The sequence below is a fragment of the Calonectris borealis genome, chromosome 21 (assembly GCF_964195595.1).
Source record: "Calonectris borealis chromosome 21, bCalBor7.hap1.2, whole genome shotgun sequence".
Lineage (NCBI taxonomy): Eukaryota > Metazoa > Chordata > Aves > Procellariiformes > Procellariidae > Calonectris > Calonectris borealis.
In genome coordinates, this window is record NC_134332.1 from 10745816 (window position 1) to 10884532 (window position 138717).

Below are 138717 nucleotides of genomic sequence, written 5' to 3' on the forward strand. Positions count from 1 at the left end.
TTCAGTTCCCAATTTCCTCCGTCCACCCACCACAGCTGTCTTTGCCCATCGGCGCTTTGGGACCGAACACAGCCCTCCGGCACACAAAGGTGCTTTACCTCCACGCTCTGCTTCAGCTGGAGCAGGCAGCAAAAGCCGGGCAGGGAGAGCGCGCACCCCGTGTGAAGGAGGCAAAGCAAAGCTGTCCCTGGGGAGCACGTGCCGCGGGGACACCGAGGTTCCCACAGCCGGTGCAGCCGCGGGGTGGCCGTTCCCAGTGTGGAGGAGACCCCGTGCCCTGCGGCTTGTGGGAGACGGGGTGGGGGCCCTGCTCGGCTGCTTCGCTCTCAGAAACAACATCCAGGGAGTGATTAAAAGCTGGCAGACATGCCTTCCAAGCCAGGGCAAAGCTCAGCAGCTCCGTCTGCTACCCACAGGGACCAGCCAGGAGCCAACTCTCTGCCTTAAAATAAAAATTAAAGAAATTGGAAGATCCTTCTGCATTATGTCCTGTGGCTTCTTCCCGCACATGTTTTGCAGGGGGGGCAGGATACCTTCCCGGGAAGGGAGAAGCCTCCCCCAGCACACCCACTGGCCAGGGCAGGGTGCTGGAGCTTATGTGGGTGGCAGAGGGGAAAGGGCCCAAAAAATGACTTTCCATCACATTAATGAGAGCCAAGAAATTGCCGGTGAGCTCGCTGGTGCCGGCAGGTGCGTGCGGGCGCTGCCAGCTCCCGACACCAGTGCCAGGGGCCTCCTGTGCCAAGGGATAATGAGTGCCATGCCGGAGCGCGGCGCAGCCAGCCCCGCTGGCTTCGATCGCGGCAGCGCGTGCCGAGGACGCTGGCTGAGCCCCGGCTGCCTTCTGCCTTCCGCGTTGCTCACCCAGAAGATTTCGCCTTGCAGGTTACAGCTGGCAGCACCTCTGCGCTGCCAGGAGCTGAGAGGTTTAGTCCTGAGCCAGGAAAGGGAGCTCATTTGCTGAGTTACAGGGAGGAGAAAAGCCGTTAGAGTGGGTCATTCTAATTAATTGTCCCCTTGCATGGAGCATCGCACAGAGCTGTACCTGCAGCCACAAGCATGGCTGGGGAGCGGCGCCGGCTCCCGCAGCAAGGTGCAGGGAGCCGAGCACTGCGCAGGGACACCGTCTCCCTTGCTGCCGCCTGCCTCCCTCCCCGGCTCGTGGGTGCTGGAGGGGCACTGCAGCACCGGGGTGGCACTGCGGCACGCTGCGAGCGTGGCATCGCCTGCAGCACTGCCGCAGTTCCCAAAGATACGGACAAGTGCTGTGGCTCCGTATGCTGGCAGGCATGGCAGGTCCCACGGGCTATATACACTGTCCTGCAGGGCCACGAGCCACCGCGCTTGCACCGAGGCTGCCTCAGGGCCTTCCGTGCTCTGCTCAGGTCCATCGGGCTCTGCAGGGGTGCTGAGGCCAGGGCAGCCCTTCCCGCAGCATCGCACCCCCGGGTGCTCCCGTGCCGCAGCAGGAGCTCGTGTCACCGCTGGAAGCCCCTAAGGGACACTTGATGGCTGCTGCCCTTGCCCTGAGCTCGCAGCATGCACCCCTTACAGCCCCGGGCACATTTTCTGTGCCTGCAGGGTCTGCCGGAGGGCTCGGAGCAGCCCTGTCCCGGCCCCACGCCGCCAGGATTTAAGACCCACCAGTTTCCTCTGCCCTTTCCACTGAACCAACCCGCAGAAAGTTTTATAAACTTGAGGAAACGCGAGTCAAAGCAGAAGGAGCCCAAAGCTGAGCCAAAGTGTGACCTCAGCAACCTCCCCTCTTTGTCCAGCCTGGGACCTCGTTATTATCTGTCAGCATTTGCTGAGTCTCCTCCTTCGGGGGACGCACCAGGCCCTTCCGGAGGAGCGGGGCCTCGCCACAGCCCGCGCTCCTCTAATGACTGTGTTATCTCTGCCGTTTCCAGCTCCGCTTCCCTCCGCCGGCGGAGGGGTGATGCCCTCCCGGGCTGGCAGTCCCGGGGGAGCAGCGCCCCGGCCCACGCCTGTGCGAACCCCTCGAGGGACGGATTCATCCTGCTGGTCTGTGGGGTTTGGGCTCTCCCTACGCTTGGCGGGGCAGCAATAGGCACGAGGGTTGATGGAGCAGCTCAAGCACTGCTCCAGGTCGCAGCTAACGCTTTGCCAGCTAACGCCATCCCATGGATGCTACTCCCATCCCATCCTGTCCCATCCCATCCCTTCCCAACCCATCCCTTCCCTGCTCCAGGCCTGATGGAAGGGAGGCAGAGCCCGGCAGAACAGGGGCCGAGAGAAGATGGAGCATAGTTTGCTGCCTGAAGCATTAACCTGCCTGTCTGACACGAGGGCAGTGACAGGCAGGGAGTGTTTGGTGCAAAGGAAGGAAATGGAAGAATTAAATCCACAGAACTTCCCTGCTTTTGTTCTCCCTCCCGCCCCCGCTCTTCTCCTTGGCCGCTCGCTCTTCTCGCTGGATGTGTATGGCTTGATACTACCCAAGCAAGCTGGAAATGGGGTATATCAGCTGAAAGCAATTTACTTTGAAATCCAGCTGCCAGATTTTCCTTCATTTGTTTACTTTTAAATGCTTTTTTAAAAGCCAAAGTACACAAGGCAGCCAAATTGCTGACATGTGTGCCGGGCCGGTACCCCGCAAATGCTGCATTCTTTCATGTCCTCCTGGGCTCAAATCCACTCATGTTTATTTAAAATACGTAGAACACTTCAGCACTATTAAGGACCATGTTTTATAGTAAATGGAAAAAGATTTCCTCGCAAGCCAAGGGGAGAGGAAAAGAATCCCTTCAATTCAGTTTTGTTCCGACAGCCCTTTGCTTGCCACACCAGCGCCCAGCCACCCACATCCCGCCGAGGGGCTCGGCCCAGCGCCAGGACCCGGTAGCTCTGGTTGCTCCTCGGGAGCTGCCTGTGCTCTGGAAACGTTGGAGACAGGTGGACACAGGGCTCCAGCAGCGCTTGTGGGGCTTGGGTCTTTCTCCCCCTAGATCCATGGGGCAGCTGGCTTGTGATGGCTGAAAGAAACCCCAAGACGGGGCTTGAAGTTATTGACGTTCTCGGCGGCTTTGGAGTCTCATGGGTGTCACGCTGCCACCTCCATCCATCAGCTTTCAGCCTAGCCCAGAACCCTCTCTAATCGCTTTCCCATGTCTATACATTCACCCCTGGCAGCTTCTGTTTAAGTGCACAGAATTTCACACCTATGAACCGTGGATGCTAAAGCTATAGGTGTGGTACCAACCCCTGTGCCCCCAGCTACAACTCCAGGGGAGCCCTTGCAAATCAACAGGAGACGAGATGGCAGCGCACAGGCAGGCAGGTACAGGTTAGCAGGAACACTGGGATGTAGCAGACCTGTACGCCGCAGAGAATGAGACACTACGGACTTATTACAGATGGCACGTAACGACACATCCTCTCAAAAACATGATAAAGATGCTGGAATGGATAGCAAATAAATGTTTTAAGGACAATAACAGCTCAATGGGACTATATATGGAAGTAGATATTCAAATTCAGATTTTAAGTGCATGGTTAACATGGGCATTTTGAGAGGTATTGAGGGTGGAAGGGGCATTTCCAGCTAATGCTGCTGTTCCTCAAACCATCCCTCTGCGGTTGACACAAGCTACAGGGTAACGTGAGGATGCGCATCAGAAAGTGAAAATGTCAACAAACAGCAAATAAATCCTGCAGGCTGTTGTCACTGCTTAAGCTTAAAGAAATGCAGAAAGGCAACATACAGAGAAAGGAGCAAGGAAGTGACTTATATTTTTAATCAACTTATCTGCTACCAGCAACAGAGAGATGGACAGTGGCTTTGTGAAAATGTGTTAGCGTGCCTCTGACAGACCTCCTTCCTGAAAGAAAATGCCTCTGACACAGCCAGAATTGCTCTGGTTTGTTTCCTAGCAAAAAGTGCAAGAAAGCAGAAACCTCCACTTATTAACTGTTAATCATTTAGAGTGCAGCACCTTCATAGTTTTATTGTAATTAGCCAGACTAGTAAATCTTCAAAAGGATTCCTCCAGTGGAGTCCCAGACTCAGATTATGTCATGCCCTGAACACAACATCCCACAACTGGTTTCACTCATGGTTAGAAGAAACAAAGGCTCTGAGCAAGTGATGATGAGGAGCAGAGCAGGGTTTGCAAGGACAAGCTCTGTGCACTGGTGCTACGTGTGTTTTGGGGACTTTCGCTCCTGTAACCACCTCCCTTGCTCCTCGGTTCCTTGTATGCAGCCATTTCCACACATCGCACGGCCACTGCTGCAAAGAACAGCTCAGAGCTGAAAGCAGGGTGTTGCCCTTATGATCTCTGAAGGGCAGGAGAGACCCGTGGTGTTCAGAATTGGGAAACAGCCTTCCAAGACTGCTCAGTGACACTTCTCCTCTTCCATCCCTCAGACAGTGCGATCTCCAACTGCCTTCCCGACCACAGAGCTGTCTGCCTGCCGGCGTGCTTACAGAGGGCAGGACGGGCAGAGTCTGTAGAGGAAAGCGTTTCAAACAGCAGGCAGCTGCTGGACTGAGCGACGAGGGTAGGGTCTTCCCTCCCCACCCGCACACCCTCGCTGTGCCGGGCTCCTGTTGCTTGCTCTGGGGAAGGAGAACAGCGCTCGGCTGCGGCTCCCCTCGAGCGATGGGTCTGTGCCTGCCGTGGCCATGCAGAGCTTCCCCTAAGATTCCTCTAAGGCATGTTACAAGGACAAAGACAAGTAAACAAGCAGAGAGTGCTCCGTTGGGTGGAACCACCCCATCGCACAGAGGAGCCAGGGCAGAGAGGGAAGTGACATGCCCCAAGGCCACACAATGAGATAGTGACAGGCAGGAAAGGGAAGCCGGGTTGCCTGTCCCCCAGTGCAGGGCTCTACCCTCCGGGCCACGCTACTCCTGTATTGCTCCGTTCTTTCCCCTCTGCAACATGCTGGTGTAAAAGACAGAAAACAAACACATGAAAGCCTGTAACAATAAAGAGCCCAATAACTGATAGTAAAGACTCCAGCAGCTGTAGGGAGCCAAAAGCTTCTTGGAGGGGGTTGGATGGAAGCTGAGTTTCCCTCCCTGCTTGTATTGTATTTCTTTCCTCTGCCAAAATGTGCTTCCTGAGTCTTGGGCAGAGCTCTCTGCTGCTGACCCTCACCTTCCTCTGTTTAGCCTGGAGCGCAGGCTTGCCACGAGCGCCTGAGGCCGTGCCTGGGGACAGGCAGAGCCTCCCGCTGCGTGCACATGGCCAGGGTCAGGCCCGCTGTCAGCGGCTTCCTGGAAACGAAAGCCAAGTCGGGCCACACCTGATCGCGTCCCGCAGGAGCAGCCGGGCAGAGCTGAGACGCAGGAGAGAGCTGCGGGCTGGGGACAGGAGTGGCGGCAGGGGGGGACGGTTACAATTGATGTGATTCACGTTTAAGGGCTCCATCCAGTCCTTTTCTCCCAGACAAAGATGGGTCAGGTTCCACTCTCCGCACAGCTGTAAACAGGAGGCAGCGAGAACAAAGCAGAGGTCAGACGGTGCTCTAACCAAAGGGGTAATTCTGACTCCATTAAAATTCTCGCTCCTGTTTGCATGGAAGCAGAAGGCTGTGCTACTACTTATAAAGAGCTGAACCACCCTCAGGGTGACTCATAGCCCTTAACAGAGCTGCCATGCTGATTTTACAAATATTAAAGCAGTGCCTCAGAGTCAGTGTTTTGTGCGGTTTAACCTATCAACTTGGGAGCAGACCCATAGCTCTTTTATAAAGCTCCCCTTCCCTGTATTTTATTTCCATTCTTGGTGCCAGAATCGGAGCCAAAGCCGAGCTTAACAAAGCAACAGGCATGGCCGTTCGTCCCAGCCCTCATTTCCCCTGGTGTGAAGGGAGAAATTAATTTAAACCCTATCAAAACAGCAAAAGCTGTTCGCCATTTTGTGCTGCAGAACACAGCGTGAACGAAACACTCACTTGAACCATCTGCATTTGCCAGCCCAGCCAAGAGCACAGGAACACGCAGGTTGGAATCCTTTTGTTTAGGCATCTGCAACAGACAAACGTGATCTAAGCTATTTCGCAGGCAGTGAGGGCAGCAGCAATGGGGAGATGCTTGGGATGCAGGCAAGACAGAAGAGCTTTTACCTTATTAAATGTGCTCCTTTCTTTTCTTTGAGCCCTTATCCCTGGATCCAGTCAGGTACAGCAAAGCTCTTCAAGTCCAGCAGCTTCTGCTTCTGTCCCAGCCCTGTGATAGCCTGGAGTAGCTCTCAACCAGCCAGGCAGACTCGGAGCACACAGGCAATGCAGCTCTCCTCATGCCTGCTCTCGCTGCATTGCTCTCATCAAGCACAGACATCACACACAAGAGGAACCTGCACCCATGCATGCGTTAGGCTGGCCAAAGCTTTTGCAACACGTGTAAGGGAGTGGAGAAGCTTGTCACTGAAGCAGAAAGAAACCAAAACCAGGAATAACCCCTGCACCGCCGAGTGAGCTGTGTTGCTGACCTGCCTTTGGGGTCTGGGAACCACCCCGCTTTCAGCATCTGCTTTTGCTTGCTGGGCTGATTTACTGCCGTCATATCCAAAATAACACTACAGACTTTGTGCTTCTAGTTTGCTGTTCTGTATTTTCTCAGATCTTCTCCCTTTGCCAAAGTACTATTTGTATCACACTCAACCACGCAGAGGTGTCTTAGAACAGACTCAGATCAAGTCCCCAGCTAGAAGGGCTCACATGAAAAACTGTAAAACTATTAACAGAAGGGCAAGGTTGCATTATTAAGACCATTCAGTAAGGTCATGTCTATTCGTAATAAAAAGAAATAATGTGCTTTTACATGAAGTTAAATATTGCAATTAACCTGCTTCCCGTGTTTGCCTGTCACACTGCTACCACTGGTCCCGCAGGTTCAGAACCATCCTGTTCTCTGCAGCACCAGGGACACCCCCTTTCTGGATTCAGGGAAGCAAATATCATCTACGCTGGGATTTCCCAACCACCTCCATCTACTTTGGTTCTGCCTTAACTTCCTTAAGTCACATCAAATGTTTTTCAAACCATTTTTCTTCCTCTTCTCACTCCATACTGAATTCAAGACTTTTCATATGTAGGAAAAATCAAGTTGAGACAACGTTCAAGTGAATTTTGTAGCAGAGACAAAAGACCTAATCAAGTTTCTATTAGCAATACTGAAGTAGCCTTAGGACTTTCATGATGGCAAAATCTTCACAGATGCCCAAGATCAACTTAATGCAGCCACAAGAGGGAGTCTTAAATCTCCTATTAATATCCAGATGGATTCTAGTTTCAAAATGCTTCTAGTACAAGAGTATAGAGCAAGCTTTCGAAAGGGTTTTACAAAGTTATCCTGAGCTCTAAATCTTTTCTCCAGCTTTATAGGAGTATCCTTGTTCTGAAAGTCAAGGTTCTTTAAAATTATGAATCCTTGGCATAAAGATGCAGGTTTTAATTTTCCTGGGGGGGGGGGGGGGCAGGGAATTACCTTATTTATTCATTCTAGAACCATATTGCAATTGAAGGCAGAGGAAGAGGAGTATGCGAATTGTTTTTTGCCCTAACCAATCTCAGCTTACAACTGCTTGCAAGGCCAGTTCCACCTGAACTGACTCCTGGAGTCTTTTTTAGCAGGGGTAATAATATGACATGCAACAGAATTATGAAACTCACAAGAGCGTTAAATAAAAGCAATTGCTTCCCACCATTTGCTCAGATTTGGTGGGAGTGCAGTGGGAGTTGCTGTTGGACTCCTGGCCTTTTTGGCTAACAGTACACCTTCTCCAGCCCTTTTGCTCTGGGAGTTAAGCAGAAACATTTGAGACCAGGGTACGTCGAACTGCCGGGTGTCTTAGAGGGGGACTTCCTTTTCAGAAGGATGCTGTTGTGCTAGTGCCACACAATTGTGCTGCACCAGAAATGCACACTCCTACCTTACTGAGATTAGAAATCACACTAGGATTTTACTCTTCCCATCCATAATCTGAAAGAACGGAGCAGGTTCTGCCTAATCTAACCCATGGTGTGGCAAGCTACCATGACACTGGCTTAACATTTGACACGTGATTAGAAGCTCTGGCAGAGCTAAGAGCCTACAACATAACAAATAACACTTCTCACATCGCCAGTAAAGTATCTGTGTTGAATCTGTATGCGTCTGCTCTCCATCTGCCAAAAAAATGTCAAGATACATTCCTCAAAAATACTTTTATGGTCTTTACTCAATCTTGACATTCACTTGTTCTGAAGTTTCCAAGAAAACATTACAGCTCCAAAGGGGGCATCTACGTTTGAGTAAAGCCACAGGATTTTGAACAGAAATAGCTACATACAGGCACTGTTCGAAGCACCAAGAAACAGACTTCTCGCAACGCTTTTTTGCAGAGATTCAGCCAAGAGATAAAGACAATCTCAAAGAGGTTAATGAAAGAAGTGCTCACAGTACAGCTGAATTCTGCTTGACTTCATCGCTTCATTGTCCTCCTCTGCTGTTCTCTTTTGTACATTCACCTGCCCACTCCTGCTTCAAACTTAAGAGGGTATCTAGGCAAGCAGATAGTTAATTCTGACTTTTAAACGTTGTCAGTGCATCATTACTGGATCAACCACCTCTGACCCAAGAAGCAGTAGATTCAGATGTCATGAAACAGATGAACAATCTTAAACCTTTGAGGCTGCAGGATAAATCACTATTTTTTTTGCTTACAGTACTAGCCAACTTAAGGGTGGGGTTCGTAAAAGGCTGTTTAAAAAATTGCCCCCCAATTTATGCATGTCATTCTTTTCAGAAGCAATTTAATGGGAAAAATACTTTTTAATTATGATTAGGGTCTGACTACTGGAATGCCCATGCCTGTTTATTCAAAAGCAGATGTTCAACAGTGCAATGTTTCATACATTATGCTGACAATAGTAAGTTATTAGCAAAACATAGTAAGTAATATCTAAAAAGTCTTTCTGTGAGGTTGCCTAACTATTGGAGTGGGTCAGCAACAAAAGATCAGACGTGACACATGTTAACATCCCAGAACAATTTATCCTCTACTTGGCCAAACCTCATTTCACTCACTCAGCTGAATGTAATTAGACCTCAAGTTTGTCCTAATTTCAATCTCTGCAGAAAGGAGGTTATCTTGCTTCAGCAATACGTGGCTGCTCTGAAACACTGGCAGTGATCTGGAAGGAGAAACTGCAAAGGTGCACACCATCTCACAGATTTAGACAAGGAGCTGCTAAGTGTGATATGTACATTAAAATGCAAACATGTATGCCATAGCACCTGCTTGGAGTTTCAGTCAACACACCCAAGCAGGAAGTAGCAAGAACCCATGAGCCACACAGTGCATGAGCTATTTTTAGATAAATGTTATACAATTTTCCCTCTAGCTCCATAGATGAGAAACATATGCTGCAGCTACAGACCCATTACAGTTTAATCTTACACCAAACAAGACGGTAAATCTTCAGATCCTAATAAAGGCTAGGCTGCTCAAGGAGCAAAGCACTATTCTAGTCTTTGCTATGTTCAGGCTACACCATCTGGCCTGGAGCAAGCTAAACTGCACATGGCTTTGTGAAAACAAATTCATTTAATTTTTCCTAACCTTTGTAATAAGGTTCTTGCTATTGGGTGGAACTGGAAGAAAGACTAGATCTACTTCCTATGAAACATCACTTAGATATTGTAGAAAAGATAAATTAAAGAAAGCTGATTTACTCCTCTATCAAAAAGAGTATCATGGTGAAACAATGGGACGGACCTGCCCCAAACCCCTCAAGTCAGGGCCTTGAGACAGAAGAGAAGCCACCTTCTTACACTGCTTAATGGGACAGGATTAAGATCCTTTAGGAGATAATTTTTCCTTAAAGGTGCTGAAATTTTAGCGTGATTTTTTTCTGATGAAGTAGTTTGGGTTCCACCCCCCCCCAAAAAAAAAAAGGAAGCCACTAACCTAGCTGCATGAGGCATGAGTAGCTGCCAAGTAGAACAAGGATCTTTATGTCAGAAACAGTACTGACCTCATACCTAGCAAAAGCCACAGATTCAGACTAAATCCTTGCTCCAAGACAGATTTTAGGTTAAACCTATACAGAAGAAGTCCCTTGGAAAAAAATGCACAATTAGCAGTTGCAAGACTAAGGGAAGACATTAACAACTTGTTTGTTCTCAAAGTTTCCTCGATCCAAGTGACAGTGTTCTCAATAAGTAAATAAATGAAGTCTCACGCCAGTTTTTGATTGTTTGAAGCAGTAGTCAAAGTCTCAGGCTACATTTATACACATCTTGAACAAGCCTGGTAGCCACTATCAAACAACCGACATTACTAGTGTTAAGCTGGTCCTAAGGGCTATACGACTGCAGAGAGCGCTGTGCAAAACAGGGAAATACATTTTTTAGTTGCTATGATGTGTGAGTATGTTTAAAGAAGTCTACTAAGCCATGTAATGGTTTGGGGTTCTTTAATCATTAAAGTTATACCCAACGCATACTGGACAATTTACATTTGCAAGCAATAACATCTTTGCACTTTAGTTACAGCACAGCCTGCCCACTTTACCAGGACCAGAAAAAGAGCCTACTGCCAAACGGAGAAGGCTTGAGCTCTCCTTCAATGGGTGGATTTGGCTCTGGTCTAGGTCTAGAGTGATAGGCATTCTCAGGCATAGGACGGTCTGTCTTCACTTTCGTAACCTGGAGAGAAAAAAGAAGAAATTATACAACTTCTTACAGCATTTAATTGAAAAGCTAGATCAAGACAGAACTTAAAGAAAGAACTACCAAGTACCAAACACCACTAAGGACATACTATTGATCTGATGAGAGCTCCTATCTCCAGTGTACTTCTAAAAAATGGGCGGGGAGGGGCATTTTACTCATAACTACAGAGTAATTCTACATGTGTGTGAGCTTCATTCCTAAAGGAAAGGTCTCTGGTTAGGAAAAGCAAAAAAGTAAGAGTAAGTGGCGTTGTCTAAGAAAAGTGCAAGTCTTCTGGTGAGGCAACCCTGGAGAACACTGACAGAGCCTTGACTTCTAGTAAAGTCCTCAAGCTTCCAGTGTTGAGTTCATGAATCACCTTCTGGCCAGGAGAAGAGTTTGAGACCTGGTCTGGACAAAATATCCCTAAGGGAGAAAAGAATCTGGCTATCTGACTAAAAAGGTATGAAGTTACCTTAGAGAGTTCTCCCAGATCAGGTCTCACCCAACCCAACTTCTCCAGCACACAGTTATCAAATACTGCCTGCTGCTTTCGGCATCGACGGAGCTCCTGCAAGTTGGTATAGTCAATGCACGTCCAGTACTCGGTAAATGGCTCCGCACAGTGCGTCTTAATCTTCCTGTAAAAGATTGCAGAAAGAAAACTGTTAGCAAGTGTTGCAGCTTTAATGTTTTTCCCTCTTACTCATTCAAACTTTAACTTGTGATAAAGTGGTTTTGTAGTTTTGAGTTCTCAGGAACACCTAAAGCCTTCAGAGAAGTCAATATTTGACGCATCATTAAACAGAACTTGATACCAATACCAGTAAAATTTGTATCACTGTAGCTAGAAGTAGGAATAGCAATAACTTAATCCATACGTGGAAGGTATTCTTGCTAGGTAGGTGTACAGAGCTCCTCCATATGGGATGCTTGTTTTGCTAAGTAACATAGTGTAGATTATACAATGCTCTAATGCTTCCAAATTGATTTGGTTTCTTAAGCTCAAGAAGACAGGCTTAGGACAGAGGTTTCTGATTACAAGCTGCTATACTGGAAATGGACATACTTTAAGCTAACTGAACTAGGTCTTCTGCTAGCAACTTAAGAACATGACACTGGCTCATGCCTTGATCTACGTTTTTCGTCACAAGAGGTAAATTGTGTGTCTACTCGAGCTTGCACAGTAGCACACCTGTGAAACGTGAGAGAATAGACAATGCAAAGCTTAGGTCGGTTTCCTGGATTTCATAATATCGATGCAAGGTGAAGCAGCAGCAAGCCTTCCACCACCATCCAGCATTCCTTTGCTAACCTAACAAAAACCTGAGCCAGTTTCTCTGGAGCAGAGGCCATGGAGCTTCATATGAAAGGATAAGTTCATGTATAAATAAATAAATGTGCACGGTCTCTATCCCCAAGAGTTAAAGTTTATAAAGCAAGAATAAAGACTTTGAAGGCCGTGATGGTGGCGGCATTTTTAATTAAATCCAGTGACTGCCAGCGCTCAAATAACAAAGCTCGGCAAGGGCGCGCTACACCGGGAGATGCCCCGAAACACCTTCACCTTCAGGGCAGCCGAGGGCCTCCGCCCTCGCAGCTGCGGGGCTCTCCGCCCTCCGGGGCGCTGGGAGGCGGGCGGCCGCGGGGGAGACTCGCTGAGGGGCCCCGCTCACCTGAAGAAGTCGAGGGCGCACTGGTTGACCTGCCGGCCCTCCCGCAGGCACCTCCGCGGGTCCTTCTCCTCCCAGCGGCAGAGCATGAACTCCTTGTTGGGGCGGTCGCACTGCGCGCCGTAGTGGTGGGCCGCGGCCTTCAGCACGGCCGAGCTGACTCTCACCTACAGCGGGGCAGAGCGGCAATGGGGGCGGCCCGCCTCGGCGCCGGCCCGCCGCGCTGCCCCGCGGGGGAAGGGCCCGGCGGCGGCGGGCCCCCACTCACCTCCTGCACGTCGAGCTCCTCCAGGGAGGGCACCTGCAGGGAGCCGGGCATGGCGGCGCCGCTCTCCTTGAGCTCCCCTCAGCGCCCGCCCGCCAGCGCGCATGCGCTGCCGGCAGCGGGCGGGGAGGGCGCATGCGCGGCGGCCGCGGGAGGTGGAGCTTTAGGTCCCCGCGGCGCCCCGGCAGCGGCGGCGTTGCCATGGCAACGTCGCCGCGCTGTCGGGCCAGGCCGCCATGGAGGCGGCGGGCGGCCGTTACAGCGGGGGCACCGTGCGCGGCAGGTGGGCCCGGGGGGGCGCGGGAGGCGCGGGGCTGCCCGCCCCCTCCTCCCCAACCGCCCTGTCTCTTCCAGGATGGAGGGACAAGGCTCCTACACGCTGCCGACGGGCACCGAGTACCGGGGAGCGCTGAGGGACGGGATGTTTGACGGCGAGGGAGAGCTGCTGTTCCCCAACGGCGGCAGATACCGGGCGGTCTGGCACCGCGGGGTGCCCACGCAGGTACCCCGGGCGGGGGCGGCCGGCCCCTGCCCGCCTCACCCCGAGGGGACCCCGCCGACGGGGAGCAGAGAAGGTTTGGGGTGCAATAAGCGGATTTCCGAGCCAAGGCAATTTTTCATCCCCTCGGCGGCATCTCGCACTCAAACGCGTGCGGGCGAGGCTGCTCGCGGCCGGGCGTCTCGCAGATGCGGTTCCCAACGCTACTTCAACCTGAACTGAACCATGCACTCGCTCTGCTCCGCTAACGCGCAGTTTTGGCAGTGGGAGCACTAGCCTTGTTCGTACTCAATCCATCCATCATGTTTATTAACTCTGTGCTTGAACATGTTTTGCAGGGGAAATACACTTTTGCAGATGGTCTCGAATACAAAGATAAAAAATGGCATTACTGTGATGGCTACGACAGAAGATTTTATACAGAAATCTGTTCTGGTCTTAAACCAGCAGGTACTGAATTGCATTTGCAATCCTAAGAGTCTGGAAGGAATTAAACTAACCACTTTGCTTAAGAAAGATTAATTCGGCTACATGAGTAACATGGAGCAGAAATGCTCTGGCTAATTTCAGGACCCGACCATACGACGCTGCCAGAAGAATGCTGACACCACCTTCCACCAGCGCAGCGCAGGATGCAGCATTACATCCACAGTGTGTTCTTGAGTGATGACCTGCAGGACAGGGCTTTGTTATCTACGGCTTTTGATATCCTGATTAACCCTTTTATACATTTCACCTTCACTGCATTAGCAGTGTGCTTTTAATATAGAAAAGTTGAGCAAAAGCAATTGGTTTACATCCAGGACATCAAATAAAGTTTGAATACCTCTGTCCCACGTAGCTTTTTAGTAGATACCAAAATAAACATTTGTGTCCAGTCTATATTTTTGCTAAAGACTTTTATAATATTATTATTTGTCTATAGTCAAAAGATGAAAAGATTTGTAAGGAACAAGTAGTAAAATATGTAACGTAGTACATAAAATACTCTTCTTTATACATAGAATATTTTAGTGATGACGTAGTTTTGTGAGGCCAGCAAGACTCTCCTGGCCCCATTTTGGAGTTTGGGGTCATATTTGTAATGTTAGCTTAGGGGGCTGTATCACAGGACCATAAATGAGGAAATCAAAGTGGTATCGTTTTACTACACACTTTTTGTGTATGGATTTTTCCATTTTCATTTTCTTCATCTGCAAAATTGGCAAAATGTTTTATAAAATTTATTGTAAGGTAACTGCATTGTTTTTATAGCAAATGCCACGGACGTAATATTTGTTAGTTATCTTGATCAAAGGCACAAATGCAAAAAAAAAAAAAGGCAAAATAAAGCTAACCCTTTGTTTTTTTTCCTTCAGGCATTTCTCAACTTACGAATCTGGATCCTCCCAAAAAGATCCCAGAAGGATGTTATGACTGTGGTGATGGATTCTATAATCCTGAAACCAGAGTTATTGTTGACTACAAACTCAGGTTTCTGAGAAACGCAGGTATGATTAACTTCTTCTGCAAGGTAAACTAAGATGAGTTTATTTGTCATATCTTCTAGGATGCATGATTAAAGCTAAAACATTAAAAAGTCCATGATTTGGTTCTGTTATCACTGAGCTAAAATATTTTTTACTTTCTTATTTTTGTCAGCGATTTATGAATCTCCAGAGTTGTATAAATCATATTTTGCAAAATTACAGTGAAGTATTCCCAAGCAGATACGAATAAATATATTTTATTAACATTTGGTATGTTAATCTCAGGAAAATCTTCAATCTCTTCCATTATGATCTCAAGCAAGGGCGTGGTTGTAAGGTGTACATCATTGATCCTGAAAGCTAATAAACTCGGTGTTGTGAACCAGCAAAGTGCTTAAGCATGTGCTTATCTCTACATGTTAGAATAGTCAATTTTATTGAAATGAGTCTTAGGGCTATGTTTAAATACCATGCTGAACAGGAAACTTTCTTGTCACCTCAGAGAGCTGTGTTTTGAGTAGAGTCTGGCAAATACTGGATCTTGTGGATAAGTCCCCAAATTAATAAGCCTTGGGGAAAATTAGTTCTCATCAAGCCAAAAGAGAAACTTTTCAAATTAAAAACCACAGAAGATCCCCAAACAGTTGACACTGGGATAACTCAAAGAATGTAATCTGACCTGAAACAAACACTTTGTGTTCTGGCTATTTAACCTTTGTGTTTATCACCTTTTTAGTGCAGAATTTTTTAAAATGAAAATTATTTCTGAAAGCAACCACCCACCCCACTTTTTTTTTGTTTTCCCAAATGTCCAAATTGCAAGACCTGTTTTTTCTAGAAGACAGAACATTTCATTTTCAGTGTTCCATAGTTTAACCATTTTGTTGCTTGGAAACTCAATTTTTCAGCAAATTTACTATTTGTTGAAAAAAATTCTGCTCAGCTCTACTTTCAAGAGCTTTTATAAGTATGCACTGTGATATTGGAGGAGGGAAGTGAAGGGGGGGTTAAATGAATTGGAGATACCATCTGCTATAAAATATACCCTATGATACATGGCCTGTTTTATAAACGTTGAATAAAAACTGATCTAGATTATTACAAATGGCATTGATCCAAAATACTGGAATGCAGTGGGCCTACTGATGAGGAAGATAAGCAACATGCTTTCCAAAAACACAGGAACCTACACAGATTAGTACAGGAGGGAACGCCTTGGAATTCAATTTATTGTTTTTTAATCTGTTCTTTGAACTCATTGTCCTTTATGACATTTATCTCAAACCCTACAAATTATATCAATCAATATTCGCTGACCAGACCAGCGCAGCGTGCAGTCTGACGGAGTCGCTGGAGATGTGCTTTGTGTGGCCGTTCCATTGAGAGCCCTGTACACAAAGTTAGACTTGTTGATGTGAGTGTGAAGAAGGAATGTGTCATGTAGGCCAGACCCTTCCTCTCAAGAACATGAACACAATTGAAAAACCCGGCACTTGTTCAACATCAGAGGAACTCTTACCGCCCCAGGAGAGATGATTCAGGGCACAAGGCCACTGCAGTAAAGAAAAAAGAAAAAAAAAAACCCAGCTGTAAGCAGAAGAAACTGAGGAAGAGGCTGGGATGACAGGGAACAGATCCAGAATTACTCCATTATAGGTTGGGCAGGAAAACCTCTAGGCTTCCAGCCAAGTCTTGAAAGCATCAAAAGCAGATGGTAGGAAGCATTCAGGAAGTTCTTACAACAGCTTGACAGGTTTACCAAAATGACACTATCTTCCTCGGGTCTGGCAGCAGCCTTTCAGAATACTCCAGTTCTCACCTTTCACCCTGGTCCTATTATGAAGCAATTTCTGATTGTTTCTTGGCTGTTTGTGAAAGAGGGCAAGGAAGCGTACAGCCTTGGCACTGACCTGCCTCCAAACTGGCAGCATCCAGGTACCATTCCAGAGGAGAAGAAAATAGACGCCATTTGAAACTACTGAGTTTGCTTCCACCGCTTCTTTGTCAAGATGAGTGGATGTAGAGGACCATAGAGACTCCTGTTAAATTTGGCAAGCCTTGCATTTCACTAGCGTGGAGGTCTGATACTCATTTACTTAAAGAGCTCTCACTGTTAAAGCAGTGCAAAGGCCCATCCTGAAAACATAATCAGGCCCAGGGAATGAAATGACAGCAACAGTTTTGTTATATGTTTTTATCTAGCAAAGTTTTCCAAATTCTCATTACAATCTTGCAGTTATTACTCCGTCCCTAAACCTCTGTTTCCTTGGGGATACTCAAATTTCTCTTGATTCTCCATGTGTTCTTCAATCTTTTCTTTTTTCCAGTGTTGCGAAGTACACAAAATTGGACACATAAATAAGAATGGGAATGTTCATTTGTAAGAAGATACGTTGTTTATTTTGAATAGATACTGGGACTAGACTCCTGTTTCACTAGGAGTATTACTTTTTTTTCTTTTTCCCCAGAAATAGGACTCCTGGCACCTTTGTAACAGAGTTTGGTCAACAGAAAGATGGGAAGATTTCCCAATTTTTCAGTGAAAAGTAGAAAATATATGATGTTATGTTTAATGCAAAGCAGGGAGGTACAAGAAGAGCTGTGACATTCAGGTTTTAGGACACCCAAATATCGGAGAAGCCCATAGCTTTCAAAGAGAAAATACCATCAAAAATAGAGATTTTGTTATACTGAGATGGAAAAGATTATAGGAGATTGCCTGGGTCACCTCTCTTTTGATGAAAAGCAAAGATAATCCTGATGAAAATTGCCCTGTTTCTCCTGTGGTTCTCCCAAGGATGGGGTAAATAATATAAAACATGCTTTTACTCTTTGTAATATGAGAATATTTCTGCTACTACTTTCATATTCCATCTCCAGGTTTAATTAGTATGTGTATGGTGCATAGGGTAGCTTTCTATACTGCAGTCAATATTACCTGACATATATGCATCTCTTCATAGAACATCAAGAGCAGGAAGACACAAAGCCTGCCTTTACACTAAAAGCTTAGTCAGGTAATTGAATTAACATGCATGTTATTAAGAGCAGGATTAGGCCCAGAAAAGCAGGACAAGTGTCTTATTAAGGGGAGAGGTTTTGGTGTTGCTGCAATCCCAAACCAGCCAGCAATCAGTTTAGGATTTCTACACACCTAAAAGTCTCGTAAAAAGCAGCGGGAAAAATCCTGCTGCTTCAGGAATCATGATGAGCTGAATAAGTCTAGATTCAGGAATATTGTTTTATTATAGTTTAGAAAAGTCTGGGGTTAGAATGTCTGAGGCTCCTTGGTTGAGGCTGACCCAACTCCACAGGCAAGGGTGCAAAGCCATTTTAATTCTAAGCCTTAGTAATCACAGACTTACAGTTTCCTCACATTGTGACCTTGGGATGAAGGTTCTCGGGCTTGGTCTGAAAGAATTTAGAAGCAAAATTTTTTGGAAAGTCGACAGCGATGTATTCATCCATTTCAGGTTTATCCAAGTATGCAAAGCCATGAGATAAATTGCCTACATTTAGACTATTTTGTCTTACAACTCAGACCTGACTTGCACCAAGTGCTTTTTGGGAAATGTAGACTTTGACTTGTCTGAAAAATGTAGTTGAGAAACAGAGCCATAACCACTCAATAATTACGCAGGGTAATATTTCTGTACCTACCCTCGTGTACCCCAAATACATGCAGATGTTTGCGTGCTCTTTCTCATAAACTACTGGAGAACTGGGTGTGGGATGAGGACCTGGCAATTTTTCAGGCCTGGAGTATTTCTGGAAAAAAGACAGCAAGTTTAACTTAAAGTCGACTGTGGTGCAGGAAAAAAGATTGACTGCACTTAGGGATCATGCACGGAGCTTTATTCCCTGTTCTTCTTTGAAATTGCCCATTCTGATGATGGAGGGAGTGGATGAACAGTCTGATTCCAGGCTAGTCCCTAGTCATTGCCTAAGAATGTAAGAGTTGTTTTGGCAGATGCCCTTAGCAATGGAGAGGAAAGCCCCAGCAATACACATACAGAGGGAATATAGTATTTTTGTTCGAATGAATTTAGCTTCCCATAGATTTAAATGTCTACTTATAACGCAGGACCATTTAATCTTTTGTACATTTGTTTCTTTTTTATTTGACTTAAGATACTGAATTTAGATGAGGTTTAGTTCCTACATATTGAAACTCTTAAAAGCTCTTCAAATAATTGTTCTTTGGATACTTGTTAAGCTAAAGAAATCAGTTTTGATCGGCAGTAAAAGTTCATGCTATTTTAAGTGCAATGCTATAGCTATTTTCTGTTGTATATTTAATCATTTTGAATTATATGTCATGTAAAAGATTTTAGCTCTGGGGCATTTGCCAGATGGCTGATTCTGCATTTCACACAACAAAAGAAATAATGTTTGTGTAAAGCTCTTAAAAATAGTTGGTAATCAGTATATTCTACAACGAATAGGATCCAGACCTGTTTGGAAAAAAACCCCAGCTTTTGCAGAAATTAATTTAGAGGATTTGGTCTCTACCTCTGGGCTCTGAACAAAACAAATTGTGTCTATTGTTTGCTGATTTTTTAACATTTAACAAGTTAACTGAATTGTAAATTTTACTCATTTTCATGCTAAATGCCGTTCATTGCAATCCATTGATCTTTTTCCCTTTACTTTGGCTGACAAACTTATTTCTGAAAACAGGGTTTTGTAAAACAGAGAGCCAATACTGCTCTCCATTTACACAAATAGAGCATATGAGTGTGAGTGGCCCTTCGCTTTTCTTGCAACAGCTGGAGTGCTTGTCCTTTTTATTGCTAGGTCCTCTTTCTGGCCTCTTTGATTCATATTCCTCTGCAATACCATTGCAAAAAATGTTTTATCTCTTTGCCATGGCACTCAGCTTGTTTTCTTTGCCCACAAGGCTCTACACAAGTCCATACAAATTCATCTTTTGGTTTTGTCTCTATCTCCCATACATGTTTTTCTCCTGTGTCTAGTCCCAGGACGTAGTTTTTCTGCCCCCATGCATACAATTCCAGTTTGCTGGTACTTGCTTTCCAGACTCACTGCTTCTATGATAGTCAGAAGATTTGAAAAATATTACATTAAGAGGAAGGTTAGAAATTGTATTATAACTCTTTCATCTGGATCTCCGAGTGTCTCCCATCTATCTCTTCCTATTTTTTTAGCTAGATAGATAGCTTTTGTCCTGCTCTGAGAGCTTTGGACCTCAATATAATCTTCAATGCTTAACAAATAAATTAGTTGAGGAGCCAAATCTTAGAAGGAGGAGAGGCAGAATGTTAGCAAGTATCAAACTGTGGACTGCTGAGTGGGCAAGGCAAATGAATGAGTATTGAAGTGAAGATGGCAGAAGGAAATTGAGTCTACTTCATTTAAAGGGAAGATCCCAGACTCCTACGAGAAGTAGCTTGATGTCTACTCTTACTCACCCCTAAACACTTTTTAAAATGTTGGACCAATTCTCCTACCTATCATATGCTCGTTTCATATCTTTTTATACAGAAATGTGTTAAAATCAGGCACATTTTGAATGCCATTGCAAAATGCATACTTATTATGTCTTTCTCAGTGTCAAAGTCTGCTCAGGTGACAGAGATAGTTGGAGACCTCTCATGCGTGTAACCAAGAAAATATTTTTAGATTAAATTTGGCATACATGTTTTAATATAAAACTTCCTCCATTAAGTAAAATAGATTATGAACCAATATGATTTATATTCAATATTATAACCAACAATCATAATATTAATATATGCATCACGGTGTAGGTTACTACAGTAATTTCAGTAGCTATAGCTTTTGCAGATATGTTGTTCCTTGTGGTTTCCTGATCTTAAAATACGTATCGTTTTGAAAACTGTGAAAGTTTCAGTTCCAAATAGTGGCATGCCAAGAATAACATCCATTGTGAATCCATTAGATAGGATTATACACAAGTCTTATATGCACTTATATTCAACTATACGGTTCATGTGAAAACAAGTTTTACAAGAGATGGAAAGTTCATTTGGGGGCCATTTTGGAATTACAGTAATTAAAAGTAAATGGAAGGGTGAGAATTTGTGGGTGGAAGCAAAGGTTAATTGAAAACATATTTTCCATTTTCTTGCCAGCCTTGATGTTGGTGGGGTCAGGTGCAGTAAGGAAAGTGGTGCTAGGGACCCGGAGGGGGCAGTGGAAATGAAAGGGGTGTGCCAGGCAGAATCTACGGCTGAGATGCTATCACATGTGATTGTAATTGTGTAGTGGAAGAACATGATAAACTGCACTGCGGGTGATGGGAGGAGTCAGGCATGCGAAAGAATTAGACGATATTGTTTACAATGGTCTGTGTGTGCTTGGCCCTCTGCAAACAGGGAGGAAACTCAGCTCTTGTTCAAGGATTGTCTATTGTAAACACACCCTCTTACAAACCGTAGTCATGGAAAGCTGCTCTTACCACACGGCTGTGTCCTCAGGGTACGCTGGAGCTGTGAGCCTGATTGTCCTGATGGAGGCACATACCAGGGCACGTCTACTTCCCTCCTTACTCAGAGGGCTTTTAACAGAAGCGAGAGTGAACGAAGGGACGATGCCCACTCACGTCTGGTCCCAACTTGCCTTTGGGCAGAGGAGGGAGCCAAGGGTCTGAAATTTGGAGTGCATCCGAGAGTGCATCAGGCCTCCCGTGTAACCAGAGCCATTAAGACACCAGGAACACATGCAGCAACGAAGTGCAGCACAAAGACCTAACACAGTCAGACAAGGTTTTTAAGGTGAACAATGTAGTTTTTTCCCTGTGTAAGCCACTAAGTATTCCAATTTCAATGCAGTACATCTTCCTTGCACCTTGGTGGTTTCCTGGGAAAGCACTTGTTAAGAGGGCAAATCTGGAAGCCTACACGACAATACTGCTCTTTGCTGACAGTCTCCGCTCTGCAGACACCTAAACATGCAGAATCCTAAGAAGTCTTTCACAGCTGAGGCTTCTATAAGCAACACAGAAACGCGATAGCTAGAAGCAAATAATTCTAAACTTTGCAATATGCATTTAATATAGGAAGACTAAATGCACCTAAATTACAGCATATTTTCAAGTCATCCCTTGGAAGCACCCTGAAGCAAGCCCACCCTGAATTTTCAGCTGTTTCTGATCCCAGTTGAGAGATAAATCTGGAGAGTCTAGTTGGGGAAGTCTCTTCTGCCTCTACTTTTAGGCTGAACATTGAAAATTAGACAAGTGGTTTCATTTTGCAGAGATGCTGAGCAGAAATCCACTGATTTAAGTGGGCTGCAGTTTGAGCTCACCGTGGAATACACCTAACAGCATTTTTGACAGACACCTGTTTGGACTTTGCTGGTGTTTGGAGCTTCCCATAAAGCCACCAAAAACAAGGAAGAAACTTGCAAAGCAATATTTGTTGAGAACAACTAATTTTGAAATAGGCTACTTACAGGAACACAGTACGACCAACAGATTTAGTTGGATCCTATTTGCCTAAAAAGACTCTATCCAAACTGACCTGTTGACTGTGTAGACAGTGTCCAACAGTAGATCAGTAGGACTTGCACCCCTGGTTAATCATCTACTGTGGGCAGATGCTGTTTCTGGGGATCAGTCGTGCAGGTGGCTACCAGGGTTGGCTCCGTATGCCTCTGCCTGCTTAATGAAAACAGCCTGAATTAATTACAAAAATAAAAGAGAAGCTATCCCAGTTTGGGCTAGCTGAGGATCTGATCCACAATATCCAAAACGTATTTTGTGGGCGCTAGAAAACTGATCTTATTTTTGATTGAGACACCAGAAAATAATTCAAAAGAATCAGTCAATACTTACATATATTCTAACAGCTCATCTGTTAAGATTTCTCGCTATGTCTCTCAGTTTCAAGATTTCAATGATATGTCATGATAATAATCATTATATTTCACTAACTTTGGAAGAAATAACTTGTTAACATTTACTAACTGATCAGGAATACACCAGATTGCAATAAAATTTTCAGACAAAGCTTTTTTTCTTTAACTTCAAATATCAACATGGTTAGTCCTGTTGCAGCAAAGTCTGTTCCATGAGTGTTTATTCTACTGAGGAAAATCTAAAAAAATGGATAAACTTTTAAAGATAAATATGCTGACACAAAATTCAGCACACAACATGAAGAACCGCATACTACCTAATTGTGCACAGGGTGATAATTTACCACTGATTAAAGAGTTTGTATTTTTTTCAAATCTTTTTTAAAGGGAAAATTACTTCTGAAGGTGAAGATGTGCTTAGACAATCATATTAACATATTCAAACAATTGCAATTTGCAAAATAGTAATTACAACTCACTATCTGGTAGCATTAATCAAACTTCAAGGTTTAATTCCATTTTAAATATTGATGAAATGTGATTCTCCAATCTAACCCTGGTGTTGCAGGGTTATGGAAGCAGCCAGTGACAGAAAAAGAGGAACGTGTAGTTAACAAGCAGCTGCCACAAAGAAGGATCGGCATCTGTGATTTAAATTGTTAGCTGCACAGTCAGGTAGAGTGTAAAAAGGGTAGTCAAGAGGCTGTTAAGTCCATTGCTGCCAATTACTAACAATCAGGGAGGAGCTTTAAGACTTGTTCAGTACAATAAACCCAGTTTGTCTTGTTTCAGGGGTTACTACTGAAGAGGTTGCAGCTGCACTGATTCAAATAGCCCTAAAACTACAGTAATTATCAACCAGTCTTCTTTAGTGTAGCAAAAGTATGTTTTACCATAGCTTAACTCTTTACATTCTAATATTTCCCTGCCTCTTCTCACATAGCTAGCCCTGGAGCCATTCTCATCTCTGGGTTTGTGGTTCTCGCTATGCTGGATCAATTCTTTCATTTCCCCTTACCTAGACCAAGGACTAGTAGCACAGTACACTGGGTTGGATGGCAGTTCCAGGGATTTGCTTTGGGTTGTTTTTTGGAATATTGAATCATTACATCTGTTTTTCCTTTTCATATACCAAGTTGAAATTCATATAGCTCATTCAGCTTTTACATCTGATTAAACTATATGCAAGTTAAGCAGTGCTTCTGAACATGTATTCAATTTGCATGGGATCAGATCATTCATGAACCGAGACATTTTGGGATGGGTCCGGGGAGGCTAAAATCCTTAGAGCAACCTGCCTTGTGTGCTTTCCTAGGAGACCATGAAAACCCAGTGTGCAGAAGGAAACAAGCTAGGCAAACCAAGGACATGTTGGAAACCTGTTACATGAAGCCAAGTTAGCATCTGCCTTTCTTAGTGCTTATACCCTTGATGCTCAGCTAAGTGAGTGCTGTAGATTTCTCACTGGGAATGCAAGCTGATTATTTCTAGTACTCGGGTGAGCCACATGTATCTGTACCCGAATACGAGCTAGATGGTGGAGATGTATAGTATGTGTAAGTTTTGTTTATTCCTTCACCATGGCAGAAATAGACAAAGTTTCATTTTCGTGCAATTATTACAGGCTCAGATAAACTATTTTTTTAGTTAAGGCAATTCCAGCTAAAATCACAGAGCTACCCAGGCTGGACAGTATTTGTTATAGCTGAGGCTCACGTCATCACATCGTTACTGTGCTGGAACACCTAGTGCATAGAACAAAAGCCAGCACGTTGATTATGGCTTTGATGTTGTTTTTAAGAAAGCTTAAAGACCACGTTTGCATTCCTGCTGCAGCTCTCAGTGGAATCTCTGTCTCTGTAACGATTGCACGGTCTTTAAGCAAGATTCAGCGCTCATCTTTTTAATTTCCGTTTTAGCATATTTTTCAGCATTTATTTTCTCCTAGTTTATACCTGAATAAGAAATGTGCCATTAACAGAGTATTTTGTTATGGACCTATTGATTCATAGGCATAGGGAATAAAAAAGAGATCATGTCAGTGAAACACAGAAAGAGCTGAACTTAGGTGTTCTATCCAAATGGTGACCATTTTTCAGTCCTTAAAGCAAGCCTCCAGGCTGAGCTGTTGGAACAATGGCAGTACAAGGGTGTTCTCCAACCCATTCACGGTCACTGGGGCACTGCTCAGAGATGGGCGCTCACCACCAAAACCGACCTTTTGCAAGCCAGCACTCTTGAGTGGGAAATGAGAAGAGGGTCAGTAGACACAGGCCAGCACTTTGTCTGGAAACCAGTGACTGTATGCAAAGAGCAAACTGGAGAGCAGGCTCTAAGGGAAAACCTCCCTTTCTGACTACTGGTTGTCAAGGGTGGCAGACGAGTGCTGCCATTCAGACAAGGGACAAATGCCTTGGCACATGCTTTCCTTAAGCCTGCTTTTACCAGGATGCCAATAGAGCTGCATGTGAGCAGCGCCTTGGGAGAAGTGAAGACCTGTATTCAACTCACTCGGCCAGGAATGACAAAAAGGGGAGGGTAGCATGAAAAAAAAGGAAGAAAAGAAAGGAAAGACAAAGCTGACTTGATTCAAAACCCACTGCAATCAATAAGATTAACCCCCAACCTTGAAGACTTGTGCATCAGACCTAATTTGTCACATACCCTTCTGTGAACTTTCACTTCTTAGATTAGCACAACTTAATTCCCAGAACCTTCCTACCTTTTGCATTTCAAATGCCACTATGCGGCTTTAACTTAAAGGTGCAATTCCACAGTCAAAAGATCTCCATGAAAATTTGACTCCTTACAAGCAACATGCTTCTTTCCCGATCCATTTTGACCTACCTAAGCAGGGTGCTCAGCTGTGCAGGGCAGCTGTGTAAATAAATGGGATTATGCGCAATGCCAAGTGATGGTCACAGTACCGGGACTACAGTCCCCTCAGCTCCATCGTTCTTGCAATCATCTATTCTTTCAGGTAATAAGGGTTGCTACAAACCCTTTAAAATTTATATGGAGGCAGGTTAGACGCACAATCATAAGCAGCTAATATGAATTTGTTAAGACAGTGGTAAACACAAGAAGCAGCTCTAATACATTTAATTTATATAAAAATAAATACAAGTATTGTTTTAAGTAATACTTTGATTTTTTTCAAGGCTTCTTGAAGTTTGTTTTTCCTGGTCTACTACACAGATCTCTTTTCCCCTACACAAACACAAAAGAAAAGGCTGCAGAACAGTTTTTGGAGACAAGACTGTTTAAATCTCTGGAATTAAGAAGCCACAACTTAACATTTGCCAACTTATTTTTTTGTAATCATACACAAAATTTCTATTCAAACTTTGCTGGACAGTTGGTTTTCTCTACATTGTCTTTGATTTTTTTTTCTTTCCACACTGTCATTATGTTCTGAGAATAAATATGACAGACATGAATACTAACAAGGGACACAGAAGATGGTCTAAAATATGTCTATCAGCCACTATATCAGGTTATCGATACCTGTCATAATGTACATTTCAAAAACAGCACTAAAAGAAAAGCTGGAAGACAAGAACCTAGGTTTTGACTATAGATTTTTCTTCACCTTCACTTTTCATAAACCGACAAGCGATGCAGACACAGAATTTAAAAAATGTGTGTCTTCATTTCTGATAGTTTCAACACATCTCCTGCACATCTCCTGCCCAAAAGTCAAAAAATAAAATATATACGTGTAAATCTCATCATTCCGCCCAAGCTAATCTTATCAAACAGACGAATAATCAGAGTCATTGCCATAGATCCTGTATCCCCTGCCTTGACAAATTCCAACACACGAGCACACAATCTTTTAAAGAAACAAAAAAAAAATGTGTTCTAAGAGATGCCAATGGCTAAAAATGGATTTATTCTCAAAGGAAAAATTGCTTGTTTGAGCTGGACCCTAGTGATGCAAAGAGCAGCTCTGACATGGTGATGTTTGGTGTTCTCTTTATCTCCCTTTTAGATGATGATGAGCATGAATGGATCATTCGGACCTGCCGGAAAGCTTGGGATGAAACAATTGAACAGAAACCGAACCCATGAAAACAGTTCTTGTTAGACAATAATATTCCAAAGCAGGTAATCTGATTTACAGTAAATCTAATTTGTCCTCGTGGATTTGTCTCACCCTTTCCCTCTACAGGAATATAATATTTTTGTCATCTTTGTCAGCACAAATAAAAATGAAAATAATCATTTAATCAGTCATACTGAGAAAAAGCCATGGAAAAAAAGCAGACTGTACTCACAATAATATTCCTGAGAGGTGTGTAGTGTAGTATACATACACGTTATTAAGGCTGAAAACAATTTGTTAGAAAGAATGCCTCAGATTCAGTGTTGAAGTCATTCAAATCCATCTTAATCAACATTATTTTCCCAGATTTTAGTTAGCTGTCCTGGTGAATTCCTTTCCTCTCTGTTTGCTCAGTACTTTGATATTGATTGATCATTGTAATAATGTACACCAGAGGTATTCTTTAATGACTGGTTTGCTAACTAGGAAATTATATCCATTTACTACGAACGTTTGTTGAACTCTCCTGAAGCCAGAGTTTAACAAAATAATAAAAGAGGAAAACTGGGTGGGTTGCTGCTTGATTAGTAAGCCAGAAAATATTTAAAAATAAAATAAAATGGAATTACGTCATTTTCTGGATGTAAGTGCCAGCACTTCTACTTGCATTAACTTTATTTATTACACAAATAAGACATTTACAAAGCACAACATTAAAAGTATGTAACAAAACAGACATTGGTTTTACAAAAAAGTGCTTACAATTTAGTTTTACTTTTTTAAAATAAATATTAGTCTTGACTGTCCACTCATTCAGAGAATTTTTTTTTAACCATTGTAGCCAAGACATGCAAAATTGCAACATGCTACAACAAAATGACTGGCGGATAAAATAAAACTGATGTGTGTATAGTTGGCATCCTACAGATATATCACTGATAGTAGCGCAGGATTGCTTCCCACTCCCCCGACCCAACTAGTAAGTTGTGTAAGCACCTTTAGCTCGGGCATCGGGGTTAACCAGCATGAGCCGAAAAAAAAATTGGTAATAAAACTGTAAACCATTCCACTTTCAGACCCTAGCCATATTTAGTTACCTTATTAAAGTTGAGTGAAAAGCCTTTCACTGGCTATCTTCATCGGATTTTGTCTGCAAAAGGTTTTGTAAATAGCAACTGGAAAAGTTTAGTACATGGAGTCTGCATTGCTGCACCAGAACCCATTTGGCAATTACTGAATAAACTAAGAAAATGAGAATGATTTTAATTTTATTTTTTTTTTAATCTACAGACAGGAGATGAATGCAAATGACCTGAGATAAGGTTTGGTTCAGTGGCAACAGTCAGTGTGAAATATGTTGTGAAACAATGTATTGAATAAATTAGAGGATTTCTTACATTCTTGGTACAGTTGAATATTTTCCATACACATAATTAGCTCTAAAACTGCACAAGCTGAATCGCTTCCAGTTTTTGCAAACAATTTGGGCTTAATATAAACAGAGCCTGATTTCTGAATTAGCAAAGCTGCTCCTGGCTACTTATGGGGGAAAGTGCCCCGGCGCACAGTCTGTGCGGGGCAGTTCGCCCCACGGGCAGTGGCGAGTCCACTTCCACTGGAGAGAAGCACCCACGCTCCCCTGGCCCCCTGCTTTGCACTCCGGTCCTGTCAGTGGTATCAGTTACAAAAAGGTTGATATACAGTACATTTCACAAGTGGGGGGTTTTGATCAGTAACTAAGTTGATATTTAGCAGATACGTATTTAATAGGTTCCCTTTCATTGCACTGCCGAGACAGAAGAGAAATGCATCAAACCATTTTCTCCCTCAACAAAACAGTTGTGGAAATCTCAAGTACTGTGGGATGTCAGGTCAAGTTACAGCCTGAAGTCTCTCCTTCAGTCTTAAATGAAATAGCTACCCACTCGTTTATGGCACTAATTCCACAACTAAACGGTCATTAGGATGCGCGAGCACAAATGGAGAAGAAAGTCAGGCCCCGGTGACCCTGGCGACTGCCACCAGCGTCTCAAGGCTATTGCGTGTGGACACAGCAACCCACTTCAACCGCGCGGTTACAAATGCTCCAACGGCCAACAAAGGGAACGCCCGTCCTGCGCTCATTGCTACAGACAAGGAGAAAAGCGACTGCGAGGAGTGCAACTTGTGACCGTCCCCTCCCCGAGGGGACGCTTCTGCAGCCGTGGTTCCAGTCAGGTCAGGCGGGCGGGAGTGCCTTGTCACTGGCTACACACTGGAAATGGGTATTCGCACGTCAGGAGGTGACAATAATACTTTGCGGACTTAATTTCCTCTCTCCTTTCAAATGTTATTTTAAATTGGGGATAGAGCTGCTAGCTGCTGGCTGCAAATAGGCAGAATACTGGCCTAACTGTCCAAGGCATTACCATCACTCACTCTCTCTCTGAATTTTTTTTAATATATATACACACACAGAGGGGGTGTGTGTATATATATATTTGTTCCAACAAATATCAATGCATGCTTGTACTCAGTTACTTCTCAAACCAAGAGATCTTGGTGGCTACCTCAGCAGACATCTGCATCTCCTTACGCCATTCCGTGCGCGGTCAGAGCAGCGAGCGTGCCTCGCAGTTAGCTGGAGCCGCGTGTCCGGCCATCGGTGTCACACGGAGCTCGGGGGCACGGCCAGGAGAAGGCTTGCCGTGTGTGCAATACAGGCTGGCCAAACCAGTGGGATGGCTGCCCACCTGGCCCATGTTGGAGATTGATCCAGGATCTCCCAGGCAGAAAAACACATTGATCTACAGTTCGAATTAAAAACAAGTTACGTAACGGATGGAGTCCTGTCTTCTGCTCCTCAGGCACATTTCGGTCATATTACGCACTAACTGTGGCTCATAGTAGGCTTTCACATTCTTGGAAATGTGGCCTCACAGACACTTAGCAGCAAGACAGACCCGTGTGCTTGCGTGGAGAGAGGTTTCATTACAGACCTGCTCTTGGCTCGGTGCAAACTGAGAAGGGCTGGCAAAGGTTACTTGTTTACTTTTTGTTATTACCGTCAATGAAGGATCATTTCGGAGTTTTTTTCCTGATTTGGGGCCAGACTGCTGAGCACTTCCTTTGCTGTTGCAATGAGCACTGCGGTGCCTGCCCCGCCGACAGCAGTCCTCCTGGGCTGTGCCTTCGTCCGAGGACTTGGCAGGAGCAACAGCCGTACTCCAGCAAGGGAGAACAACAGGAGGGCAGAGGGACTCGGAGCGACGCTGCCAGATAAAGGAATATGCCATCACGTTGCTGTCCACTCAGCTAGCGACCGCTCCTGCTGGCCTCACTGCTGTTTTCGCCTTGTTAACTGGTCTCTGGTTTCTACCCCCCTGCTTCCACTGACTGAACTTGGGTCCACACCAGGGCAGAACATTTCTACACATTTAGGGTCAGCTTCCATTGAGGGTTTCCCAGTCCCAGAGCATGGAGTGTCTGAGAGTTTTGTGTAGATACATTCTGAAATCACCCATTTGTGATCCAGTATGACTCCAAGGAAATAAAGTAGCTTGTTAATACAGAACAAGAGTGAAAAATAAAAAAACAAAGAAGATTTGGCAGATGGCTGTGAGAGGAGAGAGATATTCAGTGCTCTAAGAACAAGTCATCAATCGAAAGCTTCAGAGTGCTAAACCTGGCTCTGCCACCAACCCCCATGGTTCCTCTCAGTTCAGGACATCTCGGTTTCCCCTCCTATAAAACGGGGGGAAAAAACACTAAGATTTACTTACCTTAGAGTGATCAAAGGACATGTGATTCTAAAGCACTTTGAGGAGGAAGAAAAACTGCCTATTTCCAGCTGGCATCGTGTTTTCCACTTAGTGGAGTCTCAGCTACCCGCGAGTTTGGCTCAGGAAGGTCTGTGTATATATCGAGTTGCTGAGCCAAAAAAGCCCATTTCAGATTTCACACGTGCAAGTGGAAATAAGGAGGGATGTCCGGGAACCGACAGCGCTTCACTGGTGCAAAAAGAGAATCAGGCCAAACCACGTAAATTCCTCCTTCCTTTATGTTCAGAGGTGATCATCGACCCCCCTGAGACTCGGCATGTTCTGGTTTGTTCATATTCCCATGGGTTTGGGAGCAAGATTTGCAAGCACAGTAGAGTCACTAATTTTGACTGTGTCTGGCATTGCCTTGGAGAGACTCACGGCCATCCTACAAGTCCACAAGAAACAAGTGAAAAATGTAACTCTGCACTCAACACACACAAACAGAGAGTGTCGCTGGAGAAATAATAGTGGATGTTAGGTGCTGGTCAATGGAAATAACAGAGTGCTGGATCTGAGTTTCTCCCGCATGACTGATAACAGTTGCCTTGGGCTGGACGCTGTGTTTCAGCGGCTGAGGGGCAGTGGTGCTGGTAGCGCCATGGGCAGATGAGGAAGAGTTCGCGCAGTCAGTACTGAAAGAGGATGACCTAGTGGAAAAACGGGAACCGAGTGTTAGCTGCTTTCAGAGACAGACAGCCCTCGCAGTGGAAATGTGTTTTCAGGCACCAACAGAACAGACATGTGCCCCGCTGCCGCTTCCCCATGGACAAAACCCTCTCTGGAACCACGGTCTGCCCGGGAGCCGCCAGCCCTGCCCAGGGAGCGGAGCCGGCCGGGGAAGGCACGGGCAGAGGTAGCGGGACTGGGGCAGCACACGGCCTGAGAGAGAGGTGCGCCTCTGTGAAACTGTATCATACTGGGCAGCACACTGAAACCAGTATTTGTTTGCTCTGTGATACGGCAGCTACCAAGAAAGATGAAGACCATTGCCAACGGTCCGTACTCTATCCGCCTCACTTGCTAATGGCCACAGGCTTCCCTCAAACCACTACACCTCGCTGCTCTGCAAATACAGTGTCTGTCCTTGCCGTCGGTCAGGGGAAGGAGCCGCTGAGCTGGTCACAACTCTGTTCTCCCACAGCCACTGCGCTGGGTACCCCGTGTGTGCCCCACGTGCAGAGGGAAACAGAGACTTAGCGTTTACATGTGTTTTCCCAGGACCTCAGCTATCACTGCTTTTAAAAAATTTTGGATGTGGAAAAAGAAGCTGCTTCAGATTTCAGGAATAAATATGCGAGTGATTGTTTGGAACAATGTCCTGAGAACCCAGTTCTGAACAGCTGCGAGCAAATAATTGCATGTAAAGCACAGGAACTACTCGCTGCAGTGAAGTTTCTCTGAATGACAGCTCCAGAACTGTACAATATTTTCTGAAAACTCTCCAGCTTGCTGTGCAGCTATCACAACAAAATGGTAGCATTTAGACTGAAAAAGTAACTTTGCTCTGCTCCTGCTTGTGCTTATCGAAACAGAGCTCAATAAGCTACCGTTGCTGCACTGAATAGAGAGAGATTTGAAAAGAGGTGCGGAGAACTTCTAACCGTAAAGACGAAAGCTAAAACCAGTAAGAGTTGCCAAAGGCTCAGTGTTTCCTCAAAATTGGGATCCTAAATAAAATCTTATGAGACTAAGCATGTTTCAGAAGTCTCGCCCCCAAATAAGCTGTGTGTTAGAACAGACAGCTACTTTAAGTGCTGAACAGAAAAATATCAATATGCAATATTGTTTCCTAGCCAGAGATTGTGAAATAACATTCCTACTTCAGATATTGTAACAGCCAGTTGTTATTTTTTTAAGCAATACTGGAATCCCCGAGAAATGAATTTTTCTTATTAACTCATGGAAAACTGGAAAATCAGCACATGCTAAAGGTCCCCCCTGCTTCACTGTTGACAGCCAGTTGCTGTTTGCACCGACAACGCATGCAGACAGCTGAGGAACGGTGCAGGAGAACGGAGCTCACTGCACACGGGAAGGGAGAACCCGGAGAGAGGAGTTCAGGCAGGAGGATGTCAGAAGCCTTCAGTGAATGCAGGCACAGCATCCCAGCCCATCACAACGAGGGGTATTTAGTGACGAACAAAGTGATGCCGTTTTGACCGACAGTTGGTACCTCGATCTAGGGTCATCAAAATGAAGAAAAGACACATGAGTGGGCGGCAGCTGCCGGAGATCATGGAGAAGCAGTGATGCTGACAAGAGACGGCAGTGGCAATGATGTTACACAAAAATCTTTGCTACGGTTGAGGTTTGGCCCCAAAGCCTGAAACAGGGACTACAATTACCTTCTCACCCCTATTAGATAGTGGTCCTTCCATGTCTGCTTTGAGGTGCACTGGTGGAGCAGTGTAGGGAAGTCTACAGTGCACTTGTCCACACTGTACCTGACCTGTGGATGAGAAGAGGCTTCAGCCTCTGTTACTACAAACAACACACGCCCTGCAACCGGCACGGTCAGGCTTCCACCAGGGAGCAGCTCGGGACACGCGCGGAAGAAGAGGTGCCCCGTGGGTCAGGCGGAGGCGCAGCAGGGGCCACGTTTTACTACAGCCACGTGGACAAAGGGGGAGAGAAGCCTCACAAGAGTCACGGAGCCAAAACCTCCGTCCAGGCATGACCAAAGCTGCCCGCCACTCGCAAATGATTCACCAGCAGTGGCAACTGCTAGAGAAAGCAGCTCTGATCTTGTGAGCAGGAAGGAGACCACCTGACCACCGAGCTCAACAGGGCACATTCACGCCTTTTCTCCACGACAAAGAACACACAAGGAGGGCCAAGGACCAGTCAGGTAAAACCCCAGCAGTGACTTTCCTGGGGTTGAGGTATGGAGGGAAAGAGGCGGCAGCAGCCCCCTCTCCCCTCCTTCTCTCACCTGGGGCTTCCCCGCAAACGGCCCTTCAGAAAATCCCAAAGACAAAGTTCATCAGACCATGAGGAGGAGGAGGAGCGCGTGCACCAGCCGTGCACCCGCAGTACAAGGGCGTTTTTGACAGCGCTCTGTGCCGTGGTGCCACCGCCTGCTCCCGGGGAGCACCCCACTCCCTGCCGTCCCCGAGCACCCCGCTGCCGGAGCCCTGCCAGCCGGCACTTACTTTCTATGTATCCGTGCAGCGTCACCATCCGGGCCCGCTCCGGGCTGCTGAAGGGCGAGTAGTGAATGTCGTCGGAGAGCGAAGAAGGGATGCGGGACGGGGGGGCTCCCGAGGGCGGCACTGTGTGCTGGGGGGTGTGTTTTTTATGGCGGGCTCTGCAGTTTTGAAACCAAACCTGAAACAAAAGCAGCAAACCTTGTGTCAATGGAGAGACAATTGGATGAAGCGTGGTCCTTCACCAAGACCCTGTGATGAGTGTCTCTTCCAAATACTTTAAAAAAAGTAATCAAATTAAGAAATCTGCGCGCTGAAATACCTCACCAGCATTCCACCGGCTTCCATAGCTTTGTTTTACACCAGAGCAAGAGTTTTGTCTCAAAACAGTACAGATACTAGGGTGCCCAAAGTGGCATCACTACTATTAATTTGTCTTGGTCAAAACCAACACCGTTCTTTTCTAGGGTAATTAAAACTTTCAGGCTTGTCGCAGGAGTCACTGACTGAACCACCCTGACTGGGTGATGCAGAAACTCACATTAACGATCACACTATTCCCTTCCACACTAAAATAATTTTAACGGCAAGCAGCTCCCTGAGCTCGAAGGGCTGTGAAAGCCCTTGGTAACAGCACCAAACCAGCCGGGGGAGCGGCCAGGCAGAAGCACCCCCCGTAGCCGAGCTTTGGCTGGGTTCATCCATCCCTGCAGGCAGAAAGCCTTGTCCCTACATGGCTTCCACGACAAATGATGGGAGCACCCTTCAAGGTCTTATTTAGATTTTAACCTTCAGCCCCACTAGCCTGGCCTAAAAGCATGGCTGAGATCAGCTGGGAAATGCGTGAGCATTGGCAAGGCAAGAGGCAAGGGGAGACAAAACCCAGTAAAAGCTTAGACTAGGAGATGTGACTTTAGGGATGATGAAAGCAATATTGTTTTAATCACTTGCGGTTTATCGTATTCAAAAACCACATCAGCAGAACATTAAAGCTGAGAAAAGAGGGTACTGTGGGATACAGCCCTATTGCTGAGCAGCAGGTATGAGCCCTCTGACCATATCTCACTGCTTCTAATTAAAGGAACAGTTAGAGGATTACAACCTACAGTTAAAACATGATGGAGGGGGGGTTATGCTAATGTGATGATTTCTTTCTTATGCTTTAATTTTTGAAAGATAGCTGGGAGTAAAAACCTTCTCCAAGGCTGAGCAAAGCAAACCTCTCTGAGGCCGCGCACACTGGACCACAGAGAAGGAAACAGTCGTAAGCTTTTGACAAATTGTTTCCTGTTCAAAGCGCCTTTAAAAAATATCCACATAAAAAATAGCCCAGTGTGCAGACTGCTTGATCTTTAGCTAAATGAAGAATCTCAATAACTGAGGCTCGAGCCAGATTTTCACAGACACGAAATTTAAATGTGTCATTGGCAAAACAATCCTGGATGAAAGCTCCAAATTTATTTTAATCACTCGTGTTTTTATTGTATGCAGAAAGTATGTCAGCAGAACATTAAAGTGAAGAGTATAAATGTCACCGAGGGGCAAAGCTGGGCTGCCTATGGGGACGGCAAGCTGGGAGCTGCAGCGGGGACATTTCCCTCCGTCCCTACAGCACCGCTCTCCCTCCTCCCGAGCAGCTCAAGCACAGGGACTTTCCTGCCACTGCTTGCCCTGGGGCTGCACAACCCCTTTTTCTTTAAGCTTCTCAGTCCCAACGCTTCCCAAAGCAGCTGACTTTGCCTGCTCCCGGCGGGGACGGCTGCTGGCTGCCGGGGAAGCGCCCACGCTGCCCGCGCCCGTTGAGCTCCAGGGCAGTTTTCCCACCCTGTGATTTATTGGGACTGGCTGGGACTATGTGGGTTTTTTTTTTCATTGCATCATAAGAGGGAAAAACAAATAGAAAACCCACAAGCGAGATAGAGGAAGGACGGTGCTGGCATCGCTACGGGACCTGGTGAAGCCGACACGCCAGTGAGGCAGCACGAAGCTGTTGGATGCTGCAAGTCCTGGGGTCGATGTGCAGGAGCGAGGGGCTACGGGGACGTGAGCCCTGTCTAGCACCAGCCTTTTGGTGCACCCCCTGCCCCTTTCCTCAGCCCTGCTCGGGGCTGCTCGGCCGATGGTGCCCGCACCCTGCCCGCCCCTGGCTGCCCCTCACCTGAATGACTCTCCGACTCAGCCCCGTCATGTCCGCCAGCTTCTGAAGCGTTTGTGCGTCGGGGTTGTTGTCCTGAGCAAACTGTGCCTGCATGACCTGGAGGGGAGAGGAGAGGAGAGAGGGGGTCAGGATGAGGCCGGGGAGCTGCGGCCCCTCCGGCCCCCCCGGCCCAGCCCCGCTACCTGCAGCTGCTCGGCGGTGAAGGAGGTGCGGGCCCTCTTGGCCGGCTTCGGCTGGCTGTCCTGCTCCGAGGGCACAGCCCCCTCCAGCGTGATCCCGTTGCCTACGAGAGAGAAGCCCCGTGCAGCACAGGTCAGAAACTGCCCACCTGCGTGTCTCTCCCACGTGCCACGGCCGCTCGACCGGGGGACAACACGCCTGGCATCGCGGCGTGGGGCACCCGCCGCATCCCTTGCTGCGAGCAGTAGCAGAAAGAGCAGAGCCAGCACTGCTGCTCGGGAGCTGCCCCGGCTGCTGAGCCCCTCCAGGAGACACCTCCAGCCCCGAGGAGTTTACCGTTGAATTAAGAAAAATGCAGCAAGTTGGTGGAAGGTGCGGGAAATGAGGGACGGGGAAATGGCAGCAGGAAGATGGATTTCGAGGTGATGTCTCGCTGGCCCCTGGCTCGCGGTGACCACTTGGCCGTGTCCTCCAGTGAGCGGCTCAGAAGGGCACCCTGCCTCCACCGGCCTCACCGACATCCATCACTCCTGCCCCATGCTGCTCCCCATGACCCCGTCTTCCCCTGCGGGCGCTGTCTCCATCAGTCGTTTCATTTGCTCAGAGCGTTTCAATGGGCCCTTTGCTTCCTTTCCCCAAATCCTCCCGGCACCCCGACCTCCTCCTCCTGGCTCCCGGGGCAGCAGCAGGAGCAGTGCCGTCCCCATGGCCTCGGGGTGCCCACGCTCTGAGCAGCAACCACACTAAGGGAGACGTGCCGCGGGGGGGACTGTCCACCCACTTGCCAAGCACAGCGTTGGGGCGAGCCCAGCCGTGCTCGCACAGCTATGGAGCCTGCGGGGAGGGTGGCCAGAGCCGGGGTCCTCATTCCTTGCCGGGATCCCCGCTGCAGCCCGTGCCGTGCCCGGCCCGGCTGCTCTCGGCGGTGCGGGTGAAGCACCGACGAGTGATGGATGAGGGAGGATGCCTGAGCGGGGCTGGCGCTCGCCCCGCTCCCAGGATGCGCCTGCACAACCCGGCGCTCGCTCTGCAAGCTGGACTGGGCTGTGATTGTCTTGGCTTGAGTTGAAGGACTTTCTCATATAGTTTGACTTGTTCTTTTAGGATGATGAATGGGACTCTGACTTCAGCAACATCTGTTTATTTTTCTTGTATGTAAAACCTCATGTGCAGAAGAAATTGCTGGGTAATTACTGGAGGGGGAAGCATGGCCCTCCAACTCCGGAGCAATTGCAGCTCTCCAAAGCGATCCCATCCCCTTCTCAAAACCAGGGGTCACTTGGACGCAGGTACCCACGCGGGACACTCGCCATGTGCCCCAGCATTGCCCCGACACCTTGGGGCTCAGCTCACACCAGCAGGACCCTACGAGCAGTGGCAAACCCACCGCCCCAGCCCTCAGCTGGGGTACAGCTCTGTGGGATCCCCCAGGGCCAGACCCTGCCCTCCTCGCACCAGCCTGCTCCTCCAGGCCACGCAGCTTCTCCCTCTCCATTCCTGCTCCCCGCTGCCTCGCTCGCGCCTCCGCAGCAGCCAGCCATATGGACCAAAACGCCACAAGCCGCGTCTTGAGCCGGGACCCTCCCCGCCCGATCGGGCACTCTGTTTTCATCCTTTACTCAAACACTGTAAACAGAAACACTGACTATTTTCACATCAGGTTGTTAATGGTTTCCACATGCTGCACGGGCCAGGACACGGCGTTTGCCTCCCTGTGCCCACCAAGCGCCAGCGAGGGGCACAGAGGGCTGGAGCCCCGCTCCCGGCCAGGGGCGATGCCCCAGCGCAGCCCCAACCCCGGGAGGGTCTTGGGTGCGGGGGCCCGTGGGAAGGCGGCCCTGGGCACTTCTCTCGGTGACTCTGCGGCTGCACAGCGTCCCTGGGCGGCCTCCCCTTGCCTGGTGTAGCACCCATGTGATAAAAGCAAACAGCTCGCAGACGCCGCAGCCATCGCTCCCCGCAGGCACGAGCCAGCGGGGCAGGACCAGCCGGGCTCCCTCCTGCCCCGGGCACGGCCAAGCTCCCGCGGCACCGAGCCCAGGAGGCTGCCTGCTCCCCCGAGCTGCGATCGCTGCCGTATCAACATATCTCAGGTGCTTTCCAATGCAGGGCAGCCCCGGCACTCCCTGGCCTTCCCATGCACCCTGTCGGACTAACCCCACCGATTCATTCCTCCGAGCATCTCTCTGCCCGCTGCCACGCAGGAGGATGGGGCTGGGCTGTGCCTAAGGGGACGGGGGTGCTGCGCTGCGTGACCTCGGTGTCACCAGCCCGGCCCCAGTGGAAGCAGGATTTGATTGGGAAAGCAGAGGCTGGCCGGCTGCTCACGGTGTGCTGCGGCAGGGACGGCAGCACGCGGTGCGGTCCAGCTGGGAGCGGCACGTCCCCGGGCAGGCAGGGCGGGTGGAAAATGATGGGAAGGTTTTGTCAGATCGCCAGCTTTCCCACCTTCTAGATTTATGACTCACAGCCTCAAAATCCCAGTGGCTTCCTCACTCACTGCACGTGGTGTGCCGGGCTGTGCGGGACCAGGGGCTTGTCCCCAGCATTGCCCACAGCACACAGGTCTCCAGTGAGCTGCGGGCCACCCCCAGGAGCCCTCTGCCAGCCCAGGGCCTCACGCTCAACTCCTCCCAGGGCCACCCATCACCCCCTTTTGGCGATGACAGGACCAGCCCCGGCACCCCGTGATGGGGGTCAGCACGGGGGACAGGGACAGCCCAGGGTGAGGCCGCGACCGTGGCGTTGGGGCTGCGTACCGTTTTCCGCCGCTCGCTTGAGGTTCTCTATCATGGTGTCGTAGTGAATCCGGCACAGGACCTTCTCCTCCACCAAACCGAACTCCTCGCCGGTGGAGAGCTGCCGCTTGCAGGAGAAGCAGGCGAAGCAGGCGAGGTGGTAGGCGTTGCCCCGCGCTCGCCGCACCCAGTCGCTGGCGTAGATCTGCCTGCCGCAGCGGGCACACTTTGTACCAAACCGGCTGCGGGAGGAGAAGAGGCAGGGTGAGGGCAGGCAGGGTGAGGGCAGGCAATGCCGGGGTGTGGGCGCTGCTGCCAGCCCCATCGCTCGCCCCGTCCAGCCCAAACCCCCCAACACTGACGCGGGGAAAGGGCTGCAGCGAAACCGCCCCGCTGGTGCCGTTCCCCTGCGGCAGGGCGGCACGGGCAGCGGTGCGGGCAGCGGTGCGGGGTGGGACTTGCCGCGCCCCCGCGGCGCCAGACGTGGCCGAGGGGCTGAGGTGACGCAGTGCCGTGAATCAGCTTCCAAGCCCGTAGGCTTTTTATTTTGATAACAGCCAGTGTGAGACTCGGATGGAAACTGTGTCAGAGCCGGTTCTCTCCCCTTGCCATAAATCAAAACATGTGTTTTCTCCTCACACGTACAGACGCATGCATCTGCTTTTCCTCCTACGAGGAGGTCTCCTCGCTGCGCGAGGACGATGATTGCGCTTGAGTGAGTTACGCTGGAAAGTAGCTCAGTGCAACGAAAAGGCAACAAGACGGCCAGGGTCCCCGTGCTGGGGACTTCTGAAAAACCCCATTTCTGCCAGGCTGCCGCCGGCCAAGGGAGCAGGAGCAGCAGACACGGCCCCGCAGCCCCGTGCCCCTGGGCCAGCGCCTGCCGGGAGCTGCTGCCCACAGCGCAGGCAGGGCCAGGCACGGCCTTGCTTTGGCTTCTGCATTTTAGTATTACTGCTGCTTAAAAAATATCAATGCAATGAGCAGCAGCAGCAAGAGCAGCAGGGGAGAAGCGAGCATCTCCTCTGTCACCGCAGAGCTGGTGCTGGCTCCGACGCAGCCCTGATCGCAGCCGCTGCGCTTCCCCGCACACCCACTGCCCCGGGCTCCCCGGGGGCTCCCACCCGGCCCCCCACCGCAGCCAGGCCCCGCACGCTCCCGACCCCCACGCTGGCCGGGGAGCGGAGCGGCTGCCACCCCTGTCCGAGCAGCTCCAGCATCTCTCAGCACAGGCGCAAAACACCAAGAAGAGACGATCGCACCAAGCAGCAGGAGACGCCCCACACCACAAACCCCTCGGTTTCGGTCGGCCAGAGCAGCCCCAGCCGCTGCAGGCGGGCGGTGGAGGAGCCCAGGTCAGCCCGCCGCTGCCAGCGCACGCTGCCTGTGCCCGACCCCACGCCGCAGAGCTGCCGCCCGCCATGGGCTCAGCAAGATGCAGAAAGACCGTCCTGTGCTGGAATTACTAATTGCAAAACTATTTGGGAGGAAAAGAAAGGTTTAAATTTTTCAGCCTGACCATAGCTGACCAAAAAAAAAAAAAAAAGGGCTGCCTTAGAGAGGACATTTCTGTGCTGAAATTATACAGAGACTTAGCTAAGAGACTTCACTAATTTACTTCAGATGGGAACATTGTAAACTGACTTTGTGCCAGCTAGTTTATATAAACGCACAAACAAAAGAACTGTATTAATTTTTTATTTAGAAGTAAAGATCATTCCTGTAAATTGAATTACTTTGAACAATGTGCTATGTAAACAGTCGTACTTGCTGAACGGTATCAAACGAGGGGCAGGCTTACCGAGCTAATAGCACGTGGTAATCGCCGCTCCCCACTCGGATCACAGCCTGCTGCGGGGAGCGGGGGGCACAGCACGGGGACAGGCAGGCCCCGGCGCCTCCGGGACTGAGGGGAAACTGAGGCACAGAGCACACGTCCCCATCACATACCAGCTGGGATCTGGGGGAGACACCCAGATGGCCCCAGACCCACAGCACGGCGTCCCACTGGGGCCAGGCGGGACCCCCAGGTTGGTGGCAGTTCCCAGGGAGCGGGGCAGGGGCTGCTGAGGGCACGGGGGCTCCCGGGTCCGCAGCAGCCAGCGCAGGCAGGGGCTGACGCCGCTGTCCCCACAGAGCCATGGTGCGAGCAGCACCCGGCGAGAGGCCAAGCCTCGCAACGAGACGCGGGCACGGGGGCTGCACGGGCACCGGCAACCGCTGATGCTGCACCCGCGGCTCTTGGCCAACACCTGCCTCTGGCACCAACTGCAGCGATCGGCTTTTACAGAAACCAGGCTGAGCTAGGGCCAGGCACGAGCACCCACTGTCACCCAACAGAGACCACCACCGCAGGGACCACCACTGCCAGCGACACAGGAACAGGGAGAAAAACGTCTGTGAGCAGCTACCCCGACCCGTCGCCACTGGAAATAACGGCTCAAAAATAAGATAGACTTTAGTTCACCGAGCTCGCGGGGCAGCAATAACCCAAAGAGCCCCGTCCACTCGGGGCGGCGGAGCACCAGGCGAGGGGCTCCCCATGGCTCCTGCCACCCACCTGGAGGGGATGGGGACGGGGCCGCACTGCAGCAGGAGATGCAGAGCCGGAGGCTTTCCCCAAGGCCAGCACTGCAGCATAGCTCGGGGCATCACCAACATCTACCGGAGCCACGCGTGGTTTGTGGTCGGGTGAGCAGATGCTGCCGGCTCTCCGCTACAGTTAGCACCGGGAGATGGAAACTGCCAACAACGTTACCAGGAAAGACTCATCCCAGAGAGACTCATCCCAGCTCCCCCAGGGGTGGCTGCCACATCTGGGGCGCGGGAAGAGCAGAGGCGGGAGGACACCCTGGTGTGTCCTGGCTCTCACATGCCGCTTGTACCCGGGTGCCGCAGCTCCCTGAGCCCTGCTGTCCATCCCCGCCTGCCCCTAGCACAGCCCCCGGAGTCAGCTGCAGCTTCCAGACATCATCCCAAATCGCACAGCAGACCAGCAGCAAGTTGCCGCAGAGAGTCCATCTCCATGCTGAGCCATGGTGCTGCTCGAGCAGGAGCACCGTCCCAGTAGGGCACGATGGCGAGGGGCGGCGGAGGCCACCTGGGCCGCAGCTGGGCTGCAGGCGCTGGCCCACCTGCGGCACAGCATTTTTGCTGTCCCAGCCCCGAGGGACACACGCCGGGGCCAGCGACCCCACACTCGTGTGCCCAAGGGCTGCCCAGCGAGGCAGGGAGCCACGGGGGTCACAGCGGGGCGCTGCGGGAATCACACCAGGATCACGTCGGGCCTCCCTGTGACCGCAGCCGTGGGAGCTTGGCCGTGAGCAGCCCTCACATCGCCCGGGAACACAATGTTCTGCTCAATGAGCTCCAATTTTAATTTGGTTCTCCTCGAAGCACTGGAGCCCTGGATGCCAAATGCAATTATTTGACAAGACACAGGAAACAGCAGCGTTTGCTTAAAAACGCACACGAGGTCGCGGAACCGCGGCAGCGCCAGCACTTACGCAGCCCCTCACGTGAATGGGGAAGGGAAGGTCAGACAGATCAGGCCAAAACGCTCGCTGTCGGGCAGTGGGGCAGTGCCCGTGTACGGCCCCGCACCTGACGGCCCCCCAGCCCCTGCTCCCGGGAAATTAGCGCTGGTGCGATAAAAGCCGCCATGTGCTCCGTGCAGAGCGCATCCCGCCGCCCCTTCCCATCTGCCCTGGCTCCGAAGACCCGCACATGTTAGGATGGGTTTTCTGCTTTGCTTTTAAAAAACCCACACACGCTTCATCTGCAGCAAATAATAAATACAAAAAAACCATCTCAAGAGTCAGATTTGTCCTTTGCCAAGTGCCGGGTCCCGGCTGTCCTGGGCTTGCCAGGCTGCGGGCCAGGATGCTCCCGGGGGCCGGGGCCGGGCAAGCGGCCCCCGGGCCGGGTTTGCCAGCGGGCTGCAGGGGGGTTTCTGCCTCAGCCCGCCCCGGCCCTGGCGAGCGGCTCCCGGCCGTAGACCGGCACCGGCGGCGCGGCTCAACCCGGCGGGCTCCGCCGCGGCTGCCCCGGGAGGCGGCGGGAGCGACCCCCGCCCGCTGCGCAGAGGGACCGGCCCGGGGCTCGGTCGAGGGTCGCAGCGAGCCCCGCGGACCCGGGGGCTGGGGGGGAGCGGGGCCGCCCCGCGCCCGCCGGGCTCCGAGCGCTGCCGCTCCCGCCGCTCCCAAAAAAATAAAAAATCCAACCCCTATTTTTCAGCAAAAAGGCAAGTGCGAAGCGCGGCCCGGGAGCCCCCCCGCCCCCCAAAGCAGTCGCCCCGGAATCGGGGCCGGCCTGCGGCGCCTTCAGGGATTTTCGTTTTAGTTTTCCTTTGGCGTCCCCGGTCCCCGGCGGGCGCTGCCTCCGCCGGGCCGGAGGGAGCTGCTCGGGGGCTTCTGCCCAAGCGGGTTTCTTTTTAACAGATGTTATTCGCTGTATTTGCTCGAAGGCAATTTAGAGATCCAGTCGCTACTTTAAAACCGCCTTTGGAAAGGTCCGCTCTTAAAAACAACATTAACGGCATCGGAACGGTTGTTAATTAACGAAAAACGCTGAAAGTGCCCCGAAGCAGCACAACGGCACCGCGGACCTCCCAGAACCTTTCTGCTGAGAGTGAAGGAAATTTCGGTGAAATCACCAAAAAATAGCAGTTTAAAAATTAATAACAACAATAACGGGGCAGGACGCGGAGCGCCGCGGGGACGGATCCGGCTCCCAGCACCGCTCGTACCCGCCTCCGGGAACCCAAGGAGCCGCGCACCCCGCGGCGGCACCGAGCCCGGCAGGGCCGGGGGCTGAGCCACGGGTTAGCGAGTGTTTGGAGACCCTCACAATAAAAAACGCTCGAGAAATCTCAAAGGTTTTTCCTCCCGAACACGCCCTGCCCGCGGCACCTTTGTCCGCGGAGGCACCCCCGACCAGCTCCGCCGCGGCGGGAGGATGCTGCCGAGCCCCCCGCGCCCCTCGCCGGGGTCGTTCTCATTGCCTGCCCGCGATTGCCCTTCCTCCCGGGGAAACAGTGTTCCCTCATCCTCATGAGACAGGCAAAGTCAGAGCTCTGATATTTAGTTAAACCCCAGTGAGGAGCTGAGGATCCTCCATCCCCTCATGCCACTCTTTTGGGGGAAAAATTCGCGATTTAAGGTTTATAACCAAAAGGCTGTCGAAGCCAGAAACTGCCTCCCCGCAGGACACGCTCCCGGGGGTGCAGGTCCGGACCCAACCCCACGGCAGCGGCGAGTCCCGGCCCGGCCGCGGGGGCTTGCGCTGCCGGGAATTTGTTTCGGTTCTTTCACACACTCCCGCCGCGGCCGCTTCGGCATTTGAGATGCTACGTCGCAGACAGAGGTTTCCAAAAACCGCCAGGGACCGTTTACCCTCCGGCAGAAGCCGGGGCGGTGCCGTTCCACCAGCCTCCCCTTTCGCGGAGGGGTCAATTCCCCGCCGCGCAATCCCCGCGGAGCCGGCGCCGGGGCTCGGGGCGGCCGCGCAGCCCCGGCTGGGGGACACGGGCACCCCGGCAGCGAGGCGAGGGTGGGGGTCAGGAACCCCTCCGGGAGGTGGTGCAGCTGCATCCCAAATCCCCTGCCTCCCCGCGCCCCGAGGGGACGCCTCTCTGCCCGGTTGCTCCGGGGAGCCCGGCGGCTTTTTCAAACCTTCCCCCCGCCGGCACCGGAGCGGACCCGGCCCCTCGGCAGCCGGCGGGGACGCTGAGCCCCCCCGGAGCCGGGGCTTCAGCGCGGAGCTGCCCCCCAGCCCGTCTCCCCTACCTGAAGTAGTCCATCTTGCAGAAGATCTCCTTGTTCTTGATGTAGCAGCTGTGCTGCTGCCGCAGCGAGGTGCGGCACACGGAGCACTCCAGGCAGCGGACGTGCCAGATGAGGTTGTTCACCTGCGGCAGAGAAGGGGCTGAGACCCGGGGCCGCCCGCCGCCCCCCGCCGCCCGCCGCCCCCCGCCGCCGCCGCTCACCTTGAGCAGGTACCGGTCGAGGATCTCCAGCCCGCAGCTGGAGCAGACGTTCTTGCCGGCCGACGGCGTGGAGGAGGAGGAGGATGGCGGGGAGCAGACGGACGGTGTGGACGGCGTGCTGGGTGCCGAGCGGGCGTCCTCCTTTTCCAGGGCGCCGGGCAGCGGCTCCCCGTCGGGCTGCGACTGCGGGCAGAGCCGCCGCGGGGCCGTCAGCCGGGGCCCCGCCATCCCCCGCAGCCCCGGCCCGGAGCGTCCCGACGGGTCACCGCAGCCCCCGGCATCCCCCCGCAGCCCCCGGCATCCCCGGCCCGGCGGGTCCCCGCAGCCCCCGGCATCCCCGACCCGGTGCGACCCCGCAGCCCCCGGCCCGGCGGGTCCCGGCGGGTCCCCGCAGCCCCCGGCTCCGCTTACCATGGCGCGGGCGTGCGGGTCGAGGCAGCGGGCGCTCCCCTTGGGCAGCGGCTCCGGCGGCATCACCTTGCGGGAGAGAGAGGGAGAGGGAGGCTGCGGCTCCATGCGCCGGGCGAGCGCGGGGCACCCTATATAAACCGCCTCAAAACAATAAATAAGAACTTTCTAGTGGCCATTTAAATCCTTTGCAACAAAAGCTGCGTCTCTTTAATGAAGCAATTTGAATGTGGATTGAATTCTCTCCCTGCCTGCACTTAACCCGGGCCTCTTGAAGTAATCGCTCGGTTCCCATGCGAGCCAAAGCGCTGAAAAAACCCCACAAACTACCTGCAATTAGAAATTGCCGTAAATGCCCGAGATAAGAGGTACCCAGAGTGTCAATTCCGGCTGTCAATCAGGGAATCCATCAGGCCACCCAAAGAATTGCAAATTTGATTTTTTTAATGGTAGTAATTAAAAATCGAAATTCTTCCCCCTCTCCCTCCGCCGAGCACAAAATGCCCCAGAAAACGCCGGGATGGAAAATCCTCCCCTCGGGCGCGGGAGGCAGCGAGCGGCCCCGGCCCCGGCCCCGGTACCGGCTCCGGCTCCGGCCCCGGCCCCGGCACCGGCCCGCGCCCACCCCGGGATGCCCGGCCCCGCTCCCGGCCCCGCTCCCGGCCCCGACGGCGGCGGCGGCGCTCACCTTGCCCGCCTCGGCGCCGGCCGGGGCGCGGCGGCCCGGGCCCCGGGGCTGCCCGCCCTCATGGCTCCGGTGCATGGGGCGGGCGCGCCCCGCTCCGCCCGCCGCCGCCGCGCTCCGTGCCCGCGGGCGGCGCGTCCCGCGGCCGCGGCAGGAAGGGCGGGGAGCCGCGCCGGCCCCGCTCCCCCGCCGGGGGCGGCCGCGGGCCGGGCAGGAAGCGGCGCCCCCCCGCCGCGCCCCGGGGGCCGCCCGCCCCGCCGGGCCCCGCTACCTGCGGCGGCGGCGGCGGGGGAGGGAGCCCGGGCCGGTCCTGCCCCGCCGCACGGGCGCTGCCCGCCCCGACGGGGCGCACGGGCCGGGCCGGCCGCGGGGCAGCACCGCCCCGCACCGCCGGGACCGGCCGCGGCCCCGGAGCCCCCCGCGCCCCGCGGGGCGGGATCGGGTGCGGCAGCGGGGATCGCACCCACCGCCGCGGCGTCTGGCCGCCCGCCTCTGCCCGGGCTTCATTAGTAACCTGATAATTCCCCAGCAAAGCCCCGGCAGCGGTTCCACCACGGAGTAATTGCAGGACGGTAACGTGAGCTGATGGCGGCCGGGGATGGATCCTCGCCCTTATTGATTGTGACAGCTAAATTGTTAACCGAGAGGGAAATCAGATGAAAGCCATTTTAGAATAAATACAAGACATTAGGTTTAAACATTGAGGTTGCAAGAAAGCCCGAGAAACCCCTAGGAAACTCGGCCCAAGGCCCGCTGCTCATCCTCCCCTCCGTCCTCGGCGCTGCAGAGTGGCAGGGGGACACGCACAAGCGCGGAGGAGCGGTGCTGAGAAAGGACAATTTAAATCACTTGTCCACGCTGGCGGGGTCTGAATTAGCTCCGACTGCTCCAGAAGAAACACGTAGGAGTTTTCACGGACACAGCCACAAAAGGTGTCTGCCCCCCTACACATTGATGGTCGCAACAGGGCGATGCGGGTTTTGTTTGCATCCGAGAGCGATGCAGGGCTGTAGCTGCCACAGCACACCACAACACGGAAACGCTGACAGCTTTCTCTAATAATTACAGACCAGGCGCTCTGGGCCCTGCACAGTCAGAACAGGGTGAATTCAGCCCAGGCTCTGCCTTTCCCCAGCCTTGGGATCAAGTCTTAGCCCTGTGGGCAGCCGGTCTCCCGCCCTCGCTGCCTGCTGGGAGCAGGTAGATCTCTGAAGCGCGAAGCTACACGGCTGCCTGCACCAGGAACACGGCCTGGGCAGTGCTTGGGGAATGCAAAGCAGTGGAGTTGCTGGGTATTAGCACCAACTTCATCGCCTTTCTTTCCCCCCCGCGCTCCCTCCCACCAGCACCGGAGCTCATACGAGGCAGCGACAAGGAGCTGCGTGTCGATGAGCAACCCAGCCAGAACCCCAAGATTTGGGGTTAGGCATGTTGTATGTTCCCATGGGTGAAGGCATGATTTCACACCTGTCCCAAGTGAGGGAGTCTCACCATAAGCAGGAAGATTGTTGAAATACTGAGGAAAAACCCACACCATGGACATGGTGAACATTGTCCTTGGTATCCCACCTTGTCCCCACGGATTTGCTGGAAATAAGGGGAAGCAAAGAAACCCCTACGGGGATAGGGCCGTATGCCAGGGGCAAGAAACAGCCCCCAGATGACTCCTCACGGGAGCCGCGTGCCAAGCCCAGCTCTCCTGCCCACCACCAGCCTGCCAACCTCCGTACTTACGGCTTCAGAGCCAGCCGCATCCTCCGCCAAAGCGATGTCACGCTTCCCGGTGCTTTTCAAACCTATTTTATGATAGTTGATATGCACAGCCCCAGAGCTGACGCTCATGAAAAACATTACTGAGCATTTACCTCCTCCCAGCTCCACGGTTAGAAACTCTCCGGTTTTGCTGCGCTATCGCCGCCGGCTGCCGAAGAGGCGCGGGGCCTTGGGGAAGCCGCAGCATTCCTGGGAAGCGCAGGCAGCACAAGCGCCTGCCAGGCCGGCGGCAGCGGGAGTGACCGACACAAACACCGACCTGCAATAAAGCTCCCCCAGGTCTGAGTCTGGCCAAACGACAGACAAGGCACTTCTGTTAGTGACTGTGGTAGTGCAAAAAAAAAAATAAAATAATAAAAAAAAAAGACTACCGCTATTGTACCCAGATTTGTATCAGTGGACTTCGGCTGATGCCAAGCATTTACCACCCTCACTTCCTGCTTGCCACCCTCACTTTCCTGGAGGAAAACATGCATTTTAAATGTTTATTTAGAGCTGTAAGAATTTCACCAAATTGTATTTAAATACAAATAAATATCAAAGTATATTTCTGATGGGAACACAACCACATACCTGATTTGAATCTAGGTATTTTCTAAATTCCTAATAGAAATAGAATTGATTGCTGTTCTAAATAACGCAGATACAGATCCGGAGGACTACAAACATTAGACCACGCAAGAACAAAACACAGGCTGTTCACAGAGGAATGTAAACGGGTGTTATTGACATTCATGGGGGTACAAACTCCCAACGATACTACTTTTCTCTTTACTCAGGTACCCAAAAACTAGAAAGCAAATATTTAACAGCACGAGACCTACTTTTGAACAATTCAGGCTTTTAACAATCCATCCATCACACACATGCACAGCTCCATTCCAGACGCTCGGTTCGGAAGCAGGAAGCGTGCTCTGCTCGGAGGGAGGCGCGCTGCTTCAGCAATACAAACCTTACTTTGCTACGCCAGTGAGCAACACCTGCGTACCGAAACGAGGGGCTGTTTAAAAATTGTTTTCCTCCTCTTGTTTCAGAGCACTGTTAACCAGCGTGGGGGAGCAGTTCAAGAGTGAGGTAAAGATTCAGCATAGAAAGGACGAGGGAGAGCAGACATCGGCAAAATCAGACCAGTATCTCCTGGACCCGAGCGCACACGTTCTCCAACATCCCCCTTGCGCACACAGTCACAGCACTGCGTGTACTAAGGAGAAAACGCTGCCAGACAATGTTTTTTTCCTCAGATTTCTATTTTGCAGATAACATTTAGGGAGAAGAATGTGCTGCAGATCAAACGGTTTAAGTGAAATGCCATCCATTAGACTTGTAAATTAAGCACCTGGTGCAGGTAATCCTCAGCACACAGCAGAACCATTTCGCCACGAACGCTTGTGCCACTTTACACCGAGACAACCGACCACCTTCAGCTGGCCTGGCTGGCGGGCAAACGCGGAGGTCATGTGCTCGACAGATGTCTCGGAGCTGCAGTGTTATTCTCACGCTGTCACATCTGGTTTATGAAGAGCTACCACTGACGGGGATTACTGAACGCAAACATTAGATATGCCACTGCGGCGCGCTGAAGCTTAGGGCACAGAGCAGACCTCAGTGGTGTGTAAATACACTACCTCCTACACAGCGGCACATACCGACAGCCTAAATGACACTGAAAATACCCGTGCTGTGTCATGACTTATCTTAAGGTTATCACATCATAAAGTCATACCTTAAAGTTTGCAAATCAAAATGCAAAATAAATTTGCTTTGGTGCATATAAAATATTGCATGCACAGTTACTAAAAGTGTGGCAAAATCTATTTAAAATGAATTTTATTGAGATGAAAAAGTTTTCCATGGTAACTACAGAATGTTAATCAAAACCAAGTGTTTCCCCTCCATTAAAAACACGAATCGGAATACTTTTTGTTCAAAAATACTTTAAAAAGTAATCAGTTAAATGGAGTATTTTTGGATGTGCTTTACTCCATACACTGGTTACTGTTTCTAATCTTGCTAATGAATGCACACTAACGAGAGGTTGTCTGCGTGTTCATCAGAGGCTTTGAAGGGAACCTACTTTTCTGAACAGCGTTCAGCTGTGAAGCTGCACTGGCAGTAAGCAGCATTCAGCAGACCACCTACGGCGTTACAAAACACCGTGCCACGTACAGTGATGTTGTGCTCAGGTGGCAGTATCCTTCTCATTCTACAAAGTACAAAAGCACTGGAGGACTCCAGGTATACAAAGCAGTGTTTCTTGCTACCATTATCCATTCATAAGCATCATCTTCTAGATTTCCAGGCAGCTCTGGAATAAGGAGTAGTCCTTTTCTTATCCGGTGGTTTGAAGTAAGAATAAACAGGTGCTGCAGGGTACTCCGCATCTGGATTTTCTGCCATCATTTTCAGCTTGGCTTCAATGGCCTTTATTTTTGCACTGACACTGGGAAGAGAAAAAACAGAAGAGAAATTGAGCTTGATCTTAGCATGGAATCAGACTACAGCAATCCAGAGATTTTGTTGACATGCGAATACTTAGTCACACGAGGAGGGGTTAGGCAGCCCCCATCGCAGCATTCACAAGCAGCATGAAGCTGGGAGGCAGGAATCTACTGCTTAAAGCCCACGCTACTTCATTTCAAGCCTCAGCATGGATTTGCTCGGGAAAGGTCCTCCAAGATATATCGCAGCACCACAAAATAACGGTCCCTGCACCTACTCAGCACTTTCTTGAGGACACTGAGCAAGACGAGTACACAACAAGGCTTCCTACTTCATGTAAAATGATGTCATTTAAAGAGGTCTGAGCATGTGCAGCAGAGCACAGCTCAGACGAGGCTGCTGGAAACAGCAGAGAAATGAAAGCCAGACTTCCTCACAGCTACAAGACTGCTTGGGATGGGAAAACCCCAGACTCTTAATTAGGTCAGGAAGAAACATTATTTCAGCATTAGCAGGGTTTATCCCAAAGGGAGCAGCTATCCCAGGTTACACCCCAAATTCCTAGGACACTGGTTATTCACTATCCTCCATTGGGTATGGACCGAGGAATGTTCCTTTCTCTGCTATGGCTTCTTGCAGCATCCATCCTCACTAAAACAACTCCTTTGTGCCACTGATGTAGTTAACAACCTGTATGACTCAAGTCTCTCTGCTCATTACTTCCTAGCGTGTTAGTTCTGAATTCCAAGCTGATTTTTTCTGTAGGTAAATTCGTTATCCCCAGTCCTGGTTCCTTATAGGGTCCCACTGACAGAACAGAGAGGAAAATCACATACCCTTTCAACCAAACTGTGAATTAGCAAAGCAGCACTACGTGCTTTAGGTAAAACGGAGGGGTTGGAGAATTTAACCACATCCCACAGAGAAGACCTACCAGCCCTAACGATTGCAAAAAACAAAAACAAAACACCCCTATATATGTGAAGTACTACCTGTGATTTTGTTTTAATCTTTTGCCACTATAGTAGGAATTCTTGCTCATAAGCATTTTGCTTAATCAAATTAGTACAGTACAAAACCTCCCACTGAAATTCATATGAAGAAGTGCAAAGCACATTCTGGCCAAAGGAGCTGGAATGTTACACATTCTCAATTCCTCTCCTCATCTCTTTTCCTTCCTACTGCCCTAGTAGCTTCACACGTTAGAAAATGAACTTCAGGTCTGAAGTGTCCCACATAAAATGAGTTACTCTGCAGCATGCTGCCCTTCTAAAAACAGCTTTTCTGCCATGTTATGTTTTTAGCACAAAGATAATGCCAACAACTCCAGATCTTATTAAAATTGAAGAATTTAGTTCCCTGCTACTCCCATGGTTTTGGTCACCTCACCCACCCCATCTCCTACCTTAGGTTAGACTGGGGCGGCTCCGTGCTGGAAGATGGCTCCAGACTGATTGGAAGGATCTTCTCATTTTTATTGTGATCATATCTCTGCAAACAAGAGACTAAGGATTGAAGTCAGCTGGGATTACGAACAAAGAAACATTTGCCCACAGATACGCTTTAAAGTTGGATTAACACCACCTCAGATTTTGTGAAGTTTTTGCTAGGAATTATTTTAGTGGCCAAACACTGAAACAAATCCCAACCATAATATTTGCTTAGTACCAACATGGAACATAGATTTTGATACTGAACACTTATGGGCATCGTACTATGGATCCTTAATCCTTATCCTGTCTTATCACTTCTTGTTCCCCCCTATATAAGGCATGAAGCAAAGATGGTAAATTTTTTAAGGTAACTACCGTACTGTATTGCAACACTCTTTATACGTTGTGCAGAGTCAGAAGATAACCCAAGCACATGACTGCACAGAATCATTCAGTGCTGGGAGAAAAGGAAAAGGAAAAAAAAAAGAGAAAAAAAAGACCAGTTAGAAACTACCTCCTTTCTGTAGAAAGCAGCTTGTGAGTCTGTCATCTCTGTGGGCAACGGGCCTCCTGAACTATTTGCAGTGTTCTGCTTCCTTATTTCGCTTGGCACAAAATCAGGTTTGTTTTTCAGCGGAGCTACTCAAACTGACAGTGTCTGGTAAGCCTTGGCCGCTCATCTTAAAACTACTTAGCATGGTGCTGGTATTGTCTAAAATAAACACTTGTTACAATAAGCCAAATTTTCTGCGTTGTTAAATCTTTCCATTCACAGATTAGAAAATGCCATGCAAACTGAACTGATTATTTATGCATGTTCTTCACCGTACCCCGGAGAGCCAAGCAGTGAGCCACCCCGCTGAACTCCCAGCTGAGCGGACGCTCACTCCTCTGGCTCAAACTCCTTTTATGGCCTGATCATTCCTCAGGCATCCGGACGCACGTGGCACTCTAGTAGCTACGGAGCTAAAGAAAATGGAGACTGGATTCGCACAAGCTTGGACGTGCTGACAAGAGCCTGGAGCTCTTGAAGCCAATAATTAAAACAACATGGTCTCCTTCAACGAAGATACCTGTTTTGGTTTTCTTAGCATCCAAAACAAATGCGCTAGTATACTTGATAAGAGAAAGGGTAGAAAGCTGCTTGTAGGATAATCAACGCATGCTAAAAGCAAACTACCCAAAGGAAAAAAGCAAGAAGTAGCTCCCCCCCGCCTCCCCCAAAATCCATTTATCTGCAAAGAAAGTTATTCAAAATAAATTGCTTTATCAAATACCAGAGAGTAAATAACTGCAGGAGAAACAAGACAAGAATTTTAAAAAATTAAAACAAGGATGTTCCAGAAAGTACTGCCTAAGTTAATATTAAAAACTTGATGTTTTATACAACAGAGCAAGCAATAAAAGGATATTTAGCTTAGATGTGAAATATGTTGCTTTAAAGTCAGAACTAATTAGAGCTGCTGCCACATAAGTGCTTTCAGAAGTGGAACAAAGTAACAAAGTACTCAGTAATTGGGAATTTCCATGCATCTCCTATCCAAAAAGGGAGCAAAACCACAAAGGGAAGGCCTCAAATTTTCAGCCAATCACTCACTAAGTTTGAGAAAAGTTAAAATGTGGACATTTATGGAAGTAATCTGTTCACACCGCTCTGATCTGAATCTCCCTTACAAAGCACATCAGGTTAAATGGCCTATTTTTACTCACAGCTAATCTAGCACAGTCTGGGTAGACAGAAGTGGTAGATTGTTAATACCGTTTCTGTGAGAGTTATTTCCTAAAACAGACTGAAATTACCTCGCCACAATAAGACAGCCTTGATATGAATTGTTCCTTAATATTAAAGTTTTTTGATCTTGCAAATTAAAAGCAGTTCTTATTTACAACAACAAGCTTACCTTGACTTGTGCATGTGCCCATCGCACCACCAATTTCTTGGAAAGGGCCAGCTTCCCATTGAGGCATTGGATCGCCTTTTCTGCTTCCTGCACAGGAAGACAGTTCAATAAACAAACCAAGTCCTTAGTCAAAACCAACTCAGATGTAAAGAGCCTTTCTTCTTTGCTAATCAGTCTTCTCTAAGTACAGCTAACTGACAGCAAAGAAAGTTTATCCCATTGTATCCCAATCCAGGAATATCTTTGGAAGACTCCATCATCCGAGTAACCAGACTTTTATCAGCCTTATCGGTTTATTCTTTCACCTGTTTTGGGGGAGGAAATGGGGAAAGTGATCAGGATTTTCGAAAATACCAAAAATAGAGGCCACTGGAACAGCATTCTGAGGGAGGTTTATGCTACAGGAGTTTCTCTAGAAAATACTGTGACTCATTACAGTGATTACATGTCTCTCATTAACACCCATCTATGCTTATTCCAGACCTTGCTCATGTGCACTGGGGACGTTATCCACTTGGTCCTCTTCTAGGCTCTGGAATCTCAGTTTTGGGACACTCCCATCAAACTTGATTCACGCAGGTTGAAGATTTATGTTGCAATGCCATTCCACCTTGCCATGAATAATTTTCTAGAGCTAACGCACTGTATCAGGGCTCTTCTGACATCCTTACCGGCAATTGCACAGCAAAAATACAAGGTCACACAACCACAGCAATCTCCAAACACACTGTTCTTCCTAACTTTTGAACAATTTTAGCAGAATTATGACAAAATAACAACAACTCTGATATTGCGGGTGAGCATGACTTGAAATTTTGATTTGCAACAAGAGCTAAAACCCCAACTGGACAGCCAGGGGCAGTTCACTCCAGGATGCTGCAGATGTTTCATGTTGTACATCTGGCAGCATCACAGAAGTTGGTGTTTGTGCATTCATGAAGCCAAAAGAAAAACCTAGGAGGACTTCAGAGCAGTTCTGGATTTCAGGTGGTCTCGCAGGCTGATCCAAAGCTCTGCATGAATCACAGCATCTCCACGGTACCGCTCCACGAGCTCACTACAAAAGCGGACCAAAGAACTGGCCCTTTCCGATTAGCATTAGAAAGCAGGATTCAGGAAGAGTCAGCACAGGAGAAAGGAAATCACTATTGCTACTTCCAGGAGCAGTCACAGAGTGGCTGCCAGAGTGGAGCTGTTAGAATCTGTGGGTTTGTGTAGACAAGGTATTTAATTTATCCCTTCCTGTTTTAGCTTTACATTAACATAAAAAAAGATGGGGAAAGCAGCCAGTCACTTAAATCAGAATTTTAGATAAAAGCAACATACCTGTTTGGTTTCAAAGTTCACAAAACAGTAACCCCTCGGCTGCCCCTCCAGAGCACCAGACTTGTGAAAGAGAAAGTCAAATTGCTTTACTTTGCCAAACTTCTGAAGGAGTTTGAGAAGGTGGTATCTGAATGGGAGAGAAGACATTTATGAAACCTTTCACCACTCAAAACGAGGAGATAGAGAGGAACCCCCTGACACACACACACACACGTATCACAGTCAGTCCATAAGCAGTTCAGCTGTGTTATACAGGTACTCCCAAATACCCAGAGGCGGGCACCCGGTACAGCAACGCTTCAGCATCCGTAACTCTGAGCTGCATTATCAGTGACTGCTCTAAAACCCCAAGGCACAAAGCTTCCCTCCCAGCGGTGCCAGCTGAAGGGCGTGCAGAAGATCTATTAATAGTTGGCTTTTGGACAATTATGCAATGGTTTGTTAGGAGTCCAAGACGGCTTTGCCTCCTGCCTCTCTACATCACACCTACTTTCAAAGCATAAACATTGTGTCCCCCCATCATACAGAAATGCAGCCACTCTCCCACTTGCCTGGCAGAGCTGGGGAAGCAGGAAGACAGAAGAATCAGCAAAACAAACTGCAACCGGGAATTGACCGTAGACCAGGCAAAAAAAGTCACCAGACAGACCTCAGTATCATGCAGGCCAAATCTGCCAGCGCTTCTGGCTCAGACAGCTTTTCACAGCAACATGCACATGAAAGTCAGACACTTATTTAGCCAATTATCTTCCTGCCATCCAGTGGGGAGTGTGGTGTTTTCAATAAAACTGGGAAAAGCCAAACTAAATCTGTCTGCTTAGTATCCAGTGCACTGAGCAACTTAAAATGAGGAGCACATTTGTTGTACAAGCCACATCTAATCCTGAAAGTTCTTTGCAGCTTTTCTGATTCCCTGGATCAAAGTGTTTAACAACACTAGCTGACCTAGAAGGAAAATGACATCTGTTACTATTTCACTGCCTGACCCCATCCCTCGAGTTTAAGAATTGTTGAAGGGTTTAATAAGGCTGTCTTAGTCAGGACTCATCTTCTGATCAGCTGTACAGCATTCACTGGCAAACCACATCGTATAAGCCCTATTTTCAGCTTGCAAGATAACACTCAGCGCTCTGAAAGCCTACCAGGATAACTCAACGAGCACATGGAGCACCAGGCAGTGGACGAAACCTTGCATGTCCAGACATGAATGGTCAGTAGTGGCCCAAGTCGGCCAAATGCACCAGGCAACTTTAGGGACAGTCCAAATAGGAAGGGCAGACAACATTTTTCCTAATAAAGCCTGATAGGATGTCTGAAAAGGGCCATAGCCCTTTGTTAGGCTTCAGGAGCCATGCAAGAAAGTTCCAGGAATGTGAGTCATCTCACAGGATGGGTCACGGTGGACACTCAGGATATGCACTTTTAAAGAGGTGAAGGTGCAGCAAGTGTTCAGACGAGCAGTGCAGAAGGGCCAAGTTATCTCCCAGGGGAATAAACACATTGTAATTGATTATGGAAGGCTTCCTACATCCTTCGGAATACAGGCGAAGCATTGTGGTCTTCCAAGAGGCCTACAAACCCTCAGCCTCTGCTCAGAAGGCAAGGGAGACACAAAAACAAGAGCAAGGGAAAAAAAAAAAAAGGAGCTGGTTACACAGTAGCCAAGTTTCACCACCGCACCTCAAGCTACCAACAAGCAGTCACAGATGTACAAGTGAAAACACTAACTTCGGAGACATGTGATGTATATAAAAACCCACTTGTTGAACTTTCAGAGCCTCCAAAATATGTAAACGCACCTCAGGTTTGTTTCTGTAAACATACGGCTACAAAAAGCACTTGCAATTTCAGCAGTATGAAAATAAAGTCCTTACGACTAGATTGGTGTTCCCCTTTTGGCAATTACAGAGGCAGTGGAAGGGCAACAATGATTCCCATTGCATTCTGTTTACAACAACAAAACCCCTGCAGCTGCCCTGCTAAAAGGAATACTTCGTGGTTTTTTTCCCTGAGAACCTCTGCATTCAAATAATACTTTCTTAGCAGCGAAGTGGCAGTTGTTCCTTTAAAACAAATTTCATTAAGAGTCTAGAAGCAACCTATGTAATCTATTTTATTTAGAATCTTTAGATGATGCAAATGCTTTTTTCCAACGATGCATGCAATTTTTACAACTGCAGGTCACCTACTCTCCATGGAGCAGCTCAGACCTGAAGTCTTGTATAACTAAAAGTTTCAGGCTGTGATTATGATTTGTTATTGTTAATGTAGTGAGGGCATTAACAGTAATTTGACAAGTAGTTCTCCAAGCCAAGAGGACTTCAGTACTGAAGGAAGACTGTCACGGAAAACCTGAAGTCTTAAAAAAAAAAAGTGAGAACATGTAAAAATCTTTACTATGGCAACGACTTGGGTTATCCAGAGCTTGGAAGTTATTCGCACAGATGTGGCCCCGCCGTGCTGTACAGATCACCGCAGCCAACCTCAATTTCCACTTCCTGTCATCTGATGCGAATGCGAGACAAACCAGCAGCTCCCCCATTTCCTTTTCCTCCACTCTTCCTCCTGGCACCCCGAGCGCTATTCAAACACAGGCAAGGCTTCCTCTGAACAATGCTGTCCCAAGGATACCGCAAAGGTACCGGGCCACATGCGAAACCTATTATTGCGAAGAATTTTGCCCCACTGGGAGTCAGCAGGAGTCTGTAACAACAACTTATGCACACATTGTTTTCTAGGTGAGACTCATCAAGATGGGATCCTAGACAAGCAGCAGAACAGCCAAGGAAGTTGAACACACGCTATTTCATACCCGTGGAAAATGAATGGTCATTCAGAGGCTACTGGAAACTAGATAGTATGTATGTGTAGCTGCAGAGCTGTAAATGTAACGTTTTGGACTGGCAAAAGTTTAAAAATCTCAAAAGGCTTTACAAACAGGAATGGGCAGAGGAGGCAGTCCTACTCTGCTTGCCACATGGGAGACGTAACTAAAGTATGGGTTTTTTCCCCAAACGGGAGCACTGAGAGGTGATGTGAACAAACAGTTGTGCCTCAGCACATCTCTTACCCCACTGTGCAGCTGGGGGACAAATGCTGCACCAGGCGATGCTCACGGTGACGGTGAGGGGACTCCACGCTTCCTTGCTCAGTGATACCAAACCCAGAACTGACCACCTGCTGCCCTCCTCGTGCACTGCCACGGCAGGCCCCGCAGCAGGGATCATTCAGCATCAGAAGTGCCTGGAGACGATGTCCTACATCATGAACAGCTACGTGGTCCTACGGTGGCAGCTCACCTCCTTCCAGCTGCTAAGAATACACTCAGCAGACTCCTAACACTATCTTCTTCCACGGGCAGAACAGTCCTCTAAGGATGCTGGATAAAAGAAGAGAAGTCACCCAAACAAACATTACTGGTCAGGAGGAATGCCCACCAGAAGACCCACCATACCCCAGTAGGTAGGGTATGTCAGCGTTCGAGACCCTTTGAGACTCCCATTTGAGTCACAGTTACTCAGTATGTGTAATAACGTCCTATAAGCCATCAACTTGCAGGCTGTAATTTGTGGGCAGCCCTACATTTATAATTCCTATTACTGCAGCTTGTGCTCAAATGTGTACGTTACCTATTAACTCCCTGGTGCTTGACTGCAGGTATAGGTTGCTCTCTAAATGGAAGTCTTGGATTAATTCAAGACTTTCTGAACTCATTTCTGCTCAAGAAACTCACAACCAGTTATTAAACCTGCTAACAACTCAATCAACTTTACTCTGTCTTAAACAAATCTAACATAGAAATTGCAGGGGCAACCCTTTAAAAATCAGATAAAAGCAGCAAATGAAGAAACAGCTATTTAGTTTTCAGGTGTATGTTTTTGGTCACGTGATTAGTAACCCCAACAGGGATAATTCAGATGAGCAACTATAAGCAGAGAAGTAAGCCCTTAGGATAAGAAAGTAAAGGTCAAGATGATTTATAGAAACTTACTGACCTGACACAGAACCACACTCTTTCTCTCTACACTGACAATGTGTTAAAAGGAACTTCCTCTTTTTTTATTCACAAGGAAACAGAGATTACAATACAGCTTGCAGGAGAGAACAGCCCTTTTTAAAGTAAAACCAAAAGCAAGACACAGAATTATAGAGCCTGAAATAAGCAACAAGCACTGTCACTCATCACTGCGCAAACTTTAAACATTTAGTAGCATGGAAGCACTCTAGGTTTGATGACGCTGGAGAACGAAGCCCCTTGCCTCCAGCCGTGATGCTGCTCTGGACACGGTCCCCAGCAGCGAGGGTGCCAGGGCAGCCGTGCCCCACTCCTAGACTGCTGAATTCATGCAGCTGCAATAGGTTATTCGAAAAGGAACAGCCTGCCCGTGTAAGAGGCTGACTGAAACCCACAAAACTCATTTCACCCAACCTATGAAAACAGTAAATTTTGCCATATAAAGCTATTACTTGTCTGGCCTAGATTCAAACGAACAACCTAGACTGAAAGGGTCTTTAAAAACACCACTAATGATCACCCTGGGAAGTGAAGGATCTAATGCATTTACAAACACCCACTATTCTTCCCCTCACACTAACCCAGTTTCCTGAGTCTTTAAGGACCCAGCAAACAACATGCTCAAGAACTCCTATATCTAATTTTATGTGGTCAGTGAATGTGGACAAACCAGAGTAACATAGCTGTGGGATAAAAATGGTAATTAATGCAGAAACTACCCAAAGCTGAATGGCAGAAAAGCACAATGCATTAATGATTCCATTTAGAGGCTATTAGAAAACTGCTCTGCTAAGATGAACCACATTTAGAATAAAAACCTAGCACCTGCACACACACAAAAAGAAGCAGGAAGAAAAAGTATTCCATGACAGGCACATACAATAGTTAATCAAAAATGCTTGTTTCTTAGAAGTGTATAAACCCCAAATTGTTTTGGTTTGGTTTTTTTTTATACGACCTACTGATTTCTCAGAACACTATCTAAATATTGGACAGCAGTCATATTTCCTTGACAATTTAACTGTTCAAATATTATGTTTGCTCAGAAGATAATTATCTGTAGTCCGGAGAAAACACGAAATGCATACACACACACGTTTGATTTATGCACTTATCCACCATAAGGAGCCAGTCCCACCGTGCCCTACCTCGTTACCACTCAGTTACTCAAGTGAGTAACTCTCCTCTATTCAAACTACATCCCACTGCTGACACCAGCAAAATAACAAAACAAGGCCCCTGGTCACCCTGAAAGTCTCAAACCTAAAATCCTAACGTTTCCCTAGACCAGAAAACCAAGATGTTTTCAAGCCCCGGGCCTCCAGCCCGAGCGGTGACTCGGAGGATCGCTGTATGCAGTAGTTCAGCGCCTGCCTCTGAGCCCCTCGGTCCGTGGGGCCAGCGCAGCCCTGGGGACACCCCACATACACACCCCCACACACACACTTCGGGCCATTTGCTGCCAGGCAGCAGCGCCGAGCAGACACGGGGCCGCCCACGCAGTGCCGTGGGAGCTGGGACCAGCTAGCAAATCTGCTCGAGTGGGCGACCGTCACCCCTCGCTGCGGGGCAGAGGCAAGAGCTGGGCGTGCTACACCAGCCTGCGCTGCCCTCCGGGGCACGGGGGCACCCCCAGGTGGGGTCCCCCAAACTGTCAGCCGTCCCACAGCCGAGCGAGCACCGGGGACCGGAGCGTGGGCAGCGCTCGGACCTAACGCCGGGCCCTCGGGGTCGCCCAGGGCCGGGGAGGGACAGAGCACCCCGTCAGCGGTCGGGGGAGTGGGGGGGGACACCAGGGAGGGGAGACGTGGCACTGCCCGGGGGTGCTGCGCTGCTGGGGGGGGACATGGGGACACGGCCCCGTTGATGGGGTAACGGGGGGGCGGTGCCGCTGCTGGGGGCGGGGTAGCGGGAGGGAGGCGGCGCCCCTGAGGGATGGGGGGGCCGGGGGAGGCGGGGTCGCTGGCGGGGGGTACCGGGGGGCACCGGGAGGGCCGGCGGGGCGCGGTGCCGCGCACACAGTCACTCACTCGGTGATCTTGGGGTCGAGGCTGCCGATCCAGAGGCGGTGCCCGTCCTGCAGGGCGCCCTCGGAGAGGATGGAGGCGTTCTCCAGCGGCAGCGTCTGGCGCCCCGGCTCCATGGCTCTGCGGAGGGCACCAGTGAGAGCGGGGCAGGGCGGGGGACGCGGGCCGGGGCCGGGGCCGGGGCCGGGCCGGGGCCGCACTCACCATGACACCGCGGGACCGCGCAGGCCGCGGCCGCTCCGTCTTCGCGCAGGCCTCGCCCCTCCCTTGGCGCTGCTTTGTGACGTAACGCCGCGGCGCGGCCCGATGACGTTGACTGGAGTGCGCGGGGCTGCGCGACGGTGAGCGAGGCGGCGGACGCCCGCCCCTTCTTCGCCGTCCCCGGCCCGGCCCGGCCCGGCCCGGCGGGCGGGGCAGCCCGGCCCTCCGCGGGGCACCGGGGGGGCGCGCGGGCAGGGCGGGGCTCGGCCGGCGCGTCCTGAGGAGAAGGGGGCCCGTGAGGGCGGGGCCAGACGAGGGGCGGGGCCTTGTGCGGGGTAGGGTCAGGTAAAGGGGCGGAGCATCGCGCGGGGGCGGGGCCGTGGTGGGCGGGGCCTGTGCGCACGTGTGGCGGACCCGGCGGGGCTCGGGGGGGCCGGGATCCCCCGCGGGGTCCCCACCGCCGGGCTCGGGGAGCAGGGGGCGAGGGGAGGCAGCCGTCGTGCCCGAGCACAGGGGCTGGGTGCCCCTGGAGCGGCGGAGGGGAGCCGCAGGGAGAGGCCGGTCCCTCCGGTGGCCGTCCGCGACAGCTCCCCGGCTCCCACAGACATCGCGCCCGTGTCCGGGAGGGACCCTCTTTTCCCTCTGTGTTTCTGCAGCTCTGAGCACAGCAGAGCTGCAGCTGCAATAACAGCCTCAGGGCCCCCAACTGCCCAGGCTGAAATAAATCCTGTGAATTCGGGGGGGTTTGGGGCCTCAAACCTCGTGTGGCAGAAATTAAAGTTTCTACTCAGCTGACGTGCAAGTACCAGAGGCTTTGACGAGCTGCTCCTGCTTAACAGACGTGGCTTTTGTGTCACAGGCCCGTGCCCTGCTGGATGGATGTGCAAAGGCTGTGCAAAGGCTGCGCAGATAACCTGGGTAGGGGGCTACCAACGAGCCCCTTCCGCTGAATTTACCTCTTGGTCACCGCAGTACGCCCAGACCCACTGCCCACACTGCTGAACTGTCACCTTGCACCAAGAGGTGCAGCTAAGACCTGAATCTGTTTCTTTTTAGCACGCCGAGTGGACCACCTGCCTTTTCTCTTTTCCAGGTGAGTTAGAGAAGAGCTGTAAACGATGGCTATGGCACTAAGGCGCTTCCGTCATCTGCCTTCCCTGCTTTATCGTTCGTCGTTCGCAATGATACGGGGGCTGCCGCAGGCTCCTGCAGGCTGCCCAGCCCTGCTCCTGGATGGCTGCAGGCAGTGTGCCCAGCAGATGATGCTGACCAGACAGCTAGCTACCAAAAAAGGTAACGGCGGCAGCCTTTTTCCTAGTGTTTGCAACCCTTCAGTATGTTGCCAGAATTTCTTTTCTTATCCCTTTTATCTCGTGTACCAGCATTGATCTAACTTAGGGAGAACACAGCTCTGGAGGAGCTGGTTTGCAGTGAACAGGAAACCTTAGCGCTTCCCGCGGGAGAGGTACCGCATGGAGCTGCTGCTGCGCTGGGGCAATAGGTAGCAATCGTCACAGCCCAGGCTGGAGTCAGTGCACACAGCGTGACATCAAATATGTTTTGGCTTACGTGCTCAAGTGCTGGGCTATTTACTCATTAAAATATACAGTCACTTCGGTTTATCTTAGACTCAATTCTGAATCTAACAGTGGTTTTAATGTCTTCTTTCTACTTTCTAATGCAACAACTAACTGTTGTCAGAAACAGAAATTAATTTCATGTGTTATCTGCAGCTAAAGGTAAAGGGCAGACTCAAGCCAGAATGAATATCAGTGCCGCCCTAGTTGAGGATATTATCAACTTGGAGGAAACCAATGAAGACATGCAGGCAGTGGTAGAAGCTCTGAAAGAAGATTTCAGCAGAAATCTCAGTGTTAGAACCTCACCAGGTTGGTAACTTTCTTGTATGATGCTCTATTGCCTGTAAATAGGGTACCAGCCCCAGTAACAGAGAACTCTGATTTTTTCAAAATTGATTTTCTTTTTATTGAGTTATTTGCTGGGCACCCAATTACTACAACCTTGACATCCCCAACTAAAGGCTTTCTTCACCCTGAGCTTGACCAGGAAGAATCCATTTTTGTTAATAGCTTCCTGGAAATAGCTTTTGTAAGTGGGAGATGTCAAAAGCGTCTAACTGAACTGTTTGCAGATGTGATGAAGAAGCAGGTTGTCAGCTAATGGTGCAGTAGGGCAGGAAAAATCCAATTGCCATTAAATTAGCCTTTTGGAAATTGCCACCAGGCTGGTGTCTGGCATATACAAACTTTTTTTGCTGTGCGTCTTTGTGGTTAGTGACCTTTACAAGCCCTGTTCACTTAGTGAATTTTGTGTTTTAGGAAGAAATGTGAATATATTTGACTAAGCTACAGTTACTATAACACTCTGAACATACGTATTTGTAAGTAGTATCAAGTTTCAGGGATAAAATTTAACATTAAACAATGACCAAATTTGAATCATTCACCACCCCAGCTCTGGCAAGGGCACTTCAGTCTTTAACGGAGTTGGAAAGCATAGCTCTGTCTCTTAACTATTTATTTTAACCATAGGGTTTTTTTTTTAATTGCACTGATAAAGTACCTCTTGTCCCATGTGTCTTTTGGCCTGTTAACATTTTGCAGCAGAAACTAGAGAGCAGATTAAGAGTAGCTCAGGGAGAAACTGAATACTTTAAATTAGGCAGTGTACAACACTTCCTCTTGGGACTTGGAAAAAAAAATGAGGGGTTTGAGAGAACACTGCTAAGTTAAAGACAATAGTTGTCTTGATTTTTGTAACAACATTTTGGTTTTCTTTAAGTTCTAAGAATTAAAAAATAATTACTTCCTTTTAATTCTTAACAATCTTGCTTAGTTTATGTATTCTAGTAACAAAAACAAACGAGTTTTGTTTTCATGTTTTTGTGCTTTAGAGTAGCATTGAAATATTTAGCTTGCAAATACCACAGGGGATGCATGAACACAAACAGCACCTGAAGCCTGAATAAACATGGTTTTTTTCTTTTGTAACATCTATATTTTGCATACCAGAAGGGAAGTGGGACACTGCATACACGTTTTTCTTCAGCATTGCTGTGAACTGCTGTATCATACTGAATCTCCCCTGTGTTTGGTTCTTTCGAGGGGCCCTTGATCACATAATCGTGGTGACAAAAGACGGGAAGTTTCCGCTGAACCAGCTGGGGCAGATCTCACAGAAGTCACCACAGCTCATTATAGTGAACATGACCAATTTTCCAGAGGTAAGGACACACTACCCAAGGCATTGCGAGGGGAGATAATTACCACGGGAACAAACAGGTTGATGCTGAGGAAAGGAGCATTAAGACAATTCAGTCAAACCTGGCAGGGGTGAGAGCTCTGGCTGGGCTGCGTGTCGTGTCGTTCGCGGATGACGCAAAACAGAAGCGGTATTTTGCTGCCGACTGCACGGGGCAAGCGACTCTCCAGCCCTGCCTGGCGCACAGAGCATCTCGCGTGCAGCGGCACAGGGTCAGACGAGAGTTACGTGCTGCCCGTCAGGCTGCGGCTGCTCTGAGAGTCGTATCCAATAAACGCCACAGTATGAGACGTTTGCTTTGGGGACTGGTTTCCCGTCAGTTGGATCTGCAAGAGCTTGGTTGAAAAGCGGCACGGAGCGTGTGGCAGACCAGATGCCTGGATTAACCGTGCCCTGCCAGTTCTCCCCATTTCCCATGCTTTTAAGACACCCAGTAGTCTTGAGCACACACACGCTCTCCTTTGGTTCACCTGAATTACACATGTGGAAGCGAAGCTGCGTCTGCCCCGTTGTATTTATGTCATTTCAGTTCCTCATGAAGACGTGGCCGTGCACAGAAACCAGACGTGTAGTTGGAATAGTCTGTATTTGTGCTGGGAACACCATCAAACTCCTCTAAAACTTCCTTACTTAGCACCAGGGCTGGTGACACCCCCTGAGAGCTCACGGAAGGCGCTGCTGATGTAGCCTACGAGCTTCTGAAAAGCCTCCCTGGTAGGACTAAGCTGGGCCCGTGCTAAGCGCTGTCACGGGGCCTGACTCGGGCGCCGCTGAGGTTAGCGAGCTCCTCCCTTGGCCGCGCCTGAGGTCGGAACCCATTAGGTGCTTTGATCTATCCTCCGGGGGAGCCGAGTCCCCTTAATTTTCTGCAGGAGCCTTAGTTAGACTTGCCCCTGAATGAGGCAGCAAATCTGAATCCCACCTCAGGATCGAGCACTAGCGGTCCCCTGCAGCGGGCTCGTGCAGATAGAGCCGGGCAGCCGGGCAGACTGGAGCAGTAACGAGCGCAAGGTTAGCTATTCATCCCGCTCCAGGTCTGGAGGTTTGCCAAAGCTTATCTCTATTTATTTTGCAAAGGCTTTCCCCAATTAATTAAGTCAGCAAAGTCTCAGAGGAGGTCAGTGCAAGGCACTTGATGCCTAAGTGTTTCTTAAAGTGTATCCAGCATGTATAATGGCTTTGAAGAATGAAGGCCCCTCATCAGCGAGTGCACCGAGGTCCCTCGGCGTGCCGGAGCTGAGAGGGCCGGGGAAGTCGCTCCATGACTTAGCCCGTGTCCAAGCGGGAGCTCAGGCTGAGAAATGGGCATGTGAGAAATTAAATATCACACTATATAGCATTGCCTACATTTGCTTCCTAAGCCAAAGGACCGTTTTTCATTTGAACTAGAGCTAGAACTATTTCTCTCAATGCAGTTGTTTTATACCATAACTGTTCCATGGATAGATTGAACTCTTTAAACCATTACAGACATGTTTACTTGATGTCATTATTTACAGCATATAGTCAGTACTTTGTGGCATTGAAAAGCAAATAAAAATGCCTGAAGAGTCTGGGAAAGAAAATAACCGTAGAAGAGGACTTGCAGGGCCAAATTCTGTTTGCCCAAGAGTTATAAAACTGAACAAGACTATGTTTTTTAAGCACGGCTATTTATTTCATGGGCTGCAAGAGGATGGGGGCAATATTGCAATATTTTCCCCTTCCACTATCTCCTCCAATATGTATGTTAAACACCACGGCTTTTCCTTCCTACAGAACAAGCACTGTCCATAGAATAACACGTTTACATTCCTAACGCGCTGAGATCATCTTGGTTACATTTTCTTTGCCCTTGTAGTGTTCTAGAGGACAGCAGTTACGTCTTACAAAACACTAGCAGAGCATTCATTTTGTTCAATGATGTCACACATCGGAGACCTAAACAAATATGCAGAGCTTTAGTTTGTGCCTCAGTTGACAAAAGCTGAACTTCATAAATGCAGTCTACTGCCGCAGCCTGGAGCTAAAGTTGGTGATGGGAAAGAGTATCAGAAATAGCAACGCGCCTTGTAGGAAATGCCACGCGAGTGTCACAAGAACACAGACTCGCTCCGTCTTGTTATTGTCAATGTCAAGAACGAAGCAACCTGGCAGAGCACTGCGGGAGCTCCCGGCAAAACTGATTTAACCGTAAAGCCTGACACTCTGTAAAGGTACACCAGTGCCCTGGGATGGGGAAGGAAGCCTTTTAATCACTTTGCAGTTACCAGGCAAACCTGCGCACCCCACCTTTTAAGCGGAGCAGAGTGTCAGCCAGCGGTGGTGGAGTTTTGAGAAGTTAATCCTAAGTAATAAGCTGTAAAATAAACATAGAGCTGGGCACAGGCGCTATTTCTCAGCCAACTGCTACTGCCCTGATGTAATGTGGTTAAGTTGTAGTGCTGAAGTGGTTAAGTTAGTTAACGTTTCTAAATTGGCACTGTGTGATTTCTAGTGGGAAACATTCAACTGGAATTTTTAAATGCTCAGAATCTTTCATCTCCTTCGCCACAGTCAGGCTATGCCTTGGGAATTTATTGCGGTTTCACTCTGCGTTGCCTCAAACCATTCAAATAGTTTCAAAGAAGCAAAACAGTTTTCTTCTGTTGTTGCTTCCCTTCCCCTCTCCCCCGCTTCGTGCCCCCTACCCCAATACCAAGCGCGGCCGTAGTTTCCCATTCGGTTTGATCAAAGCTCTCCGCACCAATGTAACTTCCTGATCTTACTGGTAACAGAAGTAAATGTTTCCATGTTCCGTGGAGATGGATTGCCAACTATTGACAGAGTTCTGGCATATGGGAATGATTATTTCCTAATTCCCTTTACCTTTTGATCTGTTTTACAGAGCACAGCTGCAGCTATGAAGGCTATAAGGGAGAGTGGCATGAACCTGAACCCAGAAGTGGATGGGACAATAATTCGGGTGCCAATTCCTAAGTGAGTATTGGTGGCTGCCTGAGTTCATCATCATGCAAGACAGCGCAATAGGTTGCAGTGAGTGCCCTTCAGAGGGTAAGCATGCACGATTGCTGTAATGTCGTGGTGCAGCTGCTTTCCAAATAGCTGTATTTCAGGTTCAGAAAAAAATCTGAGCCTCTAAAGTGTCTGGTGGAAGTTATTCCAAGTGTCTGAGCTCTAAGTCACCACATTTTGGCTTCTGGTGGTTGGTCTTATTGTTCTTTATCTTCCCCCTGCAGAGGAAAGTTGGTCCTAGCTGGCTGCAGCACTTTGCAAGAGACAGCCGAAGGCTTTTGAAGCTGTATTGCCTTAATTCAAGGGCTGATTCTTTGCCGCCCTGCTCTAAATTCCTTGAGTTACACCAGTGTAGAGCAGCAGTAATGCAGTGGTGAACCAGTAGTATTAGGGGTGAATAGCACCTTGCTGCAGAGAATACTAAAAGGAGGTGATGAAGGAAAGAGCGAGGAAGTTGATGGCTTTGACTAAAAAATCCACTCCCTCTTCTCGTGTAATACGCATTGCGTAACTGATGGCTGCGTGGAAACTTTGGGGTAGGGCTGATAGAAAAGGAGGCTGCTCCTGGCCGAGGACTGAGCATCGCTTCCCTCGCCCGTCGCAGGTGTCTCCCAGCCCTTGGACAAGGCAGGAGATGCCACTGCATCAGTGCCTCAGCTGGGATCAGGAGAGCGCTTTTGAAGCAATCCTGGTGATCCCTGCTTAGCGTGCTTTGGGCTGCAGCGTGCTGGGGTCTCTGCCTGTGAACGGGATTCCTTTCAAATGAAACTAAATAGAGAGGTACCCTCTGGGAGTGCTCCGAGTGCTCCCCCACTGCGCACACATGTCTGGTCCCTGGGACCAGGCTGGACCTCGTGTGGAGCGAGACCTCCCAGCAGCTCCGCTCGTACTGTGCTGCGCAACTCGCTGGCGTAGGCACAGCCTGTAACGGGCAGTAGCCCTGCTCTGCCCAGGTTTGGGTGGTGCAAGGAAAATTCACGAGTTCCTGTGGGTGCTCGGACCCGGCAGCGATGGAGCCGTCTAAATACCTGGGCAGACGCTGATGTACATGATCTCACGCCCTGGGGTTACATGGCGCTGGGGTGCTGCGAACAACTCCCACAAAGGGTAAAGACGGCTCCGTACGCTGCCTGTGCGCACAAACACCTGCGTTTTACAAGCAGGTGACTTCTCAGTAAAGATGAACCAAGTATTTCTCGTGCTTTAGATCTACTTTAAAATTCCATAGAATTTTTATCTAGCATTTTGATCAGAGAAGTCTAATTGCAGCTTTCCCTTGCTGTCGGTGAGAGGGAATGACATTATCATTCTATTTGCTGATTTTCTTTTCCCGGTGCTCCCTGCCCTTCCCCCATTCCTCAGGAGAGGAGGAGGAGGGCACCATTATCTTCATAATTGCTGAGGCTCCCGGGTTGCTGCACAGTGGTTTGATTGTTAATGGGCACTTGGGTCATCCTTGAATATGAATTGCAGGGGAGGAAACTCCAAAACTGCAAATCCCAATCTTAAAAAAAAATACTGTTTTTTAAACAAATGTGTACAGTCTGTCACTATCTTTTGCGGTGCTGCAGAGTGAAAACAAGTCTTCTCTCCCCAGGGAAGATCTGCCTAGCGTGCTCCCTTGTTCCTCTGGTGTGCAAGGGTTGCTGCTCCTGGCCCCGTTCTCCCTGGCTGGTTGTTGGTTGGCAGCCCAGGGGGTCCCGAGTTAAAGAGGTTTTCGGCTCGGGAGACGTGCCCTGCAGGTCAGCCCTCGCGGGCACCTCCAGCCCCGCTTTCTCGCCCGCTCTTCAGTAACACGACTGGGTCTTCCAGAGTTTCACCCACTTATCAAGAAGACAAGCGGACAGTTTCAACCTCTTAAAACCTTCTAACGCAAAGGCGGGCGGAAATAATCAAATTCTGCTAGAGACCTCTCTTTAATATTATATCCCTGAATGACTTTTTTTAATTTTCTAAGTTTTTCATTTTCCCAACTCTAAAGATGTTCACGAAAGAATATATGACAGATGATGCAGTGAAATTGCCGAAATTATGGCAGGTGTGCAAAATGAGCAAACAAATCAGAAATGAAGAGACAATATTGTTTCTGCAGAAATTGGTTCTTTCATGAGGGGAGGCACAGTAAAAGTAAAATCAAGCCTGAATTGTCCTTGCCTGTTATTAAAAACACTTTAGTGTGACCTATCAGCTGGACACACATACGTCATATTTTGCCTTATGCAGGTCCAGCCATGCTTCAGTGCTTGAGAGTGTTTCAACTGAGCATTTTAAAATGGAGCTTACTTTTCAGTATTTATTCTATTAGTTTAGTTTTTGCATTGCAGTTTTAACAGAAAAAGTACACTCGTTTCTTTCGTGTTTGCTTCTGCTTCCTGCTAGGATCCCCTCTGCTCCCTAAGGCATTCGCCTGTTTGTGTTGCTAGCACTGCATAGGCAATATTTATTTGTATAAAAAGTATTCTCTGAGGGCTTAAAAAGAAAAAAAAAGAAAGAAAACCAGCCATGGGAACATTTGTATTGGTTGATCTCTTGGCCGAATTTGACCTGACCTTGTGTCTTTTATGGTATTGCCTCATTTTTAGATTCATCTTTTTTGGACCCATTGTGTTACACTGGATATTGTTTGTAAATTAGTAATATTTTTACACATGCTTTACTGAAAGCCAGATGACTCACTTGAAAGTTTAATGACTCATTGTGAGCTTTTTTTCCTTTGCCCTTTAAGAAATATGGAAAGATACCTACTATGGGGAGAAAGAACTCAAAAAAAATCTTTTGGAAAAACCAAAGCTGTTTCTGAGCTGCGTTGCTCTGGATCGCTCATCATCAGAAGTCTCTTGCGTGCTTTTTGTTGAGCAATATATGTCGTACCCTGTGTTTATCGGCAATTATGCATGCGGAGTATCTAGTTAAGCCTGCTTTCCTTTAACTGATCCTTCTCGTTCACAGGAAATTCCTAGCATTTGAGATACAGAAATTACTCTTACCCGCATAAACGTCTTGCGTTGGAGACGAGACACGGCCTGCGTCGTGCTCGCTGTGGGTCTGCTCCTGCCGTATGTGGGGAGAGGAGCGTCCAAGGGTTGCAGGGCTTAAACCACTGGTTGCTGGTGGAAGCAGAAAAAGAGGAGATGTTACCGTGGGGCGGTGTGCGTTTCTGAACGCCCTGGCTCGTCAGTCACCAGGCTCTGTCCTGATCCCGGCAGGGCAGGACCGTCCCCGGGGGAACGGCAGGATTTGAGCCCGCTGCTCCTGGAGCTGCAGGGGAGGGCGGCGTTCCCCCAGGGGAGAGGGGAAGGGGCGACAGGCGGGGACCTTGTCCTTGTTCCCCACTTCTGGCATCCCTTCCCCAGGTCCATTTCACGCTTTTTTTGGCTTTAAAGAGGGGGTAGGGGCAATGGTTACTAGACAGAAAAGAAAACATATCTAAGAACAGCTTAAAAGTCCCAGATCTGGGGGCAGGATTAAACAACTGTCCTTAGAAACCATGGGCCTGGCTCGCGTTGATGGATTCCTTAACCAGAAACAGCATCTGCTTGAAAAAGTGTCCGTTTCTGGCATTGTTGGTAGCATTGCTGAGAATTTACACACAGTCTGGCTGGAACATAAAACCCGCTGAGAAACTCCACGGCGCTATGCAGTGATAAAAAGAAATTGGTGTTAATAAAGACAGACAAGGAGGCATGAAAGCTGTGACCCCGTGCCAAGAAGCATAGGAAATCTGGCAGCGCTGCATAAACAAAAACATTTCCTTAAAGGCTCGGCAGCCCCAAGCAGGCGAGTGATACCCTCGGCACAATTCGCAAAAGCCGAGCGGGAGCGGGGAGGCGAATAGCTGACGGCAAGCTCGGTCTCCCACAGCTGAGGCAGCCCTGCTGCGGACCGACTCGCCTCGCCACCCAGCAGGAGATGGGAGAGATTTCCAGCTCCCTCCTCCAAGTTTAGCAGCCGGGGTTGACTCCCCACCCCCCCAAAAAGCTGCCTGAGAATCTGACCTCACCCGGACCTCTGTTTGTGAGCCGGCTTTGCTGGTTTTGCATGTGCTGCGGGACCTCTGCCTGGGGAGATCGAACACGAGAAGCCCTAAAGGCATCGATGTTGGGAAGCAGAGGAAACCACGAGTCACCCCGCTCACTTCTAATTAGGCGTTCGGTCCAGGCCCGAGCCCGCGCTGACCAGAAGCCTCTCGCCACATGTGAAATTCACTGGCCACCTCCCTCCGGCCGTCCCTCAGCGGGGAGCAGGATGGCTGGGGGGCCGACCGCTGCCTGCGGGGTGCCCCCGGGTGAGGGCAGCGTGCCTGCGAGGGGGCACCGGGGATGCCGGGGCTGGATCGCTGCTCTCGGTCTGTCAGCTTTTCCAGCGATCCCAAATTCCTGTAATTACTAATCGGTTCTGGGAAGCCTATTCCCTCTTGCACCGTGAAATAAAGATAACTGGCGAGAGGCCAGTGCCTCTGCAGACATCTGCTGCGAGCGACCTGGCTGCCGAGGGAAGGTGTCGGCGTGCGTGCGACTTGCTGGGCTGAGCACAAGCTCGGGAAGGGGCGAGGGTCCGGCCGAGCCCCCGCAGCCTCCCCATAAGGCGCACCCACGCAGGGCAGAGCTGGCGCTGCCCTGGGAGCCCTCGCCCCACGTTTCCTGAGCTCTCTGCAGGAAGAGTCTTGGCCTCAGTGTTTTGGTGACCCAGGCTGTTGCAGCCAATTTCCAAATACTCCTGTGAAATGTTTATTTTGCAATATCTTCTGCGAGCAGACGGGCGCTCTCTTGCTAGCGACTCTCAGTGAGTGCACTGGGGTTTTTCATTCTCAAGGCGGTCTGGAAACTTCAATGGCCATGAAAATAATTAAAATATTATTGTTAAGCACTAGCACTTGATGTTGACGGTGATCAGCTGTAGGTGCTGGAGCATTACCAGAGCTGAGGTGACACACCAGCCATTCCTGTACCTTATTCAGATGGCCAGACTCCCTCATCACCTGCAGTTTTTAGTTTGGGATGGAAAGTTGAGGATTTTCTTGTTGCACCACAGCAGTAACTGGCCCCGCGTCGGGGGGAAGGTGGAGCCGAAGTTCTCCTGGGCGGAGATACCTGTGCTAGCATCATCCTCTTGTCAAACCAGGCATTCACATCATCTTGGTGGAAAAGCCTGGTCGTGATGAGCTGGAATAAGGTTGAGCGAAACATAAGCTCTGTAGCTTCCAGATGTATAATTCGGGCTCTTCAGTTGCAGGGAGACGATACAGAGTTTCAGGAAGGGACGGAGGTTTCCTCCCAGCTTTGCAGGATTACACTTTTCAGCTCCATCTCTCAGGCCTGGAGCTGGGTTTTCCCCTCTTCCCCGCAGATGCTTTGGCAGCAGAAAAAAGGAAAGTCTGAACATTTCAGCATGACTTTCAGGCACTGCAGTGACAACTATAAACCAAGTAAGATTCAGTCCAAGACCCTCAGCTTAGGGCTGTGCTGGGAACTTTCCGTTCTAGGCTCAAGACTTGCTGCCCTGGCGATGCTGCGCAGAGGTGGCCGGTTCGCTCAGGTGGACCAAAGCAGGATAAAAAAATGCCTCGAGCTGTTAAGTCCCTCTGCCCTTGCGACATAGGGCCTCCATGCAGAGTGAGCTCTGTCTTAACGCAGGCGCAGCCCGGCTCGGTGCTGCATGGCAGCTCTTTCTAGGCCAGTCGGAGAGGTACCGCAGTGGAGAGGATCGCTGCGTTTACCCAGAGTCCATCGCAGAAAATAAATCTAGCTGTGCTACACATGACACTGTTTTTCCTGTCCCCTCGCTGCTAGGGTAACGAGAGAGCACAGGGAGAGCCTGGCCAAGCTCGCCAAGCAGTCCACCAACAAGTCCAAAGAGGCCCTGAGAAAGGTGCGAAGCAAAAGCGTCAACCAGGTAAAGAAGTTCAAGAGCAAAGTGTCTGAAGACACCATCTGGCTGCTAGAAAAGCAGGTAATTTTTTTTCCCCTCTGCCATATCATGATATTTCACGGCTCAGTGATGCGTTTGTCCCAGCCCTCGCTGACAAATCTCCAGCACTGAGAACCCGACTGGGGAATGGGTGGCCCTGGGCTGAATTTTTGGAGTCGGCAATGGCTGTTGTATTTGCTTTTTCTTTGTGAGATTTGGGGCTTCAATCTTGAAGCCAAATTTATGATATGAACCATTGTAAGCTGGCACAGGAAAAGAAATGTTCCCCAAAAGCTTTCGTACTACGAGGGAGTGTTGCGCAAACCAGCTGAACTTGGGGAGCAGAACGACCCACGTCCCTAGCTTTACCACCACTTACACAGTGCCTGGCCACTGCGAAACAGCTGGTGTTAATGAGGATTTCTCCAGTTTGTTATTAATGAAAAGGCTAGCAAGATTATCTCTGTTAGGAGTTTTTGGCTCCAATTCAGGAAAATACTTAAGCGCATATGCCTAATTCCCTAAGAACAGATGTCACTAAAGTCAATTACTTGGGCATAAACTCAGGCACAAGCCTAAGTGTTTTGCTGAATTGATTCCTCTGAAGGCAGGCCATTACTTTTTAGCTGTTTGTTTATTAATAGCTAAAGTTAGATACATTGCAAATGCTTCAGGACAGTTCTCTGTGTGCTCACAAAAATAAACATTGATATACAGAGCATTTGCGCGAGCAGGAAAAATGGCCATGCTATTGTAACTGAATCCTGTTGGGAAGCAGTTCTCCCAGAGCAGACAGATGGTTTTCTGCATTTGTAGAGGTAGCGCCTCAAGTCTAATTTTTGCTTGTACCCAAATTTTTCAGCATGAGGAAAGGTCATCGTCATATACCTTGGACCTTGGGAGCGAGTACATCTTAATCAGTCTTGTAAAACTAGCGCATAAACACCCCCGATGTGCTCCAACCTTTATCTGCGCTCACTCAAATAAGTGCACGCACATTTTGGTCCTGTTTACATGCTTGCTATGTCCATCCCGTGTTACCAGGAGACCTGATCCCTGGGCAGGCTTTAACAATAGCCATTTATTTCTTTTTACAAGAAATAAACAGATCTGTTACTTGACATGTGAATTCTTAGCATGTACGAGGGCTGCTGCTATTACCTAGTTAGTTCTAATAGTGGAAGGGTTGCAGGAGGTAAGGAGATGAGCCCTCTCTTCTCTGGTGCCGACACCAGCAGGTCTCTAACTCTGCCTTCCCCTGAAGTAGCTCCGTTAAATAAGGACCTGACCAAGTCACGAAGCTCAGCCAAGAGCGTGTTGTGCATCTCTCCTCAGAGCCTTCGACCAGTCCCTGTTCTCACTGTACGGATGCAACACTGGCACAGAATCACTGAGGGCTGGTGGGCGCCCCCAGGAAGAGCCAGTTATTGCCCCAGCACTCTTTTGGCTTTTATTAGGACGTTAGGCTTTGTTTCAGGAGGTGATCCAGTCATTCCTTTCCCTTTAAACTCTGGCATCACCTAGCATGCCACTCAGACTTGTGCTATGTTGCCGCAGATCCAGCAAATGGCAGACAGCGCTGCAGCAGAGATGGACAAGCTGCTGGCAGCGAAGACCAAGGAGCTGCTTGGATAAGCGCCATCCCTATGGACACACTCCCCCCTCGAGCAAGGACGGACTGCCATGCACCCCAGCGGCCATCCCTGCCCGGAGTCAGCAGCGATGGGCAGGAGCAGCTCTGTGCTTTGGCTGCTCCGATTCCCCACCTTGGATTGTACCGGAGGGAGGGGGAGCCCTCCTCGCTCTTCATCCGGGTGGCAACAGAATTGCGTGAACTAAGATTAAAAATAAAATGGCAGGAAGGAGGACTGGAGGCTGCTGGAAGGGCTCCCACACAGACGCTGAGGCACAGGAGGAAAGGCTGCCCCGCTCGCCTTGCGCCCCAGCCTGTTTGCACCCCAGCACCTCGCAGCCTGGCAGAAGCAAGGACCACGCACAAGTGAAACCCGCGCTGTCCTGCTGTGAACCTCGGCATTTATTTTTGCTTAAAATAAAGTCAAAATGAGATGTGGAGGAGCAGCCTTGGGATGACCAGTTCCTGGTTGGTGTCGTTTACACGGCTCAAAAGAAGCGTTTGCCCGTTGCCGTGGCTAGCAGAGTTACCTGCAGCCTGGCCACTGGGAAGGCACGGGGGGGCTCAACACTGACTGGTGCAGGGTGGGCAGGGGAGACGGGCTTTGTGGTTCCCTAGGCTTCGTGGATAGCGAACTGAACCTGGGGCTGTCAGCGTGGCTGTTTTAGCCAGGACCGAGAAGACCAAGAGCCAACACTGGAACTTTCCAAAACCAGCATCTGCCCTCCCTGACCAGTTACAGCATGCCCGTGCGAGCTACCAGTACCACATTTTAGGGGGTGGAGGAGGTAGGAGCAGATCGGGGTCCTGAGCACATCGCGCAGCTCACCTCCTCACTACCAGCAGGTACTTCCCGACAGCAGCAAACGGCCTCGCCGCAGCCTCGGGCGATGGCAAGAGGAGGGAAGGTGGTGGCCAGCCCCGCTCCCAAAGCATTTGGGTTCAAAGAGCACCAAGTGCTCTGCAGTCCTTAAATAAACAACTCCCAAAAAGTTAGTTTGTGCACAGTGGGGAGGGGGAGGAGGATGAAGGATTTGCTCTGCTAGGGCCCCACATGTCAACAATTTCTCTGCTTTGTGTATTTTGGCCAAAGCGGTTACCATGATAAATGAATAAAGGAAAATGGCGAGCCCAGGGCGGTTACATGGCTCGGTAAATTGTTTTCAGCTGATTACTGTATTTCTTTTGACATTTATCAACTAGGCTTTTTTTGCTGTTGTCGCAGCTTCGGCATCCCAGCAACAGCTTGGGCTTGAAGGGTTTGAGGAATTTCCCAAGTATTTACAGATACTCCTTATTCTGCAGCATCTCACTCCACTCATATGAATTAAAACCTAGTGATAAAACTGCACCAGCGCCGGGCTGGGGACAGAGCTGCCTGTCCCCAGCGCAGCCGTGCCCTGTGCCTTTGGGAGGCAGCGGGAGGAGGTCCAGGGCAGGTCCAGGGCTGGCCACGCTGGAGAGGTAAAACCAGGTGCAAAAATAGCTTTTAAATGTGAAGAAAGGCAGAGACCTGTTCTCTGAGCGACCGCAGCTGATGGCCCCGCAGCAGGGGAGGGTTTGGGGAGTCCATCCGTCTGCATTTTCACCTCACCCCCCGTGCTCTGCATCAGCCAGGAGCTCTCACCTCCAGAACCAGCAAAGCAGCGCAGGCGGCACGTGAACCCACGGAGCCGTGCCACCGCAGCCCGTCCTGCTCTCACACGCGGTACCGGCAGCACGTGAACCCGCGGAGCCGTGCCACCGCAGCCCGTCCTGCTCTCACACGCGGTACCGGCAGCACGTGAACCCGCGGAGCCGTGCCACCGCAGCCCGTCCTGCTCTCACACGCGGTACCGGCAGCACGTGAACCCACGGAGCCGTGCCACCGCAGCCCGTCCTGCTCTCACACGCGGTACCGGCAGCACGTGAACCCACGGAGCTGTACCACCATGGCCTATCCTGCTCTCGCCCTTCCCTTGCCCCACGGGACGGACAGACAAAAGCACCAGCTGCAGCCTTTGGCACCTTCCAGCCCCAGGGGATCACGGCAGCACCCACCGCGCACGGCCGGGTGCATGCCCAGGAGGCCACCCCCCACCTGCCATGGCCACGGCACAGGCACCTGCCGAGGGCCAGTGTAAACCACCCAGGAGGAGAGAGGGGGGACACTCACTGTGCTTACTGTGACCACGGCTGGCACACGGGGTGGCTCTGGGCAGGCCCCTCTGGCTGCGCAAACCAGCTGCTGCTCTGGTGCTCCACGCCGGGAGCTGCAGCACGAGGCCTGCCTGCTCCGAAGACCTCCTCCACCAACATCAGCAGGAACCTCTCACTCGGCTCCCGCCTGGCTTGCGCCCAGAGCTGATAAGAAGCTGCAGCTGATGCTGTTGGCGGGTGGGGAAGGAGCTCCAGCTGTGCCGAATAACCCGGGAGGGAAAGGGACCGTGAGCCAGAAAATGGTTGGGCTGGGTGTAACGTGGCTCTGGTGTCAGTGATGCCACTTCGGCCACCAAACGGTTTGGCCTCAGCAGCAAATGCCGCTGGGTGGTGCGGGGCAGAGCAGGGGGGTGGACCCCCTCAAGCCGTGCGCTGGGCTCTGCGCACCCCGCCGCGCTCGCCCTTTCCCAACAGCACATGGATTCAGGGCACCGGCGGGTTGGTAGTCCCCGAGGGTGGTGCCCCTGTGCGCATCCCCGCTTACCGCACCCCAGGCAGAGACCCCCACCCTTCCCCGGGGCCGCCCGGACGGCAGCGCCCGGCTCCGCCAGGACGCTTCGGTTTGCTCCGAGCCACTGAACCGGGGCAGGCGCACCAAGGGGGTTGCGGCAGCGACCGGGACGGGCGCCGGCCTCCCACCGCCTCCCGGGCTGAGCCCCGCGGCCGCGGGGAAACGCAAAGCGGCGGCAAAAGGAAGGAAAAACTCCGAGGAAGCTGGAAGCTCTCGACATAGTTAAAAACCAACATTGCTCTTCAAAATAGATGTGATTGCGCTCCTTGTGAGTCATCGAGCAGAGACACCAAGATTGCTTTGTGCCAGGGATGAGCCCGGGCGCTGATTGTGTGCCGCCCGGATTTGTATAAAACAGACCATGGATGGCATGTCAGAGTTTACAGCTCGCATACATTTTCAACAGTGAGCTTTGCAAAATGTATCAATGTAATCTCTGCCTCCTATATTCCGTGTTGATTAGACACGATTTCTGGCTGGATTTTCAGAAAGCTCAAGTGCTTTTTTAATCACTACAGAAGCTCATTATTGCTTTCCAGTGACTCTTATGTCCTTCACTTCTCCTTTCAGATTAGAGTCTATAGTCAGATGAATATTGGATGATTTCATTACATACAAATGCAATCAACAGTTTTGCATAAATTTCTCCTCTTTTCTTGAGTTTCAATTGACCTCAGCACCCATGGAGGCAGGCGCAATACACATGTAAATGAGCTGGCGTTGCTGCAAAGACACGGATGCGGAGAAACAAGATAAACTGTCAGATAATATTCAGGATTTTTAAGAGATCAAAAAATACTTCCTTGTTCAGCCGAGCCGTAAAAATGGCACCTTCAGCTGCCGGGGAATTTGCTTTTGTTTTGCTCAGTGTCTGGCTGTGGACAAAGGCCAGGAGCGGCACCGGCGGCCGAGCGAGAGGCTGAGCAGTGCCGGGCCGGCCGGCGGCGGCAGCACGGGGACGGGAGCGGGCGCCGTGGGGTGCGGGCGGTGATGGCACGGGGCTCCTGCCGGCAGCAAAGCCGCTGGTGGGGTGCGGGCAGACCACCCTGCCGGGGAGGTGCCCACCGCAGCCCAGACCTGCAGGGCTGGGTTCGGCGGCTGAGCCCCTGCCGACAGCAGGTCCCGCCATCCCGGCTCCCGCTCTGGCATCACCATCTCAACCAGGGGATGCCAAACTCGGACCCCCCCGGACCCCCGTCTCCTCCCGGGCAGCCCCAAGCATCAGCCCTGCGGCGGGGGCACCTGCCAGGGCGCAGGGCTCGGCCGGAGGCTGCCCTCCTCGCCCTGGCTGCCCTCCTCGGCAGAGCACAGGGGAACCACAGTTCAAAATATATTTAAACTAGGACTCCACGCGAACAATCGGGGCTAATTTAAACAAACTATAATTAAACATAAAGGACCTCTTGGTAGGGAAGTCAGGGAAAACTGTCAGCGGTTACTTTGGATGCAAAGCTCTTACCTTTAAAAGAATAATTTTTGTGCTAATGTGAGCAATCCAGCACTCCCATACGCGCCTTTGGGGGCTGGTGGGGAAAAAACCTCTTGGGTTTCTTTTGATACTTTACGTGCTAATCTTCTTAACAGATTTTTAATTAATGGGAACAGAGCACTTTGCAGCCGTGAAATCTATTGGTGTAATTGCCTGGTGGATTAGTCCCATTAACGACACAAATTACCTGTCTCCAGGCCGCTGGCCCCACCGGGGAGCTCCCCGCGCTGGACACACCGAGCAGCCCCATTCTGAAGCAATTTTGATAAAATAAACTCTCTAATCAGGTAAATAATTCCATAAGGGAAATTGCTGCCTTCCCGCAGCCCCCCTCCAGCGGGACCTGGCTACTTTCAGGGGAATGCAACACGCCTCCGATTACAGACAAATCTCCAGCTCAGAGACCGTTTGGGAGAAGCCCACGGCACACGGGACCCCCTCGAACCGCAGCGGCCGAGGAATTAAGGCATTTAAGCTGTCAGCCGGAATCTGGCCCGGCCCCTGATTACCTGGGGGGACGTGCGGCGTATTTAGGTTCGTGTCCGTTGCAATTTCCTGGCCCCCAGCGTTGATCCCGAATGACTCGAGTCTGTGTCAGGTTCCTGCCCAGGGTCCCTCCGACACGTGGCCCCGGGCTCGGGGACGCCGACCTTTGGCCAATTAGGGACATCCAGGCCGGCCTGAGCCCGGAGAAGTGGAAACGTGCAGCTGCCCCCAAGAGCCGCCGGGTGAGCGGAGCCGCCTGCGCCCATTTCCTCGTAGCGCTCAGCAAAGCTGCCTGGCTGTGCCGCTGCCGTCACCTCTCGGGATCGGTGCCTGGACCCTGGAGTCCCTTCCCAGCCCCATCCGCGGGTCTCCATGGGGGGGTCTGTTGTAATTTTGGACCCGAGCCCCATGGGGAGTCCCACGGCTTCCCTCCGCTCAGACCCCGAGATGGGGATGTGCTGCCCCAGGGCAGCCGGGTCTCTGGGGCACGGCAGGGTGCAGGGCACCCGCGCAGCGTCACACAGTGATGCACAGCCCTGACACGCTTCCCACCCAGACGGCTCCAAACCTGCTGCACCAGCCGGGGCAGCCCTCCACCCTCAGCCCCGCACCCGGGGCGCAGGGAGGAGGGGTCCCCGCACCATGCTGTGAGCATGTGTGATGGGGACAGCCTGGGAGGAAATGACCTGGGGGAGTTAAACCCCGGCAGTGACACGCTGGCGCCCAATGCTGTGCACAGCCAGCCGTGGTGAGGACGGCCATGCGGTCAGGTGGGCTTCAGGCATCCCCTGAAACGCTCGGGTGGGCAATCCCTGCGCTGGTCCCTGACCCTAGGATGGAGGAGCCCAAAACATGGGTAGCACAGTGCTGCTCTTCCCCCTGCGACGGGAAACTAAAACTCTCCCCCCTTGGCTGCCCCCATGGCTCCTGGCACGGGAAGCAGAGGGTGATCCATGGGGCCTCTCCAAATTGGAGGGGCCGTGTAGGCGGCCGAGCACCCCCGTGACTGGGGTAGACCCGGGCAGGAGGGCCGGAGCGCAGGAGCTGCTTCGCTGCGCAGTGCCGGCGAGCGCGGCCGGGGAACCCTACACCGCGGGTAATTGGCATCAGATGCTCCCTGACCTGCCGCATCCACCGGGAAGCTGGAAGCATTTATTTGTCTGAGCCGGCGGCTCTATCTGCGTGCGGGAGGCGTTGGCGGTGGCGGGGCTGGGCTCCGTGAGCCTAATGAGTCTGAGCTGAAGATGATGAATATGATTGCTGAAAGCGCTTTCCTGAGTCCTCCTTTCCTGGGGCTCAGGTTACGAGTTCCCAGACAGCCTGTCCAGCCCCGGCTTTTCAGCTCTGATTTGTAGCCCCCCAAACAGTGTCTGTCAGCTCCCCATGCTGGAGGAAATGCTGGGTCCTCTGCCGCCGTGCCCGGCGGAGCCGGGGAAGGGGTCGCCAGCCCTGCTTGTCCATCAGGACAGCTTCGCTCTCTGGGCTGCCCCGCTGCTGCCCCGCTTGGCCCTGCACCCCCACAGCCCCCCGAGCCCAGCGCAGGGCGAACCGGACCAGACTGATGCCCCGTGAGGAGTCTCCAGCCACATCCAGCCACAGCATCTGCTGTGCCATTGTGCTGGATTGAAGTACCTGCGGTTGTCGGGGACCTTCCCCATGGGGGACTCGGCACCAGTTGCCTCTTAACCTTAAGGTAGAAAAACAGGAGGTTTTGCTTCCTTGTTCTCTGCCCAGCCCCTGCAGCCCACGGTCAAGGGTCCACCCGCTGAGCCACGTCCCACCCGAGGAGCCTCTCAGGGACGTGCAAGGAGGGGGCAGGCCAGGGGATGCTCCATGGGCCATGCAGATCCCCTGGGATCCGGGGGACACGCTTCACCCAAGCATGGCCACCCCTGGAGCACAGGACTGGGGGGCCGTGGGGGTCCCCCTGCCCGGCTGCCCCATGGCTCCGCTCCCTGCGCAGGGCTCGGGCAGGCTCCACGCCTGCGCCACGCGGCCTTTCACCTGCCCGGGGTGGGCTCCCTGCGCTGCCACCTCACCACCCCCCCCATGGCTGCGGAGCCGTGGCACGGGGTGTCCCCACAGCTCCAGCACCCCTGGGTGGATGCGGGGGGAGAAGGAGTTTTGGGTGCCAACCTGCTGCAGACTCTTGGGTCCTGCTGTCCCACCCCAGCGGCCCAGTGGCTCACGGAGGCGGTGTCACCCCAAACCCGGGAGAAGGAGGTCCCCGAGAGGTGCTGCGGGGCGGCCCAAGGCAGAGCAGCTCAGGACCAGCGGTTCTTTGTGCCTCCCGGTGCTTCCCGCAGCCCCGGCCGGCGCCGCGCTGCCATAGACGGTGTTTTGCTGCCTCCCTACGGGAGGACGCGGCCCGAGCACCGGCTCCTCCGCCGGCTCCGGGGTCTTGCCGCCCGCTGCCCGGGGATGTGCACATGGGGGCCGGGACGGGGTCACGCCACGGCAGTGATCTCTCACCGGCGTCTCAGGCCTTGCACCCTGTGGGCAGAGCTGCAGCTCCGCCGGAGGGACCTGGCTGCATCCCAGCGCAGCTGCGACGTGCATCCAAAACCAACTCCCATCCCGGGGTGCCCCGCGGCCGCGGCGATCACCTCTGTTTTAAATTGAAGCAAGACTGCCATGGCAGCTCCCACACCCGTCCTGCTCAGCTGCTGCCTCTCGGCAGAGACCGAGGTCCGGCACTGGCACATCACCAGGGCAGCACCAACAGCCCCGAGACAGCCGGAGCCGGAGCAGGGCCACAGTCGCATCCCCCCTGCACCAGGGGGAAAGAAAAAGGAAGCAAAACTCCAGCGATGTCTCTGGAAGGAGGAAGGAAGCCACGGGAGGAAAAGGGGCAAAGCCACAGTCCTGACGCCTGCGGCCACTGCTACGAAAAGTGGAAGAGCAGCGTGAGACCGGCAGGGAGCCAGCCGAGAGGAGCTGGTCAAGAGCACGGCACGAGGTGTGGCAAGATCCTGGCACCAGGAACTGCTCCGGCCACCCCCGAGAAGGTTTTGTGCGCTCAGGACTGAAACCCTCCTGCCAGAGCCTGACCACCCCAGGCTGCCTCTGCCACACGGCCGTCCATCCTGCTGCCGTGTCCCGCTGGCAGCTGGTCGGCGAGGAGCGCTCCCAGGAGCCGTGGCAGGGCCACGTCCCCACTGCTGCCCTGCGCTGGGAGAAGCAGCAGCCACCCATCCCAACACCCCCGTCAACCCCGCGTCCGCCCGGCCCCGGGGAGGCTCTTGCTCTTCCCAAAGCCACTTGTGTGAGTTTATTTAGCCAGTGCAGACTCTGGGCAGTTCATGCACTTTGGGAACTCGCATGCTCTGTCTCCGTCTCTGTGACCGGCAACAGCAGGGCCACATGCGAGGCTGCGGTCTGGGGTCAAGAGACTGGGGGAGACCCCTCGCGCCGCTCACCTCCCCCAGCCCTGCCGCCTCCTGCGCCAGGACCACCGAGGGCAGAGCCCCCTCCCCACGGCGGGGAGGAACGGGGGAAGTCTCCGGTGAGCCACCAGATGCGGCTGAACCTTGGCCCATTGATAACTGCGTGGTGCTTGGCGCGGGGCGCCCGTGCTCCCAGCTGGGGCCAGCTGCCGTGGCGTGAGCGGTGCCGGCACCTGGCAGGCTCGGCTCGGCGCTCCCCCGCGCTGGCACCGGCCCAGCGTCCACTTCCTCCCACCCTGCGCGCGCCGCAGAGGCAGCAGCTGCTGGTGCCACTGCCCCACGAGAGCCTCCCTCGCCCCTCCGCGGGGTTCATCAGGCCGAAGGAAACCTTTTTACTTGCCTGCTTTCCTCCTGCCTTCCCCCAGGACCATGGCGGTGATGCACACATGGGGCTTGGCAGAACCGCGCTGGAGCTTCTTCTTGCTGCTACAGGGCGATGTCGGGGCGTTTGCTGGCCAGATCCAGCGCCCATGCTGCCAAGCCTGTGGCAAACCCCTGGACGTGCCCTCCATGCCCTGGATGGCCCCAGCCTCGTGCTCGTGCCAAGGGAGGCTGCGAGGCCATGGTCCCACCGGAACGTCCAGGCAGCACCGCCCGCCCTTGCCCTGGCTGGGGACAGGGACACGTCTGGGGACCCAGGGCTGGCTCCAGTCCTGGGACATGAGGACAGACATCCTGCCTTGCAGCTCAGACAGACAGCCAACACGAAGGGGAAGGGAGGGAGGTTTGTTGGCAGCCGGGGCTGGCAGCCGGGAGGTCGGTAGCTGATGGCTTTGTGCTGAGCAGCCCAGTGTGGCACCGAGTGCCTGGAGTGAGGGGTCTGGGTACCGGGCAAGATGCAGGAGTGGTGGGGGTGCACAGGATGGCCGGGCCACCCCCTGCCCTGCAGCTGCAGGCAGCAGCCCCCTCCCTCACCCGGCAGCTCGGGGGCAGCCCCTCCATGGCAGCCCCTCGGCAGCACTGGCGAGACAGCCGGCCCTGGGGCTGTTGCAACCATTTCCCATATTGTGCAAGCGAATTATTATTAAAACCCGATGACAGGGAAGGGAGCGGAGCAGGAGAGCTCCCAGAGCTGGGACATCCCCAGGGACTGCTGGGCTGGCTGGTGGGGGGCACGGGGGAGTCGGGCTCTGCCAGGTCCCACATGCTGTGGTCAACAGCACCCGGCGTCGAGTGCGGGGCGGGAGGGGGAAAGGCCGGAGCCAAGGCCGGCGGTGCCGCCTGCAGGGACGGAGGGGAAAGTTGCACACCCGCAGGGTAAACCACTCCGCTCTCTGTGGGACTGCAACAGTGTGGGGCCGGTGGCAGCAGCGGAGGCAGGGACCCGGCGCTGCCCCGCTCCTGCAGCCCAGGAGCGCACAGGCACGGGGCGAGGGGCACAGGGCAGTGCCTGGGCGAGTGTTTGACGCCGTCCCCCTGAAACACTCCCGCTGAAACCATCCCAACGCCCTGGCCCCAGCACAGGCTGATTGCACCAACTGCACACGTACAGCAAAACCTGCCCCTCATTTCCAGCATGTATTCGTCATTGGGAAGCAGCTGGTGTCCCCACCCTACGAGAGCGCATCGAGAGCCTGCTGAGCTCATGTTTGCGTCATGGCTGATGCATTTGCCCGCTGAAGCTGGATCCGAGACCCTTGTTCATTTTTGGACACCTGCGAAGGTTGCTCACCCTACGGGGACGCTTCCTCCCTGCTACTGAAACCCGGCAAAGCCCCGCAGCGCGTGCCCCAGCCCCACAGCCCCGCTCCCACAGCGCTGCTCCTGCCCCGTCCCCACCACACAGCCGCTTTCCATGCCAAGCGCAGGATCTGCGCAGGGAGCCGTGCACCCGCGGCCCTGCCGGGGATTCCTGCCGCTCTGCAAGGAGGTGACAGCAAAACCCAAGATAATCTTGAAACACACCCAGGCCCGCACCAGGGTCTCCACAGCTGCCCTAGAGCAGCACGGGAGAGGGGGAGCAGCCGCAGCCCCTGGACTCTGGGTGCCACCAGGCTCGGGGACATCCCCTGAGGCTGGCCCAGCAAGGTCTGCAGCCCATCGTGCTCTCGCCCACTCCAGCCACACGCAGAGCCTCTCCCAGCCGGACGCACTCCCCTGCAGGGTGCTGGTGCCTGCCTGGGCTGGGCTGGGCTGATCCTGTCCCCGCTGTCAGCAGGCTGGCACTGGGGGGCAAAGTGGCCAGGCAGGAAACACCCAGCGATGGTTTCACTGATAAACTCAGCTTTTCTGGCTGTTGGCAGCTGTGGGCAGCCCAGCTCCTGGCGCCAGACGGGCAGCCTCCCGCAGTGGGTCGGAGGGATCTGAGCCGGGCCCACAGCCCATGGCCACGCTGCGGGGATGGTGCTGCTGCCCGAGCTGTAACAGGGTGCCCCAGGGCATGGGGACCCACGCAGGGGGCTTGTGGATCAGGGGATGGGCATGGGGATGCTGGGGGACGTGGGGAGCAGGGTGTGGGCATAAGGATGCTGGGGGACGTGGGGACCAGGCTGTGGGCATAGGGATGCTGGGGGACGTGGGGACCAGGATGTGGGCGGAGGGATGCTGGGGGATGTGAGGACCAGGGCGTGGGCATGGGGATGCTGGTGGATGTGAGGACCAGAAGATGGGTATGGAGATGCTCGGGGACGTGGGGGCTGGAAGGGACACGGGGGGACCTGGGGATGGACAGAGGGCTCCTGGGGGTCACGGAGCTCAGGGCATGGCCGGGGACCCAGGAGTGGTCACGGGGACTTCGGGAGGAGTCCGCAGGCCGGGGCAGCCCCCCCCCAGCGGGCCGGGCTGTCGGAGGCGGCCCCGTCCCGTCGGGGGCGGGAGGAGGCGCGGCGGGGGCGGAGGCGGGGGCGGCGGGGCCGGGAGTGGCGGCGGGACGCGGCGGAGCTGCCTCTCGCCATGGGCGGTGGGTGCCGGGCCCGGGCCCCGCCGGCCGCGGGGCTGCTCCTCGCCCACGCCGTGCTGCTCTGCGCCGCCGGGAGCGCCGCGACCGACGGCTCCGGTACGCGGGGCGGGGGCCGGCACCGGGAGGGAGGGAGATCCGGGGGAGCCGATACCGGGGGGAGCGGCGACATCCCTCACCGGGGGGATCCGGCACCGGGGGGACCCGGGGAGTGAGGGGGGACCCGGCCCCGGGGGAGCCGGTACCGGAAGATGCGGGGAGACCTGGTCCCGGAGGGTCCAGTGCCAGGAGTCCCGGACCCCCAGAGGGGCAGGGGACGCGGGGCGGTCGCTGCTCGGGAACGGGCGCCGGGAGAGGTCGGGGCGTTTGCCCCAAGCCCCTGCCCAGCGCTGCGGGACGGGTCCGCGCCCCGCCGGGTCCCCGGGGCCGGGATCGCGCCCATCGCCCCGGGCTGGTCCTCGCCCACCGCTGCCTGGACCCGGCCGTGTGGCCGCGAGCAGAAGCCCCGGAGCGGAGGGCAGGGCAGGCAGGGCAGGCAGGGCAGGCAGGAGGACACGGCCTGGGCAGAGGCCCCACAGCACCCGGAGCGGCGGGGTTTGGCCCGTCACACCTGACCGGAGAGCAAAATCGCCCATAAAAAACAAACTTCCCCTCTACCTCCCGCTGCGGCCGTGCGGGGACCACACGCAGGGGCTGGAGGAGCCGTCGCTGGCCCGAGCGTGGCCGCACAACAGGGCTGGGCTCCCGCCAAGCCCACCACCGTTCCGCAAGCCCTGGGGCAGGACGGGACCGCGGCCACCCCGGGGTGGCCCCACTACCGGGCCGAGGGGCAGCACCCGGCTGCTCCCTGCAGCCTCCCAGCTGAGACGGGGCTTCTCGAAAGAAAAGGGGGCAATACCCATGAATGCTGGCAGCCAGGGCCCTTCCCCGCTCCCCCCAAACACATACCAGGTGAAACTGCAGTTTGGGCGTGAGGATGGAGGGCTGGCAGCAGCAGGGATGGCTCCAGTGGCCTGAGCCATCGTTTCGTTCCCGTGCCCACGTGCCGCAGCAGTTCACCGCGTGCTGGCACAGCCGCGGTGGGCTCGGGCTGCCCACGCACCCAGGGATGTCGAGGAGTAATGCTGCTTATGGCAGGCATCCACGGAGCGTGTTGCAAAATAAAACCACGTCTCGAATCCCGTCAGCTCCATCCCCAGCCCCTACAGTACAGTTTCCTCCAGGTTCTTAATGGGGCATTGAATCCAGTCCCTCTTCGGTGAAATGACCTTTCTCCCTGCAGTAAAACACCATCCCAGCGTGAGGCTCATGGCACTTTTCAGATTTTACAGTTCCTCGCCCAAAGTAACGTTCTCAGCAAAACCAGCCCAGGCACGTGGGCTGCGTCGCTCAGCGGGGCTCCGGCCACCTGCGTTGCAAACGGTGCGGATGGTGACCCCGTCTCCAGCAGCCTGCCCGGGCTTACCCACCACTGTGGGAAGCGACGTGCCCAAGCCCAAGAGCCCCCAAAATGTGCACAGGCTGGGTGTGCAGAGCTGAGCAGGCACCCCCCATTGCAGGGGAAGGGGGACCATGGGAGACGTGACCCGAACCAAGCAGGTTTGGGCTGAGCAGGCAGAGCCGGGTGCCGGAGTGGGGTACGTTGCCCTTCTCACTGCCTGCACCCCTCCCCTGCAGCCGTCCCGTGCAGAGAGGAGGGACTTCTGTGCACTGGAGCGGCTGGTCCTGTGCAAAAACAGTGACCCCGAGGTGGGGACTTCCCGGTTTCGGCAGCATACATGTCCGAAAGGGGAACACGACCGGGGCTGCAGCGCTTTGAGGCCCCATGGTCGTGGCCAAGCAGAGGGCAGCCATGCCTGCTCTGTGGGGGACCCCAGGAGTTGGGGTGCGACCTGGCAGGAGGTGGCAGGTGCACCCGCTGGGGACAGTGGGGCTGGGTGCCCCCAGCGTGGCCGAGCCACGCTGTAGCCCTCCAGGCTTCTCGGCCTCAGGCTGCAGGGTCAGAGCGGGAGCGAGCGCTGGAGGAGGAGGGCTGGTGCTGGGGAGGCGGCAGGCACTCCACTGCAGGGCACATCTGCACAAAAGGAGGGACTCCATGGGATGGACCTGGCTGTCACCCACTGGGCTGGACCACACGTGGTGGGGACAGGCAAGGGACAGCCTCCGTGTGGTTCCTCCTCCGGCTTGGCCATCTCCCAGCACGGGCCTCATCTCCCTGCGAAGCTCCTTCTGGGGGTTGAGGACAGCCAGGAGCAGCATCTGTGTGTCCTGCTGGGCACAGAACACGGCCTGGGCACCCACTGGTGACTCACATGCCCGAAGCAGCTGGGACAGACGCACGCTGGGATGGTGCAGTCATGACCAACCCCTGGAGCTGGCAGCTGTACGCCAGGATCAAAGCAAATTTCACTACGTGGGGGAAAAAAAAAGATACCTGGGATATACATGAAAGGATGGCTCTCTTCCAAGCCTTAATTAGGGAGGGAGATATCTGATTGAGGAATTAGGGGAACTGCACTGTGCCCTGAGGTGCTGTCAGCTGAGCAGCCAGGCTCCTGCTCCTCCCCAGCACGGCACTGGGAGGACCACAGCCCTAATCTAGCCCTCGGATCTGCTCTCAAAGACCAAATAACAGGATGTTGGGCTGAGGCTGGGATCTCCTGCTCACTTGGTGTTTGCTGCTTAGAGCACTTCTACTTGACTCCTTGCTGGCTGCACCTTGGCTCCAAGCCGTGATGTTTGCTCTCTGTAGAATTTTCCTCTGGCTGTGAGCAGAGGCAAACCAGTCCCATGGTGTTTCTCTGTTTTCCCTGGCAGATATTGCCCTTGGCTGCTGGCTTGCCTTCAGGGGTGTAGTTTTGTACAAGTGTTCTTGCAAAATAAACCTGACCGTCCTCTCCACAGCCATTCCACAGCTCACGCTGTTTCACCCGCTGGCAAATGGGAGGTACGGCAGCACCCGAACATCACCGTCTGCCCCAGCTCCAACCATGGGGCAGGTCGGGCATGGACCCTGCTGAGCGAGGGCAGGCGGGGACCTCTGGCAGAGCCGCTTCTGATTCATGCCTGTTTCTGTAGCCCATGGTCAACCACGTCCTCCCAGCACAGCTCCTCTGCAACAGGGCTCACGGAGCTTCAACCCGGGCTGCACAGGGGAGCCTGCTGCCACAGCGAGAGCCCCGGGGCTGCAGCAGCCCCTCCAGCCAGCCCGGCCGCCTGCCCCCAGCCCGTCCTTGGGGCCGGCAGCCCGGCTCAGGTGCAGGGAGGAGGATCGCCGAGCCCCACGTGCGGCTGCAGCCCTGGCACGCTGCTCTTGCTCACGGTGCCACCAGAAGTGGTTGCAGATGACAATCTGGCTGCACTGTGTATGCTGCGAACAGCTTGCGGGCCTGAGGAAACCTCCCTCAGAAAAACGAGTGCGTGAGCCTTTCATCGTCTTCAAAGCCTGCGCCGCGGAGCCGTATCCCATCGAGCAAGCCCGGCTCCAGCCCGGCCATGATTCACCAGGTTGCTTTGGCTGCGGTTTGCAGAGCGGATGTTGTCCCCAAAATCTGGCATTTTTCAGCGGTGATGGAGCATGTTCACCAGCTCTGCTGTCACGGAGGGGGCCGTGCTCCAGCGTGGAGGCTGGCAGCAGCCCTCCCCATACCTGGAGCCATCCTGGCAGGGCCGGTGCAGGATTCCTGGCCGGGGTGGGGAAAGGCATGGAGCTGCTGCGGGAGGGAGGCTCCGAAAGGATGCGAGGGGGTTGCTGTCGCGGGCCAGGACACGCTCCATCCCCCTCCCACCCTTTTGGCTGGAACATGCCGCGCCCGCCCCACCTCCGGGACCCTGCGGCGCTGACACCGCTGTGAACCACGGGAGGAGGCAGCTTGGCCAAGCCCGGCATGCTGCCAAACCCGCCTTGGAGGAGTGCTCGGCTGTGACATGCCATCGAGCCCCGTGCCGGGGAGAGCCCTGGCAATGTGAACTGCTCCCGACTCCCCACGTCAGCTGGAGAGTCGCGGCAGGACACGACCTGCCGTGCCAGAGTCCGCGGCATGGAGCATCCTCCCAGCCCCGTGGCTGCGGCGCCCGTGGGCAGCCCCGCATCCCCCCCGGCTTGCAGCAGGCACGGCACGGGGCTGCTCTCTTAGGTGCTTCCAAAGTTTGCAGCAGAGTTGAGTGCAGAGCTACAACACAGGAATAGCCCGGAGGATGCTCCAGCTGCTCTGCAACATGGCCCCCTTTGCAAAAGTTCCCGTCTTGCAAAAAACCAAACGGGTGGTCTGACCTTAATTTGTCTGAGATAAATAAGAACCTGCCTGCTGCCTCCCGCCTGGGTCTGTGATATCGTCTGGATACATGAAAAGACCTGAGATGAAAGGGAGTCTGATGGAAGGGCTGGGAGCTGAACGCGTCTTTGCAAGCCAGCCGCCGTGACGTGAGGGATTTGGGGTCACAGGGCTGAGCGCAGCCGGGGCAGAGCTGCTGGCCAAGCCCCAGGCTCCCGGGCACCCCCTGCCCTGCCCCGTGCGTGTGGCCGGCTGGGAGACTGAGCAACTTTGCAAAATTAGCTTTATTTTTCGAAGATGTTAATTTTTAACTGCAATTTCCTATGGAAAAAATGTAGTTTTTATTCTGCCTGCCTGTCCCTCTGCCCCAGCATTGGAACCTGTTCCCAAATTCCAGAACAATCTGAAGCAGGTCCAGTGGGGGCCTGGTGAGCTCATGGACCACGCAGAGCAGCTGATGGACCCGGGAGACCTTCCTTGATCAGCCGTTACACTGGGCACACTGGGAATGGCTCTCGGTCCCTTCTGGTGCTCAGGGCGTGCTGCCTGTCCCCGTCCCCGCAGCCGGTGGCTCGGGAGCTGAGCACTGTGTGTCGGTGGCAGCTCTGTCCCCGGGCACTGTGTCCCCCAGTGGGGCTGGTGACCGCCGTCCTGCCGGTGCGCACCGAAACCGGGAGGTCTTGTCTCTTGGCACTTTTATTCTCCCGGCACAAAGGCTCCATCCCGGGTCTGTGGGGACCGACCCAACTTGGTGGCAGTGCTGCTCCTGCCTCCCTCTGTCCCGTGGGATCCCGCCGGGCGGGAAGGGGCCCTTATCTCGCGCCTGCAGGCCGGGGCGCGAAGGCGGCAGAGGAAGGGGCCGGCCGGGAGCTGGGGGAGCGAGCCCAGCGTTGGCCCTTTTCATCCGCTCGAGGGCGGAGGAGCCGCTTGCCAAAGCAAACTTCAGCCCTGACAATTGCCGTTATTATTAACACGGGTGCTGCGTTTGCACTGCTTTATCCCGCGCTGGGGCTCCGGGGGCACAGCAACCCCCTGCGCATGAGGCTACGGCCCCGGCCGTGCAGGAGACCACCGTGACATGGCCCCGTGGTGGCATGGGGCATCGGGCGGGGCACAGCCCTGGCAGCAACAGCCCGAGCTGGGGCCGGGGCTTGCAGCACCCGTCGGTGTGTGGCTGCGGGGTGCAGATGGTTTCTTTGGCAATCCCGGGCGTTTCAGGCAAGGCGAACTTCCACAAGGAAGGAGGGACGGTGCGGAAGTGGTGCTCCTGCCCAAAATACCTCACCAGGGAGGTAAAAGAAAAGCTGAGCGGTAATGTCTACCGCAGGCCTGATATTGCAATGGCCAGGGCAGCGCTCGGCTCCTGCAGCACCTACCTGCCGTCTGCCTGCAGCACGTCGTTGGCACCAGACCTGGGGGCTGGGCTCACGAGGGCGGCTGGCATCAAAGCACCTCGTCTCAGGGGGACCCCCGCAGGGTGCAGCCCCCTGAGCTGGACCCGGCTCGGCTGTGTCCGGGGCAGCGTCACCCCACGAGGAGCAGGGAGCCACCAGCGGCGGTGACACTGGGGCTGGATGGTGATGTCTCTCTCTCTCCCCGCAGTGAATCCCTGTTGCTATTTCCCCTGCCAGCACCAAGGGGTGTGCGTGAGGGTCGGCCTGGGAGGATATGAGTGCGACTGCACGCGGACGGGATACTCCGGGGCCAACTGCACCTCCCGTAAGTCCCTCTCGCCCGGGGGACCTCTGGCACCCATGGGTCCCAGGGCGGCATGCTGCGCCTGCAGCATGCGCTCTCACCGGCAGCGACAGTGTGGGTGGGCTGGGGCCATTAGCGGGCTTCGTTAGAGGGGTGAGCAATTTGCCTGGTCTGTCTCCCCCAGCCGAGCTCTGGACGCGCCTCCACGACCTGCTGAAGCCCAGTCCTGCCTTCTACCACTTCGTCCTGACCCACTTCAGGTGGTTTTGGGACATTATCAACAGCACCTTCATCAGGGACACGCTTATGAGACTGGTGCTCACAGGTGAGGGGTTGGAGCGGGTCTCGGGGTGCAGCAGGACGCGGGGACCCCCCGGGCATCAGCAGAGGTGTGGGTGGGGGTGATGCGGCTGCAGTGATGCTGAGCAGCTCCTGTGGGCACCCGGTTTGAGTCATCTCAGCGGGAGACCCGGGGAGATTGTCACCCCATTACTCCATCACCCTGTCACGCCGTCACCCTGCCCGGGGGAGGCTGCCCGGCCAGGCAGCAGCGGGGCGCGGGGGGTCGGCAGGCTGGGCTGCCCGTGCGTCCCCAGCCGCGCGCCGGGCTGCCAGCCAGCTGGAAAACACGAGCGGCTCTCGGCACGCCGCGCTCACCGGGCCAAAGGGCTCTTAAGCAGCCGCACAGAAAGCAGCCTGTGGAAATATGGAGCTGGCTTTTGTTACTCATGTCCCCAGATTCATCACTTTGCATAAATATTTAGGTTCCAGCCCTTGGAGCCGTAGCGACAAATTCACAAGGCTTCGGCTGTTGGTTTTACCATTTCTATGTAGTTGTCATCTCATTCATCATCCAAGAATCCACTTAGCGCATTAGCACGAGCCCTCCTCTTCTGCAGGGAATTGCAGCCTTTAAAAGGCTTGGAGCAAAGCCCGGGACGCCCGCGTGCCTCTGCCGCCTGTACCTTTCTGGTTTTCGGGGTGGCAGGAGAGGGTGTCTGGCAGCACTGGGTGGGCAGGCAGGGGCCGGAGGCCCCACGCCCCGGGCCCCACAGTGGTGACCCCCACCTCTCCTTTCAGTTCGCGCCAATCTCATCCCCAGCCCCCCCACTTTCAACTCTGACTACGGCTACATCAGCTGGGAGGCCTACGCCAACGTCAGCTACTACACCCGCGTCCTCCCGCCCGTGCCGGACAACTGCCCGACGCCCATGGGGACCAAAGGTACGCGGCTGGCCCGGGGGGACTGGCACCGCACGGTGCCAGGCGTGGGGCTGAGTCGCCAGAGCAGCACCCCAGGTCCGTACCCGGTGCAGCATCAGTGTCTCCCACCCACCCGTGCCTGAGCTTTCGCTGCCACGGACACGGCTGCAAGGCACCGCTGGCAATGCCGTGTGGTACCGTTGTCCTGCCCGAGCTAGCCCCGCGGGCAGGAGGAGCTTGATGGCATCCCAAACGCTGCTGGGACAGCTCAGGCTGAGCTGCTGGGGCATGTCGCAGCCTGCGTGAGAGGGGTGTAAGGTGTCTGCGCAGATGAGTCAGTGCCTGGTGCTGCAGCAGACACGGCAGCACTCGCCGACAGCCCCACGGCCAGCACTGGTGCCCGGCTGGGTTGGCACGGGGCACCCGCCTTCAACCTCCATCCTTCGCAGGGAAGCAGCAGCTCCCCGACCCCCAGCTCCTGGCGGAGAGGTTCCTGCTGCGGCAGAAGTTTGAAGCCGATCCCCGAGGCACCAACCTGATGTTTGCCTTCTTTGCCCAGCATTTCACCCACCAGTTCTTCAAGACGTCCGGGAAGATGGGACGCGGCTTCACCAAGGCGCTGGGGCACGGGGTGAGAGGCGCTGGAGCGGGGGATGCGGGGGCACGCAGGGAGCGAGGAGGGGGACCGGGACACGCACGGCCTTTCGGAGCAGCCTTGTCACCATGCTCTCTTGGCAGGTGGACCTCGGGCACTTGTACGGGGACAACCTGCAGCGGCAGCACCAGCTGCGACTCTTCAGAGACGGGAAGCTGAAATTCCAGGTACCGCGTGGCACGACTGAAACACGTCTCAGCCCTGTTCCCCAGGGTTGTTTGAAGCCAAAGTCCCTCTGGCAGCTGCCAGGCCAGAGACTCCCAGGAGCATCAGGAGACCCCAGCCCTGTAGGAGACCCCAGCCCTGGTGCCCCGTGTGCAGCACTGCCAGGAGCCCCCTCGGTGGCTGCTGGCCAGAGGTGCCGTATCAGGGGGATGAGCTTTGGGGTCCAGCTGTTCTGATGGCCGCAGGTGTCCTGCAGTTGGGGCTGTACGAGGGGGATGCTTCCATCCTGCTCAGTGCTTGCCGGAGAGGTCCCAGCTGGGAGGCTTTCACCAGGGTGGTTTTCTCCCCTCCTCCCTTTCTGCCATCCCGTTCTTGTCTCCCCAAGGTGGTGGATGGAGAGGTGTACCCCCCCATGGTCGCCGATGCTCCAGTCCACATGGTCTACCCACCTGCCATCCCCAAGGAGAAGCAGCTGGCGATGGGGCAGGAGGTGTTTGGGCTGCTGCCGGGGCTCTGCATGTACGCCACGCTCTGGCTGCGCGAGCACAACCGCGTCTGCGACATACTGAAACGGGAGCATCCCACCTGGAGCGACGAGCAGCTCTTCCAGACGGCTCGTCTCATCCTCATCGGTGAGGATCGATGGTGCCGCAGGGCACGGGCACCGTGGAGCCCCGTATTCCACCTCCCCAGGCAAGCCCCAATGACTTGGGTGTTGGTTGGTCTCTGTTTGAGGGCGATGGCCAGTCTGGCTTTAGAGGCTGGAGGAGTTTCTCTGGCAGCCTTCTGGGGATCGTTGGCTTTGATCCGTATAGCAAAAATTGGCTTTGGTCCATCAAAAAATTTCATTTGTAATAATTTTGTCATAGTTTTGAATTATTTCATTTTAATGTTCTATTAGAAATTTACTATAATCTCAAGAAATGTCATTTTTGACCAAAATCCAGAAGAGACCCACGGCACCACATTATCTCTAAGAAGCGTATCAAGGCCAGCTTCCTCAGGAACCATTTCACTTTTGGCTGACTGACCTTTGCTGCTGAAAAAATAATTCACTGAAAAATTCCCAACCAACTCAACAAGCCCATAGTCAAAAAGGTCCCAGGGGGTGGATGGGTGCTGGGATGTGCTGCCGTAGCATGTGGGTAACATCTCGGGGTACAGAGCCGGTAGCTCCTGCTGCTGCCAGCTGCCAGCTGCTTCTCTCACCTCCTGCCCAGGGGAGACCATTAAGATCGTCATTGAAGACTACGTCCAGCATCTCAGCGGGTACTTCCTCAGCCTCAAGTTCGACCCCGAGCTGCTGTTTGGGACGCAGTTCCAGTACCGGAATCGCATCGCGGTGGAGTTCAACCAGCTCTATCACTGGCACGGGCTGATGCCCGACTCCTTCGTCATCCAGGGGGAAGAGTACAGCTATGAGCAGTTCCTCTACAACACCTCCATGCTCATGGACTATGGTGTGGAGGCGCTGGTGGAGTCCTTTTCCAAGCAGATTGCGGGAAGGGTAAGGTCCTGCTCCCCTCTCCTGCCAGCGCCAGGGCTGCGGGACCCCGGGAGGATGCTCATGGTTCCGGGCAGGCAGACGCTGCTGTGCTGTCGGGTGGTGGAGCCCACTCTGGCTCTCGCAGGGCGGCAGCGGGGTTTCGAGCTTCTCTTCTTCCCCTGCACAAAGCTCCGGTCCAAGGCATCGCCTGTCCCTGCGGTGCCCGGAGGCAGCTGTAGCACACCAGCATCGAACCTCCCTGTTCGGCAGCGCGTCGCTGTCACGCATAGCATCTTCTGCCCAGGGCAGCACCCGACGTGCATGTCGTGAGTCCTCCCCACGAGCACCGTAGCAAGGCTGGGCCTTGGCAGCCCCGTTTGCTTGTTCTCGTCACTCTGTACTAAACATCACGGTGACCCCAGGAGCCTGCGGTAAGCTGGGATCTCCGGGCCCAGACCGGGCTGTGGAGCAGCCTGGGCATGGGAGCAGCTTGTCTGGCACTGTTCTTTGCTGCCATCACATGGATGTTTTCTTCCAAGCGATTACATCTACACTTCTGACCGCCTTGTCTTGTGCAAAGCAGCAAGGCTGAGGTGCAGACCCGCTGCTCTGGGGGTGTTTGGGTTCTCCCTGGGACCCCAAACCCCCGTAATCTCTCCCCTCCTCCCAGGCTGGTGGGTCACCGTCCATCTGGGGCTTCTGCACCATTCCCTGACCCACCCTGGGAACAGGACTGGCTTTAACCCAAGCTGCTCCACAGCTTTTTTTTGGCAATATCCAGTGATTGCCCCTCTTCTCGCTGCTGCGATGATGTGCTGGTCTCCCTGACACCATGCCCAGGACACGGATGCTTTAGTGCATGGCGGTGGGGCTGTGCCGCGGCTCCCCTGGAGCAGATGCCGGTGCTGCCTCGTGCCTCACGCGTGCTCCTCCTTGTGTTCTCGCCCTCCAGATCGGTGGAGTACAAACCATCAATGCTAACGTCTTGAAAGTGGCCGTTGGGGTCATCAAGGAGTCCCGGCAGCTGAGGCTACAGCCGTTTAACGAGTATCGGAAGAGGTTTGGCCTGAAGCCCTACAAGTCCTTTCAGGAGCTAACAGGTAGGGCAGCAGTGCTGCCGCAGGAGCTCTCGGGGCTTTGCTGGGGCAGCGCAGACGCTCTGCGCTCGCAGCGGGGCACAAGACCACGAGCTGCCCCCCCGCCGGTGGCCTTGCCCGGCAGAGCAGTCGCACGGGGGTGGCCAGGGCTGGTGCCTTGGCTGCAGGGGTCACTGGGGACGAGCGGTCCAGGGGACGGTGCCTGGCCTGGGAGCCAGGCTCGCTGCTGCCTGGGTTGCGGGAGCTGCCACGTTCCCACTACCCACAGCAAGGCCAGTCCTTGCCGGGGGTGATTCCCTTGCTAAAGCACTCTAATGTTCACTTGATGCAGGCGAGGAAGAGAAGGCGGCAGAGCTGGAAGACCTGTATGGAGACATTGATGCTCTGGAGTTTTATCCAGGCTTGCTGCTTGAGAAACCCCAACCCAATGGTATTTTTGGAGAAAGCATGGTGGAGATGGGAGCTCCGTTTTCCCTGAAGGGGCTACTTGGAAACCCCATCTGCTCCCCAGAGTACTGGAAACCCAGTACATTCGGTGGAGCAACTGGCTTTGAGATAGTTAATACAGCATCACTCAAGAAACTTGTGTGCCTCAACGTGAAGAAGTGCCCATATGTGGCGTTTCATGTGCCGGATGCTGCGGAAAATGGCAGCCCTTGGGGTGGTGGACCATCTACTGAGCTCTAGCACCAGGACAACCCGCCCAGGTAGAGACCATCCTTGCCCAGGCACCGGCTGAGCCGAGCTCCCGGCCTGGTGCTGAATGTCCCGTTCCTTCCTGCAGGGAGCGGCGGGGACGCGGGGACCTGTCTACCCCTGTGCCGAGCAGGAGCAGGACAGAAGATGGTCCCACCCTGGGCGACCTCCACACCAGCCCTTGAGGAGAGGCTGGTACCAGCTCTGTGAAAAGCTCGAGCGCCTCAGGAGTGTGGCTGCTGCCGCTGTCCTCAGCAGACCCAATTCTCTTGCTAGCTAGTACCTTGCACTAAGCCAGCTTTGGGGTTCCCTGGGGGACTCCCACCTCCCCGGGACGCTCTGGGCTCCCCTGCGCTTCGTCACCCTCTGCCTCCACTGCTTTCCAGCACCAGGCCACCAGCAGCCCCTCTTCCGCAGGGCTTCCCGGCTCGGGACAGAGGGAAGCCCTCGCAGTCCTTCCTCCTCTGCTGCACCCGGTTAAGCCGGTGAGCTCCCCGGGGAGGCGGAGGAGGCAGGTGGCAGACGCAGAGGGACGGGGAGGACACGCCATAGGTGTTCATGCTGGCCCAGCGGTGGCTGAGCTTGCAGTAGGAGCCTGCCCTGATCCGCTTCTCCTGCAGCCGCTCCGGGCTGCCCGCCCCACGGGCATAGCCGAGACACAGCCAAGAAGAAGGAACCAAAGCAACGTCCCTGCGGGAGGAGAGCAGGGGCGAAGCATCAGATCAGACTGCTGGGACCCCGCACGCACCGCCGGCCGCCTGAGCGGGGCTGCTTGGAGCAAGATGCTACCTCTGTGCAAACACAGTTACGAAGTCTCTCCCATCCTACAATCGTTACACTTCCCTGCACTAATAGCTCGGCAAATGGCGTCCCCAAGGCACACAGAGCCCGCTTCTGTCCTGCTCCAGGAACACACGCAGATGTCAGCCCTCGCTGACATAACGACATGGTAGCTGGCAGCCACTGTCACTGGCCTTGATCCCCATCGGATCCCGGTTCACCTCCAGGGGAATGGACGTTTAAAATAATAAATGGTTTTTAAAACTCCTCTCATTTCCTCCAGCCAGTTTCCAAGCTTTGTCTCGCCAGCGCCAGGCCCTGCGAGAGGGCAGGACGCTCGGGAGGCAGCAGGAGCTGGGGGAGAGGAGAAGTCCCTGGAGCGTTGCTGGAAGGCTGGTGTCCCCGCTGGGACACGGCTGGGCTGTGCAGCCGGAGCGGGCCACGGTCACCGGCGCTGCGCTGCGTCATTGCCGGCTGCATCAGAAGAAATAAACGGAGCGACCCTCCTCCTCAGGAGTTGCCTCGGCAGGGGGGTCTCTGAGCCCGAGTCTCCCAGGAAGGTTTGAGCTACGCTGCCCTCCGGCCACCACCACCCCACAGCCCCGTGCTGCGCTGCTCTGGTGCTGATAACACAGCGCTTACATCCAACAATATGTATTTCTGTCACATAAAACGTATCCACGTGTAAATCTTGCTGGCCAAGTATTTTGTAGGCATGAAATAGCCACAGTCTGTAAGAAGCAGTTGGCTGCAGCTTCCCCCTGGGCGGAGCCGGAGGAGGGGGCCGCTGCTGGGCCCCTGCGCCGTCCCAGGACTTCCACCCGCTGTGGGGGCTGCGCTGCTCCCGGCTGGACCCTTCTTGCAGGGTTCTCCACCCTGACCCCCCCGGCACTGCCGGCTGCTCCTCTGCCCGTCACACAAAGCCACGGGAGGCAAGAGGAGAACCAGGGCAGGGAGCCCTGGTCCAGGGCGCTGCCCCGAAACCTGGGGCCAGGCAGCACCTGAGGGACGGGGCAGGCAAGGGTGAGGAGGATGACAGACGTGGTATCTCCAGGTAGACACAGCCCCCTCCGTACTCTCTGCTGCCATTCCCTAGGTGGGGATGAGGATGGATGGGGGTGTTGGCCATTTGTGGGGGGAGCAACCGTCCTGTGGTGTCCCACCTTCTGCCCTGGAAGTTTCAATCATTTCTGGTTGCACCAGCTGATATTTTTATCCCTGATCAACCAAGTATGTCAGGATCCAAATTCCTCAAGAGGGGGTTGTGAAGCACTTCCAGGCGATAATAAAACTGGTTATAGGAAGGTGTTACAGGAATTTTAAACCAGGGAGATTTAAAGAGCTGGTGCCTTGGCAGGGAAACGTTAGGAGGACATCATGGCAAAGGAACATCTGCAAGTGGAGACTCCCAAGGCAAGAGCCTTCTCACTGACTCTCTTTAACCCTTCAGAAATGAGACGGTTTTACCAGGATATCATCTGGATTTTAATTTCCCTATGGCACACAGGGAGGCAGAGGCGCAGGTCTGACCCACGAAGGCACAGGTTTGCCTGCTGTGTGCTCTCCTGGCTTGGCCCTGCCCCGCCGTCCTGTGCTGCCGGGGACCAGCACGCAGAGACCCCAGCCTCATGGCGGGGCCAGCACCACCAGGCACTGACAGGCTCCTAAGAGGTGCAGAAGTGCCGAGTAGCAAGCCAAGAAGAGGACTCGGTCCTTTCCCATCCCACGGTTCCCTTTCCCCAGCCTTCCCTTTCCCTTCCCTTCTGGGTGGGAAGCCAGCGCGCAGTGGTGACGCTGTGCCCAGGCTCCAAAGCGACCAACACCCGCCGACAGCTTGTTATGTGGCAACAGTGGGGGTCTCTCCCCCAGGGTCAGCCCCACCACCGGCTGTACCCTGTGCTGTGACCCCCCCGAGGACCAAGACCCTCGTTGTGCTTCCCTCGCTCAGCCAGCAACAGAACGGTCAAGAAAAAGGCAAACAGCAGCAAACGGGGAGCAACACACCGTCCAAAGACCGTCAGTGTGTCTCAAACCCACACTGGGATCCATGCGCCCCGTGTCTCCAGCAGCTGGAGCACACTTCCAGAGCGTGCGTGTGACTGCCCTTGCCCTGCGCTGAGCTGCTCCAGCCTCGAGCATCCTTCACCATCGGGCTAAAGGCACAAGCTCGGCTCGTTTCAGTTAGACCACAAACATCCTGCTTTTGTCTGTAGCTATCAAAAGCTGCCAGCGCTGTTTTGGTACCAACCGATAAGCGCGTGACAGCCCGTCAGGCAGGCAGAGAGGTGCCTAGATGCTCTCTCCCTCCAAAGAGGAATGTTTCACCAGAAACTAGCTCAGCTGAGCCAACGCTGGCAAACCTGACATCTCTTCCAGCCATGCCACCAGCCCAGGACTGCAAAGCATCTCCCTCCTGTACCTCGCCCTTCTGCTAGCAGGAAAAGCTTTGAAATTGTTTCTTTGTAGGACCGACACGTACCAACCCCAGGCACAGCATCCAACACGCTATTGAAACCTCCTCCTCCGTGAGCCTGGGGACCCACAGCCCCGCACATGGAGCTTCCCCCAGCCCAGCACTGCCGAGCCCTTGCGTTTCTTTTGCTAGTCTTTCAACCATGGCAGTTTGCAGAAATGGCTCACATCATCACCACCTTGTCCATCACAATGCCGCAGCCACATCCAAGGTAGAAGACAGTAGTTTGCACCTAAACGTGGTGTTTAGTCTGGTGCATCCACCAGCATCACCCAACCAAGGCAAGGGCTCCAAGAGCTCCTGCCACTGCGAGCTCTGGGGCCGGCACACAGGCGAGTGCTGCCAGACGTACCCTCTGTTTGAGCTCTTGGTAAACACAGCTCATAGAACATCCTCTGATTTTTTAAACAAGCGCCTCAGAGGAGCCCAGCTGCAGCTTGCCCGCGCGGGGACGGACATGGACAGGAGGACAGCGCTGCCTGTGTTCGTGCGGTGCAAGCAGCCACAATGAAAACATCTGTCTGTGGTTTTGCAACCTCTTAAGTGATGATTCACTGAGCAGGAGGTTATTACTGACCAGAGCAGTCAGTACAAGGAAGATCAATTGTCTGCAATGCTTTTTCATGCAAAGTCGTCCCTATGGTTAGAGGGAAAGGGGCAAAGGTTGCAGCCGGGCTCCAGCTGCTCCAGGGTTTCCCTCTCCGGGCAGCCCGCACCCCTCCAGCCCCATGCCCAATCCATATCCCTGCTGGAAAGTCATCTAAACCCCACAGTGGCAAAAATAAGTAGGGTCCTGAGGCTGAATGGAGAAGCAATCCCCCGTCTAAGTCACCCGGACTCCCCCGAGCCCACCCCAGCAGGCCCCTTTGCGGCGTGAGTCACGCCAGCGATAGCACAGGAACATTTGTTTGGATTTCAACAAAGGCACCTGTCAAACGTTTTAGAAAGAAGAGATAGATTGGAGGCCAAAAAAAATCAGTATAAACTTTTCTTTTCTAAATCTTGTCCCTTACTGCCTGGCACTCAGGTCAGCACCATGATTAAATGCCCGAGTTAAGCTCATCCCGTGATTTCATTCGTGCCCTCGCCGAGCAGCCGGCGTTTCCTTGTGCATTTGCATTCTGTGGCCAAATTCTGCTGTTTGTATTGGAACATCATTAAACGTGAACAAACTCGGGCGATTTTACACTCCTCTCTCCCAACGCAGAATTATGCCCTCCTGTAAAAATACTTGTTTCTGGCTGCCCTCTTTGCAGTAGGCTGCTTCTTCCAAAACAAAACGTTTCTCAGAGGCAACACAACCTACCTGACAAGTGTTTTTTTCAACTCCTATTTATAGTACTTCTTGAAGATGAAAATCAGGCACAGAGATGACTTAGACTTGGGACATGTACCTTCCTGATCTGAAGGGTGTATCACATCAACCAGACCAGGCTGCAGCCAAGGCGACGCACAAAACCAACCGACCGGAGAGCCGCTACCTGCAGGAAGAGCCAAATCCACCTGGGCCACGGCTGCACGTTTGTCCTACGCTTGAGAAGAAGCAGAGAGAAAATGGGACAAAGAAAGGACAGACAGCAAAAACAGAGCAGATAACATCTCAGTAGGAGGAAGTCTTGTTCATTAGATCTTAACCACGCATTAACTTACAGTCATATTTTAGATACACAACCAGTGTAATCGTCTCAAAACATTTAAAGGGGATAAATACCAACCTTATTTTCCAGGACCAGCTGCTTTCTTTCTGAGCTCTCTTGTCCCGTTGAAACTAGCAGATTTAGGGAAGTTTGCTTTTATTTATGGCTTTCAGACGGTGGCAGAATTGCATCCAGAAAATCTTAAAGCGTGAATAATGGCTGCACAGCTCTGCCAATCCCAAGGTGACTCTGGTCGCTTTGCACCAGGACTCCAGACTCCCTTGGCCTTTCACGAGCGATGTTTGTATCAGATGCACAGATTTAGATGCACTAAAAAAGCAGCAGAATTGCTGGTGAGAGGAGGTGGGGGAAGAAACAACCGGGAGATGTCAAGGGAGATAAACGCAGAGGCTGGTGCCTGCCCGGGTTCACAGCCCGGTGCTGCCTCTGGGTGCTCCTTCCCCCAGTTTGCCGCCCGGGCCCCTGCGGATCTGCCTGCGGGCAGGAGCTACAAACCCCTTCAGGCGGTGCACGGGGAGCTGTGGCTCAACGGCCAGGGAGAGAGGCTGGGCAAATCAACTCTTTCCTAACTTCAGCTGGCGTCTAGCAGCACGAAGAACACTTGGCCAAGGCAAGATGAAGTCTAGTGACAAAACATTCCAGCGTACAACCCCTTCAGCCATCGCAGTTGGCTGATTTCTACCACCTGCCACACCAGAGCCCTGCACAGTACCGAAAACCACCATCACAATCCGTCAGGTTTCTGCCAAGAACAATGTTATGCACTAGGGAAGCTGCTGTGCCAGAAAAGATGGATGAAAACATCTTTGACAGAATTAAAAAGCATCCTTTATTCAAAACCAAACCATTTAGTAGGAATGCATCAATTTAAATGAAGTTCTGATGGTGACAGAGTACAATGGCTTTGGGGGAAGGAGAGGCACTTGGATCAAACCGAAAACCTGACGCTCTCAGTGCCAAGTTGAATGTTTCAAAACAGTTTTATTTTACGTAGATGTTCATACAATTCCATTTTCACTTTAGTCCCCCGTGTGTATATAAATACAACCCAATTCTTAACCTGCAGGTCAGGATCACATCTAAAATTAGAGAAATAGAGAAAGACTTCAACACTTCAACCAAAACATTTACAGATACAGTGTTGGTATGAGTTGTAGTTTTTCTTTGTATTGAACGGATAGCAGACAGACACTTACAAATTAGTAACTAACCTATTCTAAATTAGTTTTATTTTGTTGTATTGCTTAATGCACATTAAGAATGCTGGGTTTTTTAGGGCATACAATTACCAGTTGGTCAGTTTGGAAGGATTTAGCTTCAAGAATGGACAAAAGCATCGGCAGCAGTGCCCAGCGCTGCCAGTGACGCTTCTCAGCAGCAGCCGCCAGCCTCCCCTTCCTTCTCGCATCTGGGCTGGGCTGAGAACCAGCAGCAGCAGCATTGTAACACATCTCCTCTCTACTCCTCTCTCCCTTGTCCTTATTATATTCTTCCAGATCAACGATTAATTGGATTTAGACCTTTTTTCTTTTCCTTTTTGCTATTGGCACTGTAAACCGTCTATCATGTACCTGAGCACTGGAGATTAATAACCAGGAGTCACCTTGCTGCAGGCCATCCGACACAGAGCAGCAGGAGAGGTTTTGATCCTATTACAGTTTTGCTGCCATAAGGGCAAAAAAAAAGCACTTTATAAAAATAAAACTTCAAAGCAACTCAGCTCTCCCCCGACTCCCTCTCCAAGCCAGGTTTTATTATGATGCTAATATGCACCCTGTCTGCACAACAGACTTCATTGAATCTCATCCCGAATTCAAACTACAGCTACTTTGATTTTTTTTCTTAAATGTGCTGATATCCATGTTCAATGATTTAATTTCATATAACTTTCATGTTGTTTTTCTGCAATTCTGAGATTAAAAGAAATAATCTCTTGCTACATTTTAAAATCTGGATTTCTGCCAGTTTCCATAAAACAGCTACAATTTGTGCCAATTCAGTAATTTTTAATTACAAATTATTTATTTTTCTGCTTATACTACTTTTAAAAATAGACACAAATAGACACAATTACAAATTCTTCTTTTTCTATGCTAAGATCCATTCTTAGTAAGAACCTAGTGCTTACAGAGACATTTGCATTTCTTCCTGGTGTTCCAAAGTGCTTTACATAAAACTTGCAATTAAATTTAATCACTAAACATGGCATTACATTGGGTCATATATTTAGGTAATGATAGTCTACTCTCCTCAAAATTAAAAAGTAACAAGCAAAAAAAGTAATGCTGAGAAAGCAAACATGTTGTAATATCAAATTAAGTATGCAGAAGACGATTCAATAACAACTAAGTACAGAGTGCACACATTCAACGTGCTCACTTGTGCTAGGTACACTGAGCAATTCAGCCACACCACAATTTGGCCAGCAAAGCCTTTACCACGCGCTGCATCATCAGAGGTTTTCATGCTTGCATTCGCTATAAATTGCCAATGGCTTCTACTGCTACCCAGGTTATCTCACAGCTACGTAGCACCAGACTTGCTGGAGGCAGGGTGAACTTTAATGTAATAGAAACCCTGAAAATTACTTCCCCATATTATGATCTGATTTATGAAGGAAGTAGAGCACAAACAAAATAAACACACCTCAATGAAAACGTAATCACTGACAAATGGTAACAACAAAGGTGCTGCAGGAGGGAAGCGTAATATGCAGCTGCTGCATTCAGTAGCAATAATGTTCATAAAGAGACAAATGGCCTCAGCCAGCACGGGATGGCTTTTATTCAGTGTCCAGAAGTGGAAGTTTGGGGAAGATGAGAATTTTTAAGAGCAGTGTCACCAGGCAACTGAAACAGCTGTGGTGATGCTTTTGAGGAGGCCTTTGTTATTTCTTACAAAGGACAGAGAGAAAAATTGCAGTCTCCACAAAGGTTTCACCCCCACCCCACTAGATTTTTTTCTGTTAGCGAACTCCTCTGATGCCTCGTACAAAAAACATGCTCCCAAAGAGCTGCCATCAGAGGAAAACCAGGACAGCGGCAGTATTTTTGATCCTGCTGAACACTCTGTGCAGAAACTGGATACTGAGCTTCACAGAAGGGAATCAGCTGTGAAAAAATGGGCCTGCTACTGAACATCTGTATTGGTGACCTGGTCTCTTGGCTCAAGGCTGCTTCCCCACAAAGCCATCCAGTCATCTGTCAGGTCCAGGGGTTATTAATATTCAAAATACATCTGATGACCCAGCTGAGGCAGGTAATATGAAGGCAGACAGAAATGAACTTTAGCACTGATTTAGTAATTTTAGAGAGAGATGAAATTCTGAGGTTATTCAAGTCCTAATCCTGTATTTTGCCAACAAAATTCTCCTTGATGCTATTCAGCACACGTTGGAGCTGTTTATATCTTTCTTAAGAGGCAGAGATCATTTTCTGATTAAGTGACTACTATGAACTCTAAGGGTGGGTATTTTAAAACCCAACAATGTATTAAGAACTGTAACTGAAGGAAGATTTTCTCATTTAAATCTCAGGCAAGGTTAAAGAAGAAGAATCCTCTCCAGCTGAAAAGTAATTTTCAGGATGAAGTCAGGGGCTGTTGTTATTTGTAAGTGAGAAAGGAACAAAAATCTGATGTCAAGTGTTAGAACAAGAAGGTAATTCCAAGGAGATTGCAAACTGGGGAACGGAAGATTGGGACCAGCTGTTAACTGGCAGCAGTTCAGCTCCAGGTTAATAGAAGCCTTGAATGCTTAAAAACTTCTTTATTTGCGGTCTCAATTCTTGTCTTAGTGAGTAGGTGCCCACATCTTGAGCCAACAGGTATTCACATACACTGTTTCAGGAAACCTGTAAGGAGACTGACCATACACACTGATCTGAGAACAAAATGTTTAAAAAAAATCTAAGTGATTTGGAGAACAGAGATGACAGTACACAATTTCCTAAACTTACTGAATTGTGTTAGAACTTCATGTTTAGTAAAATACATTTGAATTGCATAAAAGCAAGACTGTTTCAGTGTATACTTTATTAAATTAATTTAAGAAAATGTTAGGAATTCCTTATGTTAACAAATTTTTAACAAGCAAAAGTCAAAGTGCCTGAAGGGGAAGCATACATACCCACACTAAGGAAGAAAGAGAACAATCCCTAGCACAAGAACATCCCACAGCACAACTACACCTACTGGCCCCCTGGTATAAGTGGTTCAGTCTATTTCCAGATCACTGTCTTCACTGTAACATGCAGATGGGTTATGTATAGAAGTCAGGAGCACTAGGTCTTTTTCCGGAAGCAAACCACATTCCTGCAGAAAAGCCTCCAGGTCTACAGCAAAAAAATCTTCTCCAAGCTGGTCAGTGATTCGCACAAAATTGCCGATGAGCTCACCCGCCTTATAGATCAGCAAAGCTGGCAGAGCATTATTAGTAAAACGAGTGCTAGCACCAATGAGCGAACTCTTTACTCTGCAAAATTTAACTGTTGGATACTCAGCAGCCAGACAGATCATACAGCCGTTCAGGGACTCGGTGCCAGGGATATCATCTTCATAAATATGGATCATGATCAGTGTGCTCTTATGCTCTTTATCAACTGTGTCCAAAAACGCTTCCCCACTGGTAATCTCAAAAACCTGTTTAAATTGCTGCCCACTGTACAACTGCTGCCTCATCTCCTCCATTCGCTGCTTCCGGTATCGCTGTAAAAATTCCTCATCATCTTCATCATTGTGAATCATGTTATATTCTTGTAAAGTCATCTAAAAAACATATACAAAGAAACATGAAAAAGAGAAAAAGATCTGCATCACTAAATGGGTCACTTATATAATGAGAATTTAAATCAAGAGGATTAATGTGGGTCACTCATCTTTAATAACAGCAAAGCGCAACTCATGAAGGCTCAAGCACCCTCTGTATTATACTCCATTTTGATCTAATTAGAAACCACGTCCAGTGGGAACAGCGATTTCAGCCTTGGGTATTCTAGTTTTCACAAACTGCACTAATAACACAAGTGGCTGCTCCATGCTCCCACTTTAATTCAGGTTAATGGTGGCTATGTGCTTTCACTCAGCTATGAGCACTGATTTGGATACCGTGCCTGACCTAAGCCTAGCTTCTTTTTCATTAGCTTTTTTGTTTAGTTTTTCAGTTAACATTTTGTGGCAACCAAATGCACTATCTTGTCTGTAGAACTAAAACTAACAGGATTTTATGTATTTCGTATCTGTTCACTTGATTTGTTAAACATATTTGCATCACTCAAGGTATAGGACAGTGTGGCCAACTTTCATCATCTGAAAGCACTGTCTGCTAATTAGTAGCTTCTCTGACTAGAACTGTAAAGCTAGTTACACAGCCAAGTTGATTAAAACCACTCACTACTTCCAACGTCTTCTACTTTTGGAGATCAAAGTCAAAGCTAAATTCTCAACATCCACTTACTAAATAAGAAATCAGTAAGGACTCCTAAACTCTAGTTTAGGCATAGGAGGCAGTATTCACAGGTTTGCTATACAACTTTTCGTATTAATCCCCTGCAGTTGAACTTAATTTGAGAAACAGATAAGGGAAATCTGGGAAAAGGATTTGGACTTCCTCAGTATAGCAGCTGAATTGCTTATTTCTTAACACAGGCAAATGCAATGCTCCTGGAATACCACTAAAATGCAAAATAATTAAACTTGACAACACCTGGCAAATACAGTTATAATGCACTTCTTATATCACTGCTGTGTTCCTATTTACTACGGAGAAAGAATACTGATAGAACAAAGATTCCCATCTGCTTAATGCACACAAATGGTGAAACTGAAAACGTTAAACATTTAAGTGGCATTTTAATTCCTTTGTGCCATGCTACCTTTCCATTGATTTTTTCCTGAAGCTCTTTCTGCTTCTGCTTATCAGTCTCTTCATCTAAGTGAGATCTACATGTCATAGATAACTTTTTTATGAGTCGTTCCATTTCTCTGCGCTGCTCCTGCCGCTGTTCAGTTTCCAGTTGTTTAAATCTTCGCCAGTCATTAATGACTCCTTTGGGACCTGAAATTAAGTATGTTGGCATTTTGTATAAAAGGGTAATAAAATTACACCTATCATTTAAAAGTAAGTCAGCAGTAAAATAGTGTATAACTAAAATAGTGTAAACTTCGTGTATACTGTGCAAAATGTTGAAATTAAATGAAAGAAGTAATTTGCCATTTACATGTCCTCAAGCTTGTATCTATTTTTTTTTCTAAGATGACTAAAGTTTATCTAACTAGGCTACTCTCATAATTGTCCCAAAGATTATTCCAAAGATTACTATCTGTGCTCTTGAAATAGAACCACCAGCCCTCAAGAATTCCCCTATTGTTAGCATGGCTTTTCATAAAAACAAAAATAATGATGGGAAACAATTAAGTTTGCCAATGCTCCTGTACAGAAGTACATTCTGTGATGTACAATAGTGTTAATTCTTATAGTCTGCACCTTGCTGTTACCTGGCTGCTGGGGCCCAGTGGAGTTACTTTTTCAGGTCCTCTCTAAGTATGCCAGTTTAGTACTGTAATTCTTCCATTATTCCTTCAAGTGAAAGATGTGAACACATCAGGAAGATTTTTCATCATTCTTAGAGAAATTGTAAAACACAGAGGGCCAGTCTTTCATAAGAACGTAAGAAATACCCTCTGGATCACACCAACGATCCACACAGACTCGTACCGTGTCTCTGACAGTGGCAGTAGAGAACGCTATTTTGGGAAAGCCTGGCCACTTTCTGTCTATTCCTCAAGTACTCATTCAGCACTTACCTGTTAGTGGTTAACAACTGTGCGGATTACAGGACAGAAATGTACGCATTATCAACCAAATTGTACAAATCAGCTTTGTATGCAAAGCCTAACTGCTTTAGATAGAATGATGAAGTTTCTCAGAGGAGAAGTCAAACATTAAAATAAAGAACCAGCTATTAAAAATAAGATTAGACTATAGCCAGGAAATGATCAATCTCTGACTCAAGTATGCATAAAAACAAGACTTTCATTTCGAAAAACGAACTTTAGAAAAACACATGAATCTTCCAATAAACAAAGAATTTACAAAACAGTTAGTCTGATATGACGATACCTGTGTTGACTGCACTGCCATCGCTGCTAAGCTCTACTTCCCCAACGCTTTCAGGAACGGTGCTCTCCCCTTCTTTATCTTCTTTCTCACTGTCTTCATCCTCACCCTCACTACTGCTGTAATAATACTGGAGCTTCTCACCAAGCAGTTTATCATCCAAAGAAGTCATTATGTCCTAAAAAATAAATTAACAAAATAGAGAATGTATCTTTTATTCAAATATGCAGCGCGAGATACCACTTTAAATGCATAATGATACTCCTTTACTTCCCGAGAGCAGTTTTTTAGCCACATAAGAACAGTTTACAGCCCACTATCAAACAGCCTACAGTGCAGTCAGTCACATGAGTTAATTCTCAGTCACAATTTCAAACTCGCTTAAGTTAAAAACCTTTATGAATAGAACTGCTCTGAAGCTCACTAGTGTAGAAACACTTTATGTGTGTTCTCATTCATGGAGAATGAATTTTCTAACCGTGTTTCAGGAGTCACACCAGCCTCACTCAGATCGCTCCGTGAGGTTGATTTCCAAGTTATTGAAATTTAAATTTCCAGTATTATTTGCATTATTTTAACAATGATTTATTTCAGCTGAAAAATCATCAATGTAATTAATCAAATTAAAGTGTTCTGACCTTTATTCCTTTTCAGTCTTTCAGGGACAAGCTTCTATCAAAACCTGGAAGAAGAAATTTCAGATTATAGTAATTCAAACTCACGAAGACAATCTCAAAAAAAACTTTTGCAGACATCTGACATATTTAACTAACATAACACATACAAGGAAAAAAGTTTAAAGAAAACATAACCGTGTTTGCTGTTTAATAAAAAAAGCTTACTCTCAAACACAGAAAACATACTTTCTAAGTATTGAGACAGAACATACAGTGCAGTCAGTGCTACAGCTTCATGACCATCACTTCTAGGCTAAGAAATAACGTATCAAAAGAAAGATCTTTGTGTCTGTCATCTTTTCACCTGTCCACTGACCACATCAGTCATCTTCACAGAAGTCAACAGCATCCTGTTTGTATGGACAACACTGAAATTAGATGCCGACACACTGATAAAGTGATTGCAACTACCGTAAAAATCCTCACTTTTCCCGAGTTAAACATTTTTTTAATCCAAAATACCTTCTGCTAAATAGAAGCTAACAACAGCAGACTCCACCCTTTAAAGCTACTGAGAGCGTCAGCATTTACAGACTTTGGAAGCCTCTCGCATCAGGAGAACAGAAAAATCAGATGTTTCCAAGCGATGGAAAGCTGAAGAACCTTAAGAGTTTGGATCTCTCTCTCCACTGACCCCTTCCACCGCAATCCTCTAAAAGAGCTGCTGATCGGATCTCATCCTGATGGAGGTGTAAAATGCTCGAGAATTACTCTTCTTCCCTGGGTGGGGAACGAAGGGTGCAGAAAGGAGTGCCGCTAAGGTCAAATATGTGGCTGTGGACCTGTGATGCACAAACTACATCCAAACGTCCACGAAATTTCATTTAAAAAAAAAAAAAGCAATTTCAATCAAATCGGTTGATTTGAGCTCACACTTAATCCTGCAGGACTCTACAAGTCAGCACTACTAATGTATATTTGACAAAGACACCCCGAGCAACGTATGGATAAAGCAGGGCTTTTAGTTCTTCTGCCAACCGCTAGCAGGTTCTGCAAGAGTTAAAACCGGATGAAGCAGATTATCGCGGAGGTGGCCAGATGGCCCAGGATCGCTGAGATTACTTCTCAGAGCGCTGCAGGGCGGCACGGAGGAGGCACCCCGCATTCGGGGGACGCAGGCACAGCCGCAGCCGTACCCGGGGCATGCCGACACGCCACCACGTACGTTTTCATAAATGCGGATCCTCAGCCGGGGCCACCGGACGATGCAGAGGCTGAAAGCAAAACAGCTTCCTGTCGGTAGAGAAGGGCGAGTGCTCTGAACCTCCATTCCCAGCCGCCCCCTCAGCGCGGCCGAGCCCCCCGCCCCGCTCAACCGCCCCCCTTCCCGGGACCCCGGCACCCCCGCGCCGCCCTCGCTGCGGGGGAAGGGGGCGGCCGGCCCGAGCGGCGCCCCGGAGCGGGCTGGCCCCGTCGCCCCCAGCGCGCCCACCGCCCGGCCCCGGCCCCGCCGCCGCCGCCTCACCCGCTCCCCGCCGCCTTCCGGGGCTGCCTGCGGGCGGCGCGGGGCACGGCGGGAAGGAGGCGGCCCGACGGGGCGGGGGAGGAGACAGCCGCCGCTCGCCCCACCACCCCCCGCCCCGCTTGAAGGCAGAGAGACAAATTAAGGTGGACAAATAATTTTTATTCGTGCATGCAAATACATGTCAATACTGCAAACTTCGTCCATCACGTCTCTCAACACGGAAAACCAGGATGCTCCACCCCGCGACCCGCCGAAGCCAAACCCGTCACTTCAGTGCTGCGGCAAACACACACGGCACCGCCCCGCCGCCGGGCCCTACTTCTAACACCAAGGGAACGCTACCATCGGGAACTCGAAACCGAAATAAACGGAATAGAATTTACTCCCCCATATATCCCCATTTCATTTTACAGATTTTTTTTAAATTATAGTTTTAAATAGAAGCTGAGAATGCGCCATAAAAATGAGCATTAAATCCATCGTAGCGATGGTGCCTGCTTTATACATGATGGGTGTACACCATCTTTTATTTCATTTACATTTCAATCGAACAATAGATTTGCAAAGAAAATGTCTAATACAGACGTAAAAATATTCACACTAGAGCTTCACAATCGGTTGTACAATTGACAAACAGGCCTCTTTTCCCAAACTTTCCAGCTAAGCAAATTTATAAAATGTAATCAATGCAACAAGAAAAAAAAATTTTCTTTAAAACTTCCAGGGAAAAGAATACGCAGTAAACAGTATAAATGCGGACAGCAGATGCTGCAAGCTAACCACAATACTTCTGAGTGGCTGTACAGTGGGTATGTGCAGTACAAATAAAAGCCACATGTGTTGTATCACAACTACCGTATAATGTACTTGTTTGCCCAGCTAAGAAAATGCATGCACTTCCATGCCTTGGATTAACGGAGATCTACTCTGGATAAATTGATGGGCTATGTGCAGATGACCTTGGCTTTTGGCAGTAATAAATGCAGCCAGGCTCTGTTTTATTTCAGCTTTTACAGTGAAATCTCGAGTGATTAAAAGCTTCCACAAGCATCCTTCTTAAATAATGGGGTGTAGTATTTATGTTCGGGTATTGGTCATTTTGATTATTCAGATTTGTTTCATCTCATCACTGAAGTTTTTTTTTTTTCCCCTTGTCGTGCTCCCTTGCCAGCAAAGAGATACACGGTGATGACTACTGCCAAAGTCAGCTGTTCATTTATACTGGAAAATTGGGTCATTGAAAAAAGCACATTTATTGTGTTCTGCTTGCAGAAGAGGTCCCTCAATGAGAGGGAATTTCCTAACAAAGGGATTAAACTACAACATAAAGAATGGACTTTTACATACTATAGATAATCCGATCATTTCTCATTTTGTTACACTCTCAAATTCAACATCTTCCTTTAATAACAGTCTAATAATAATGAAAAGTCTGGTCACAAATATGATCAAGGAGCTGCTGGCATACAGTGTTTATGTACAGCAACAGGTACAACTTGACAACTTGTGCTTTAAAAAAGCAAACAAAACCAAAGTTTGGAACTATTCTGAGTTTAGATCAAGTTACTTTAAGCGTTCTTTCCTCAGCTGTTTCTGACCACTGTGCATTATTTTGTACCTCATCCAGCCTAGTACACTATTATACAAGAATAGCATTCAGCTCTTGAGTACAGGATAAATTAAAATTTCAATTGTGTTACCAAAGCACTAAAACCTTCCAAATTAGACTTCTACAAAGAGCAATTAAGAGCTTATTTAACATAATCAGCTGCATACAACTTTTTTTTTTTTCCTAAATCAAATGTCAAACTTTAGTGTCCCTGTACTAGACTACCAAGAACCAACGCCGGTTTGCTTTGCAAAGAGTCTAACCTTTCCTTTGAAGGGTCTAGTATACATTCTACAATGCAAAATCTGCATAAACACTAAGATTCATTTATTGTCACCTGTTTACAGGAACAAAATATCAGTAGCAGGGCAATCACTCTGCTATAAGTATATGTTAAGAATGTACAGATAATTACTTTCTCACACAAGCATTCTTCCAGCACACGCATTAGTCTCTATTAAGACCTATATGGGAAACGAGGCAAACCAAGGAATGAATCCAGGTAGTGAGGCAACACAATTAACTTAGATACTAATAATTCCTGTATCTCTTGCATGTGAAATCCCTGCTGTACCCCTAGTGGGGAAAAAAAACAACAAACCAAAACAACCCAAAATGCTTGTCCAAGCAAAGCAAAAGAGCCAATCTCTTTCCCCAATCTGCTATGGGCCTTTTTTTCTGACAGCACAGGTGAGTTAGGCCAAAACCTAAATGGGAATCACTGCTACTAACACACAAAGATTAGTCACTATCTCAGTGTCAGAAAATAAGCCCTTCCATAGCCCAAAGGCACCTGATTTGCAACTAGACAAATGAATACATACTTGTTTGTATAGGGTCAACTGCTGAAACTTCACCAAAGAAGAAAGCCAGAACTAGGTTCCCACCTGTAGCTTCTCCTTGTCAGGGCACTGGAGGGCATAGTTTCATGGCAAAAACCACACAGTCAGTGTTAAAACTGTAAGACAAAGCTGGCATGCTGTTAAAACCCCGAAATAATTCTTTTGCCTGTCATTCTATATATTAAAAATTCAACTAAAAAAACCTAGCCTCAGTTAAGAACCAACTTTCCATATGACGTGTATGGTCATCCTAGAGAACTGCTACTATATCATGGGACCTCCTGCTGCAGACAAGAGTATATAGATACATCTGTTCTTAAATATGCCAGTATGGTTGGCAGGAATATGTTAGGCTTATGTAATTTCACTGGACAAACAGGCAAATGTGTGTAAGCAGCTTATCCCAATCCCCCTCCAGCAGAGCACAACCAAGTTTTTAAAATTGCAATTTTAAAATTAAAAAGTTAAGGTAAATACACAATCAATTTATGTAGTATATATTCACCCTCAGATCATGCTGAAGATGTTCTGTGGAGTTCTGGTGCACAGAGGGCTCTTTCCCTGAGGGCAAATAAGGACTTCTCAAACCTTTATATTTTCTCTATTTTTGTAACAAAATAGCAATTTAAAATTTAAAAATCTTTTAAAAAAATTACATCACCTTCAACATGGAAGATCTCACTGTTCATGAAAGAGACATACTTGTTTGCATATCTGTTTTGGAATTACATTGTACAGCAAATAATAGTATCTCAGAAGCATTTCAAAAGTAATATAAATTCCTATTTACAGAATGGTCTTGGTATAAAATATACAACAATCATATTTATGTCTAACATTCTAAGTTAAAGTTAACATCAATAGGAAATAAGTTAAGGTGACAAAGGTGGTCTGGTTCTTGTATCCATTCACTTCAAGTTGCAAGTGAAACAAAGCATCAGTCTAATCCTAGCTATGAGGTGGCACTGGCTATAGGAAGGTACAGCAACAGCCAAAGGAAACTAAGAAAAGACTACATGACTGTTTTTCTACATACATTCCTTTACATTTGAGTATTAAATAGATGCGTAAGATCTTCCATACTGACACCAGAATATCAAAACTAACCCTTGGATTTTCAGGTATATTTACAACATAATTATTTCATGGACAGGTTCATTAGGAGAGATATCAAACACCAATATTTACTTAGTCTAATCAGTAACCCTCAGGGAAATGCCAACCCCCACCCCCCAGAAGCGTGCACAAAACAGTTATCAAAATCTTACCCGACCACATAGCTGTGATTTTGTAAAATAACAACTCAGACGACCAGTAACATGATCCTCTTTAAGCATTTTGCTAGCAGGAAAAGCCCTTACATGCAGTACACCTGGTGAAAGATCAGCTTGGCTTAAAATATTCCAGTACAATTTTCAGAGTAAACAACTTCACAGAAGTTAATAAAAACATAAAAAAAAAGTAAAACTTGTCACAAAGAAAAAGTAAGAGGACAAACAAGAAGATAGTAATCATCAGGAGGGAGAGTCCTGCTTTCTTTTCCAAAAAAAAGTGGATTTTTAAGCTTCTCACAAAAAATATGCCCAGGGCTCTAGTTCATGTGTTTATGAAAACCAATTTTCAGTTGAGATGTCTAATATGATTCTCAGTCACATCTTAACAGGGCATAAATTCATACACTTTTCAGTACTCTGAAGGTCAGATAATGCTATATTATTGTATTTTCAAGGTCTTTGAAAATAAGTTGCCACTGAACAAGCAAAAATTAAACCTGAATACAAAATTATGATTAACAACATTTAACAAAGGTAATACAACCGCCTTAAATTCCCAATATTTAGTTTAAATTAAAAACAAAACAGTACAAAAAACAGCAATACCATCTTGTTAGTCAGTGCAAACACTACATACAGGGTTTTCAAAGAAAAGCCAAGAGCACCTGATACTTTTTGCCAAGTCATCTGGATTCTATAATCTCCAAGTTGAGAACTATTAATAAAAAAAGAAAAAAAAAAAGGAAAACCAAAATTGCTGTCACATTAGTGCATAACCTCTCAAAATAGTTGAAAATTGTTTCACGTATAACTTGGGGAAATCAATACCTAGTACATTAGCTGGAGGACTTAGGCACTTGGTTTACTTCTGATAACTTTACTTGGACAAGTAGCCTGTGTATGTGTATCTACAGTACTAAAGCAGAAACTGGGGGGGGGGGAAATGGAAACAAAAAGCTGCAGCAAAGCACTGCACCACAGACCTGCAAATAACGTAGCAGTGCAAAGCTAATGGTGTGTTAACCCTGTAAAAGTCTCAAGTCCAAATCTCCACCTCTCAGTCTTCAAACAGGAAACAATACTCCATGCAAAGTTCCACAACTAAAGAAAAAGCAGCTGCAACAAGACAAGTTCTTCTCTCATGAAACAAAATAGAGACAAATAAGTTAGTCTTCCTTTCACTAGATGTATCATCGTAGGATCCTGCTAGTTTAAATAACTGAGTTGTTAGTTTTCTACAGAAGCCATTTTAAACAAGAATGGCTCAGATACCGCACCGGATTGCTACAAACTCATAAAAAGCTGCTTTAAGCTTAAGTAAAACAATGTCCAAATTCCATTCATTTGTGGAAAGTGAACGCCTTACCCTAGTAAAGTAAGTTTTTTTTTCTTCAGAATGCTAATGCGAGAGGGGCTTGAAGTATCAAAGAGTCCACAGGAAATGCATGACCCCAATATTATTTTTTTTAAAAAAAATATACATTATATAATATATATTATATATATAAAAAGCTAGTGTAAATGCTTCCATGGTGTAGTCACAAGCTGGAAAGATGAATGCCTTTCAGCTATTAACCATCCTGCCATTTGCAACAGGCTTTAAAAAGTCATTTTTATCCTCAGACATAATGTGAGCAGTTTTCAAAATGAGGCTGCCAACACTGACTGATGTGCTGATGGGCAGGCAGCTTGCATTGCTAACAGATGTTGTGATCGGCTGACTGAAGCAAGAAGTTACGGGCAGGATTGTTTTCTGCTCCTCCCTGAGGAGAAAAATAAGTTACACAAATATTAAACAAGTACATGCACAAGTATCCGAAACTGAATTGTGTGCATTAAATAAATACTGACATAAACTCATTTTTAGCAACAGGCTAAACATCTTACTATGGAATGGTACGCTCAAGATGTTAAATGCAGTCTGCCTCATTTTCAAAGGCTGCATTACACATTAAAGAGTACAGAACATATAAACCTAAAATAGTGTATTTTAAAAACTACCTCTCTATGGAGATTTGTGCAAACAGTATGACATTTAACCTTTTGAAGTTTTTCTCAATTTCTGTTAACTATAAAAATACTTTTGCATTTTTTGCTTACTGAATGTGAAAGGTATTTAACAGCTGTGACATGTTTCAGTATATACGATTACAACAATGCATACGAACAATGGTACCATCCTGTGACTTTCATATTTGTGACCTAATTCTATTTCTTAACAGGTTCTTCTCACTTCACCATGTATACACAATGCAGATGTCTAATCCAAGTCTGAGTAGGTATGTAGTTCATCCTTAAACAATCATGCTTCAACTATTCTGATGCTGCTGTTTGTCTAATACTGGCAGACACTGCTGTTTTGTCTAACACTCACAGAATCACAAGGTCTTCACCTAAACTTTGTCTCTTCTGTTCCATAGATTCTTTCTGGTGCTGCTTTAGCGGATGCCCATTCTCTACAGTTGTTCCATTGAGCAGCTGATCATCTTGAGAACTAATACCTAGCTGTATATCCAGAATCTCCTACAGGAGAAAAGGAGAAATGTCCATCAATACTGTCGCTACCAGCTTTAAATTTTCCTATTATGTTCCACTACATAAAGCTGATGGAAATGGGATTCTCGTCATAAGACTCCTTATTTTTATTTCATACTATTGGAATGTCTACCACATTTTACTATAGCAAAAAGGAAAAAATCAATTTTTCAAAGATGGCAGTGAATGACAACAGTAGTATAAACATCAGTTGCTAAAAAATGGTTTGTCAGGTGAGATACAAAGGAGGCAATACAGACAGAGAGCTGTTTCAATAATTAGGGGAAGAGGAAAGGCTAAAGATAAAGGTCCTTCCATTCATGTAATGGCAATTCACAATTCATACTACAGTACTGCATCACACACTACAGGCAGAGCAAACAAAAGCTGTAGCCAGTACTGTAAGCCAGTATTGGAATGTATTATGGCGTATGTTCCAGATAAGAACCTTGATTTCTTCTAAGTGTACAATGCTTTAAAAAAACACGGCAATTGATCCTAATGCCTGGAATGAACACCAGAATGTTTTATGACTGCACAGCGAAGGAGGAAATAGCATAGAAGAAGCTGGGGCAGATGCACAGAATTACAAACAATGAAGTAGTAGTGAAAACAAAAGAACACTGGATTACAATCACTTAAATGACTTTACTATTAGAATCAGGTGAGCACAAAGTTTAAATGTAAAACATCCTTAACTACAGTTTCAACACTGGAGGGGAAGGGGAAAGGAACGGACTCCCCATCATTACTAATACTATCAAAAGATAAAGAGCAAAAAGCTGAAAGCTATGACAAAGAACACAGTGAGCTGTTTTTAACTTCGGTAATATTAACTGCCAGGTATCTGAATAAGAAGTATGAGACCCCTAGTGTTAAAATACGGCAAATGTTTGGAATCACTACAAAAACTAAAAACAAAAGGCTTTGCTATCAACATAATCTACTAATTCACAGAGACATTTTAGAAGGTTTTTAATAACTAATGAAAGGACCCAGTGAGCTCTTTAGACACACAGATTTTTGTACTTACTTCTATTTGTTCACCTTGCCCATCAGGTTCATCTGTATCGAGTGCTGACAGCTCCAATTCAATGTCTCGATCTGGCTTTGTGTCTGCACAGTCTTCAGTATAATCAGTCTGAAAAAAGAATTAGTACGTTCTGTAAGCATCAAGTTGGCTTTTCACTTGCTTCACACAACACTCAAGTATTAAAGTGAAAACAGAAGATGCATTTCTAGGACACAACATTTCTACAATACAAAAGAGCTAGTTAGACACAAATAGAACTTTAGGCATAGACAACATAGGATATGAAGCTAAATCTAATCACATTAAAGTACTGAAACAGAGATAAAATGAAAACTGAAGTAGAAATTTCTGTAGCGTCCATCGGCAGAATGTTTAGATTTATAATATGTACAAGCAGAACGAAAAGTTCACATTCTTCCTGTTTTAATGGATGATTGGAGCAGCAGCACAGCAGGTGCACCTACCTGATCTTAGGGAAATAACTGGGTGCAACAACAACAGTGACTTAACTTGCACAGAATGCGTTGTAAATATTTGGGAATGTTAAAACTAAGAGTTTTAACTCTTAGTTAAAATGCATGCACTTATGTATATACAAAAAACCTCAAAGATTTGTTTCATCCCAATTACCCCTTTCTTTACCTCACCATTCCTCAAATCAATTTCCTTGCTTAAAAGATTTAAGGTAAGACGACTGCCTTCATCTAGAGAATTCCACTTCTGTTGCATGGCTAGTGCATTCGCCTCTCTCTGAAGTAATAATGAGTTACTTTTGGCCTATGGAGAGAAACATATCAGTTACCAGCAGCTACACCTAAACCATGTATTGTCATACAGCAAAATAAACCAGCTTACAAAAAGAACAGTTCTCTTGCTAGATGGATAACTATGTATTCCTTTCATGCACAGCATTTATTTTGTTCTGCATTTGCTGACATGTATCAGGCTCACCACTTTCTCCCAAAAATGGTCTTACTGATGTCAATGGAACAGCTCATATTAGCAGTCCTTATGCATCATACTAAGTGTTGTAGTGCTAGCATTTAGTTAACCCTTATGATCATTTTGTCAGTTGTACTATTTTCTGTAGGCTACACTAAGAAAATTTATTTAAAATCACTTTACTAAATAACTTTTTTTTAAAAAATTAAAAACCCCACATGGTAAAATATCTGATCTTACCTGCTGTAATTCAATACTCAATAGATCTCCAGTGCTGGAATGCTTTCTGTGACCAGACAAATCTGTAACTATGAACCTGTCCCTTCAAGAGAAAGAAGGCAAAACTAGGAATTAAAAACAAGTTCTCTAAAGCAAAGGCCCCATAAACTTAATAGTCTATCAATGTTAGATTTTTGGACAGAAACTATGTGACTAAAGATAATGTGCTCTTCATCTTCATTGGGCTCACAATACCCCAAGGCATTATATGAAGCAAACAGCCTTATTTTACACAGGGGTAAGATGTGGCAAGAAATAACTTGAGAATAACTACTCAGGATCGCAAATTTTGATATGACAGCTTGACAGTACCTGAGTCCAATTCTTTGATTAGGTCTCTCAAGGGATACATTGCTTATAATAATTGGGTATTATTAGCTGCACTAAGTATTAGAGACTACACAGGTTTTAACCTAGTTTTTCCAAGGCTTTATGCTGGATAGGAAAAAATCTTTTACTTTAAAATTAAGAATGTCTATTAATAGTTCCAGATTTTCCCCCCCTCCATTCACGATTTTGAAGAACAGCAAGCTATAGAAAATACTTTTAACAGAACACAGAAAAAAATTCCATACCGTTCCGCATAACGTGCTGATGAAGTAGAATCTGAGCCATAGGCACTCCATCTTGAGTCAACAGCATTGACATAAGGGACATAATCTGTAACAAATTAAGATACCATTCATTACCTTCTCTGTTCTTAAAGTGGGATATACAGGTATTGCAGCTCTTTGCATCTTCATTGCTGTAGTAAGCATGAACAGGATGAAATGCTCATGATGTATGCTATATTGTCATACGAAGCCTGTTCTTGTACCTGATACACTGATGGGCTTAGTAGCACTTCCTTGGGAAGCAGTGGCCTGAATAGGATCTGTCGTGTGGTAACCGGTGCGGGATGACCTGGAGATTGCACCCCACTTGGAGATGATCGGTCCATCGCTAAATGGGATTATAGGATCTTCTTCCTTTGCCCTTCTCTGAGTTTCAAATAAATGCACTCTCCTTTTAACATCCCCGCTGTCCAAATCCTACATATTTAGGAGACAGAAGATACAAGGACTCATTTGAGGTTATTCAGATTCTTCAGTTGGCCAATAACTTTCTGATTATTGTTGCTGTATACTGTGCTGAAAATCCATCCAACTAGAGAGCCAAGATGGGCCTCAATGATTTAACTATTGCCCTTTAATGGCAAACTGACCACGAGAAAGCTATCGCCAGTGCTAGAAGAAATAATTTTGCTTTTCCAAGCTTGTGTTTCCAGGCAGAAAGAGTTCCAGTATGCTTTAAGGTCCTTCAGTACCCTTTCCTATACTTGAAGGAGTTAGTATCAAAGAAGGCTCGGGATGAGATTTGGTTACACTTGTTTCATAGAACACAAAGGTAACCTGCTACACTATACAGAAGAAAGTCTCCAAAAAGCATGAGCTCTTGCCTCTCCAGAGGTAAGCTGTATTCCATGATTCATACTATGTATTTTTTGTTCCTTAAAGTCTGTCAGTTAGCTTTTTTTTCCTCTCATGGAAATTGGGTGATAAAAAATAAATTGTATTTTATTTTCACAGATTTGTTGGCATTCAACTGATTACTACAGGAGAATATGCCTTTCAACCAAGTAAAAGGTGTAATCTAGGAAAATAGTTCATACAGATTTTCTGTGGGTACAAAGCAGCCAAGATTAACTTAATGCTGATTATTCTGGGTCCATAGTATTTCAACTTTTCTCTGTGAGTGTATATTGCTCTTGGGGCTAACTTCAAAGTAAAGATTTTCTGAAATAATGGCAACGTAAAAAATATCTTAGAATCCTGAAAAGGCCAGTGATGCATTCATATGGGATGGACTATTGCACTTAAGCCAAATAGGAAATGTGTTTCTGCAGTGGAAACACCTGCTCTGAACTGGCCACAATGACCCTGTATTAACCAGTCAAGCCTGCCACTGCAATGTATTCTGAGACTATTTTAAATGCCTCAGAAATTGTAAGGATGTATGCCTACACATACAGATTTAAAGAACTCTGAAGAGAGACAAACAAAATGAAGAAGTCAAAAATCTTTATCCCGCTCTAATAATCAGAGAACACATTTAAAATTAATGAATTCTTATCAGTTACAGACCATCTACTCAAAATATTTTGGCTACAAGTTTGATTTACAGATTTCTGTTATTAAAATAGTTGTTTCAGACATCTGATATTTTATTCACGGCACTACATTCTGTCACTGACGTAAATACATTGTTTATTTACAAAGCTGGGAGAAGATACTCCAAACAACTTCAAATGGGCAGAACTACTTTAAAATACTAAGAATAGAAGCTATCAACTTTAAAAAAAGGCTTGTTTAACCAAACAGAAGACACTTCAGCATGTAAGTATCATTACACTAATGAGATAACATGCAGAAAACCCCTACCATTAAGACGGCATTTGAATTGGCAATCACATCCTTGGGCTCTGAGTCGATAGCATTTATACAAGAGCCAATAGTGCCACAAGACCACGGTGAATAGTGAGAGAGATGGTCTTCCTCAAATTTAGTTCCACTCAAATCACTGACACTCTCCGAGAACTACGGAAAGGGAATAAATAAGCAGTGAATAATAAAAACAGGGAATTCAGTATTAAAATAAGACATTTGCTCCTATTTAATTAAATGATTTCAAAAGGCAGTCAAGGAGTCCTAGCCATATTCAAGACTTGACTCAGGGACAGCATAACCTGTTCAGTCAAATTTTAAACCAGTACAGCTGTCAAAGAAGGGCAAGCTTTGCCACTACAAATAACTGCCTGGTCTGCCAAGATGAGAGACTGAAATCAGTGTCACCATGTTAGTGGCAAGTTTCTTCAGGCAACACCTACAGTAATTAAATTGAGAGGAAGCCATGCATTTTCCTTTAACGTATAAACCAGTGGCAGATAGAAGTATGACTTGGAACCCTCCAACCTGGATGAAAAGGACTAAATCCTGATCTACTTTGAATGCACCCATAAGGGACTTCAAGGACTTTACAAGACCTTTTCTGAATGATCGCAGTCCAACACCTCAAATACCATCAACGGAACTGTCAAACCACAGCAAACAGTGCTTGGCACAGTGGTTCTCAAACTAGTTTCTTGGATGCATTTAATTTACACATATAGAAAATGAATATCACAAAATTTTTTTTTCTTCAAAAGCACACTGTTTCTATTTGTTGAGTTTTCATTCTTGTTTACAGAACTTATCACATAAGTACACAGTGTTCTACCAATGCCTTTTGCCACTTTAAAGAGGTATGTATTCTCTGGGACTTGATGAGCAGCAGCCTGATTCAATCTACTCATCATGTCATAATGACATTTGGACTATGAAAGGGAAAGTCCTCCTTAATGGAAAACAATTGTTGTTCCCTACACAAAAACCTGGAGGTTCACAAAGCTAGTTCAATAAATTACATTTCCTTTAGTGAAGGTAAATTGAATCACTTCATTATTAGATATTACTTTCCTCTTGCTAGAAGATTAAATTAATTTTATGAACAATAGATGGCAGGTAGAAAATCTTTACTAGAATGATTAAATTCTTACAGAATCTTACAGAAACAGGAAGGGAAAATAAAGAAGTTCTTTGGCTTCCCACCTCTGTGCTGAAATCTACACTGAAGAGAGGAGAAGGTGGTGTTGGAGATGGTGTTGCCATAGAAAGGGTTGAAGATACAAGAGGAGTCTTCTGTGTGTGATACTGCGCCCATTGCTCCGGCTTCCGTCTTAATTGCTCATCATAACCAGTCTTCAAATGACCACAAGGCTCCTAGCAGTAATAAATATAGGACTGTATATCCTATCATACTCTAATGAGAAGGCAAATACTTGCACGGGACACACTTGGACATCCAAATTCCCTTGGTTCTGTAACCTTCCATTGATATCACTAGAAGAATTTCACAAGGATTTGCAGGAGAACCTGGCCCACGTATGGCAACTCAAATCTTAAATATGTAATTAATTCAAGCAATATGCATGGGAATTAAAGAGGCAGAGGGGATCTGGTCCTAATGCAGATTAGAGTGGTCTATTTTACAAGCCCATTTTATTAAGGTTAAAAACAGAACAGTAATTTTGTCCACGTCACATGTTTGGATCACTGTAACCCCAAATAAACAGAAGAGGTCTATGTTAATTATCTACCACCTTTTCAGTAATGACCTTCAGAATCAAGACTACATCCCTCCCTTTCTGCTCTCACTTACCCTTGGTAAAGGCACAGTCCTCTGTTCGTTTGGAGGTTGACAAGCCACAGAGTAATACCCATCCAAAGAGTTGTATCTCTCACGTAATGATGTCTGATAGACAGATGAGTGCATCACATCCATGGGAGGTAAAGAATTGCTCCTAATAATATCATCTCGTGGGTACATCTGTGGGCGCCAGATGCGCCTGCTGTCATAAACTGGAGCATACATTCCAGAAGGGACAGGAGGAACTGGTCCATACGGCTGCGGAGGAGGAGGTTGGTAAGGAGAATTCAGTCGATCTCGAGGGGGAAATGTACTGTAATGATCGGCATATGGCACGGAAGCAGGTGGGAGGGAGGATTCTGGAACGTTACTGGACCTCACAAAGCGAGGAACACAGGGAGCCACACCAGCTGGTACTGTTGGAGGTGGTGGATAATATCCTTAAAAATTGGAAAAAGGCATATTTAATGTAACCACAAATGACCCAGAATTTTACACCTTCTAAAACTGTAAATGCTGTTCATAAGTACCTTTAGAGAATGAAGAGTCACACTTTACAAACCTGTTACTGACCCTATTGTATTTCTGTGGAATATAATTTCATGCATGAGAACCATATTTGCAGATGTAGCGGTGACCCTTTACCACCTTGATCTAATTTGGAAAATAGAGTTTCTCTGCCATTGCTCCTATGTACTATGGTATAAGTATGTAACTGAAAAGACAGCATCTTAAGTACTTCTTTATATAGGAAGTTAAAATAGTTATCTCTAAAATAAAAAGCTGCATTGCTAAAAAAAAAGTAATTCCAAAGGTTCATAAATAACCATTTCACACTTGGCTTATTCTTTTTTCTTTGCAGAGGATTGTCTGAACGCCTCTACCTTTTGTTTTGAGAGCTTGTGAATGACCTGATGCTGTAACACCTAATTGTTTGCTTGAATATAAACATGCACACTGCAACCTAAAAAGATGGTTGGAACCTTTCAAAAACATTTGAGCAAGAACAAAGATGTGTAAGTCTCACAGTAGAAGCATGCTATGCCTCTGGGTCTGAATCCTCTCTATGGATACCCTCACGGATAGGACATGAGGTGAGCAAGCCTAAATAAATGCAATTAAATGCTAACAAAGGAAAAAGTAGATGAAAGACCTTGAGGTTCAAGTTATTCTGGATGCTGAGGTACAAGTTGCATAACATATAGCACACAAAAGACAAGAACCACCAACACTGGGAGCAAACTACAGATCCCTCCCCATACTCAGCAACGGACCAGATCAGTATTCTATTAAGTGAAGATTCAGCTGATACTTAAAAAAAAAAATTCCACAAAACTCAGATAAAAGTTATTTCTCAGCATTCAGGCTTATCTAGAGAACAGTTCAGAGCTATTTTTCATTCAGTGCTCATCTCACTCACCTGTCTGCGGGTACTGTGGAACTTCGTATGATAGCTGAGTCCTGGGATCTTGGAAATATTGAACATTATCAGAATGTGGAGGATAGACAGGTACTCTGGGAACAAACGGGCTGGATTTTGGAGGCACAGAATTAACTTCTGTTCCAATATTAGGAGGACCAGCTGAGGTAGCTGCTGCCTGGCTTACAGGAGTCTTGGGTGGAGAACCAATTTTGCTGAAAAGGATTACCAAGAAATCATTAAGCAGATCTTTACTTATTTAAGTTAGTCATCTCTTCGTGTACACTCTCATGTAATGCAGAAATTTGGGCCATGTCATTTCCTCTGGAATTTTGTTTTTCATATCCCAAACTGATACTATTATTACATCTCAGACTTTCTCCTATGAGAACTCAAAAGTGGATATAAATATTTTGGTATGTACCCAGAAGCTTACATACCACTTTTAAGTGTATTCTGGTAAAGACAAAGGCTTTGAAAAGTTGTTTAGAGGCTCAGTGCTTCCTGGAGAAGTATCTAAAAATTTTTAAGGGAAAACCCCAAAGCTAGAAGCTTTCCAAGATTATTAAGGGACTACACACTACGTGCACGCTTCTTGGTTTCAGGAAATGTCAAATTTTGAATGCAAGTTTTTGTTTTATTTTTATGTAATAACCCAATAGTAAGAAAGATACCAGGCTGAGAACAACAGAATGAATGATAAAGGGAGAGATTTACGATTTTATCTATATTGCATGGGAATATTCAACAGCTAAAACAACTGATGCTCACTCTGACAACTTGAATCCACAGACTTTGTATAACGATATCTGTACTGCAGTACAAGATCTTACACAACTCTGCAGCCAGTGAGCACCAGCAAATATTGGAAACCAGGACCAGAATTCAGTATCTATTGTTTGCCATCCACAAACTCCATGATGATCTAAAAGCAAAATGTTGCGCTTAGTTATCTTCATGAAAAAAAGTTACCTACTTTTCAGGTAGTGATTCTGTAGGGGATCCAGAAACATTCTGGCCATTGGCTCCAGTCTTCCCTCCCTTCTTGGTGTTCTCCAAAGCTCTCAAGGAGGTATCTGCACAGCGAGGGATCAATTGGGGAACACCACTTTCTAGGTTAGCTATTCCGTTAGTACTTGGCACCATCTTCCCTGTTGCTTCAGGGCTTCCTATGACAGAAATTACGTTTCCTGTTGTGGTTGAGACGGTGCTATTTACGCCAACTTTATTTAGAAGGGGGAATGTTCTCACTGTTGCACTGATTTTTTTGTTCCTCAAGCGATATCTATAAACAAACACATGTACAAACACACAAAAGACAGACGATTTAAAAAGTGCTTATTGTGCCATTTAATATATTTGTAAAGTTAGCAAGAGGAAGGGATTGAGAGGAACATGATATCCAAAAATTACAGGACTTTCAACTGGTGTAAATAGAATGAAGTCTTCCTTGTAACCAAAGATCATCTCTCCTCTTAGAAGATCCACTTCTGTAGTTCTTTGAAAATGGATTTGGGTGAAAACAGCTTCAAGAATGCATATGTTACATTCTTGTAACGTTATACATAGTTAAATAACTCACTTCATTCCTTAATCAATCAAAATGTAATTAATATTGTCTCTCCTGTAGGTGATATAACCAATCCCTGACAGACACTGAGCCTAGACTCAGCTTCAGGAAAGGAAATTTTACTTCATATGTGGTAAAATAAAAAATAAACCTGGAATTAGTTTATAGATACTGCTTTACTGTACCTTCAATTTCCTGTAAAGAGTTGTCACTTCAAGAAATTCAGAAATCCTTCCGAATGAATAAATGTACAGAAGAAACCGTTTTCAAAATTCTACGAAGATTGCTTGGATTTAAATTGAAAAGAAAAAAAAAAAAGAAAAAAGTCTCCTACACTCACTTTTCAAGCTCTTCCTGAGAATGAGCAAATGTACAGTTTGTTCCTCTTGGACATCCCCCTTGTTGTCGAAGGTCTCGGCACATACTTGTTTTATATTTGCTATTTGGTTGTGGCTTTAAAAAAAAAAAACAAAACCACAAGACATTCCACTTAGAATCTAATATATGTTTACACAAAAATAAGCTTAAAATACACACACAAACACATTCATGATATGCTTTTACATTTTGAGTCCTTAATCAGAAAACTAAGGAAATTTCTTGTTGATGGGCTAAGTACTATGCCATTGTATGGATCTCACTACAGCAAGCTTTGCTGCATTCCATATTCAGAAATGTTAAATTCTCAAAACCTGAATGCAGTAAATAATAGTATCATCCTCCACAGAAAAAGCCATACATATTTCAAATCAATAGTAGTAATTTTTCAAAGTTGCATCTTTCAGTAAATGTACATTAAGACATATAATGCAACAATCGATTAACAATAGTTACCTGTGGAGTTTCATGGCCTTTTCTACTGTAATTCTGAATGAAATCCACCAGCCCATGTACCACAGTCTTTACAGCGACCATAGCATTTTCCAGCTGCTCCCATGTTGGAGATGCTGCATCTAAAATTATTAAAAGCAGGCTTGTCATTCTATCAATAATTCCAGTAGTATCATAAATAAGAGGCAACTCTTCTAGTACTTCAAAACACCAAGTACTAGGACAGAGCTCAGAGAGCCCTGAAGAAGAGTTTATGATATACTATGTTAATTAATGGGAATTTTGAAACCAGGAATGGAGGTTATCATCTCAATAATTTACTTTGCTAGATATGAAAAATATCAAGAAATGTTTTAAAAGCTTGATTTGCATACCTGGATTTGGATCTATGTTTGCCAGCAGCTCTAAATGAGGCCTCAGCCTGTTTAAGTTTGCAGGATCCCCCGTGCGCTGCAAGACAATTGTCAATTCTTGTACACTCTTTGCAAAAGATTCTGGAGATTGGAGCTGAAAACAAAGTGAGCATTAGTGTGCTGCATCTTACAACTGTGAATTACTAATCTTAAAAAGCTTTTCATTAAACTGGTTCCTAAATGCAATATGTAGTGTCTTCAGATGGCATATAGAGTATCAGTGGAGAGAAATTTAATTTCTCAGCTCAGAATCTGCCCTATGAAGCTTCATCATAAGACACAAAAAAGAGAGTTAGACTTAAACTACTGGAAAACAAAATGTCTTCATATGAAGAATACACTACAGTGGGGAGAAAACCTTCATTCTAGTTTTAATTAATATTCGATATGACTAAAAACAAGAAGTTAACTCAAGTGGTTCTTGGATTTTTATTATAACATTTAACAGTCAAACCTAATCCTACAACGATACTAAAATCATCCCTTTGACGAACCTTGTCAATAATGGATTGCATGTGTGATTTATGTGCCAAGTCACCATAAAGAAGGGAAGACCATTGTTCTGGTGATATTCGAAGTCCTGCTTCCATGGCAATGTGAACAATTTGGGCATCATGCTCTCTCCGCAAAGCCTCATAACTCCGAAACTCTTCTTTAAGTTGCATCAGAGAAGAATCTTCATCCCTTTTAGTGACCTAATAAATAGTAATAGTTTAATACTCCTCCTTTAACAAAAAAACCTCCAAATCCATCAGAAAAAGACAGTTATACAGCACAAATCACAAAAGTATTGCTTTTGTATATTTAGCATATACTTCATTTTCTTCCATGTATTCATCCACTTAGCTAGCAGTGCACAGGCAGAACAGCCAGCTCTTCAAGTTTTTACGGGATCACAGGTGCAAAACTATACCAACTCCACTACTTCCAACTAGGAAAGTAATCAGATTTGCTTAAATCACAGAAGATACAGTTAGATACTTAGTAGTTCTACTAGTAGTTTTTGCTACCCAATATTAAAGGATGACTTAAAGAAACAGGAAAGTGTCTAGAAGTGACTTAAATAACACAAAGGGAAAAAAAAATTAATATATTGACATTTAAAGAACAGAATACTTAACTGAGACCCCACTATAAGTGTTAAGTAAAACTCTTAGGTTACATAAGACATTTGTCATAAAGGAGAGCAACAGGTCTCATTATTTTAATGTTTAGTTTAGTGACATGATAATCATGTTTTTAACTATGATTCAAAAAGAAAAAAAGACCCATGGAATTAACTTTTCACTCTTCTCCAGATATAAAGAGTGGGAATATTCAGTTTAAACAACCCACCCTATATATCAAAAATAAAGGGGCTCTTCAGTGCAAGGCAGCTAGATACAGACAAAAGAAAAAGGAGAGTGTGAATGTGTTGGAACCTAAAGTCGGAGTTCAGGCTGACAGCACTCTCTGTGTATGGTGTCCCCTTCTCATGCCTGGTGTTGGAGCTGGGGAAGTTCCCAGGAGTAGAGTATTCCAAAAGTTTTCTTTAGAATGCTGGGCTTGGATTCTAATCTTTGAGAGCACCCAGGCCAGTCTGGCATGTCTGGCCATAGCCTACTCTTATGAATCTAAATAAAGTCAAAAGTGATTATAAGAAAACATTTCATTTCTTCCTGAAGCAGGCTGTAGAGTCAGGTTTCATGCCTTTTTCAGGGGAGATAATTTCCAGATGATGGGCAGCAGTTAATAATTTTGGAATCTATTCCAGCTAATTCCACATGTGACCATCTGTTCCTTTTGCAGGGAATTTTAAATATCAAACAACTGCTTCATGACAGTTCTAGAGAAAATCTCATAGTCTACATTATTTTCATGTGTAGAAACTGAGCTTATGTAACATTTTACAGGTGAAAGATACCAATCCTAGGTCAGGTTCTCTGGAGCTGCACTAGTTCACAGTTACAAACTTCAGATATTGGTATTTTACCTTAAAGCATGATGCTCTATACAGTAGCTGCACAACGTGACCAATGCTTGTTTTAGAGGCCTGAGGAAATCTTGGTTCTAGCCTTTGTACAACAAAAAGTACCAGAACTTTTCTCGAGAGTGCAGAGCCATCTTCCAGTGCCAGCAATACAAGTTTCAGTGCCTCTTCTTGCATAGCTTTAACACACAAAAATAAAAGATAGGAAGTGAAATATATTGCCAGAAAACAGCAAGGCTATCATATATTAACACCATAAGTAGGAGCATCTGAATCATCTTGCACATAATTCCTTATTACTTTTTATTTCACTAATCATAAGAAAAATCTTTGCAAACATTAAGAAATTTGCTAGTTCAGAAGTAGTATTTAGAAGCACTCTAAGCACAACAAACATAAAGAGCTAAGACTAATTTTCAGTAATAAACACATCAGCAGTGCAGTTTTTACACTTTTCTCCACTGTGCAGTCTTGTAGGCTTTGTCGTTTTGGACATCTCATCAATGCTACACCACAAAACTGTATAAAATAAATAGGGGAACAGTACAGCAATGCTATTATCAGTTATTGGAATCAAGAGACGACTACCTCCACCTTAAACATAATTTCCTCCTCATTTCTGTGCTTGCTTTAGCAACATTCTTAACGAAGAATTTGCTGTTTCTATCGAAGATATAAACAGGATCATTATAAATTTTAAAATTAAAGTAAGCTGCAACCAAAGTTAGGCTGATTGTATTTACAGCTAAAGTATGAATCAGAGAGCATTTGCAGTTTCCTATCCAATTCTAATCACAGGCAGCAGTACAACCAGCCTGTGTAACAGTTACACTGTATTACAAACTGTGCAGAAAGCATGCTTACTCTTCTTTGCCAGGATTTTTTAAATACTTCCTCACAATTTCAAAGAACAGTTAATAAGGGGGAAAAAAAAACCCCAAAACTTTAAAACAGCAGATTTTACTAATTTGTAGTAGTCTTTTTTTTTTTCCTCCTTTTTCCCTGGCAAAAAGTTGAAAAGCAGAATTACATCTTCAATCGAACACAAGGAGTTTCCAAATAATGCTTTTTGTGTTAAGAAAAGCTATAGCTAAATACACTCTGTCGCAGATTCTACAGGTACTTTACCTGGTCCTAGAAACTGGCATCCTCGTGCCCTGACAGCAGCCCAAAGATTGGCAGAAAGCTGCTGAGGATTTTGGTGCTGCAAGATCAGTTCTGTAACGGTTCTCTCTCCCAGTGATCGAGCTGCCCTCATAGCTCTAACCCGACCCTCTTCCTCCACCAGCTGACAATTCACCAGCGTCACTAGCTTCCTTTGCATTGGACGGCTCAGCGCACTCTGATTCAAGCTTGCAACACCTTCAAAGAAAGTGAGAAAAGGCAAACTATTGCTTCTAATCAGATAAATTTATCTGAATAAGACAAACAAAAACGTCTAATAGTATGTGTCTTCCTCTAGGACTTTGATACTAGTCACAGGCATCTTCCCTTCTCTTCAGCAACTCTGTGTAATTCATTATCAAAAAGAATTTTAATTAAAGTCTTAAATTGACATCAAACCCATTCTTTGAGGAAAGTTCAGCTTTAGTACAAAGTCAGCCCCAAGGAAATACTATTAAATAAAAAAGAATATTTTGTAAACTTAAAAAAAATCAAGTCACTGGTGTGAATAAGCTTTTAAAGATGTAAGGGAAAATTTATTGCAAAAATGAGAGGACTATCCCATTGACGCCTAAAATCAGTCCTAAAACCACAATGCTGTTAAAAATAAGCTACATCAAAATTCCGCTGTTCAGTAGAGACTCACCTTTTCCTCCACTTAATGGCTTTAAGTAGAGTGCCAAATCCTCAACACATTTCTTTGCTACTTCATAATGTTTGTTCTCTCCTACATTACTCAACTTTACTGTCTGATGATCAGGTACCTAAGAAAATGCAAGGGGGAGGAGGGGGGAGAAGAATGATATGTACCCGGCTGACCTATCTGACATGCCTATGATGGCACCAACAGGACTACTATTAATTACATAATACTGCAGATGTACACTGCTTTTTTTTTTTTTTTTTTTTTAGAGAAGTAAAAGACAGGACCCACCCCAGGTATGTAAAATGTAATAAGGAACAAGAAAAAGAACTCAAGATGAGGATCGGGGTGATGAAAGATTATTTTTGTTAGTACTCAACACATTAAGAACAAAGGTAGGATAGAAAACAATAGAAAGGTCTAATGAGAAGGCACTTAAAAGATGAATGAAGAACACAAGATTTGAGAGGATGATCAGTGTACAAGATCAGCATGATTTACTACAGAGAGACAAGGGAAGTTATAAGACAAAATTAACTGGCAAGAAAATATGAAAAAAATCAAATGCAAAGTTAAAAAATAATTTAAGCATAATTTGGGCATGCTGAAATCTTCAAAGAGAAGAACTAGCAAACTTAACTTGGTGGAAAAAAACTCTAAGTAGAGTAACAAGGTCAGACAATGAAAATAGAGGGAGTATTAGTCACAATACATTCAATGGTTTGAAAGACATTTCAAGAAGTTAGGAGATCAGGAAAATGAATGTTGTAAGATCAAGGCAGTGATTTGACACAAACTTAGAAATAAAAAAAATGAAAGGAACATGTGAACTTGAGAAGCAAAACCACTTTGACATAGATAGTGTTATTACCCATAGCTGTGTCACGGCATGTGATAAGGCATTAAAAAGCAAAGTAAAAAGCATCTTCTTACTGCATCACCCAGGTGTTATAGCGAGAGTAATACGAAAAAGCATATGAATCAGCATAAGGTGAACAGACTTATTTAGTCTCCATAAAGCACAGTGCTGATTATATAATCGCTGTTTTGCCACTGCTACGAGACAGCACAGGGAACATTCCTGGCCTGATTAGCCAGTGTCTGAAAATGCAACTGAAAAGCCATCATCATGCATATTTTAAAAAAAATTATACACACACACTTCTGAAACTTGGTTAAACAGCTAGCTACTTTCGAACATGTGACATGTAGAAACAAGATTCCTTGCAAGAGTACAATGAACAAGTGCAATCTGCAGGTTCACTTTTATAATGACAATTGTGACAGATAATTGTCTATTTCCTAATAGGTGTTTTTCTCCAGTCACAGTTCAAGAGCCTTTTAAAACCAGAATTCAGCTTACAACTAGAACGTGTTTTCATTTTATGAGAAGAGGATGGTCCTGAAAATGATGTAGTCACTTCTAGAGTATGTATGGACTTCTAAATATTACATAGTTAGTCTTACCGTTTTTAGACTAAAATGAGGGAAACAGATCAGCACACGTATTGCAACTGGCATGTAAATGGTAATAACACGAAGTGGCAAAACAAAGAGCTGCTTAAATCATACCTGGGCTCCAACTAACTGGAGGAGTGCAAAGTTTACAGGAAGCACATCGATGTCTGTATTGATGGCAGTCTGGTCGAAAGGACATGCCTTGCGATGAAGCTTGTTCAGGCAGGTCTTACAGACAGTGTGAGAGCAACCTAAGCTGATGGGTTTGTGCACATTCTCATCAAACTCGTTGTAGCAGATTGGGCAGGACAGAAATTCTGTCCACTGAGCTGCCTGCACAGGCATTGTGGAAGCTGGACACTTGTTTAGCAGGCTAGCAGACCATTATTTCACTGTACTATGTTTTGGCAGCTGTAAGTGAATAACAGAGTATTTAAAACATGCTTTCTGCTAATTTAGAATGATTTTTAATTAAAAAAACCCCCACCATTTCAATATTTTACAGAATAAAACCAAATCCTTACGTTGAAGTACTCAAAAAACCCAACTTTGTGTTAGTTTAATAGTTGTACAAAAAAGGCTCATGAACTGAATTAATGCAGACTACCATAAGTTGAAGTTGAACCTATTCACAATAAACAGCATTAAAGTTCTTCTCATAGGATTAAATACACCTTTAGCGTAGGAAGAAGACGACATTTATTGGCACAGAAAGTGTAAAGGCATGAATCACAGTAACCATCTCTCACACTATCTCATCTAACCTCAAGTTTTCAAAACCCTGAAAACACTCCCTGGTTGTAGAATGGGCCTGGGGTGGGGAGAAGACACAGAACTCTTTTCTTTTTTCTTTTTTTTTTTTTTTGGCGGGCAAGGGAGGAGTTAAAAAGTTATTTCCATTTGAAGTGAAATAGAACAGTGCCTTCCTTCTGCAAATCTTCTTCAGACTTAATCAGACACCAAACTAAACACAGCTTTGCTTTTTTTTTTTAGAGACATTTTCTCTTTCTGTAAAAGACAAATCAATTAACAAAAGTGAAGAATCATAAGAAAAGAATGAGAGATTAGTTTTTAGTTTTATGATTCTCTTATGTTACTTCTCCCTTTTCTCCCAAGAACCCATTGGTGCACTCAAGGTCACAGATTGCTGTATTCAACTTTGCTTTTCACATCTCTACCTTGCACAACAATGCAACTCCACTTTCATGAACTCACAGCAAGAAAATCTCTGATGTGTTGAAAATGCAGGTATTTAGGACAAAACTTATGATAAAGCAAGCAATAACTTCAGTTGGCTTGCTATTAAGTCTTTTCTCTTGAAACATCTCACTCTGTGCAGTAGTACCATGCAAATCGTTCACATAAATGTACTGTAAAGAAAATACGGATTTATAGAAGTTGTTCTGAAAGACATCCCATCTTACATAACTTACGTTCTTGAAAAAGATAACATGCCGAAGAAGTTCATCGAAACCGTTTACATTCAAGCTTTCGTCATGAAGATTTAAATTCTCAGCTTCATCTAAGGGCTACACAGCCCCACCCTTTGCTGCAATGTGCAACGATGTTGACTTTCTATGCAACCTAGAGACCAGTTAGTTCACTTCAAGGCTATGAACAAGCTTCTCCTCGCACCTTGTTAGAAATGCAAATACACAAATGTTTTAATTACATGTTTAACATTCTATTTTTTCTTCAATAATGGAAAAAAAGGTAATTGTTTTGAGGAAGCTGAGATCTCCCCTTCGCCTTTGAGTTCAGTAACTCTTTACTGCAATTCCATTGTTGGCTATGCTACAGTTTAATTAATGCTAAAGTATCGGACCATTGAAATAATTACTAGAACACCAAATAGACTCTATCTGTGGATGTATTTTACGTCAATTATGACCATCTGTTTAGAAATCCTATTTAGTACTACGAACATTCAGTGCCCTTTAAGTAACAGGATACTTGTACAAGATGTCCTTATCTCAGTGAGCTTTTCAATATTAGGCAGTCATTTTTCCCCCAAACGAATTCCCATAGTAAGTGTAAAACACAACAAACTGAAAGTTGAACCTGTCCCTTCAAAACCAAACTGCTGAGGTAACACGTTCAACATAAGCCAGAATATTCACATGCATGGGACAAAACATTTTCATCCAACTTCTAGGAAAGCACAATCAAAGATCTTACAGGGATGAAAAAAATTGCAGTCCTCTTTAATCTGCTATTGCTACATATGTCTTTTAACCAAGGAAATTCAAAAGCAAAACAAATAAAAGCAAAACCAAACAATGAGCCAACATGCCTAGAAAGATTTTTAATTCCTCTATAGAGAATCCCACCATTTCCTTTAGCACACCTACTTCAGCTTCCCTACCAAACAGCCAGACAAGAGATGCAAGGAATTGTAGTGTGAAGCCTCGCAGTAAACGTTTTCCTTGAAGTTTTTTGCCAGCATTACCAGAAATGTCAAGATACTAACACCAACACTACAGCTGACCTAGGAACGCCATCGGTGTTTTTTAACCTGTCTGACTGCACCACACAGGTAACAGCACAAACTAGACGACTCTGGGAAGTGTGCTACTACCATGACTCACAGAGGGAAAAGTTTAAGAAAAGGCTAGTACACACACAGCTCAATTGCTAATATGTTGTTGGTCACTGACAATCTCCTAATAAACAGTCTCTATTTCCACACTGCTCATTAATTATCTCAAATGCAGGAATCTCTGCTCTGAGACAGCACCCACATTCAGTTTCCACAGATACTTCAGAGACTTACAAGAAAAGCCACCTCTCTATTTACAAGCTTTTAAAATATAGTAGTTTGTTTTCCTGACCAGCACAGAAATGAAACACAACAGATTCTTAAAGCGTGCACCACCGATTTTTAAAGATCCATCTTGGAGCATTTAATCATCGTAAATGACAGATTCCACTAAGCATGTGTTGACCTTCAGATTTCTTGACAGGAAAAAAATCTAATTAGATCAGCAAACAGCTGGGGAAAGCTCTCAACTCCTAAAACTTCAAGCAGCCATACACAGAGGAAGTCTCCATACTCTATTAAGCATGCCAGCTATCCTGCCATTCTTGCACTCCAGTGTGTTAAGAAAACAATCTCACATCTCCTAATTATCATGTCAACTTCTACAAAAAGCATAAGCCAAATGTTTAATAGATTCTTGCTCCTTGTCAGAAACAATGTATTTCAGGGACATCCTCTTGAAGAACAAATCGCTCCAGTGCTCTAAACTGAGCAAACACAAGGAGGAGGGCATAATAAAGAAGGTAAACCAGAAATCGATTTGGGTTTGTTTTTAACAGGCAGTATACTCAGACAGTACAATTACCCTTGGTCTATCTGTTCATTCTGGCAGACATGTTATCTTATCTACCTCTATACATATACAGAGCTTCTCTTCCCCATTGAAGTAGAAGCACCCTGCAAAAAAAAAAAATCCCAAAGAAATGGCTGATACAGAAAGTGGCCAAACATACAAAGTAAACAGTTTGAAAAGACATTTTACTTAAAAGATGTTTACATAGTATAGTCACAATAAATTTTATAGTATTACTATTAGAAGCAATACTTCAGATGACAAACTGAAAAATGCACAAGCCTAAGTTCAGAAATTACATAATAAATAAAAACTATTACAGTTGAGCAATTTTCTGTTTCTAATACAGTAATATCTTCCCATTGCAGTAATGGTTGCAATGGAGTGGAGTAACAACGATAAATGACTGATTTTCTCATGACAATTTTAGACCAGAACATTTTATGAAATTGGAAGGGGGGGGAAGGTGGAGCCCCAAAACCTTTCTCGAATAACTGTACCATATACAAATGATGGAAGTCGTAAAATTTAGATATTCTCATTTTACATTAATTTTTAGCTACCTAATCCCATGACATTCTTTATAACTAATCAAAGTCATTGTACTTACTCAACAACCTTTGGACATCATAAATATCACTTAATCCTGATTTCCTAAAGAAACCAAGCTTGGGTGATCATGCTTTCTATTAGTCTGTTCCTCTCCCACATGAATCTGAGGACCCCTGGACCATTTCTGAGCAAACCTGACAGAGAAGCGCCACATCTGAAATGCACATACATTCCATGAAAGTTAGTATCTGGAAAAAGGTCCAAATCCACACGCTTCTCAGGAGAGGCTACAGCACCAGGCTCAGCAGTTATCCGTCTGTTCTGCCTACTTTTCTGATCTATCAGCATATACGCACCAGCCAACCAGAACCCAGCCAAAAACCATCACATTTTGTTCAGATATAATAAAGGGATATTTGGAAGGTAGGGACATGACACAAATCTGCAGGAATTCCAACAAGCCTTTAAAGATAGAGAGCTTGATCTATGAAGAGCAATGTCGAACATTTGGCGCTTGGCCTCCTGAGTTCAGTATCGGTACTCGTTAAGCAAGGCAAGGAGAGGTTTCAGAACCCCACGGCAGGATACTGAGCCAGCACGTTGAGCTGAACATTGCCTGGACTGGCTAATTAGAAATTCTGATGACAATGCTTTAACTTAAAGTCTACCTTTATCCAGGGCTTAGAGGCCTAACACCAGAAGGAGATGTTGACTTCTCCACATCAGAGACCCCAGGAGTTCAACAACTTTACACAAAAACAGAGAACGGGATATTCTGTAGTTAGTGGTGCTGGTGTTGCCTTACATCTTAATTCAGTGACTAGATTTCTCACCTACACTGAGAGATACAAATTCAATTACTTTTAAATACTTTTAACCCATGTTTTCATCTTACAAAGAAGCATCCAAACACATACATTTAGAGATGGGGCAATTTCAGTCCCTCCCCTTGAAGCTATTCCTCACACATAAAAGGACTGAATATTCATCAAAGACAACTGCAGCCTAGTCTTCAGCTGCCCGAGCAGACAACTTGGATTTTGCTTCATTGTTAAAGATAATTTGTGCATTTTTACTAATCAGTCATTGGATCAAATCTAGGTATAGTTCTCTGAGCAAGGAACAAAAAAAATTCGGTGCCTCCTCCCCAGCTACATGCCCCAATTCCTAGGTAGCATAGTGAGCATGGGTCTCAGCCTAAGAAAACCTTCTTGTCTCAAAAGTCAAACAGGTTCAACGCGAGGTAGGGAGCGATCGCCTTCAAAGCTGTACATTGCCCGGAGTCAGGGCATTTACCAAAATGCGAGATATGCAAGTTTCATCCCTTTTCAAAGGAAGGGTTGAAGGCTTGAGCTCAGTTCCCCCATAGCCTAGGCAAATGCCTAGTAAAAGACAGAGAAACAGCAGTATCGCCAGCAGTCATGTTTCTGAACAGAAGTGGCAGTCTTGTAGCTCCACGTTAAGTCTGCTCTGCTCAGGCCTACTTGATCAGGTCCCTCGTGGGACACGGGCAAAGGAAAGTCTAATAAGCAGAGCTTGTACGAGAATGCGACATGGAGTAATTCTGTCAGTGCTGAACAAAGGAAAGCTGCCTCTACAGAGGAAGGAAAATCTTGAAAAACTTGTGGGATTATATGGCATTTTCACAAATTAAGGTAG

At 48.9% G+C, this 138717-nt stretch overlaps 8 protein-coding genes and 1 non-coding gene across 21 annotated transcripts in view; 3 read left to right on the forward strand and 6 right to left on the reverse strand.

Annotated features, from left to right (window-relative positions):
• Window positions 1–10414: 10414 nt before the first annotated feature.
• Window positions 10415–12731, reverse strand: NDUFA8 (NADH:ubiquinone oxidoreductase subunit A8). Its single transcript, XM_075170794.1, has 4 exons — window positions 12611–12731; window positions 12346–12509; window positions 11145–11310; window positions 10415–10663 (listed from the first exon to the last, which is right to left on the reverse strand). The coding sequence occupies exons 1-4, from the start codon at window positions 12659–12661 to the stop codon at window positions 10526–10528; spliced, it is 519 nt and encodes a 172-aa protein (XP_075026895.1). The 5' UTR covers window positions 12662–12731; the 3' UTR covers window positions 10415–10525.
• An 80-nt stretch (window positions 12732–12811) lies between these two features.
• Window positions 12812–27860, forward strand: MORN5 (MORN repeat containing 5). Its single transcript, XM_075170795.1, has 6 exons — window positions 12812–12890; window positions 12962–13109; window positions 13445–13556; window positions 14465–14596; window positions 26412–26527; window positions 27756–27860. The coding sequence occupies exons 1-5, from the start codon at window positions 12844–12846 to the stop codon at window positions 26489–26491; spliced, it is 519 nt and encodes a 172-aa protein (XP_075026896.1). The 5' UTR covers window positions 12812–12843; the 3' UTR covers window positions 26492–26527; window positions 27756–27860.
• Window positions 27861–30822: 2962 nt separating this feature from the next.
• LHX6 (LIM homeobox 6) lies at window positions 30823–45647 on the reverse strand. 2 transcript variants are annotated; one of them, XM_075170799.1, is made up of 10 exons: window positions 45573–45647; window positions 44888–45028; window positions 44477–44659; window positions 44277–44398; window positions 38512–38732; window positions 35755–35855; window positions 35573–35668; window positions 33421–33595; window positions 32614–32717; window positions 30823–30915 (listed from the first exon to the last, which is right to left on the reverse strand). In XM_075170799.1, the coding sequence occupies exons 1-10, from the start codon at window positions 45645–45647 to the stop codon at window positions 30895–30897; spliced, it is 1239 nt and encodes a 412-aa protein (XP_075026900.1). In that variant the 3' UTR covers window positions 30823–30894. The 2 variants fall into 2 exon arrangements, with proteins under 2 accessions (XP_075026900.1, XP_075026899.1); XM_075170798.1 differs by having other exon boundaries at window positions 45537–45647.
• Window positions 45648–48040: 2393 nt separating this feature from the next.
• On the reverse strand, window positions 48041–60778 carry RBM18 (RNA binding motif protein 18). Of its 2 annotated transcripts, none has more exons than XM_075170808.1 (6): window positions 60688–60778; window positions 60487–60603; window positions 54442–54568; window positions 53116–53202; window positions 51187–51272; window positions 48041–49782 (listed from the first exon to the last, which is right to left on the reverse strand). In XM_075170808.1, exons 2-6 carry the CDS (start codon window positions 60597–60599, stop codon window positions 49623–49625), a joined length of 573 nt encoding a protein of 190 aa, XP_075026909.1. In that variant the 5' UTR covers window positions 60600–60603; window positions 60688–60778; the 3' UTR covers window positions 48041–49622. The 2 variants fall into 2 exon arrangements, with proteins under 2 accessions (XP_075026909.1, XP_075026907.1); XM_075170806.1 differs by lacking the exon at window positions 60688–60778 and adding an exon at window positions 57512–57820 and having other exon boundaries at window positions 60487–60573.
• A 4-nt stretch (window positions 60779–60782) lies between these two features.
• MRRF (mitochondrial ribosome recycling factor) lies at window positions 60783–74946 on the forward strand. 6 transcript variants are annotated; one of them, XM_075170801.1, is made up of 7 exons: window positions 60783–60824; window positions 61741–61977; window positions 62418–62573; window positions 63810–63928; window positions 66833–66924; window positions 72750–72909; window positions 74425–74946. In XM_075170801.1, exons 2-7 carry the CDS (start codon window positions 61803–61805, stop codon window positions 74500–74502), a joined length of 780 nt encoding a protein of 259 aa, XP_075026902.1. In that variant the 5' UTR covers window positions 60783–60824; window positions 61741–61802; the 3' UTR covers window positions 74503–74946. The 6 variants fall into 6 exon arrangements, with proteins under 6 accessions (XP_075026902.1, XP_075026901.1, XP_075026905.1 ...); XM_075170800.1 differs by having other exon boundaries at window positions 74203–74513; XM_075170804.1 differs by lacking the exon at window positions 74425–74946 and adding an exon at window positions 74103–74175.
• Window positions 74947–85476: 10530 nt separating this feature from the next.
• On the forward strand, window positions 85477–98270 carry PTGS1 (prostaglandin-endoperoxide synthase 1). Its single transcript, XM_075170809.1, has 11 exons — window positions 85477–85626; window positions 91404–91520; window positions 91684–91824; window positions 92580–92723; window positions 93152–93333; window positions 93441–93524; window positions 93908–94154; window positions 94743–95029; window positions 95961–96108; window positions 96437–96812; window positions 96890–98270. The coding sequence occupies exons 1-10, from the start codon at window positions 85524–85526 to the stop codon at window positions 96790–96792; spliced, it is 1809 nt and encodes a 602-aa protein (XP_075026910.1). The 5' UTR covers window positions 85477–85523; the 3' UTR covers window positions 96793–96812; window positions 96890–98270.
• Window positions 98271–105726: 7456 nt separating this feature from the next.
• PDCL (phosducin like) lies at window positions 105727–108998 on the reverse strand. The gene is made up of 3 exons (XM_075170816.1): window positions 108830–108998; window positions 107583–107764; window positions 105727–106476 (listed from the first exon to the last, which is right to left on the reverse strand). Exons 1-3 carry the CDS (start codon window positions 108996–108998, stop codon window positions 105925–105927), a joined length of 903 nt encoding a protein of 300 aa, XP_075026917.1. The 3' UTR covers window positions 105727–105924.
• RC3H2 (ring finger and CCCH-type domains 2) overlaps window positions 108970–138717 on the reverse strand; it is a 33048-nt gene continuing 3300 nt past the window's right edge. The window contains exons 1-21 of one of the 6 annotated variants that reach the window (XM_075170813.1): window positions 133289–134587; window positions 131720–131837; window positions 131038–131271; window positions 129913–130088; window positions 128435–128635; window positions 127902–128034; window positions 127531–127649; window positions 127037–127149; window positions 126103–126411; window positions 125127–125341; window positions 123719–124146; window positions 123109–123279; window positions 121903–122058; window positions 120300–120513; window positions 120058–120142; window positions 119444–119525; window positions 118904–119038; window positions 118262–118369; window positions 117087–117216; window positions 109465–109508; window positions 108970–109004 (exon numbers count right to left, since the gene is read on the reverse strand). In XM_075170813.1, the coding sequence (XP_075026914.1) occupies window positions 109477–109508; window positions 117087–117216; window positions 118262–118369; window positions 118904–119038; window positions 119444–119525; window positions 120058–120142; window positions 120300–120513; window positions 121903–122058; window positions 123109–123279; window positions 123719–124146; window positions 125127–125341; window positions 126103–126411; window positions 127037–127149; window positions 127531–127649; window positions 127902–128034; window positions 128435–128635; window positions 129913–130088; window positions 131038–131271; window positions 131720–131837; window positions 133289–133519 (3390 nt within the window). In that variant the 5' untranslated portion in view covers window positions 133520–134587 and the 3' untranslated portion in view covers window positions 108970–109004; window positions 109465–109476. Of the gene's footprint in view, window positions 109005–109464; window positions 109509–111106; window positions 116457–117067; window positions 117217–118261; window positions 118370–118903; window positions 119039–119443; window positions 119526–120057; window positions 120143–120299; window positions 120514–121902; window positions 122059–123108; window positions 123280–123718; window positions 124147–125126; window positions 125342–126102; window positions 126412–127036; window positions 127150–127530; window positions 127650–127901; window positions 128035–128434; window positions 128636–129912; window positions 130089–131037; window positions 131272–131719; window positions 131838–133288; window positions 134588–138717 lie in introns of those variants that run through there. The other 5 variants (XM_075170812.1, XM_075170815.1, XM_075170811.1 and 2 more) reach the window with 5 other exon arrangements.
• Window positions 128123–128234, reverse strand: LOC142091581 (small nucleolar RNA SNORD90). The gene has a single exon (XR_012676849.1). It is a non-coding gene; the product is annotated as a small nucleolar RNA SNORD90 (small nucleolar RNA).

Bases quoted from the DNA above. Each gene is read 5' to 3' on its own strand.
- MRRF (XM_075170800.1), top strand. From the start codon at position 61,803: ATGGCTATGGCACTAAGGCGCTTCCGTCATCTGCCTTCCCTGCTTTAT. The intron at 61,978-62,417 runs GTAACGGCGGCA...TGTTATCTGCAG, and splicing joins ACAGCTAGCTACCAAAAAAG to CTAAAGGTAAAGGGCAGACT. The intron at 63,929-66,832 runs GTAAGGACACAC...TCTGTTTTACAG, and splicing joins ACATGACCAATTTTCCAGAG to AGCACAGCTGCAGCTATGAA.
- PTGS1 (XM_075170809.1), top strand. From the start codon at position 85,524: ATGGGCGGTGGGTGCCGGGCCCGGGCCCCGCCGGCCGCGGGGCTGCTC. The intron at 91,825-92,579 runs GTGAGGGGTTGG...CTCTCCTTTCAG, and splicing joins TATGAGACTGGTGCTCACAG to TTCGCGCCAATCTCATCCCC. The intron at 93,525-93,907 runs GTACCGCGTGGC...TGTCTCCCCAAG, and splicing joins ACGGGAAGCTGAAATTCCAG to GTGGTGGATGGAGAGGTGTA.
- RBM18 (XM_075170806.1), bottom strand. From the start codon at position 57,675: ATGCTGAATGATCCCTGCTGCGGGGCCTGCCGTGGCAGTGCACGAGGA. The intron at 54,569-57,511 runs GTAAGAGATGTG...TCTCCCATTCAG, and splicing joins TCCCCCAGCTGCACAGTGGG to ATACCACCTTCTCAAACTCC. The intron at 49,783-51,186 runs GTAGGAGATGGG...TTCTCTTCCCAG, and splicing joins CCGCCCCAGTCTAACCTAAG to TGTCAGTGCAAAAATAAAGG.
- MORN5 (XM_075170795.1), top strand. From the start codon at position 12,844: ATGGAGGCGGCGGGCGGCCGTTACAGCGGGGGCACCGTGCGCGGCAG. The intron at 13,110-13,444 runs GTACCCCGGGCG...CATGTTTTGCAG, and splicing joins ACCGCGGGGTGCCCACGCAG to GGGAAATACACTTTTGCAGA. The intron at 13,557-14,464 runs GTACTGAATTGC...TTTTTCCTTCAG, and splicing joins TTCTGGTCTTAAACCAGCAG to GCATTTCTCAACTTACGAAT.
- LHX6 (XM_075170798.1), bottom strand. From the start codon at position 45,647: ATGCACCGGAGCCATGAGGGCGGGCAGCCCCGGGGCCCGGGCCGCCGC. The intron at 44,660-44,887 runs GTAAGCGGAGCC...CTCTGCCCGCAG, and splicing joins ACCCGCACGCCCGCGCCATG to TCGCAGCCCGACGGGGAGCC. The intron at 35,856-38,511 runs GTACGCAGCCCC...TCTCTCTCGTAG, and splicing joins CAAGCGAGCGGCGGAAAACG to GCAACGGGATCACGCTGGAG.
- PDCL (XM_075170816.1), bottom strand. From the start codon at position 108,998: ATGACTTCTTTGGATGATAAACTGCTTGGTGAGAAGCTCCAGTATTAT. The intron at 107,765-108,829 runs GTATCGTCATAT...ACTTAATTTCAG, and splicing joins TGGCAGTGCAGTCAACACAG to GTCCCAAAGGAGTCATTAAT. The intron at 106,477-107,582 runs GTAGCATGGCAC...TATGTTTTTTAG, and splicing joins AGGAAAAAATCAATGGAAAG to ATGACTTTACAAGAATATAA.
- NDUFA8 (XM_075170794.1), bottom strand. From the start codon at position 12,661: ATGCCCGGCTCCCTGCAGGTGCCCTCCCTGGAGGAGCTCGACGTGCAG. The intron at 12,510-12,610 runs GTGAGTGGGGGC...GCCCCGCTGTAG, and splicing joins AGGAGCTCGACGTGCAGGAG to GTGAGAGTCAGCTCGGCCGT. The intron at 10,664-11,144 runs GTAACTTCATAC...TTTTCTCTCCAG, and splicing joins ATCTGGGAGAACTCTCTAAG to GTTACGAAAGTGAAGACAGA.